The 144179-nt window shown below is 45.3% G+C and overlaps 1 protein-coding gene across 1 annotated transcript; it reads left to right on the forward strand.

Annotated features, from left to right (window-relative positions):
* Window positions 1-6425: 6425 nt before the first annotated feature.
* LOC146782741 (extracellular calcium-sensing receptor-like) lies at window positions 6426-113946 on the forward strand. Its single transcript, XM_085637220.1, has 7 exons — window positions 6426-6568; window positions 12745-13036; window positions 22344-23177; window positions 79879-80097; window positions 84001-84015; window positions 112801-112924; window positions 113024-113946. The coding sequence occupies exons 1-7, from the start codon at window positions 6426-6428 to the stop codon at window positions 113944-113946; spliced, it is 2550 nt and encodes an 849-aa protein (XP_085493346.1).
* Window positions 113947-144179: the final 30233 nt, after the last annotated feature.

The following is a 144179-nucleotide window of genomic DNA, read 5'->3' on the forward strand; positions in this document are numbered from 1 at the left end:
CAGGGCCTGCCAAGATTCTTCGGGTCCTTTACTGCTGAGGACTTATCTACCTGGCGGATTAAGTCCATGGACACAATAGGCAATCTATTCCAAGAACACTGCTTACTAACATTTGATCAGCTTTCACTGCTGCTGGAGACGTGCCGCCTCTAATGGCACACAGTAGACAAGGACCTCCCCTCCCATGCCGTCATACAAACTCCACACACCATGGGCTCCAGGCGCTACTTAAATACGTGGCTGAAATTAAGGCCATCAGAGAACATGTAGGGTCTCTCTGACACCCCTCAGACAGGCATGGGAGGATACATTGCATGCCCTTTATACCTTTACATGATTCTGAATGGAACACAGCATGGAGTCCCCACATGTTTTGTCTCCCGTAAAGCGAGATTAAAAAAAAAACATACAACATACAATACTACATAGAGCTTATTTAACACCATCCAAGCTGAATCGAATATTCCCAGTAGGAAACATCACATGCCCCAGTTGTCAGTTTAAAGCCACTGATTTACCACACATGCTCCGGTCATGTTCCACCCTAGCACACTACTAACAAATCAAACATGATACTCTTGCCACTGTTACTGCGATCACTAACCTGAATACATGGGCAATTACTGCCCTTGGGAATCCTCAAATGGGGGAAAGATCACAAAGTGTGAGTGCAATTCGCAAACCTAGTCTTACTGCTGGCCAAACTGACCCTCACACTACATTTGAGAGCCAACCAGACTGCTGAGATCACAGTATAGCACAAGGCGCTCTTCCGCTGGGTAGAAGCCGAGAGGATCATTCTGCTCCATGAGAAAGCTTGGTGCCTCCGAAAGAGACCTATAACAACATCCTGGGACACCATGCTCACACAATTTCAAGAATTCACTGTGAGGGCATTCCCCAAAGGAAAGCCTGGCAAAGGACCATCTTGTCACCCTGTGACTGATCCGATGGCCTTGACCTCCTACCTTGGGGAGACACTGCTACTGGTCATAGCCCCCTCCAAATACCACTGTTAGAAAATTGTCATACATGTAGCAGGCCCAGTGGGCTAAAGGTGCGCAACTGGTGGCACCGACACATATCGTGTCCCACTTGTAATTGGTCGCCCTGTAGCTATCATCACTGCTCTTTCTCATGTTGCTCTTTAGTTGTCCCTCTTCTCTAAAGTTTTTACAGGTTTATTTCCTTAATAATTTACCAATTTGGCTCCATGTTATTATGGGCTCAGCCCTGATTCATACAGACACCACAATACATATTGTAACCGAGACCTGCCTCATTTTCTTGTTGCTTAGACCTAACACCAGTTATGTGCTACTGTGTATACCACAAATTGAGATCCATAAAAAAAAAAACATTTCATGAAAGTTGTTTTTCATATGGATGTGTAAAAATGACTAAATGCAACAAACACCTCAATAAAAAAAGTTTTTAAAAAAAGCACTGGGAAAGCAGGGATCTTCAAAGATGTCAAATGGAATTCTCTACAAATTTCTCCTACTTCAAAGCTGGCACCAGGTATAAATATTGACCCCTCAGACCCAACTCTTCAGTACATCTCTGAGCCTGTGGAAGACTCAGAAGGACTGTTGTGCTGGTCTGCAAGAAGGACTACTACTCTGTTGCCCTGCTGCCTGAGTGAAAGGACTGGACCTGCATCTTGAACCCAGGACCACCAGAGTGACTCCAAGAGCTAGTTGGCTGACTTCCTGTTCAAAGCTCTAGGGAAAGGAAAGGCTCCAACCAACTTGAACCACGCACCTAGACTTTGTCTGCTGTACGTCTTACCCCAAGGGATGCCACCCCAGTCCTGGACCCTTGAAAGAGGGCCTGAAGGCACTCTGCCAGACCAGGTGTTGTCTTGTGATGCAGTAATGACACAATGTGACGCATCTCCTCACAGCCACAGATGAACCACTGCAGCGTGACACATCTTCAACACCGGACCTCACATCGCAGCTCGCAGTCGACTCAACGCAGGCTGATGATGATGCAGGATAACAAATTACAGCTCCACAGCTCCTTCAGAACCAGTGGAGCGTGACATATCTTCAACGCATGACTTTGCATGGCAAAACTTTTATCAACTGCATCTTTGAAGACAACACAGCATTCCAAATTGCTGTCCTGCAGCTCCTCAGAACCACTGCTGAGCAACTCATCCTCGACACAGGATCTTGCACTACTCCGCAAACCAGGATTTACAGTACTTTTGTTCAGCAAGCCTAACTTGGTACATGTAGCTGGCCTGTGCTCCATTGCGGTCGGCCTTGGACTTGCAACTTTGTCCAGGTCAGGCGCAATCAGAAAACCATATTTGGCACTTTGTTCTTCTAGGCTCTGTTTCTACTCAAAACTTTGAAATTCTATATCTCTAGTTGTACTGACTGGATTTTTGTCATTTTTTTCTCAAAGAATCTATTTTTTATCATGTTTTTTAAACTGATGTGCTATTTGTCTTGTGTTTTCACTTTATTACTGTTTGAAGTGCTACATAGATACTTTACACATTGCTACCAGGGGGTTAAGCACAGATTAATTTAGGGTTTGCTGGTGTTTCACTCTAACAGAATTTGTGGTAGCTGTTTGAGTAAGGGTTTACCCCCCCTCAACCAGTAACCCCATTTCCAGCCCCTCCTGATCTTGGAAATAGTCTCCGCCATGGATCCGTTGCCTTCAATTTAATTGGAGCATTAACCCATGACCAAGGCCCCTTGCCCATTTCTTCATTCCTGGAAGCCAGATCGATTTACTTGACCATTGAAGAATTATAACAATTGCTATTGGTATACGCATTTAGATCACTCGTGCCTCAGCATGCATAGAGATCTGTAGTCTACACCCTTACTGAAATTACAGCACGCTCCAAGGGTCATTCTCTATTCAGGTCCCCCATTCCATCTTGGGACACCCTGTAAGGTGATGTGAGGGAGTGGCAAACCACAAGCCATGTGCACAGTTGGCACTGGTCAGCTCGGTGGCATGAGCTGCAAATACACTTCATTATCAATTTCCCCACACAATTTAGTGGGCTCCTATTTCTTCCTTGGCCTACATTGCTCATCGCATTGCAGACAGTCCAAACAACCCAAACTTATCTTGGCTATCCTGATAATATTCACATACTTAAAGAGTGAACACCTTTCCAAGAATACTTGTTGCAAAACATGCTGACGTATTAGGAGAACGCCGCTGTGTATATGGTGAAGTTGGTGGGGACATTAGGGCGCGTTGCCAGATCCATCGCTCATTCTTCCGACCCACCCTTACAACCTGTCTCCTTGTGAATGAGCTTTCACATGTCCACATATTCCTACACCTACACTTTGTCCTTAGGTTAGTCAGCAAGTACCCCCCTAATGGTGCAGTGAAGGTGATATATGGATATTATCACCCTGTCTCTAGGGCGGACTCCTTCATATCTGCACTGTTCCAGTCCTTCTTCCCCTTTCCAACCTCTGGTTATGTCGCCTCCACCACTGTCTCCCAGCCTGCAGCACTGTTCTTCTCAGTTGTGCTATCCCATGTGTTAACCCTCTCCCTGTCTCTCACCTCTGTTCTGTCTGATTCACCTCCTGCACCCTGGTTCATGGAGATCATATGTTCTCCAACTCTTTGGCATGGAGAAACCTCCCATCTCCTCCTCACCTGCTGTGTCCCCTCATGCCCCCAAACATCCAACCAATCACCTTCATGCTCACATCTGTATCTAGTCCTCGAGACACCCCATCTGCCTGACCATCTTGGTCGTTTCTGCCTTGACTCCTGTGCATCCTGGGGTCTTACATCTGCAAAAACCAAAGGAAATGATGGACGGAGTGTTGAACATTGCAAGCACTCACCCCCAGTCAACTGATCTGGGTTTAATCCATCAGAACGGTGATGGATTAAATCCAGGTCAGTTGACTGGGGGTGAGTGCTTGCAATGTTCAACTCTCCGTCCATCATTTCCTTTGGTTTTTGCTTTGTTCACCATAAGTTGGCAGGGTATGCTCAGACGTGAGTCCCTTGCTCACTTTGCCACTGGATTCAAGCAAGCCTGGCTGAAGACGGCTGAAAAGCCAGAAACCGGTCCTAGGAAGCTTGTTTCCGGTCCAGGAAAGACATGGCTTGGCAGTTCGGGCTGGACTGTTCCCATGAGGCACAGGGTCAGACTGATTTGCATATGGCCATGTCTGAACTGGGGTGGCAGAGTGGGCTAAAGAACGGTGATGGATTAAACCCAGATCAGTTGACTGGGGGTGAGTGCTTGCAATGTTCAACACTCCGTCCATCATTTCCTTTGGTTTTTGCTTTGTTCGCCATAAGTTGGCAGGGTATGCTCAGACGTGAGTCCCTTGCTCACTTTGTCACTGGATTCAAGCAAGCCTGGCTGAAGAAGGCTGAAATGCCAGAAACCGGTCCTAGGAAGCTTGTTTCCGGTCCAGGAAAGACATGGCTTGGCAGTTCGGGCTGGACTGTTCCCATGAGGCACAGGGTCAGACTGATTTGCATATGGCCATGACCAAACTGGGGTGGCAGAGTGGGCTAAAGAACGGTGATGGATTAAACCCAGATCAGTTGACTGGGGGTGAGTGCTTGCAATGTTCAACACTCCGTCCATCATTTCCTTTGGTTTTTGCTTTGTTTGCCATAAGTTGGCAGGGTATGCTCAGACGTGAGTCCCTTGCTCCCTTTGCCACTGGATTCAAGCATGCGTGGCTGAAGATGGCTGAAAAGCCAGAAACCGGTCCTAGGAAGCTTGTTTCCGGTCCAGGAAAGACTTGGCTTGGCAGTTCGGGCTGGACTGTTCCCATGAGGTACAGGGTCAGACTGATTTGCATATGGCCATGTCTGAACTGGGGTGGCAGAGTGGGCTAAAGAACGGTGATGGATTAAACCCAGATCAGTTGACTGGGGGTGAGTGCTTGCAATGTTCAACACTCCGTCCATCATTTCCTTTGGTTTTTGCTTTGTTTGCCATAAGTTGGCAGGGTATGCTCAGACGTGAGTCCCTTGCTCCCTTTGCCACTGGATTCAAGCATGCGTGGCTGAAGATGGCTGAAAAGCCAGAAACCGGTCCTAGGAAGCTTGTTTCCGGTCCAGGAAAGACATGGCTTGGCAGTTCGGGCTGGACTGTTCCCATGAGGCACAGGGTTAGACTGATTTGCATATGGCCATGTCTGAACTGGGGTGGCAGAGTGGGCTGAAGAACGGTGATGGATTAAACCCAGATCAGTTGACTGGGGGTGAGTGCTTGCAATGTTCAACACTCCATCCATCATTTCCTTTGGTTTTTGTCTTACATCTGCAGTCATTGACCCCTTGATTGCTTCGACCCGCCTCACTGAGCTCTATCTAGCTTGCTGGCCTGTGTTCTGCTCCACTCCGGGGTCCTGCCGATGCTGCTCATTGCTTTCCCCTCATTTATTTCCACGGAATGGCCACCAGTGAAGCAACACATCTCCACACCCCACTTTTGCGTAAAGTTGCTGACGTAGCCTTTTTCTTTTACGACTGCCTCAACTCACTGATGACTTCCTATTCACCCCTAAGTTCTTTTCCAGTTCTGCTGTTCAGTCCCTTGGCATCTCTTTGGCCCATGCAACGTTACTGGACCCCTGATCCGCTTCCTGTTTGCTGCTGCCACTGTCTCTCCGTGCTTCTCTTGAGTCTCTTTGAAGCGACCCAGTGCCCTTGAACCTTCCTCTCCACTTGCCAATGACAGTCCATCTTCTTGAGGCAAGGTCGGCCCTCTCTACAACCGCCTGGCCAGCAGCACCATGCTGTCCCCTAGCTGCTGGCACTGTGGGCACAGCTGGACTGCCACAACTATTGCTTGTGCTTCTTGTAGCCTCCCTTAAGCGAGGGCCCGACCTGCTCTTGCCCCCATGGACTCTGCCCTGTAAGGCCTGTCTAGTCTCTCAGGCACCACCGAGCCCCCTCTCCTTCTCCTGGCCAGGGCCTCACTGCTTGTAGCTGCCCATGGCTCCTCCTCAAAAGAAGCACCAGGCGGGACCGCCAACTGCATTGCACCGAGAGAATGACCCTTGATGCATGCACAGCAAATCAGCAGCCGCCAGTGTCACGTGCCCCCCTCCAGTTCTTCTCCAATTATGTGAGTTACATGTCCCAAGTGGTGGAGCCTTTACGTTCTTGTTGTTTACACCCATCTCCAATATGTCATCTCTTTACTGCAATGTAACTCTTCTATTTCTTGATGAATTTACAGAAATCCAGATTTAATCACTGCAGACCATCGGCCAGGGAAGCGTGGGGCTCAGACTGCATTCTACAGGTGTTGGATGGGCGCAGCATGTCTTCCGCCCTGCTGCTTTCGGCCACTGAGGCTGTTTCCACAAATTCATCTCTGCCAGAGTACAGTATTCTACTCGATAATCTACCTGCTGATGCCATGGAGTGTGGCCCGACTTACAGCGCCCATGTGTAGGCTTCAAAGAGCTACTGTCAGCGGTTTCTCAAGGGATGGAGACATTCTTGTCGGTGGAGTCTTCGCCATCCATGATGCCAGGGAGTACCAGCCTCTCAACTTCAGCCAGGAGCCTGCAGTTACCACATGTCAAACGTAAGTATGTCTGCATTTGACACAAAAATAATAAAAATATATATATATATATTAGTATTGCAATTTTACCTGTATTAGAATTACAGATAATTCAGGGCAATTCAAGTTGTACACATGTCTAGGATTTGGTCCACAAAGAATTATAACCCAAACTGTTACAATGAGTGCAGACTGTAGCAGCTCGACTCCTTATTACGTCACACACAGAGAACATGTATCCTCAGGACAGTGTGCACTGCCCCAGATAACATCAACAAATCATTTCCAGTCCATGACACTGCATTGCCGAAGATTGTTTCCTCTGGAGGCAGAAATTCACTGGAATTCTCTCACCTTGCTTTCTGACAAAGAGGTGCACCCAAGGGAAGCGATAATGTGGCACTTACTCAGCAGGACTGTTTCAGGTTCAATGTCTCGCAGCCCATCTAACATGGTTCGGGAAATTGCTATTCAAACCATTCTTTGAATTGCAGCCGCGGCTGCTGGTGAAGAAGGGGAGTCGAGGTACATTAGCAGAGCCCGGTGTGGGTCGTAGTATAAGCAATAGGTAGGTCCAACCGGCCAGAATAGGCATGTAACCATAGAAACGTGGGGAGTCCAGAGCAAGAGTCTCCCAGATGTGCTACAGGCCGGATTGGTGCTGATTTAGCAGAACTGCAAAGGAGATCTTGTTGGGAAACTATGCAGGCAAGCAGACTCTGCCGGTCAGAAATCAAGAGGACTGTGTGAACCTTGGGAAGTTGGCTTTCATCAACATCAAGGATTTTTTTTAAAACAACTTCATAAATTTGGTTAATATAAAGAAAAATAACCTCCCATGTGAAAACTCTCATTCAAAGTACGTACTGTGGAGGGGATACATTCTGCAAACTCTACTTTTTTGTGAGGGGGAAAATCTTCAGCAAAAGTCAATAGTGAACTTGGGAACTTTACTACTCGGAAATTATGGCTTTATGGAGCCCTAGAACAATTCCATCAAAAAGCGCCACTTGAAAGACATATTGCACTTCGCCTGGTGTTTGGTAGCTCACAGGTTTCTTCATTCCAAGACAAGGAGTCACTGCAATGATCACCTCTCAGCAGAAGGGAAATGCCCATTTCACATAAGAATCAACATGTCTCCAGCTGACTCGAGCAGAGCTATGCAAAGTTTAAAATATTTATTGTCAGAAGATAGCCAGCAGTGGTGTTTCTGGACAGCACCGGTCAAATGTCTCAATATTATAGTTGTCTTATGCCCACTTCTTGAGTTCTGACTGCCCACAAAACTCAATCCTTGGTAAGTGTTTTCACAATATTAGGAGGGCAACCTAATTTCCTTGGTCACTTTAAACTTTCCAATTCGAATTGCATGTATCTGCAATCACTCTTTTGTTTTCAATTACTTTCCATATCTCATTCTTCTCTTAATTTCCAGACGTTGGCGTCTTTTTCCATTAAGTTGTTTTTATTAAGTATCCAATTCCATAACACTTAAAACAGACCCAGCCAATGCGTTTCATCCCTTATAGGGCTTACTTGGGGCCTTTCGAACAGCCTTCCGTGTGTCTTAGTCCTATCTGATCGATTTGGAAATGAATTGAAAAACAAGATAAAAAAAGTAATTGAAAACAAAAGAGTGATTAGAGATACATGCAATTTGAATTGAAAAGTTCAATGTGAACAAGGAAATTAGGTTGTCCTCCAAATATTGTGAAAACATTTTTTGTCAGAAGCTTCTTGTAATTTTTAAAGATACTATGATTAGAATACATAGTTCGCACAGATCCTGGCATGAATAAAATATGCACCTATTTGCTCCTGAGTTGTTGTGAAAAAATATCACCAACATTCATTCAGTATCAAAGTTTCAAGAAAATCCGGGCCTGATTCACAAAGGGTCTTGGCACTCTTGGCGTAGACCCCGCAGTCGCGGGGGGCTCTCCGCACTCAGGGCGGAAACCCGGCAATGAGAATACTCATTACAGAGATTCTGCCCAGAGTGCGGAGAATCCTCCACGTCTGTGTGGCCTCCACCATGAGTGCTGAGGCTCCTTGTGAATCAGGGCCACTGTGTTGAACTTGTGAGAAAACACCACACACATTTAAGCACGTGCAAGGAAATAATGGCTTTCCTAATCATTACCAGTTTGTGAGATAAAATTACACAAGTACATACATGGAGGAAAAGTCTGAAACACCCCAAACAGGTAAGTCTTTAATAAGGGTCATGTTTGCATACCCTTAGTTAAGATTCACCAACACTTCCAATAATTTTACTTGAGGAATATGAGTATTGTGGTGTATTATATGGGATGGTTGTGCAACCTTACTGGATAATACACTCGCACAACTGTCTTGGATCCAGTCAGTCTTGTTTGCAAAATCTGTAGCTTAACCCTGGGTGCCACAGCACTGAGCAGCAAGACTTAAACATATGAATTAGTATAAAGCATTTTAAAACACCAAACAACAAAATAAAAAAGTCAATCAACACAAAATAAATCGAAAATCAACTTATTAAAATTGATTATATTTTTATGAATTTTTAAACACTAAGATGAGCAAAATCCAGCAGAGGAGAGATATGGATTTTAAAGCCAAACATAAATCTCAGCTTGTTAGTCCAAAGCACAAATGAGCATTGGTAACCATAAAGTTTAGAAACTTGAGAAGTTTGAAAGAGTTGTGTTAGACTACTCCGGCCCAAGTGAGGTGACTAAATCCGGTAGGAAGAAGGGGCCTCTAACGAGTGTTTGTACATTTAACTGGTCGTCAAAGTAGTCTCAAGTCTACTTCCACACTTTTTATCAAAACAGCTGTAGACCTTAATTGAGTGGTCCTGATGCTTGGGATGCAGGGTGTTCTGGGTGCTGTGCAGTCCACAAAGGAGGCGGGGTGACTTTAGCAAGAGAGGTCGAAGTCCCTTGAAGTCGTCTTTAACTCAGAAGAAGGTCAGCTGCTGCTGGGCTACCGGTCTCTGTACACAGTGGGTCTACCAATATCCTTTGGTGCAGGCTTGCGTCCCTTAGGGGGTGAACAACCCAGACTCACAATACATACTGGCATACAACTTTCTGCCATTAAGGATAGGTCTCTCGGGTGCCCAGCGGCGGGTTGCCAATTTTGGGAATGTGGCTACCAACTTGCCAAATGGGGATCCTCCAGCTTTGATGGCCCTAATGCTGGTATCAGGGGGTCAGTAAACTGAACCGTGGTGTCATTTCTTTGTCCTGGGGCTCTAGAGTGGCAATTGTTCACTCAAGCCTGTTGTCACAGGCACATTCCTCACTTTGCTAGCCCAAGGTGAAACAGGTGCAGTCCAGCATACAGTGCAGCCTTTCTTGCCAGATCCAGGGGTCAGCAGGGCAGTCCTTCTTTGGTTCTTTCTCCAGTTCTGGTGTGATATGAGGTTCAGGGTGCCAGGAGTGCCATATCTATGCCCATAAAGGGCCATGGGGGATGATGTGGTCACTAGTCAATGGGCTACTAGGATCCCTCCTGCATTGTGCAGAATTCCAGCTATGTGTAGCATCTAGAAATCCCAGCATCCACTTCTAAGATGTTGGGACATTTTCTTGGATGTTAGGAGCTTGGTAGCCCACCTTAGAGGTGTAGGTACCTATGGGATAAATGCCCATGGGAAAACTAGTTTGGGCCCTGGCCTCGCCTCTCTGTTCCTGCGCCAGCCTGTCTTCGTGAACAAAGGGGCAACCCTTCAGGAGTGTGATTCCCTCTTGCTCACCAAAGGTGGCGTTGTCTTTGAAGCTCACCTTTTGGGCCAACACTGAGTGGCTACCTGCAAGGGCAAGTAACACCTCCCTCTGTAGTAAACTGCTATTGTTCCTCAGCCTGGGAGTCATTCACACTACTCCCTAGGAGGGCAGGGGGCTGGCTGGTGCCCAGCACCCGTGTCCGGCCACTGGACACCCTGGGTTACAAAGTGGCAACATACTAAAATTTGCTTTTCCATAAAAGTGACATTAAAGTCCACTTGGATATTAAGACAGATCTAATGCCACAATTAATTTGATACCTTCTAGTTCCATTTTCATAGTGCCATTCAGAAGTTAGCTGGGCTCAGTGGTCAGCCAGTAACTCAATGTTAGCCAATGGGGCAACTAACGTTTCCACAGCAAAAATGACAAGTTGGAAGTTTTGCAGTCAGGACATATAAACAGTATATGTCCTACTTATTAATACACAGCTCCCTGCCACAGGGCTCTATAGGCCTTCCTTACGAGAGACTTGGATATATTGTTAAGGGAAGTGGGGGCTTTGACATTGGTTTAAAAGGTAAAGTTGAACTAGCAGTATGAAACTGCTCTTACTGGCTGAAATGGCAGGCAGGAAGCCATTTCTTACTTCATCACATATATAGGGTGGCACAAGCAGTGCTGCATCCCTGGCGGACACTCGGTATTACATTCCCTAAGTAACCTTGGTACCAGATACTAGGGATTTATAGGTAAGTCAGTTTATGCCAATTGTGGGTAGCCAATTCAACATACATATTGTAAGGAGCTGGAACAATGACACTGAGGTCTGGTTAGCAGACCAAAGTGCACTTGCAGAGTCGACAACCCAGCAACATCAGTCAAAGACTTTGGGATGTTCATGCAAAAAGAGGCATTTCTTTACAGGGGAAGATTTTATCTAATTTCCTCCAGCATCTTCTAATCCATTTCCATCACTTTAAGTCTTGTTACTCATCCCCAATACCTGCTGTAATACGCTCAATTCATTGTCATGTCACCATTACCATTATATGCTTCTATTCCTTTGTGGACTAAAGTTTCTTAGGGGTCATAATCTGCATAACAGATCTAAAATGGCGTAACATTAGTGATATTGGCACAATGACTTCATTCTATTGATTCTGACCTTACAATAGCAGTATGTGCTCAAGTTGGACATAGGAAGGGACATAGGGAATGGAATGTATTGCTAAAAGCATTGGCAGAGTGTGAGGTGCTTTTTGACGTCATAGTTTCTTGAAGATAGTTAATTTTAGATTAAAAAAACTCACTTCCCAATATTGGCAACAGTCAGCTTGGAAAATTGCCCACACTAGTTTTTCTTGCGCTGTGGCTATTTCCTTCTCTTCTGGTGTCTCTTGGATTCAGTGTTACTGTGATTTATTATTTGAAATAATTCCAGCATCAGTGAGCTCAAATAAACTTCACATGACCTCAGCTCGAAGACAAAGAAGCAGAAGTCAGTAGAAACTCAATGGAGTTAACAAGATCTAAATCCAGTCATTGTGCGGTACTTCAGAACTGGTGCTTGGTTTGTGGACCTGTGCGCTAGACAACTATTAGAAGAGCAGACAGTTCTCAAAGTATGAAAACAAAATTGGTGGTAGTGGTATACGGATATTCTGCACTTGACCAAGGAAAGAGACATAGGTCCAACAAATTAACGTCAATAGTGCTCAATAGGCTAAAATGACACCATGCTATTATAGTGGTGTACAACATACATTATATGGACTTATCAAGATCCCTCACTGTAGTCAGCATTTTAAGCTCCACATAGCTGTACTAGCTACACTTTGAAGACAAACACAGGCAGGCTTATCAAGGTCCCTTGCTGTAGTCAACAATCATGTAACAATGCAGTTGTCCTGGCAGCTTGTTAACCTTACTTACTGGACCCTTGTGGACCTGTTTACTGCAGTTAGTTAGATATTATTCAGCCTTGAAAAAGTTGTTTAAAGACGAAACACGTGTCGGCTGTCTTCTAATGTGCAAACAAAGTTGGACCATTGAATTATTGACAATAAATTGACCTGCTTCTAATTTGCAGACCTTATAAAGACTCTGGAGTGCTCTGGGTGTTATTGTATATGTACTTCTCAAAGGTTAACTAAATGTTTATGGTTCGGGTTGGGTTGCAATACAGTAATGCCAATGAGTTTTGAAATAATGATGAAATAGTCCAGACAGTGTATAGTGGAGCACAGTTAGGTGATATACAGAATATATTACACAGCTGTATCAGCCCACAGGTGAAGTGTTGTCTTAGGTAAACATAGTGATGCAATAGCAGGGCCTCATCAGGTATTCCATTGCTCTAATAAATGGTCTTTGGCAAAGGTTTATTTCACCCTAAGAAGATCTTATTGTTAAACTTTACATATTTGTCAACAGCCAAATAAATGTGAATTTCACATTGTATCACTTTGTCTGTTCTAGGTTTGTATTTGAAACTTTCCAGTGGCTGCAAGCCATGGTATTCACCATTGAAGAGATTAACAGAAACCCTGTTCTCTTGCCCAACATCACCCTGGGCTTCCAGATCCATGACTCCTGCATGGTCATGCAACGACTGCTTGAGGGGTCCCTATGGATGCTTACAGGGCAGGATGAACCAATCCCTAACTACAAGCATTGGAAAAGCCACCCTCTTGCAGGCATCATCGGAGATGCAATATCTACTAGTTCAGTGGTCATGGCACGAATATTAGGACTGTACCGATATCCACAGGTAAGTTATTGCAACCATCTCCTCATTTTTTTGGTACCCATATTTTTGTCATATAATAAAGCTCATTTCCCTGGTTCTTCCATAATCTCCAATGCCTTAGCATGGATTTAAAAGACACACAGATGATGGACGGAATGCAGAGCAAATCAAACATTTACCCCCCAGTCAAAAGATCTGGGTTATATCAATCATTCTTTGGCTCACCATGCCACCCAAGTTTAGACCCAGCCATATGCAAATCAGTCTTGACCCTGTGACTCATTGGAACAGTCCAGCTCAAACAGCCAAGCCAGGTCCTCCCTGGACCGGAAACAAGCATCCTGTGACCGGTTTTGGGGCATCACTCCTCATCAGCCAAGCTTGCTTGAATCCAGTGGCACAGTGAGTACTGGACCCACGTCTGGGCATACCCAGCACACTTAGGGCGAGAAAGCAAAAGTCACACAGATGATCGACAGAATGCAGAGCAAATCAAACATTCACCTCCAGTCAAATGATCTGGGTTAAATGAAAATCCATCATTCTTTGGCTCACCATGCCAACTCAGTCTTGACCCTGTGCCTCATGGGAACAGTCTGGCCTGAACTGCCAAGCCAGGTCCTCCCTGGACTGGAAACAAGCATCATGGGACCGGTTTCGGGCATCACCCCTCATCAACCAGGCTAGCTTAAATCCAGCAGAGGAATTAGCATAGAATTTGTCACTAAACCACTAAAGCTGGGTTTGAAGACCTTCACAAGCTACTAGTAGCTCACCCAACAATCATGACAAAGAGTTATTAGATGAACAACAACAGGATTGGCCAAAATCTAATAGTAAGAAGAAAACGCAGAAAAATATAAAAGCAAAGAAAACTAAAGTATAGAGATTAAGAGAAAGTTAAATTCAGAAATAGACTAAAGCATGTATTTAGCACATTCTACTTCAAACATTCAGTAGGCTCCTCATTTTTAATTTCTGCATCAGCATTTCTAGACAAATTTAATCAACCATCAGAAAGTCATCAATGAAAAGATAATTTATTGTTTCCCCCATCATCATCTTATGAAGATGAGGTGTTTACACCTACTACAAAAAACATAAAACACAGCTAAAAAAAATAAAGGCTGGTGTTAAGAAATTCCAAAGAGGCATTTTTACCAATGTAAATACAGTCGTAAACATAGATGTATGACAAAATTCTCCTTAGTTATGTCTGCCAGGAACACACACGGTCCCCAAACTCATTGATCCCACTTGAGAAGAGAGAATGTACGTATTTTTGGGTACCTCAAGTTGTTTGTGAATGGCCAAAACATTTACATTTGTGGGCATTCACAAACTCCTGTCCTTGTCCTTTCCTAGAAAGGGTTGAATTATTTCACAGTGATGGCATAAATATCCTTTCCAGGGTTGAGTGGGAATGAAACACCAGCAGGTGTCGGCAAAGAGTTTACTCCTTGGGAAAAAATATACCTCTGGGGAACAAAAAATTGAAAAAAATGTGCTTTTGTGAGGAACCAATTCTCTATGTGCTGTGTAGTTTTCCAATGTAAAAAGCATGTGAGTTATTGGGAATCGTCATGGAAACCCAGTGGCACTTGCGGTGCAGATTTCTGGAAATATTTGTGAATTTCAAAAAGTGGCAAATTTGCATTCTATCGATTAGATCAAAATCTATAGGCCTTTTTTACAAAATGAATTCTGTAGTATGCAAAGTAGTACAACAGTTAATCATGCTATTTACAAACCTGTGGGTGGAGACCTCTTTCTCTCCTAACATTTCTGTGCAGAGATATTTTCACACACATTTTCATAGCAAACATGGGAGGGACCAAGGGCAATGGCTAGAAAATGGTAAATACTTACTACTAAATGGGAGCAGTTCAATGAAATTTATGGAGGGCATCAGGAAGAGACATGCTAATACAAACACACACCCACAAAAGAGTAAGATAACTGTTATTAACAAATTACACTTCTAAAGGTACTACAGCCTAAATGTGTCATAACAGATGTAAATGTACTCTAGTCCAGACTTGGAGTATGTCAATCATCACACATGCCACTCACAGGTACTTCAACATACTTCCAAAGAAAATAATGGAGGCATGGAATTAAAATTAACACCTCATGGGACTCAAATTTGAATTACTTCGACTATAGTATTGTGGCAGCTGGCTCTGCATTTAGATTTAGGTCAGAGTTTCCTTGAAGACAGCCTTTTTTTGTTTTGCAATAATGCTTGCTCCGTTTGACGAATCTTCATAATCTTTCCCAAAAAGGTTTCATTCATCTCAGCTCCTTCGTGGTAAGATTAGCATCGATCCATCAAGCAGGAGACAAGAAAAAAGGAGATCCCCAAAACATTTGTTATCCATGTTATTCGCCAAAGGAAATTTGGGGAAGTGATGCAGAAATAATGGCTGAACTGAATTGCACCAAATTTAGCAAAAAAGTTAGAACTTTACTAAGAAAGCACACTTGTTGTGATTTAATGAAAATCCATTTTTCGTTGTTAAAAGAAAAGTAAGGGGTGCATGAAGTAGTCATGAAGGGGTTAAAAAAATAGGCAAATATGGACTGTTGGTGTTCGGATATGCTCAGATTGGCCACTTTAAAGGGGACTAATGAATCCTGGTTAGCTGGTCACAACCTGATCATAATGTTGTGGCAGCTTTTACAGGACTCACAGACATGGTGCTTGGGTCCTGAAAATTAAATAAATATATATAAGGGGTATGGTGTGCATACCCTGACCGCAATGGGCATATGGGGAGGAGGTGTCCCCCATTATCTGGACACAAAATGGATGAAAATGTAGTGGCAGCCGTTACAGGACTGGGGGACATAACCCCATTTGAAATGTATTGCAAAGAAAGCCTGCCTACGAGGGTCACATAGAGGAGCACATATAAAGGGTGATAACAGATTTCAGTCACAAAATAAATATTTTGTTGGTGGTGTCATACTAATTTAAGGAATTGTGATGTGTACTAAGGTGCTCCAGAGGCTAAAATGAGACAATATTTTATGTAAGTACCCAGAATCCTCCTCAGCCATTTGAGTATAAAGTCTGACATTCTGAGTAAAACATGTACTTTCAAACAGAGACTCCAGCCTCCCAATGTGTTCTGAAGAACAACTAGAATGCTAACATTTTGCATTTATGACAGAAGTGTAAACCTGAAGCCATCTTGAAGCAAAGAAATAAAGAATTTGAGGGGATTTGTTTTGTCTCAGAAATTATGTTCATTGCACCAGAAAGCTGAAATGAGGACATATTTTCTATGCGTTCTCAAAAATCTTTCTTTTCATTGTATTTAAAAATTCTGACATGCAGACTGAAACATGTAGTTTTGCACCAGTATCAACCTGTCAGTTAAATCTATATTGATTAACTGCAGCTTCCCAGGGTTGTCTAAATAAGAATCAGACAGCTAACATCCTGTTTTTATAACACAACTGAGGCACACCTTAAGTCATTTTGAATCATTTTCTTTAGACATGAAGACAATGTGGGGTTTATTTAGTCTTAAAACTTATGGTCAATGCTCTAGAAAGCTAAAATGAGGACACATTTTCTATGGGTTTTCAACTATCTTTCTCATCCATTTCAGTAAAACATTCTGACATGAGAAGTGAAACACGTACTTCTAACACCTACAACAGTCTGTCAGTAAACTCCCTAGTAATAAACTGGTGTTTCCCACAGTGTTCTAATGAATAAATATAGTGTTAATATTCAGATTTTATGACAAAGGTCGCACACACCGAAATGCCATCTTGATGGAATCAAATCTGTAAATCTGAAAGTATTTCCTATAGATATACTGCAGTAAATAGTGCCATTTGGGTCATTGATGGGTTTAGACAACCAACAAGACACCCTACTTGAATGCTCTGACTCATTCTTTCATTTACCCTCTGATACAACCACAATAAAACACACACCCATTTAACCACATATGCATGATAAACTAGAAGAATACAAATGGAAACAATAAATATGCTTTTGTCTAAATAGACAAGTTACTTACCTTTGGTAGCACTCTTTCTGTTGGATACTCCATCAAGCCACAGATTCCTCACCTTTATATTTCTCAGGCATCAGCCTGGATACAGAAACTTTTCAACATTACCCCTGCATGCCAGAAGGTGGCACCTTGCAGCTTCACACTGACACCGTTCAGCTCTGGAAAATAACGTGTGTCACTTCCATGACATAGGTCCAAAAAAGCAACTTTATAAACAGTGTGCAGATTAATTGACTTTTGGATCTTATTAATGAATAGAGTCCAATCACAGAAAGGGCATGGTGGGAGGGCCAGAGAGGAATCTGCAGCAAATAGAGTCTTTACCAGAAAGAGCCTTACCAAAAGTAAGTAACTTTTTCTTCTGATTGAGACTTCTGGCTTCAGACTTAATAACTTTTGAATAGATAACAGAGCAATTGACTAGACTCAGTCACAGATTCACAAATCAGAAAGTTCCACATGACAGAGCGGGTGAAACCCCCCCCACCCCCCCCTCTCAGTGAACCTTACTGTCCAGGCAACAATGGTTCATGAACATATGGAGGGAAGACCACATAGCCACCTGGCAAATGTCTATGACAGTGACCCCCCGATGCCAACACAGTGGTAGAAGTTTTAGCTCTGGTAAAATAATCTTGCAGTCCTTTCAGAGGTTTTTTTGGCCAGTGCATAATCTTAATCTTAATGCAGAGTACGAATCAGCTGGAGATGGCTCTCTTATGCACCGCCTTGCATTTTTTAATTTCAGAGCCCCCCACAAAAAGCTGATTGTCCACCTGGTGGTCTTTGATGGCATCTAAGTAAAAACTTGGTGCTCTCTTGGGGTCCAAACAATGAAGTGTCTCCTCCTTGAAAGGGTGGGGTGCAGCATAGAATGCCAGCAGGGTTGATGGTTCGATCTACCTGGAATAATGTCACAACTTTCGGCAGGAAGGATGCCCATGTCAGCAGGACCAGTATGTCTGGGAAGAAGCAGATGTAAGGTGGAGTGGCACAAAAAGTCTGAAGTTCACTCAGATGCCTTACTGAGATAATGGCAATGAGGAACACAGTCCTGATTGTAAGGAACAACAAGGGACAGCTTCGAAGCAGCTAAAACAGACTGTACATCTGACTAGTAAGAGTTAGATTAAGATGCCATTGAGGTACAAGTGAAGTAGAAGAGGAAAAGGCGTGTTACAGCCCTTTCATAAATTGCTTCACAGCTGGTGACTTAAACAAGGGTATTATTTTTCAGACAAATCTCCAACATTTCAATTACCATTTTATAGCGCTCCTGAGAGTCCATTTTTCTTTGCATGCTTTTATTCCTGTCTCTTGGTCAATACAAACATGGAGTGATACAATGTCCATTATGAAGAACATGTACAAATCTCTGCAAAGAACAATCTGTAATTGTAATTGTAACAATAAAACTGTGGTATCTCTAAGATAAGAACTTATATTCTTCACAGAAGTTGCTAGGAAAATGCTAATATACTTTGCCTGTATTTTCAAACAACAATCCATTGCCTGAGACAATTGATCTCCCTGGTGATTGTTGCCTTTCTTTATTTATCTTCAGTATGCAATATATTGTTGGTGTTGTGGAGTCTTTGGTATTCAAAAGTCAAGTAAATTCTGGTCTTTCCATTCATTCAATTTAATTTAGTACTAGTCTTCCCAGTCTTTCATTTAATTTGTTGGATTTGTCTTCAATTTCTCTTTGCATGTAGTTGTCTTTCTGTTTCTTTTATATAATCACACATCATGCTTCTCAGTAACATCAATACATTCTCATTTGTTGGATTGTTTTATTTCTAAATCGAGTGTCTCTGGATGTTGTTCTAGGGCTTTTTTTTATATGCCTGTGAGAAATTTAAATAATGTCCGCTTTATTTATGTATTTAAAGGAATTTCACTCTACGTTTGTTAAGCAAAATTATGTCATTACGGCACTTTACTTAATTAAATGTCATTCTCTGTAAAGATTAACCATAAATGCCCGGGAACAACAGAACATGACCAGCAGTTAGAGGTACTTTTGTTACTCTGCTTTTTTGTGTGCAAAATGTGTCCTCACTCAAAGAACTGATTCAAGGGCACATTTTGCGCTAAAATATAGTGCAAAATGATGGATTTTGATTTTGTGTAAATACATGTAGTTTTGCATATTTATGCGAAAGCAACTTTCATGCAACCCTACTTTTTGCTCTTCATGTGTCAGGTTTTATTGATATATTAACTATTCTTTTTCATCTTTTCAATTTCTTTGCGTACTATCTCATGATATAGGTCAACTTTATTACCTGCTGGGAAGTTTGGATAACATCTTGACTTAGATTTCATTTGCATTTTAACAATGGTTTGGTTTATTTACCATTGTCTCTTTTATTTTCCCTTTTTTCTGTTTTGATGTTACCTATCCTTAACGTACTTGTGATCCATCTACTGGTTGTTTACTTCTATAATTTGATTTTATTCTCCACATGTACGTTTGCCAATTTTATTTAATGGATACATTTAAATGAGGAAATCCTTGTTTAAATTCGTAACAACCATTTGTATATCACTTAATTCATAATTGAACATGTTCACTACTGTCATTTCATTTTCTGACATTATTTGTCCATCTGACTTCTTTCTTGTGTGTCTATTGGTCTTTTCCTTTTTGTAAGAAGATCAACAAAAAGAGAGAGAGGATTAATTGGAACTCGTCCTTATCCCCTGGGAAATATATATAACAAAAAAGAACAGCTCCTAACTAAATCTACCATATCCAAAAAGTACTCATAATACGAAAATGGTTCAGTTTTATTTGAAAAATAATACGTTTTTTAGAAGAACCCTCACCCACTAACCTAGATGGTGGCATGCTTCATCATCAGGTTTCCATCTAGGATGCCAAATGCATCCCAGGTGTTCTTTAACGCCTGATTACAGCAGAGCGGGTGTTTGTAATGAAGAATAGTGAAAAGTGAATTTCCTTAAAATTGTTTCAAGGATCCCCCTCTAAGCCTGGAGAGAAGATTCCTTTAATAATGGGGACCTGGGACAAGGTTAAAAAGAGTAAGGGTGGATGTCTATGTGATTAAATTCATCTCATTCATCCGTGGGTTGATCTACATGTTTCAGCCATTATCGCTAGATTGCAAGGCTTTTCACTAATCTGCACTACAAACACCCGCTCCGCTGTAATCAGGTGTCGAAGCACACCTGGGATGCTTTTGGCGTCCTAGGTGGGAACCCGATGATGAAGCATGCCACAAACTAGGTTAGTGGGTGAGGGTTCTCAGAAAAACTATTAGTTTGTAAATAAAGCTCAACAGTTTTTGTATTATGAGCACTTTTTGGATGTAGTAGACTTTTCCTTTTTGCACCAGTTTTTTTTCCTCTTCCTCTAGATTTGCCACAAACAATGCATCTTCCTTGTGTTTTATGCTCTTTTCTAATCTTGAAGTATTAGTCTAATCTCACCTAAAATATAAACCTTCTGGTTCAAAGTGTTTGTGCTTTTTGAAGGTCTTTCTCCTACACTTCAGCCTAATTCTGATAAGCTTAGTGAGTGCAAGGTGTCTTGTTCAAGTAAGTCTCTTTTCCTCAGATTTGCTTGTTTGTAATGATAAAGAAGCCAATACTCACAACAGAACACAAAGTACTTTTTGCAACAAAAAGCAAAAAGGTGAGATCAATATCCCCTCTACTCACCTCCTTCTCTCACTCAACAATTCCAAAGGTTAGCCCAGTTACTCAAATGAGTGTCCAAGGCCATTTTCATTTCCCAGGCTCCAGCTCTTCCTCCTCTGTGCTGTATTTGGCACCATTTTTTTAAAGTAATAGAATTGGGCAATTTATGACCAGAAAAATGCTTTTCAACTGTACGAAATACAAAATGCAATTTGGCACAAAATTGCATTTTGTACTTGCGATTCAGGCATCGGTTCCAAATAACTAATCGTATGGTATGTATTACTTTTTTTCAACCGAATTCAGGTTGCAATACAGGAATACTTCACAACCAGTTTAAACCGGTGTTAACCTATTTGCAAAGGGGAAGGGATCCCTAGAATCCCTTCTCCTTTAAAAATGTTAATAAAAATATGTATTAAGAGCACCCAGTGGTCCCATATACCACTGCCTACTCTTAAAAAGTAAAACTTCAAGATCTAATTTTTCTCTTTTTTAATGCATCCCATTTTCCTCTAAGGAAAACGAGCTTAATTTAAAAAACAAAAAAAGATTGCTTTATTAAAAAGCAATTGCAAACATGGTGGTCTGCTGACCTCAGCACGCCACCATCCATGCGATGGCTGTAATTTCCAATTGGTTGTAAACTGTTACCTACCTCATTAATGTTCATGAGGTAGGTCAAAGTGCAACCCACAAGGTATCCATAAATGAAGCTCAATGAGTTTCATACTTTAGGAATGCTGTTTTTTTAATTGCAATTCAGGGAAAATTGCGATTAGGAAATTGGTAATCCTAATGTTTGTACATCTGGCCCTAAGTATGCAGGTGTCATTCATTGAGAAATGTGATCTGGATATCTAGGAGGCTGTTCCCATCCTTCTCCTGAATAAGCATCTGTCCTTGTCAACTCCCCAGATGTATTGTGAAAATTGAAGATGATGGGAGATCAACTGGAGCCCAGTCAGCTATGTGAATGGGCTGTTTGTTAAATACTGCAGCTAAATTCTAAGAATACAACAGATTTTGTTTTACTACTTTAAGTGAAAAAAATTACATTTTGTACTGTATTCCTAAGAGAAGTTAGTGATTTATGGTATTTTTCCATGTTATACTTTCAAAGGATGAGGATGCTGAAGGATCCCAGGAACTAGTTGTAGTTAGATGGACCTGCTTTGAAGTTGTTGGGACTTTCCTTACAATTTCTAAACAGTTTGATTTATGTTTAGATAAACTGTCCTGAAGGCGGAGACCTTTTGGGTTTTTCTAAATGGTTACCTCATTTTCTGGAAGAAAATGTAATTAATTGAACTTTGTGGTACAGAGTGAAATTATATTCTACCATGGATTATGGCAGCTAAAACACACTTTAAACCATATTTTTGACATATGTTTCTACAGTAAAGCTGTCCTGCAGTTTTGGCACAAGACTCACATTGGTAAATCTACTCAGATGTTATGTAAAGTTGATGAATATGTTTGTATACTTCATAATAGATAAAGAAATATATTCAGTGCTACATTTAGAAAAAGTTTGTTTCTTGTGAGAAATAACAGCTGAAGCTCACACTTCATGTACTGATTTTCCAAAATATTTGGTAAAAACTTGTTAATTATTTTTTTAGATCAGTTATTCAGCATCAAGTCCACTCCTCAGTGACCGGAACCAGTTCCCTTCGTTCTTCCGTACCATCCCAAGTGACGATTTCCAATCCCGTGGATTGGCTGAACTTGTGATACATTTTGGATGGACTTGGGTGGGTCTTCTAGCTGACGATGATGAGTATGGCCAGCAGGGAATTCATATACTTCAGGAAGAACTTTCTAAGGCAGATATTTGTGTTGCTTTTTCTGAGAACATCCTCACAACAAGAGCTGACAAGAACGCCTTTCACATCGTTCAAGTGATAAAACGTGCAACAGCAAAAGCCATTATTATCTTCTCTAATGGAATTAATTTGGTGGTGGTGCTCAATGAGATGTTGAGACAACGTGTGGCTGGGAAAACGTTAATTGCCACTGAGGGTTGGTCAACAATGGCTTTCCTGTCTGATGAAAAATATTCTGAAATTCTCACTGGCAGCATTGGATTTGACATCTACAGTGAAGAGATGCCTCGCTTTAAAGAGTATCTCAGCAACCTCTACCCATCAAGCTCCCTGGATAATATGTTCCTTCGAGAATTCTGGGAAGAAGCCTTTAGCTGTAAGTTTCAGCAGGACCCAGGAACCGCACTCAGTCCACAGGATAACAACACTAAGATATGCAGTGGGGGAGAAAAATTGGATACACTTCTAATAAACCTCAGTGAAGTCTCCAGTTTTGCCCTTCCTTACAAAATCTACAATGCGGTGTACGCCATTGCATTGTCTTTGCATGATATGACCTCTTGCCAGTCCACTGGAGGCCCCTTTGATCAAGGGGCTTGCGCAGATAATGTTGATTTCCAGCCATGGCAGGTGAGTACCAGGGTATATCTGAGCAAATGATTACTCACAACTGTTCATAAATAACAATCACAATGAGGATAACAAATAACAGGACTTGGTGCCACATCATTGTGATCAATACAAGTAGGGGTGAGACAAATTGTCCCATTTCAAATTTTACTAGTGGGTGAAATGTCCTGTAAGAAATTGACTCCATTATGGTTAGGGCTCCCGGTTTTATGGTATTTATTTTTTTGACATTTCCATCTGTATTTATGCATATTTCTTTTTTTGCTCATTTTTTCTGTATTTATCCATTTTTATTTTCTGTATAAATGAAGCTGCAATGGGTATTTTTCCACATTTATTTAACTGATAAATGTATACTCACATTTGAATGTCCAAAATATTTCAGGAGTATATAGTGCAATTAGTGTTATCTGAAAACACTTGCATTATAGAATGGCCTAAATAACTGTAGATCTGTACTTAATTAAATTGAATTAGGAAATATATTGTCTTTTTTCATCTCCCCTCTTAGTCTGTACACCTACAGACCTGGCACTCATGATCAACAGTAGAAAAAAATCATCCAAAGAAGGCCTATTTTCCATATTTTTCTGTGTTTAAAAATAAATACAGACAGGGAAATAAATCGTTTTATGTATTTATCTGTAAAAATCAGTAAAAACGGAACACTGGGAGCCCTAATTATGATTTAGTGCATTGAAATTAGTTAGGGAGGGAAGAACATAGTAAAAGGGGAGATTATAAGGGGGTAACAGAAAATAACATAATTAATTGATAACAATGTACCAGGATGAGAACAAACAATGCTTAATAGGGTATAACAGACAACCCTGAGCTTTACAATATTTAGGTCAAAAAGAGTGTATTAAGAGTCATTGAGAAAGCAGACGATATGAGGATTATTTTTACTTCATGTTTGAAGGCAGCGTGTGGGGGATTCTGCAGACTTCTGGTGGGAGGGAGTTCCAGATCTTCAGTGCCGAGCCAAAAAAAGCTCTGAGCCTCGTTCTCTTTTTGCAAAAGGTCTGAGTTTTCAATAGGAGAGAATTTGCACTTCTTGATGGTCTACCCCCTCCTGATAGTTCTAGCTTTTGAGCCAGGTGACCGGGGGTTTTGAAGTGGAGAGCTTTATTTGTCAAACAAGCAATCTTCAGCTGAATTCTTGCTTCGTAAGGTAACCAATTTAGAGATCTTAGTGCTGGGAATATGTGTTAATTTCTTTTTGTACCCGTAATCAATCTAGCAGCGGCATTTAAGGAAGCCCTGAGTGGGGCCAAGGTGTATTTGGGGACACCACAGAGCGTAGCGCTTCCATATTCTAGCCTCTGCAGGTCCAGCGCTTGAGTCACCTGCTTGAAGTCCTATTGAGGAAGGAATGGTTTTAGAATTCTAAGAATCCTTATTTGGTGGTTAGCAGCCTTACACATCTTGCTAATATGATTCTTCATGTTCAAGTGCGAGTCCAGGGTGATTCCAAGAGCTTTGGATGAGTAAATGATATGAGGAGAGCAGTTGAAGGCAGTGAGGTGTTTCATCCTGAGGTCTATCTTGGGTGTGTGATTAGGAGGAGTTTTGAGAAGGAATTATGTTTTGACGGCATTGTGCAGGAGGTGGTTTTGAGTTAGCCAGTTTTGGGTATTCGTCAGGATGGAGTTGACTGAGGTGAAGTCTTCAGAGGGGGTGATTTTCAGGTAAAGTTGTGTGTCATCTGTATACATATGAAAAAGGATGTTCAAGGAGGTTAAAGCATTTGCTAACGGTTCCAGGAAAATGTTAAAGAGTATGGGAGAAAGGGCCCACCCTTGATGGACCCCCATAGAGATTGTGGAAGGCTGGGATAGGTATTGATTCACCTTGACTCTTTGGGATCAGTTGTGAAGGAAGGACGAGAACCATTGCAATACCAGACTGGAAAGACCCATCCTGTGTTCCAGAATGGCTAAGAGGTTGTCGTTATTAACTGTGTCGAATGCTGAGGAAAGGTCAAGGAGGATTAGGAGACAAGATTCGTTATGGTCTAACATTTTTAAAATGTCATCCATAATGTGAGAGAGCGGCAATTCCATGCTGTGACCGCTCCAATACCTAGATTGATTTTGATCCAAGAGTTTGAAATTCTCAATGTGCATGCAGAGTTGTGATTGCATGCATTTTTCTAGGAGCTTGGCCAAAGAGGGGATGTTGGAAATGGGACAAAAGTTGTTGAGATCAGATCTGTCAGTGTTAGGTTTTTTAAGAATGGGTGCAACCTGAGCTGCTTTTAGACATTCGGGAATCTTGCCTTGTGATAAAGAAGCATTGACAATCATTGTCCAAAGGGGAATAAAGGCATCCTTCATTTCTTTGAAGACAGATGGTGGCAACGGGTCGCTGACGTGATTAGAAGGGTTGATACTAAGAAGGGTTTTGTAGATATCATTTTCACTGAGGGGAGTGAACGAGCCCAAAGTGACCTTGTTCTTGGTGCTAGATCCAAGAGGCTTTAGCCTCTCAGAGAGGTCAGGATGAGCCGCAATCTCATATAATGTAAGAATGGCCTTCTTAGATTCTAGATCAATACTAATGAGTTTAGTTTTCTCCATAAAGAAAGCAGCCAGATCGCCGCATGAGGGAGTGTCATCTCCTGAGTCAAGGTGGTTGGGTACTTTTGCTGATTGTAGTATGACAATTTCAAAAAGTTTCTTAGGGTGATTTTAGGCTTGAATAAATTGGGATCTGAAGTAATCGTCCTTAGAATTCTGGATTTGTTTATTATATAAGCTCCTTACCAATCTAAGGACTTATAGATGATCCACGGAAGCTTTTGATCTCCATAAACGTTCAGCTGCCTTTAAAGCTGTGGCTTTCGGAGTTTAGGTTGTGATTGAACCAAGGTTTGGAGATTTTGGATGAGGCATTTTATTGTTTTAGAGGTGCAATGGATTCCATGATACCAGAGATAGTGGAGTTATAGTAGTCAGTGAGATTATGTATATCAATCATGTCATCTAAGGAAGAAAAGGCATGTTTGCATTCGATAGCTAAGCCTTTCATGTTAATATTCCTGAGGTCCCTTTTCCACTGTTTAGTTTTCTTCGGTTAATCACTTTTCCAGATCACCTCCCTGTTAATAAAGAATATAATGCTGTAGTGGTCGGACCAATCACAAGGGGTAATGTCTCCAATGTGACGGTATTACCTTTTGAAATGCTAAGTTCCAGAATTTCACCTTTGTTGTGACTTGGCCGGTCGCAGAAGAGGGTAGGGTCCAAAACCAATAAGAATTATTTTAGACAGATCACCGCTTGGTCATTAGGATTAGAAATCGCCAAAGAAGATTTGGGACACTGAGGGTCGTCAATGGAAGAGATAATTTCTATTAGTTGTAAAATGAAGAGGAAGTTATCACCAGGGGGTGGTAGAAAGTATGAAGTTTGCAAACCGGGATGGGATTACTAGAGATTTTGAGGCAAAGGTATTTGACTGCGGGTGGGTTGGAGGTCTCAATGTGGGAAACAGATAGTGTAACCCTGTGTATACAAGCTAATCCACCGCCCTGCTTCTTAGATCTATCTACATGGATTATGTCATGACTAGACGATAATACGAGGTCTAAGACAGGGGTGGAGAAAGGATTTAGTCATGTTTCCGTGAGGAGGATGATATCTAGTTCATTGTTTTGGATGAGGTCAAAGATATCAGAGGCATGTTTGCAGGCTGATCTACAATTGAGTAGTGCGCATTTCAGACCTATAGGCGGGTGTGATGTGGGCGTCTGAGTGAAGGTCACTTGCTTGAGGTTGTGGCTGTTTTCGGCTCTATGGTTGTCGAAGGGTTCCCTGTCAGGGTTGGCTTGAATGGCCTGAATTTGGTCCATAGAGATCTTGTCAGTATCTAGAGTGATTGAGTATGAAAGGAGTCGGTCCTGTATATCACTGGTCGCAAGCTCGACCATCATTCTTCGAGGGTGGGAGGGTATAATAGCGTGGGGTAAGGTATTAAAGATAAGGTGCAAAGAGTGCTTGTCAAGGTCAGTGGGTGCGCTGGCGGGGACAGTGGCCAGCTTTCCTAAGGAAATTAGAGAACTGAAGAAGGGTAGATGATCAAGTGAGAGAGCTTTCAATTCAAGGAGTTTGTGGGAGAGAAGGTGCACCTGGAGAGATAACTTGTCCAGACGTGCAGCCAGGTCTGAATGTTGGTTCAGGGATAGAAGCTGAGGGGAGAGATCCGGGGAAGAGGGGGAGCTCAAAGGATGTCAGTAAGAGGTGAGGTGGTAATGCAAAAGCCCAGGGGAGGGGATGCATCCTTAAAATCTTGCAGAATCCCTGCTCGATGTGAAGGAGTGGCAGGGGGAGGAAGAAGGGTGAAGGACCAGTTGTGTTGTGGATGTGCTCATAGGGAGGTTGAGTGTGTTAGGATAAGAAGAGACCAATGAGGGCTATCTTTTTTGCTCCGTTGGCAGAGAAGGCAGAGATAGTGAGACCCTGGATGAGAGAGCATCCACAGAGGGAAGAGGGGGTAAGTATTGAGAGGGCATCATGAATAAGGAAGTGCCGAGAATCTGGTTGCGATCGGCAAGATGTATGACACATTAGTTCCTCCAACCAGATGTGTTGATGGTTGATTGAAGTGCAATTTTACTGTAGGGGATTGACTCTCACTAAAATCTGCTATGGCATGAATATCATTTTGAAAACTTGAATTATTCCCTGCAGTGGATGGAGGTGAGCTGGATCTCAAACAGTTTGAAATTCAATGAATTGTATCTAGATATAGTAACCAACGAGAACAAAAAATCTTGAGTGCTTTTCTCTATTTTTTATTTCTGCTTTAGTGTTACACAGGTGGTTCTCTGGCAATTGAACCTCAGGTTTTTGGTGCCACAGCATTAAATTATTCGGTCTTGGGCATGTGCAATGGGGTAGGACCATTAGTGTCAAATTTGTTAAGTAAACATAAACAAATGCAAAATATTTAACACCAGCAAAACTGAGTAATGTCACTTCAAGTTTTAGCAAAAGTAGTGTTACAATTTAGAGGGTTTTGATTTACTATTCTCACTCCAACTTGACAAAAACATGGAAAGTTTTGAACTTTATAGTGGTTACATTTACTAATCCCACTGCAATGTTTGCAATAGTAGGGGAAGTGGTGGACTTTGGAGGGGTGACATTTACTATTCAGACTCAAATGTATGCAACAGTAGAGAAAGTGTTGGACTTTGGAGGGTTAGATTGACTATTTCCACTCCAACACAAGGACAATCATGGAAATTGGCAGATTTTGTAGAGGTTAGATATACTAGTCCTACTCTAATCTACACAACATTAAAGAAAATATAGTAATTATGAAGGGTTACATATACCATTTTCCCTCCTATTTTTTTTTTTTTAAATAACTAGAAAAACACAATTACAATATTGAGAAAATAGAAATATAATATATGAATACATAAAATGTAATGTATGTAAATAATGAGAATATATTCAAAACTAACTTGAGAACTAAAAAGAGAAAATACATTTAAAACAAATACACATTCGTCCATACTACACAAGCATTACAAAAACCAAGTATAAATAACACAAAAAGGACATTTAAATAGTAAATAAATAATATGTTTAAAATACATTTCACGAATGTAATCATTACACACATATATAACTATTAGTTAAAATACAACACAAACATCATTTAAAAATAATAAATTAAACAATTAAACAATTTGCATAATTCATTTCAAACAAATACTTAACAGAAAACATATTTGTAAACAGTTCACACCCTATTCCCCTGCAAACCAACCACCCACTACTATACTAATCTAAATTGGTAATTCAATTATGCAAATATATTTTGCACATACAAAAATTACAAAATGCACTTAAATATTTGAAATGCGAATTGTTAAAATAACTATTTTATATAATTTATTGCCACATACTTATGTAATTTATATGAAAAGGAACATAATTTGTATTCAAATAACATCCACCACCCCTTAAAAACTTAAATCCCATAGTAAATTAGATATTAGTAATTAAACAATAAAGAAAAAAATTAAGTTACAAATCACAAAATGCACTTAAATAATTTAAATAACAATTAATCAATTAAATAGTTTGCATAATTAATTATCATTTAAATATTTAATTAGCATATACATTATAATTAAAAAACTATTATTTATACTTCAAATACCGTTATACCATATTTTCCTACAAATCCAACAACTTGCCACCACAATATAAATTACTAATTACATTTTGTAACATTTAGATTACTCAAATTATGTTTAAATAAAATAAAACAACTGCAATAATATTGCTTAGACCTAAAATGTATGTAAGATCTAAATATATTCATTTCATTTAAAAACTTAGGGCCAGATATTCAACGAGAATTAGTATGCGCAAACCCGTTTGTGCATGCTAATTCTGATAGGGCCATGTACAATCACTATTTTGCAAGTCAAAAATAATTTGCGACACGCAAAATAGTGTTTTGCGACTCTTTATTAGGAAGGGGCGCTCCCTTCCTAGTAGCAAATCACAAGCCATGTACCAATGTTTTGCAACCGCAATTGCGGTCGCAAATCACTCGCAAATTACCACCCTCTTCAGTAGGGTGGTAATGCAGTTGCAACCGGGAAGGGGTCCCCAGGGGACACTTTTCCCTTTGGGACTGGCTTAAAATACTTTTTCAATGGGCAGGCAGTGGTCCCAGGGACCACTACCTACCCTCAAAAAAACGCTTTACTTTTCTTTTTTTAAATGAATCCCGTTTCCTTTAAGGAAAATAGGCTGCATTTTAAAAAAAAGACTGCTTTATTGAAAAGCAGTCCCAGACATGGAGGTCTGCTGAGCCCAGCAGGCCACCATCCCTGGGAGGGCCAGCCATTCCCAATGGGGTCGCAAATTGCGAGTGGCTCATTAACCCTTTCTCTGCTAGGCCTTTCCCCCCCCGTGCTAAGCCTTTTTTGCGCTTAGGCCCCTGTAACTTTTTGACCACATAAGGTATCCATGCCAAATTTGCGTTCTTTTTTCCAACATCATGGGGATTCTAAAGGGTTTGTGGATTCCCCTGGAGGGGACTCAGAAAGTAGCCAAAATACAGATACATTTGGTTTTTTGGGGGAAAAATGCGAAAAAAGGGCTACAGATGAAAGCGTCTGTTTTTTTCCCTGCAAATGGTATCAAAAAAGGGGTTGTGGTGCTGAAATCACCATCTTCCCAGCTTTCAGGGACAAGCAGACTTTTGTCAGAAAACCAACATTTTTTACACCGTTTTGGCATTTGTCTGGGACATTGCCTATTTTTGCTTTTTTTTGTGCTTTCATCCTCCTTCCAGTTAATGGTAGAAATGGGTATGAAAGCAATAAAGGATCCAGGAAAGCTATACATTTTGGAAAAGTAGACCAAATTCTGAATTTAGCAAGGGGTCATTTGTGTGGATCCTTCAAGGTTTCTTTATAGAAAATAACAGTTAAATATAGGGAAAATTGAAAATTAGTTGAAAAAAACAGCCTTTTGTGTCAACGTTTTCACATGTAACTTCTTCTAATTATGACACCTCTTTGAAAGCAATATACTGTTACATCTGCTGGACCTCCATGGTTGTGGGGATATATAGGACTTGTAGGTTCACCAAGAACTCGACGAGCCAAAAACTGAGCAAACTTGCAATGGTTTATTATGTACTGGGTATATAGCAAATATTCTGGGGAAATGTGTATATGGAAAAATCGGTATGAAAGACACCTATGTATTTCTGAAATGGGAACAAAATATAGAGTTTAGAAACAGTAGATATTTGCACATTTCCGAAATTGGGAATACTCATACTAGCATGAGAATTATCGATCAATTTTCAAAATTACTTTTTTTACACATTGTCTGCAGAAATGCATCGAAACTCAATAGGTAATAACTGTTACTTTACACATCTGAATTACCCTAAGTATCCCGATAAAAATGGTACCTCACTTGTGTGAGTAGGCTTAGTGCCCATGACAGGAAACGGCTCACAACGCAACGTGAACACACCACATTTTCACAATGAAAAATTACCCTTTTTTTGCAAAGTACCTAGCTGTAGTTTTTTAACCCTAGCTCTGCTGGCACCTAGGGAAACCTAGTAAACCTATACATTTTTGAAAACTAGACACCCAGGACAATCCAGGATTGGGTGACTTGACTGCCTCTCACCAGGTTCTGTTACCCAGAATCCATTGCAAACCTAAACAATTGTCCAAAAAAACAAATTTTCCTCACATTTCTGTGGTGGAGAGTTCTGGAATCTGCTTGGATTCACAAATTATCACCCACTCCGCGTTCCCCAAAGTCTTCCAAGAAAAAATGTACCTCACTTGTGTGGGTAGGTCAAGTGCCCGCGACAGGAAACGGAGCAAAATGCAACGTGGACACACCACAATTTTACGGTGAAAAATGACCCTTTTTTGGCAAAGTACCTAGCTGTATTTTTTTAACCCTAGCTCTGCCGGCAACTAGGGAAACCTAGCAAACCTATACATTTTTTAACACTAGACCCCCAGGGAAAATCAGGATGGGGTGACTTGACTGCCTCTCACCAGGTTCTGTTACCCAGAATTGCTTGCAAACCTAAAAAGTTGTCAGAAAAACACATTTTCCTCACATTTCTGTGGTGGAAAGTTCTGGAATCTGCATGGATCCACAAAGTTCCACTCACCCCGCATTCCCCTAAGTCTTCCGAGAAAAATGGTACCTCACTTGTGTGGGTAGGTCTAGTGCCCGTGACAGGAAATGGCGCAAAATAAATGTTTAGGTTTGCAAATGATTGTAGGTAACAGAACCTGGTGAGAGCCAGTCAAGTCACCCCATCCTGGATTCCCTTGGGTGTCTAGTTTTCAAAAATGTAGGGGTTTGCTAGGTTTCCCTACGTGCCAGATGCGCTAGGGTCCAAAATCCACAGGTAGGCACATTGCTAAAAAAAAGTCTGAGCCTAGTGGGCTTTCTGCTGCACTGGGGGGGAATTGGGGGAGGGGGGTTCATCCCGATAGGCCTCCAAGGGGGGCAGAAAGACTGTGGATATTTTTTGTGGGGGTGGGGGCATTGATATGACCAATTTGGGCAGGCCCCACCCCCACGCATGAAAAAAGCCTGCGTAATCGCTGGCGTCTAGTGGGCTTTCCGCCCCCCCAGGGGGCAGATCAGGGGCCAAAACCCCATCTGCCCTCCCGAGGGGCAGAAAGACTGGAATTTCTCTGTGGGTGAGGTGGGGTGGGGGTATTTTCATGCCCATTTTGGGCAGCCCCTACCCCTACATGGATAAAACCAAAAAATCTAGTGGGCTTATTGTGCCCCGGGGGGGCCAGATTGGGGGCTACATCTCCCATCTGCCTCCTGGAGAAAGACTGTCATTTTTGTGGGGGGGGGATGGGGCCATTGGCATGCCTGTTTTGGGCAGCCTGCACCCTAAAATAAAATGCGCCAAAAAAAATCCCTGGTGCTTAGTGGCCTTTCTGCCCCTCCAGGTGTGGGCAGATTGGGGGGTACTGCCCCCATCTGTCCCTCGGGGGCAGAAAGGCTGTAATGGTGTGGCGGGGCATTGGCATACCCATTTTGGGCAGGCCCACCCTAAAAACAAATGCGCAAAAAAAAATCCCTGTTGTCAAGTGGGCTTTCAGTCCCTGGGGGCAGATTGGGGGCTATTGCCCTATCTGCCGCCCAGGGGGTGCAGAAAGGCTGTAATGGTGGTGTGGGTGGGGGCATTGGCATGCACGTTTCAGGCAGCCCCCACCCTAAATAAAATTGCGCTAAAAAATCCCTGGTGTCAAGTGGGCTTTCCGCCCCCCGGTAGGGGCAGATAAGGGTCCAATGCCCCATCTGCCCCCCAGGGGAGGCAGAAAGGCTGTAATGGTGGTGGGTGGGAGGGGGCATTGGCATGCCTGTTTCAGGCAGCCCCAACCCTAAAAAAATTCAAAAACAAATCCCTGGTGTTTAGTGGGCTTTCTGCCCCCCCAGGGGACAGATTGGGGCCTACTGCCCCCATCTGCCCCCCTGGGGGGCAGAAAGACTGTAATGATTGCGGGGGGGGGCATGCCCATTTTGGGCAGCCCCCACCCTTATTTTTACATGCTAAAAATGTCCCTGGTGTCTAGTGGGCTTTTTGCCCCCCCCCACAGGGGGGCAGATTGGGGCTACTGCCCCTATCTGCCCCCCAGGAGGGCAAAAAGACTAAATTGTGCCAAATTGAATTGGGGGAGCAAAGGCCCTTGCCCAAGGGGCCGCTCCCCCCTCCCTGGTGTCTAGTGGGTGGATGCCTGCTTGGGGATCGCATCTGCCTCCCGGGGTGGCAGAAAGACTGTCATTTTTGTGGGGGGGATGGGGCATTGGCGTGCCTGTTTCGGGTAGCCCGCACCCTAAAACAAATTGTGCAAATAAAATCCCTGGTGTTTAGAGGCCTTTCTGCCCGTATGGGGGAGCATATTGGGGGCCACTGCCGGGGGGGGCAGAAAGGCTGTAATGGTGGTGGGGGCTGGGGGCATTGGCATGCTCATTTTGGGCAGCCCCCACCCTAAAAACAAATGCGCAAAAAAAAACTGGCATCAAGTAGGCTTTCTGCCCCCCTGGGGGGCAGAAAGGCTGTAATGGTGGCTGGGGGGTGGGCCCATTGGCATGCCCGTTTTGGGAAGCCCCCACCCTAAAACATATTGTGCAAAATAAAATCCCTGGCATTTAGTGGGTTTTCTGCCCCCCGGGGGGGGCAGATAGGGGGCTACTGCCCCATTGGCCCCCCCAGGGGGGGCATTAAGGCTGTAATGGTGGTGGGGAAGAGAGGGCATTGGCGTGCCCATTTTGGGCAGCCCCCACCCTAAATAAAATTGTGCAAAAAAAAATCCCTGGCGTCAAGTGGGCTTTCCGCCCCCTGGAATGGGCAGATTAGGGGCCCTCCTGTGGAGATCCCCAAACAGGGATCCACTGACGAGGGGTACCATTGGAAAGGGGAGATTCTCCTCTTTCCAACAATATCCCTCCCATCTTTCTGCGTCCTCAGGGGGCTGAGATAGCCCCCTGGGCACGTAGAAAGGGAAACTGAAATGAACCTCTTGGCTCATTTCAGTTTCGGTTTCACTGAAATGACGTCAGCGCGACGTGCGCGACGATCGTCATTTCAGGGAAACCAGGGGGGGCCTCTGGAGCTGGGGAAGCTCATCACCAACGCCCAAGGCTCTTTTGGTGTAAAGGGAATCCCTCTGGTGCCCGCACCAGAGGGATTTCCGGGGCGATGTTTCATGATGGCCTGGAGCTGTCATGAGCACACGCCCACTGTTCATCATGACGGCTCCAGGCCATCATGAGCACCGAAAGGGATAATATTCATGAGCCTCGCATTTTGCAACCCCATTGGGGATCACTAACAGTGTCTCTGACACAGTTGTACATTCAAAATTGTGACTCGCAACTTGCGTCTCGCAATTGAGCACAAAATGCAAGTCGCAATTTGGAATGGTCGTACATCTGGCCCAATATTTACTACTAGTATATTAACCCCTTCCATGCGCAGGATGGCTGGAAGCCGTTGTGCGCCACAGTGCTTGTGTGCGCAGGACGGCTCCCGGTCGTTCCCACAAATGGCACTTGAAATTCCTCTGGTGTAGGCACCAGAAGGATTTCTTTTTCCCCAGAACAGTCTTGGGAGCTGGAAAGAGCTGTTTCTTTGGTTTCTATGAAATGACAATCAGTGCGCATGTCGTGCTGATGTCATTTCATAGAAACAAAAACTGAAATGAGCTGGTAGGCTCATTTCAGTTTCACTTTCTACGTACCCAGGGGGCTATCTCAGCCCCCCGAGCACGTAGAAAGATAGGAGAGGTATAATTGGACAGGGTAATCTCCCCTTTCTAATGGTACCCCTCCCTAGTGCATCCCTGCTTAGGAGGGCAATCCCCAAGCAAGGATCCACCCAGTAGACACCAGGGAGCGGGAGCGGCCCCTTGGGCAAGGGCCTTTGCTCCCCCAATTATTCTTTGGAAAATTCAATCTTTCTGCTCCCCCGGGGGGTGGGGCAGAATGCCCACTAGATCCAGGGATTTTATTCTATTGCTATAAGGGTGAGGGCTGCCCAAGATGGGCATGACAATTCCCCAATCCCGCAGTAAAATTCCAGTCTTTCTGCCCTCCCTGGGGGGCAGATGGGGCAGCATTCTCCAATCTTCCCCCGCCAGGGAGTCAGAAAGCCCACTAGAAGCCAGGGCTTCCTAAGATGGGCATGCCAATGCCACCACCACCCCCAAAAATGGCATTCTTTCTGCCTTCTCAAGAGGCCAGATGGGGGCAGTAGCCCTGGGGCAAAAAAGCCCAATAGGCACCAAGCATTATAATTTTTTGATATATAGTGGTGGGGGCTGCCCAGTATGGGCATTTCTTCAATGCCCCCATCCCAAAAACAATAACCACAGTCTTTCAACCCCCTGGGATGCATATGGGGGCAATATCCCCTTATCTGACCCCCGGGGGGACAGAAAGCCCACTAGGCATCGGGAAATATATATTTTTCAATTCTGGGGTGAAGTCAGTCCAAAATGGGCATGTCAATACTCGGTAATCACACAGGAGGCACTGTTCCGTGGTGAGTGTGGTCGAAGGACAACCTACACATACAATAGGGTCAGGGGTGGGAAAAATGGAGAAGTTAGGTCAGGGACTTGGTACTTGAGGTGGGGAGAGGCATAAGTTGTCTATTGTTGCCCTCACACACCCCGAAGGATGTCATGCTTCATCATCGGGCAGTTGCTCCTCGTCGGGCCGGCGGTGCAATGCCCTACGGGTCCCCCGAGGGGTCTCTTTAGCGGAGATTTTTTAGAGAACTGCCGATGGGTGCATGTGGGTATGTGGAAACAAGTACCAAATGAGAAGTGAAGGTAGTGCGTGCAGTGTAAGTAAAAAATACCTAAGGGTTACCAAACACAGAGGAGTTATTTAATAAAAAGGTGCCCTTGGTAAAGTAAAAAACCCGTAGGTTAACAGTTACCAGTAGAGACGTAATGTGTCTGGGTAACTAAGCTAAGGTCGACATGTTTCACGCCTTGGGTGGTCAGTAAGATCCTTGGTGTTTCATCAGGACCAGGGGTGATGGTGATGTGAGGTGAGTGCACAAACTTATTAACGTGTGAAGGGTACCATTAGCCCTCTCACCGATCAAAAGAGGGGGGTGGGGGGTGCCTCCTACACAAATAGTGTGTGGCTCTGGAGTCAGTTATGCCCCCTCTGATCGCGACCTAAAACACAAAGAAAAAGAAAACAGGAACAAAAAAAGAGGGGAGAAAGAGAGTTTAAAAACAGAAATACCGCTCCTGCTGGCACATGTGGAGCATCAGTGTGTCAGCATTCTGTACGCGCAGCCAGCAGACAGTAACTTACATACACGAGAAGAGACATGGACATGCCAGGTTCAGTTCTGGTTCAATAAAAGTATGGTGTGTTCCGTGTCAGCTCCAGGCAGGGGTATGGAAAGGGGGGGGTGCCCTAGAATCCAAAGCGGAGCGTACGAGTGGGTTGAGTAGGCATCCCAAATCACAAAACCCCTGGCCGTTGACATGACAGTGGGTCAATACCACGTATGACCAGTAGCGATCTAAAAAACACACTCTGATCGAGGAGGTCGTGCTTAATGATCCATACTTCCTCAGTCAAAGAACACCCAGGGAAGCGTAAGGTGCGGGCTTACGTAAATGCGGAGGAAAAGTTACTCCTTGAGTCTAGCGGCGTTGGATGCCCACACCTTCTTGGGCTGCCGATGTGCAGTCCAGGGTATCGTAATGGTAGGACCGGGGGAGGGGTGGGAGAAAAAGGAGAGGCATATGCGTAGCACAGCATTAGAGGCATAGGGCACAGAAATTCGTAGTCGAGACTTACTTCAGAAATGTCTGCGAGCAGCGGTCTCGATGTATACTCACGGATTACTCAGGTGTCGGCTCTGGAAACCTGCCCCATCCAGACGCAAGCTCGTAGGTAAGCTCAAGAGTGGAGTTCGCTGTACTTAAAGTGTAGAGACAGGGCGTGTGGGGAGGTCCCTATTTCCGGTGCAGCGCGTCATTCTCAGTCAGCAGGGGGAGAAGTGCCCACGCGCGCATGCGTATAGTGTCAAATTGTCGAAGTGCGCATGCGTGGTGTGACGGTTTACATATGGGAGTGGTTGGGAGATCTTCAGCTCTCATCGAATAGGTCTGGGAATTTACGCGCTAATAAAGATATGAACAGGGTGCCCGGTTATTGATGGATCGTCATGATGAGGGTTACTAGTTAATCCGCTCACGTGTAAAAAATAGACACTGTGTGGGTGAGGAAAAAGACCACATGTCTAATAAATGATAAGTAGGTAAGTGCTGTGAGAGTCAGCACGTGCCGTTAACCGAGAAATGCCTCTTTGTCTCATCAGGCATCAGGCAAAGAAACTGATCAATCTTGAACTAGGACTTGGATTTGTCCCCACCCCTAAAGAGGACAACTTTAGGCTCAATGAAGAACTTCATCAACTCTTTCGCAAAGTGAGACTGAGGGCCTTCTTCAAGGATACTGCCGCACTAGAACAGGATGACAAAGGACTGAGACCACCCTCCAGGTTTACCCCTACAACTGGTATGGTCCCTCATGATGTCCTCACCTTTGAGAAGGCATGTAGGGTGACGCTGACTCAGCTCCTCACCTGGCTTTGCACTCAACTCTGCAAGCAAGGGGGTGGGGGTGCGACTCGCCCTGTCTCCGTAAATGGAGAATGCCCCTGGTGATGGAAGGAATAAAAGAAAAGGCAGTTGCCCGGGTCTGTGTGATGCTGATGCCAGCCAAGCTTGCACTTCCACGCTGCCTATCCCAGCAGGGATCTTTCTTTCCTCAGCGCATGTCTCCCTCACCAGGCAGCGTTGTCGATCTCCACACTTCTTCCAGGGAGCTCAGCCCATGGACAGGCCTACGATTCTGCCTGACTTCCAGCAGAGGAAGTCAGTGTCCTCGCTCTCGGTGGAGACGCAGTGGGTGAGAGCCTGCGAGGCTTGGCTCACAGTCAGGCACAGCCCCAGCCTGGCTTCCGGCTTCCCCACTGCGCGCTGGTTGCCGGATTACGACTAACTAACGAGCGGCCGCTCTCAGATGGCAGCTCTTTTCAGACCAAATTTAGATGACTTCTCCTGCACTGAAGGGAAACTTGACGCTCCTGCACTGAAGGGAAACTTGACGCGCTCATCCTGCACTGCTCTCAGATTTCGAGCCTTGAAATGGGGAGGGTGCCCACCACACTAGTCAGGGGGGCGCAGATATGCACATGGCTGCTCCTCCTTCTCCAAGAAACTCAAGGCTTCCCCTGCTCTCCAGGTCACCAAGACAGAGCGCTCTGCCTGTCTCCAGCAGGGAGACCCAGAGAGGGGACTCGGAGGGCTCCTAAGCACGGAGCAGTCCCCAGGAGCAGAAATGTAGGCCCAGGGAGGGCAGCACACAGGATTCCAGCAGAGGGGTGCTCCCTCCAGCTCCCCCAATAGGCAGCAGGTCACTCCATGTGGCGGTTCCTCCTGGCCATCTGGCAGCCTACCGGCAGCAGGTCCAAAGTAAGCACAAAGCAGTCCACAACACATGGGGTCACAGCCCCAATATTTATACTCCATTTGTCTTTGTTCGGCCCTGGTACAGGGCTTGGGGATCCAGTCCCAACCGGTTCTGGGGGGTACTGAAGCACACATCACAGGGGGGCGGAGCCAACATTGATCAAGGCAGGCACAGACCTATACAGGGTCAGGGGTTATTCCTCCCACTTCTCCAAATGCAGATCTGCCTAGCCAGCCTAGCACTGACTCACCCTGCCCCTCTGGAGTCACACACCTCACCAGCCCCTGTCACTTCAGAGCCATACATGCAATACACATCAGGCAGGCACAAAGACACATAGCACACATAAATGCCAACTTCTACAAGTGGCATTGCTAAAATAGTGGTAATAAATCTGCGCACACCATTACGCAACATTTATTATTACTATTCCAAACATACCAAACTTGACCATGCTGCTCCTCTCATATCAGGAATTACCACTGAAACACTTATCAGGGCATCTCCAATGCATTCCTATGAGAGGGCAGCCTGACAGGAGTGAGAAACCAAAATGGCTGTTCGTCACTACCAAGACATGCCACCCAGTTAAGGTACATGTCCTACCTTTTACCTACAATGCACCCTGCTTATAGGGCTAGTTAGGGCCTACCTTAGGGGTGACTGACATGCAGTAAAAGGGGGTCACGGACGTGGCAACCACTTTACGTGCAACATCAGAGTGGCAGTAAACGGCGCACACAGGCCCTGGAATGGCAGAGGCCTGAGACATGTTTGAAAGGCTACTTTGGTGAGTGGTGCAAGCAGGGCCGAAAGCCCACCAGTAGCATTTAATTTACTGGCCCCGGGTATATTAGATACCACTTTATTGGGGACTGATAGGTAAATTAAATATGCCAAACATGTGTAGACCAATCTTACCATGTTTTACTGTACACACACTTTACACTGGACAGCAGTGCTAAACTGCCCAGAGTCCTAAAACCACCTAGAATCACCTTCAAGATTCTCACCCACTCACACAAAGCCTCCACAACACCGATCCAGCATACCTGAACAGCCGATTCAATATCCACGCACCTCAAAGGACCCTACAATCAGCCCAGCTCCCCTATGCCGTGGTCCCCGTGCCAGAACGAACAGATCGGGAGGCCACTCCTTCTCTTCCTCACGGCCGAAGCCTGGAACGCCCTACCGCTCCACCTCAGACAGACAACATCACTCCTCATCTTCACGAGAAACCTCAAAACTTGGCTCTTCGACAGACACCCTCCTTGATGGACTGAAACATGCACCTCCCCTCCTCCTCAGCGCCTTGAGACTCTTGCGGTGAGTAGTCGCACTTAACAAACACAATTGATTGATTGAAAACCACTAACACCAGGTCAGAAAAAAGACTAGGAGGAAGGCAAAAAGTTCAGGGTTGACCCTGCAAAAAGGGCCAAGTCCAACAGGAAACCAACCAAACTCACACATTTCTGAAAACTAGACACCAGGTGGAGTCCAGGGAGGTGTGGCTGGCATTGAACCCCCTACGTTTTACTACCCAGAATCGCGTGCAAACCTCTGTAAAAACAAAACCAATATTTTCCTCACATTTCTTTGATGGAAAGTTCTGGAATATGCGTAGAACCACAAAAATCCCCCCGCATTCCCCAAAGTCTCTCAAGAAAAATGGTACCTCACTTGTGTGGGTAGGCCTAGTGCCCGTGGCATGCAAGGGCCCTAAACGTATTGTGGAGACTTCAAAATTACCTATCATAAAACTACCTGGTTTTGCAGGGAGTATCTGGATTTTTGGCCTTGGGCTCAGCGGTCATCTAGGGAAACCTACCAAACCCACACATTTCTAAAAATTAGACACCCGTGGGGAGTCCAGTGAGGTATGGCTTGCATTGATCCCCAAGCGTTTCCCTACACAGAGTCCCCTACAAACCTTAACTTTTGCTGAAAAAATCAAATTTTCACTCACTTTTCTTTGTGGGAAAGTTGTGGGATCACTGGGCTGACACAAATTTCCTGCCACCCAGCATTCCCCCAGGTATCCCGATAAACATTATACCTTACTTGTGTGTATAGGCATAGTGGCTGCAACAGGAAGTGGCCCAAACCGTACTGTGGAGAATTCAAAATTACCTATAATAAAACGACATGGTTTTGCAGGGGGGGGACCTGAGTTTTTGGCTCCGGCTGGCGGCCATCCCTGGAAACCTACAAAACTCACACATTTCTGAAAACAGCCCTTAGGAGTACAGTGAGATATGGCTTGTGTGGACCCCCAACATTTTCTTACCCAGAATTTGCTAAAATCCTCAAATTTAGCTTAAAAAATCACTTTTCAACACAATTAAACGTGGGATCTCAAGGCTGACACAAACTTCATATTACCCAGCATTCCCCCAGATCTACAGATTCAAATGGTACCTCACTTGTGTGGGTAGGCATAGTGGCCGCAACAGGAAATGGCCCAAATCGTACTGTGGAGACTTCTAAATTACCTGTCATAAAACAACATGGTTTTGCGGGGGGGACCTGAGTTTTTGGCCCTCAGCTCGTGGCCATCCAGGGAAACCTACCAAACCCACACATTTCTGAGAACTAGACACCCTGGGGAGTCCAGTGAGGTATGGCTTGCGTGGATCCCCCAACTTTTTCAATACAATTTTGTGTGGGATCACCATTCCGGCACAAGTGAGGTATCATTTTTATTGGGAGACCTAGGGGAATGCTGGGTGGTGGGAAATATGTGTCAGCCCAGTGATTCTACAACTTTCACATTAAAAAATAGAGACATTTTTTATTTTGTCTGCAAAATATGAGGTTCGCAGGGGATTCTGAGTAGGGAAACATTGGGGGATCCATGCAAGCCATACCTTACTGGACTCCCTAGGGTCTCTGGTTTCAGAAATGTGTGGGTTTGGTAGGTTTCCCTAGATGGCCTCTGAACCCACGGCCAAAAACCCAGGTGCCCCCCTGCAAAACCAGGTTGTTTTAGGTAATTTTGAAGTCTCCACAATACGTTTAGGACCCTTGCCTGTCACAGGCACTAGGCCTACTCACACAAGTGAGGTACCATTTTTCTTCGAAGACTTTGGTGAATGCGGGGTGGGTGTAATTTTGCGGATTCACACAGATTCCAGAACTTTCCATCACAGAAATGTGAGGAAAATTTGTTTTTTTGTGACAAAGCTTGAGATTTGCAAGGGATTTTTGGTCACAGAAGCTGATGAGAGGCAGACAAGTCACCACATCGCAGATTCCCAGGGTGTCTAGTTTTTAAAAATTTAAAGGTTTGCTAGGTTTCCCTAGGTGCCGGCAGAGCTAGGGTTCAAAATCTACAGCTAGGCACTTTGGAAAAAAGAGGTCAGTTTTCACAGTAAAAATGTGGTGTGTCCACGTTGCATTTTGAGCCATTTCCTGTCGCAGTCACTAGGCCTACCCACACAAGTGAGGTACCATTTTTCTCAGAAGACTTTGAGGAATGCGGGGTGAGTTACATTTTGTGGATCCAAGAGAGCTAGGGTTCAAAATCTACAGCTTGGCACTTTGCAGATAGGTGGTCAGTATTCACTGTGAAAATGTGGTGAGTTCATGTTGCGCTCTGGGCCGTTTCGTATTGCGGGCACTAGGACTATCCACACAAGTGAGGTAACCAGACTTTGGGGAATGTGAGGTGGATAGAATTTTGTGGATACATGCAGATTCTAGGACTTTCCATCACAGAAATGTGAGGAAATTATTTTTTTTTAACAAAGGTTGAGGTTTGCAAGTGATTTTGGGTAACAGAACCTGGTGAGAGCGACTTAAGTCACCCCAACCTAGATTCCTCTGTGTGTCTAGTTTTCAAAAATGGATAGGTTTGCTATGTTTTCTGAGGTGCCGGCTGAGCTTTGGTTCAATATCCACACCTAGGCATTGTTTTCAGTTTAAAAATGTGGAGTGTCCACATTGCGTTTTGGGACTTTTCCTGTCAAGGGCAATAGGCCTACTCACACAAGTGAGGTTCCATTTTCATCGGGATACTGAGTGGGAACGCATAATTGTAGAGCAACTGTTATTACCTATTGACTTTCAATGCATTGCTGCCTTCCAAATGTAAGACAATGTGTAAAAAAGATGTCACTTTGAAAAAATTCCTATAATTCCCATGGTAGTATGGGTACCCACAATTTCGGAGATGTGCAAATAGCTACTGTTTCTAAAATCTATATTTGGATCCTATTTCAGAAATACATAGGTGTCCTTCATATCGATTTTTTACTTTTTTACTGTTTTTATTTTCCCAACTGAATTGCTATATACCCAGTACACAATACAAAAGCATTGCAAGACACTGCTCAGTTATTAGCTCTGGGTTCCTCGGGTTCTTGGTGAACCCTATATATCCCCACAAGCAGAAGGGTCCAGCGGATCTAACGTTTTATTGCTTTCAAATATCTGTCATGCTTGGTAGAAGTTACAGGTGAAAACGTTGGCACAAATCATTTTCAATGTTTCCCATTTTCAGCTGCTAGTTTCTATACAAAAGCCTTGAAGGATCAACACTAATGATCCCTCGCTGAATTCAGAATTGTATCTACTTTTCTGAAATGTATAGCTTTCTAGAATCCATTATTGTTTTCATACCCCTTTCTACCATTAACTGGAAGGAGGTTGAAAGCACAAAAAGATAGCAAAAATACGCTATGTCCCAGTAAAATGGCAAAACAGTGTAACATTTTGGGGTTTTCTGACAAAAGTTTGTCAGTCCCTGAAAGCTGAGAAGCTGGTGATTTCAGCACCACAAATCCTTTTAGTTTTCTCAGTTACATTACAAAACCACATCAGATATTCAAAGCATCTCATTTCAGTTTTCATTACAAGCAGAGCGAAGTCCGACAATATTGTCACATAAATAATCAACAATGTCAAATAGTGTCTGTCAACGGGCTCACCCATCCCCCCTCTCTCCCCCGTTTGTTCCCCCCTTCCCCCAGTCTACTGCGAATCTGTGCGTGCAAGGCCATAATAAGTTAACCATGGCTTCCATATTTTCCAGAACTTTTTCGGGCACCCCCTTGCTTTATAGGTTGTTTTTCCCCTAGCATATACATGTCCATCCCTCTACGCCATTCTTCTAGCGTTGGATTAGTCGCAACAACCCAGGCCCTTGCCAGGTCTCTTTTGGCTACTACCTGGCCCAGCTGGAGCAATGTCAGCTTCACTTTGGGGAGATCAATCTCTGTGAGTATACCCAGCAAAATAAACATAGGATCTGTGGGTATTGATTCTTGCACTATAAGCTCCAGCTCCTTCAGCAGGGTGCCCCAATATATCTGTACGTGTGTGCACCCCCAGACAGTGTGAAAGAAGGTCCCGTCCATTATCAATGATCTTACATTTCAAACAGTTGGGCGATTCCGCTCTGGCTATCTTATGCAATCGGGCTCTGTCACAGTAAATCCTGTGTAAATACTTGAATTGAATCAATCGCAGTCTGGATCTTATAGCTACTTCCCTAGGATGCATCAGAGCCATTTCCCAATATATGTCATCTATGTCCCCCAGATTCGCCTCCCAGTGTGATCTCAGTATTCGCAGGGGTCTGGTGTGTTATTCATATTTGTCCTATAGGTCCAGGACACTGCCATTTCCCCAATGTTGTCCATCAGGAGTCGTCCTTCTAATGGGGCATATTCTGAGAGTCCCTACATGTCAAGATGTTGTGCCCGCCAGGCATGGTTCAGTTGCAGATATTTGAAATGTTGTGTCTTGTTCATTCCGTACTCTATCTGGAGGCGCAAGAACATCACCAGCTCCTTACGATATGTTATGTCTTTAAGCTGAGAAATGCCCACCAAATCCCATTTCTGAAAACCTTTCAGCTTGGCAAATTCTTTAAGTCGTGTTCCCACCCAGAGCGGGGTTTCCTTGCTCTTCCATGCCATGATCGCAATTTGTGTGGCCGACAACAATTTTGCACTTCCCTTGCCTCCGTAAATATGTGAGTATGGCCTTATGAGGAACTGCGTGTGTTCAAGAGCGTATGCTGGGTGGTCCCACTCACCAAATGCCCATTCATTAACTACTATCAAATGAGCTGCCCAGTAGTGGCCCGTAAGTCCGGCAGGGAAACACAAATCCTTTGTTGATACCATTTGCAGAGAAAAAAAGAGACGCTTTATTCTGCAGCATTTTTTTCCCATTTTCCCCCAAAAATAAAATTAAGCTGTATTTTGGCTAAATTATGGGTCTCTTCCAAGGGAATCACCAAACCCTGGGTACCTTTAAAATCCCCATGATGTTGGAGGAAAAGGACGCAATTTTGATGTGGATACCTTATGTCGTCAAAAAGTTACAAAGGCCTAAGCGCGAACTACTCCAAATAGCAAAAAAAAGGCTTAGCACGGGGGGGGGGGGGGGGGGGAAGTCCTAGCAGCGAAGGGGTTAAGCTAAACAATATTATATACAACAATAGTGACATGCATGGGAGAGTCCAATGATGATAATGCAGAAGAAAATAAGTTAGACTGGTCAAGAAGGGAAGGTGTAGAGGAAAGATGGTAGGTTCTTTCTAATTAGGGTGGAGTGGGTTGGTCAAAGACAAGAGTTTGAGCTTTTCTGAATAAAAGAAACATGGTGGAGGACATTTGTTAATGTTCTGGTAGATGGGGTAGCAAAGCAATGGTCTGTATACATTTGTAGTGTAAGATCATTCTTTTTTATCTCTCACTTACTGCAAGAGCATAGTCCAGCATGTCATTCTTTTACATTTTGCTTATGGACATCTTCTCAAAACTATCCTTCTACTCTGTCTTTCTGAAAGTTTTCAGGCTGATCTTCCTCTCCATACTCATCGAAACCTGTTGTCCATCAGTTCTTTATTGTCTTCTGTTGGTAAAAAATCCATCTTTAAGTGCCTATTTTTGTGTAGTTCCTATAAAACCTATACAGGATCTGTGCGTTAGGGCAACATACACTGCAGGCTTGGTGTCCAGACTGATTCCAGTCACGCCCACTGGGTATGTTGGCCTTTATACCAGCTAGCTCACAGTTACTAGAAACTCCTCTTTCCAAGGAGAGAATAGTTCTTTGCAACTATCGAACATGACAACCCTGGACCATGGAAATAGTGTACTACTTTTCGCTCAGTCACTCGTGCTCATTTAGAGATACACAGAATAAATGGTAGGGAGGTTTTCAATAAGTATTTATTGACCGGTCGTTATTCTAGTGTAGAATAGATGTGCTGTAATGATCATTAGACAGTAGCAGATATAAATGACTAAAAGCACTAAGAAAGTAAAAGGATGGTATATTTCTACCATTCTGATATAATCATGAATACAGGCGAGTATATAAAATACATGACAATAAAATGCGTACTCCTGAATGCTACCCTAACTAGATGTACCTAGGTGTACCTAGCATGCATGTAGGTGTCAAGCCAAGAATCCCTCTAGGATAAAGTCAACCCCCATTACCTGAAGTGAGAGACTGTGGGACCCCAACCTGGTCTCGTGTTGGACACTCCGAAAGGGATGTCAGACAACTGCGAGCTGGGGTATCTGCATGCAGGGTGCTTCAGCGTCTTGCGTCAGTTTTTTGGCATGTAAGTCCTGATCTCCTCTGTTTGTCTCAGCAAGATTTGAGGTTTTTTTACCCAAAGCTCTCCCTTGGGGTTTTACCTTGCTGTGCAAGTGTTGAACTTAGGATGACGTCGGGAATTAACTTTATACATAGGTATTATGCATGAGATGAGCCCTGCTGAGTTTCCAAGAATCCACATGCATAATGTATGATGCTGCTACTGGAGAAATCCTGTGTTCTGTGTGTAGTGTTGTATCGAGGTGAAAGGTAAATTCCTCAAGAACCGTTATGCATGTAATGTAGTGGAGAACATAGGTGAAAGTTGAGATGGTACCTGAGCCTATATCGAGGTACCTATATGGAATATAACATTATGACTTGTTCAGCAGGTGAATAGTAAGAAAGGAACCCTTCTAAGTCAATGTTAATATAACGCATACCAGCACTCTAAATGTTTGAGGTCTTCTTCTGCCCACTTCCAATAATTCCACTTATCTATATAGCTTTTATGAGGCGGGGGGACTTTTCTCCTATATTGTAATTCAGAATTGCAATGCTCTACCAGAGTGGTACTAGTTTTGCCGTCTGTGAGCCCTGGAGGTTTGCAGTGCCTACTCAGGGGTCCACAACTGCTTAAAAAATCATCTAAAATTAAATAATATTAACAGATTATTAAACAATATATGAATAAAGAAGCAACATGTAATATTGACAATTTAAAAACATTCTGTAAGTGTGAATACATTTGAAATTGGAGTCTAAAAGGTAGGTTTGTATCCTCGGGTTGATTTGTAGAAGCAAATTAGATGCATCAAACAGACTATAGTTTGTACAATGGGTGGCCTCTATTGAATTCCCATCACAATCATTTGTGTTTTTGTTTGATGAATGCTTTGTTGTGTATTTTTGTGTAGTATCTTGAGGTTCAAATCACCAAAATTGCTTAGAACTGTGGCCCTGGCTTCTATTAATGACTCAGTGGGGAGTCCCCGGATTCCAGTACTTATTAAATCGGGGTACACAGAAGTAAAAATGTTAAGAACAGCTGTTCTACCACACAACATATGCCTTCAAGACAATTATATTTTTCTGAGAACATTCCTCTTTTCCAAACATCATTCGCCTTGGTTAGCTTTCTGATCCTGTCATTTTAAGTGCTCAGTTTAATTGCCAGTACGCTCTTTGAGGTATTTAAATGCTACATAAGACTCTACTCAATGAACCAGTCAACAAGAGATAATCAATCGGATGTTTTAGAGATTGTTCTTGGATGTGGACAGCAGTCTAAAAAATGCCTTGATTGACAAATTGAGGAAGGTAAACATGGGTGCACTGATGAAGGGGAATGGAAGAAATGCATATAGAAAAGGGAGGGCGGATACAATGGGGAGAGCAGGTAGATAGTGATTTTTATGTGGAGAAAAGTAGCAGCATCCCTAATGCCCCAGTATGAAAAGCAATAGACAGCTTTTTAATACTCAGGAGTAGCTTGCGCTCATTGTCCTATGACATCTAAATACAGTAAAACTCTATAACAAGGGTCAAGTAAAAATGCCCCATGTACTGGCCAATTTTTATTATTGCCTAGATGTCCAATTTTACTCTACCACTGATGTAAGTTTAGATACAGATACCGGTGTACATCTAGATTTTACAACCCTGACAAATATCCCACACCGTAATTGAGGATAATTCTTTCACAAAATCATGTTGACTGACTAGGAGATTTAGAAAGGGTCATTGTAAGCCACATTTATTTTTTCAGTCTTGCTGATAGTGAGTGTTCAATAAATGAACTTACTCCATTACACAATGATATTCATTAGCCCTTTAAAGGTACAGACTTAGGGGCACATGCATCAAAATCAAATTTAGCGATTCCTAAATAGCAATTTTTAAGGAATTGCGATTTAAAAAACGCTATCTGAAATGCATGAACCTCCTTGCAAATATGTACCGATTCGGTAAAAATAGTAATCGCGAATAGCGATTTTACAACAGAGACCCGCAAATTCCGAAATAGCCCTTTTGCAATTTCGCTTTTACCTAAACTGCTAATTACGAAATCGCAAATAGCGAAATCTCAAATAGCGCGTCGCATTGGAAGCATGCTGATGACATCACAACCAGGAAGTTATCCAGCCCATGCTTCATTCAGTGCCTCAAAGAAAGTAAGAGGAGGAAGCAGAGTGCTGGAGCTGAGCCAAATCAACATCCAAGTTTTGTTTCAGGAACTTTCAGTGCACCAGAATGGAGCAACCTACATCAGGGGAGAGTGCCACGCCCAGGAACCGCAAATTGACATTTAGCGAGAGGGAACTGGAAAACCTCATAGAGGAGGTGGCCAAGAGCCATGACACGCTCTTTGGCAAACTCTCACTGAAAGTGCCAGAGGCTGAAAAACGCAAAATATGGCTCAGGATCAAAAGCAAGGTCAACGCTGTGGGGGTGACAAACCACAGCAGTATAGATGACCTCAAGCAGCAATGGTACGACCTACGCAGCCGTGCCAAGGAGCGAATAGCAGACAGGCTGAAGGAGGCCAGGAGTACTGGAGGGGGACCATCTACAGTTCCGGAAAATTCAGCCCTGGAGTACCTGGTGGAGTCCACAATCCAGCCAGAAGCAGTGGTGGGAGTGACCCAGCTGGACACATTCGGAGCGGCCAGTACCTCACAAGGTAAGATGCATGCAACCATACACATCAAAGTACTGTTCAATTGTGCAAATCCCCTCAGTTCAACCCAAGTGTACAGATCAAACTCCACTCCACATTTTCACTCAGAAGCCAAATGCATCATGGGAGTTATAGGCATGTCATGCAAGTGGGTGTCAAACACAACAATGGCAAGTAAAACACGGCAACACTGCATGGCAGTCAGTGATTGCAGTCAGTGCTTTAATGAGAGCCAAGTATGCTTAATGTCACACCACAGTAGCCTAAACTAACCCCGGGCGTAGCACTACGCTTCGCCCACGTAGTGTACGTAGCGCTGCCTGCTTCGCACTTTCCGAAGTAGGCGAAGCAGGGCAGCGCTACGCACACGCCGAGGGCGAAGCGTAGCTGCTTGCCACCCGCCACCCACCTCCCGCCTGCCCTCCTTTTAATAATATAAGCATTGAAAAATAAATTAAAGTAAGTCGACTTACCCGTAAGCGCGGCGTCTCCGGGGCTCCCTCTTTCTGTTTCTAATTTCTTCTGGCAAATGCGCATGCGCGGACACCCGCGCATGCGCATTTCTCGCGAGAAATGCGCATGCGCGGGCGTCCGCGCATGCGCATTTGCCAGAAGAAATTAGAAACAGAAAGAGGGAGCCCCGGAGACGCCGCGCTTACGGGTAAGTCGACTTACTTTAATTTATTTTTCATTGCTTATATTATTTAAAAGAAGGGCGGGCGGGAGGTGGGTGGCACGTAGTGGGGCTACGCGAAGCGCGTAGTGTGCGTAGATTTGGGCACACTACGTGCTGCTTCACGTAGCCCCACTACGCCCACTACGCCCACCCTTAGCCTAAACACAAATGAACATTGCACTGTTTATTATCACAGAGGCAGCAGAAGGAGACACTGACAACAGTGATTGTCTACACATCTCGGAGACTCCTGCTGAAACTGACGTAGAGACACATGTTGCCCCAGCAAGCACACCCATGCACCCACAAAACACAAGGCCTAAGTTCTATCACTGCAGCCCATGGAATCTGAGCTGGCTCCTGAACTTGCTCCTGTGACTAGCCAGCCTCGTGTGAGCCCCACAAACTACACCCCAGGCACAGGTCTGACAAAGATGTAGGCGCAGCTCAAGGGCCCGCATTGCTGCTCAGGATGACCAGTCTCCAAATGTGTGGGGTGGCGTGGAGTCCCAGATGTTGAGGATGCAGCGCCTGCAATCATATGGGGTCAATCCAGCTGCAATAAACAAAATTGGCCAGAAACATCATGGTCATGACTGATTGTGTGTGGGAACTAACTACAGTGGTTGTGGAGGGAAACAGGCAGACCAACGCAAGCATGCAGGAGCTGAACAGGGTGATGCTTGAGGGCCACGACACACAGAGGAGAAGGCATTGGCAGTTCATGATGCGCATAGCTTGCTATACCTGGTCAAACCATAACCTTTGCAACACCACTGCACTGCTGTCACATTGGTCCATGGCTATGCAAATTGAAATGGGCCATTGTTGTGGGGATATGGCCAGGGCCCTTGGCCAAGTGACCACTTCTGTAGTACAGATCCAGGCTGCTACTGTTGGTGGCAGCAATGTAACGGTGTAGGAGGGGAGTGAGGAGGCATCCAGCCTCAGCAGCCTGTCAGTGCCAGTGACCACTGTCAGGAGGTGCAGTACCCGCAGCACAACACCGTCTGGTGCACACCAGGGGGATGTTGCAGATGCAGGCGAAAGGCGTTTGGGGGAGCGGGGCAGGAAGCGCTAGACTGACATGTCCGTCTTCATTTGCCCATGGTGACATAACCATGGACAAAAACATGATAGTGATTGAGTTCCAGGTCCTGGAATAGTTTAATTTACTTTTTTTTTTAATGCAATCACTGTACTGTTTAGCACCATTCTCTGTGTGGCTACACAATACTACATGGGCTCATGTTAGTAAATACTTTTCTGTTCGAATTTTAAGTGTTGTGTCTCATCATTACATACCTCAGAAATATTGTTGTGTGATGTCTGCACGTCTGCTTTGCCCTTCTGCTGAGCTTGCCCCATGCACGTAGTTGTGCCGGTGGCTGGTTGTCCCCCTCAGACTCACTGTCGGACACTTCAGTGGGTATACCTTTCCTGGTGGCAATATTGTGCTACATGGCACATGCAGCCACAATCCTGCAGCAGGTCTCTGTCCGGTACTGCAACGCTCCACCAGTTTTGTGTAGGACGCGAAAGCGACTTTTCAGTAATCCAAAAGTGTGTTCGATTACATTCTGTGTGCTGATGTGTGCTGCATTGTACCTCTCCTCATGTGGTGTGGCTGGGTTGAGATATGGCGTCAATATGTAGTTCTGCACGGCGTATGCGCCATCACCTACAGGGAAGTAAGCAAAGGGTTAGCGACAGTTATGCATTGACATTTTGTCTATTTGTGTTGAGAATAAGTATATGTGTTTACCAAGCACATGTCCTTCGCCAAATTCACCCCTGAGCAGACGGGTGTGGATGCCACTGTGTTAAAATATATAGAAGTCATATGTGCTTCCCAGGTATTGCGCCAAAATGTCTGTTATGATATGGTTTGCATTGCACACTACTTGCACATTGAATGATAGGATTTCCTGTTCCTGAAAATGCATTCATTAGCTGCTGGGGGACAAATGGGAACATGCGTACAATCTATGCAACCGATCACATGAGGGAACTGTGCTACCTGGTAGAAGTCCAGTTTTGTCTTGTTCAGTTCCTGTTGGGTTGTGGAGAAGGTGATGTGGATGTGGATCCTTGACATCATGGCATCCAGGAAGGATTTGAAGAAACGTGAAAGGGAGCTTTGTGACACCCCTCCAGCTACAGCTACTACCCCCTGGAAACTGCCTGAAGCAAGTAGGTGCAGGCAACATAGAACCTGGACATGAGCGGGGATGGCATGGGTCCTATGGATCTGGCGCTGCATTAGGGGTTCCAATTCTGCTATTAGGTGTAGGATCATTGCACCGTTCAGCCTGTACTTGTCGTAGATTTCAGCTTCTGTTTGTCCCAGCAATGTGATGTGCACTCTGAAAATCCGCTCCTGAAATCTCTTTCTGTGCTGGGCTGCTGCCCGGATCCTCATCCTCCTCGCCATCACGTAGAGCGCTACCATTGTGAAAACTTCAGGGGCATTCTGGGTGAGTTTAAATAGGTTTCTGAGTGGTTGCACCTGTGGGATTTCTTTTACTTCAGTTTACCACCTGTTTGTGATTCCCCTTATTCTGCACTTGCAAAATAGCGGTTTTCCTGTGAATCGCTATTTGCGAGTTTACATGCATTGGTTTGCGTTTCTTTATTAGTTAATCGCTATTTGCTATCGCTGTTACGGGACTCGCAGATAAGGATTCACATAATTGGTTCTCGCTATATGTGCGATTCCTTATTTTTGCAAATTTGTTTGTTTTTCGGTAATTGGGCTCCTGCATTGGGAAGGGCTGAATTGCGCTCACAAACAGCCTTTTTTATGATTCGCAATTTTTGTGAGGCCTATTTTTTGCTTGATGCATGTGCCTGTTAGTTCTTTCACATAGTAGATTTTTCAGATTCATCTAGGCTTGAAAAAGAGGTTGTACAAGTTATTCTTCTGGACTTGCATTCAAAGGGATTAGTGGCTCATTGGTGAAGTATGCCTCCTTGTGTAGGCTTCAACACTGCATCCCTTTAAACCAGATAGTTGTGGTAAGAGACCTTCCCTTTAAAATGACTGGAATAAAACAGGGAATAAGGTTGCTAACGGTGTTCCAGAAGACAAGTGGTGTACAGAGAAACAGTAGATAACAGTAGTTCCATATTTGAACATATGGTCGGTTAGTAAATGGATGACACAGTGCAAAGGCATGCAGGCCGTTGTCTTCAGTATCGATCATTATCAATGTATGCATGAAACAGCCACTTTAGTATGAACACAATTGCTCTGGATGTTGAGCAGGTGCACTGGTATGCCATTTCAATGTGCTGAAGGGCTGCAAGTGCAGTGGTGTTTGAAGATAGATGTGTTTGCGGCAGGACATGCCGCATGATTTTCAAGACTGTTTCAGCACTAGGTGAGTGCTGAGAGACTTGTAGAGGGTTGATTAATTAGTAGGTTGATAATTAGAAATCTCTGTCAGCAAGTGGCAGGCAAAATAAGTGAAGAATAATTTGAAAAGGGGAAGTACACATGCAAGTACTCGCTCAGCACTTGGTAGAATAGCTTATTTTCCTCAGGGAGAGGTCCACCCCAGATCCAATTCTACGTGCCTGCCTCACAGTATAATCTTCCTTACTAGCATATCACATGTGCAATTTGCTCTGTTTCTGTGTCCAAGGTTTAGGCTCATGTCCACCTAGGTACAAAAACTATTATCATATTAAGTTTTTGTAGATGAGAAACTCAAAATGGAACAGCCATGGGACATTTACTCAATCTATGCCTCAACAAAGGAAGGCCAAGAGTGTAAGCATCTGCATATAGATGCCTCCATTTTCGGTTGTATGTCAGGATATTAGAGTGAGAGATATTATCTGCCATAAATATTGTATCCTTTAGCATTAATAAAAATATCATGCCTTTGGGTGTAGATTTTCTAATATTAGCTCCAGTGCATTGATATTTCTGTAAATACTATTTAGGATGCAATATTTATGCCAGACGGTATTCTGACAGTGATGTTTTGGTACCCACAGCCTCTTCTCGTAAATCCTCCTTTAAATAGACATCTCCTCAAATATTTATGTTTAATATTCTCTGTCTGACTAACATCCTCTTTTCCTCAGCCGCAAACATATGCTGATTGTTCTGGTATCTTCTTCTTCTAAAAGATTTCTCTCGCAGCCTGCTTGGCTAACGCTTTCGTTGGGTCCTAAAAACCTGCAGTGGTCAGATCTGCCTAGTTTTATTTCAAAAAGGTTTCTCTTTTCTATACCCTTGCAACTTTTCTCCCCCAATGACTGAAGCAGGTTATGTTAGCCATCACAATCTTAGCTTAAATGCATACTTGCTGCATGTGTCAGTGAGATTTGACACAGGTTTTCCAGGAGATACCCCTTTTATTGAAAGTGTAAATAGGTAAAGTATTCCCAGTACATCTGCCCTGTGTATGCGCCAAAGGCTGCTATAGAACCTTGAACTGGTAACTCAATTTATAAGAAGTACTTCTCATTTGCACTAGTATCCTCCCTGTACAGGGCTTCCATACTAGAGCTGTAGAGGCCAGCCTCCTGATGTACCCCATGCTTTGGGGATTATATCATCTCCTGATGCTTTGTTAGCCTTCTCTCGAGAACCACAGTGTTTTGGAAGTTATCTCTTAGTATGTGAGAGCTGTGCAATCAAGAAGAACATTGAGCAAAATGTACATTCAACACTACCACATGGAAGCAGACAACCTGCAAGCCATGGCCCATTTCCTGACTCTACCAATGAGGGTGACATCTGCGCACAGAACTGATGCATGGTCATCAGGCGTAAGCCAGAAAAATCCTCACTAATCTGGGTGATTGTTTTACACAAAAAATCAAATATACAATTCTTATGCATAATATTAGAGGACTAGTCAACACTGCAGTGATAAGGTTTTTATAAATTAGGAACAACAGCTAAAGATAAAGACATTTCAACACTGTAGACCACCCCACCCTCATCCACACCATGAACTCTCAAATAGGATATTGTTCTAACTATCTAACCAATTTCATTCACATGGTCACCTCTAGGTCACACGAGATCCCTCCTCCCTGCATCGTGCCCCATTATCTTCAACCTTAACATCGAGCACCTTGTAATACTGCTCATCGAGGCCAGCATCGAAATTTATCAATACGCCAATGATAAATATATTTGAAAATCTCTTCTGTTTCAGACATCCAAGGCTTCAAACACTGCCTTCACATCACCTATATGCAATTTAGTGTCATGTCACTTGGGTTCACCCTGGAAACTGACCTCACTATAAAGATTCAAATCACCAAGAAAACCAAGACATCCTGGTACCAGCGTGTTCCTCCGATTTCCATCCCACGTAGAAAGAAGCTTCAGAAATGATGCTCAAATCCTAATACTCTCACATCTGAATGGTAGAAATTACACCGTTGAGGGTATCTACACACTGAGGCACTCCTCGGGTAGGGCCACCACATCACTCAACCCTGACAGAACTGACTCTCCTTACCATCCCACAGCATCTTCAAAATTAGCTGCATCAGCTACAAAGCCATCACAATTATCAACCATGCCTATCTGGCTGACAAGCTTGTCAATTCTGGTGGCTCTCAGCATGCTCACTGCCAGGGAACCATCTGCACGGACACAAAGAAGTGCAAAAAAACAAGGCTACTTGAATCTTCGACCTATGCACTGAGGATCTGAAACATCACCTATCTATCAGGACTGCCACATCCCTGATCCAATATGGGAAGCATGCTTTTTTATATAAAGAAAATGAACTAGATCAAAATGGAGAATCAGGCTACTCAGAAATCCCTCCCATCATGTATTGGCTGTATCATTGCCTTTGTCCATGAACTGCAATTTTACCTTGATTGGTTTCGAGCCATAGAAATACCAAATTCACAATTAAATACCAAGATTTTCTTTGGAAACTTTAACATGATATAATATTCATGTACTTTCCAAGTGCAGAGGGTATGCTGGCTACTCTGTGTTTCGGGTAAAAGCTGGATGCATGCAAAAAGGGAATTGCCAGCTGTCTTTTGTTCTGTGAAGCTTGGTTTCTAATTTGCCATCTAAATATGGTACCATATGTTTATTGATCTGTCTGGTGAACTGAAGATTGAGATTATTAGTATTAATGTGCTGTATACTTTCATTGGAACATTGTTAAGACCCTCTCTAGATAACAAAAAGATTGTCAATGTAGCATAGCCAGACTATCACAATTTCCTCCCATTCTGTGGTGTTATCCACTTAGAGCACCTGCTCCTCCCAGCAGCCCATGTGTAAACACTCATAGCTGGGGGAGAAGCAGGCACCCATTGTGGTCCCCCGTATTTGTTTATATAAACAACTATCAAATAGGAACAAGTTGTTACTTGATCATAGTTTATTCATCTCTATCAACATTTTAGTATGCTGATGTAGTGCCAGAGGTATTCAGATAGTGTTCCATCGCTTTTATTCCATCTTTGTGACCAATGCTTGTATATAAAGATGGCACATCAAGTGACATCATAATGAAGTCATCCACCAATTGCATATCATAGATTACTTTCAAAAAGCCACCAGTGTCTTTGACAAAAGATGGAAGATTATGGACAAAGGGCTGTAACAAATAGTCAATATATTTCAATATATTTTCGTACAGCCTCGCAATAGCTGAAATAATTGGTCATCCTGGTGACTTCATGGGGGCCTTGTGTATTTTGGGTAATATGTAAATAGCCAGCATCATTGTATGGTCATTGCGTAAAAAACTGTATTGCTCATGGGGTGTCCATAATTTCGCTACTTCAATAGCTGATCTTTTGTTCAACTTTTTACTCGGGCCCTTTCTTCCTTTGATGCCCTGGCGTAACATGTATTATCCTGCAGTTGGCGTTGGATTTCTTCTTTGTACACATTCAATGTCCATACAACCGTATTGCCTCCATCTGCATTGGGAATTACGGTATCATGCTGCTTTTTGAGTTTATTAATCAATGAAAAATATCTCCGATGTTGCTCCTTTTGATTTATGTGGTGATTGGCTTGTTCTTTCCCCATTTGCTTGATATCCTTGATTAACAAATCATAAAATACATCAATGCCATCAATGCCATCATGTGGAGTAATGGGTAAAAATGTAGATGTTGGCTTGAAAGGTGATTCTGCTTCACCCCATATCTGGAGTTCCTCTTGAGCAGCTAGTTCTTGTTCAACAATCGGTGCATCTAGCTCTAAATGCTCATTTTGCAAGGCTGATAGTTTCTTTAATAAGTTCATGTCTTATACCGATTGTGTGGTTTAGTGGGTTGGTATACTCCCTGTTGTTTTTGACAGAATATTTGTAATTTGTTTTGTGTCATGGAATTTCATAAGTTTTAACTTTCAGATGAATTTGAATACGTCTCTGAGTGTCTGTCCATATTGAAATGTACTCTCTGGACAAAAAGAAAGACCCAAGGCCAGAATTTGCAGTCCAGCTTCCTTTAATACAAGAGGTCTATATATATATATATATATATATATATATATATATATATATATATATATATACAAAAACAATCGGGTCCTTCCGGGATCCAAGCCCTCGTCAGGTGGTGCGTTGTCCGGCGAACCCACTGCCGGATAATCCAATTACCAGTCTCAAGAAACGAAAAACGCACTCTCAAAGGTCAGTCTTTTTTTTTTTTTTTTTTTTTTTTCATGATTAAAAAAGACTGACCTTTGAGAGTGCGTTTTTCGTTTCTTGAGACTGGTATATATATATATATATATTTATATATATATATATATATATATATATATATATATATATATATATATATATATATATATATATATATATATATATATATATATATCTGTTGTTTCCTCCACTGGGTCTGTTGTTTTGGATTTTGTTCCCGTGGCTTGCTGTTTTTGTTTGATTCGCCCGCTTTTGCACCTCTGGGTTATGGATTTTGTTGGTTTAGGGTCTGACGGTGGTCCTGCCATAAAAAATCCAATTCTTCGATTATAGTTGCTCTTGCGCTACATTTGTTTCTTGACCTTCTTGTTTGTTGCACCATTTTCGTGTCTAAATCTGTTGGTATTGACTAACCTCTGTCGCTCTAAATGATCAAATCTCCCAGCGAAGGTAAACATCTGACCTTGTTCGTAATCAATTCCATCTCACATACATTTTTGCACCTTACGTGCTTTTATGATCTCCTTATACTTTTGAAGACGTTGTATGGCTTTTGTTTTAAATGTGTCAATTAATTCCTGCTGCGAATCTGTCCTGAAAACCCATTACAGCTCTTCAATCTGTTTTTGTACTTCTATCAGGTCAATTTCTGCATATTTGAATAAAATGCTGATTAATCTGGTAGAGGCTTCTCAATTGCTTTCTGCCCATTCACGTAACATTTCTGGATTTGGGTTTTCAAAACTAGTAGCTAACAGAATTTGCAGTCCTCGAGGCACATGTCCAATTCCAGATATTTTGTAAGGGGCTTTTGTTCCCACCATTTAGTTTGTTTCACGCTTGTATTCTTCTCCCAAGCTTTCAGTTTACTTCTAATATCCCCTTTTCCTTGGCCTGATATTAGTCCATCTGCCAATGTACCCAATGTGACCAGATTTTGGTCACCAAACATTGTATCCACTGCCGCCTCCCACAGCGTTTTAGCAGATATAATTAATGTAACAATGGCGGCCGCTGCGAGGAAGTGCGAGCAAGACCTCTGACCTCCTGGTCAGGGACTTGCTCTCCCCCTGCAGCTCCACTGTTAAGTTGTTAAGTGACACCACCCTAGGCACTGTCACCTGTTCACTCAGGTAGGGGTTTGAGGCCCTCCTCCACACGCAGGCTCCTGCCTGCGCCTCATCCCTCGTGGTCCAGTGGGAGAGCCTTGCTCTTCCGCTGGCTGCTGTTGTATGTGTCTGTCTTTGTGCCACTTTGCTGTTTTATTTCTCTGTGCCCTTGTCTGTCATTGTGCCACTTTTTTATTATGTTGTTTCTTTCTCTATTCGGCCCCTCCCCCCTGCCGGTTCCCGCTTTCTGCCTCCCAGCTGCACTTCCCTCCCCTCACCCCTACTAAATGGTGGGCGCTATGCAAGGGGTGCACCATCGGTGCCCAAAGGCGCGCCAAAGGCAAGCCCGTCTGCACCCGTCCACGACTCGACCAAGGCCAGAACCAGGAACCCTGGATCTCTGACCCCCCACCACTACAACTCTGCCGCCCTCCTCGCACTCAACCCCAGAAGAAACAAAAACTGCCAGAGATCGATGCCGAACACCACCCATGGCCAGTTCTCCTGCCTACACTACCGACAATTCTTCACTATCAACAGCCCCCCCATGACCGCTGAACCAACAACGGATGCCCGTACCACCGAAGCCTGGACTTGCACACTCCTCAATGTGCACTCCCTCCACAGACACGCCACAAACATCAGGAACCTGCTCAAAACCCTCTCGCCAGACTTCGCCTTCTTCACCGAAACATGGACCAACGCCACCTCCGCCCCGACATAGCCATCACCATCCCCGATAGATACAAGATCCAAGAAAGGACCGCCCCACCGCCCAGGAGGAGGACTCGCCATTGCACACAAGAGCTCCCTCTGACTCTCCACCTCTAGCATGAGCGACCCCCTCTCCAACACAGAGCCCCCCCGACTTCCAGATTCAAACCAGCCATGCTGCGCGGGACCCTCATCTACAGACCCCACGGGTCTTGTGCCTCTTCCGCCACCACCATTGACGACATTGCCACACCCCATGCCTTCGCCACCACGGACTACCTTCTCATCAGAGATCTGAGCTTCCACCTCAACAACTGCAGCGACCCCGACTCCACCACCCTCCTTGACAACCTCGCCAACCTTGGACTGAAGCAGCTTGTCACCACCCCCACCCACAGAGCCAGACACACCCTCGACCCCATTCTTTGCAGGAGGGACAAACATCCACTTCATCCGCACCACGCAGCCCCTCTGGACAGACCACCACTGCATACACTTCACCTTCAACACCACCACCGCACCCAAACCTTCCCACACCCACCACAAAGGAACTGGAGCAAGATCACAGAGAAACACCTCAACACCACCCTCCTCCACGACCCCCCCTCTGCCACGACTGGCACCACCCCCGCAGCCAAAGAACTACACCGCTGGATCTCCGGCTACAGAGACAAGCTCGCACCTCTCCGTCACCATGCCAAACAACACCCCCTGGAGGCCGCCTGGTTCACCACCGACCTCCAAGAAGCCAGGCGCTCCTGCAGATGCCTTGAGAAACTCTGGCAGAACAGGAAAACCACCGAAGACCATAACAACTACAGGAACGCCATTAATGAATACCACCAGTGCATAAGAGCTATCAAGAACAAAATCCACACCAACGCAAGTAACGCAAAAGAACTAGGGGTGGGCGGAATTTGCGAAATCCACTTCTGCAAATTATCGCGAAAATGTTTAAAATTATCGCAAACAAGCGGAAATATCGCGAAGATGCGGAAGTTTTTTTCCAGCATGTTCGCGAGATTTTCTGCATGGTTGCGGGTCGCCAACTTACCCATGTGGTTGCTCACGGGCACGGCCATCTTCTTTTGAGTTGTCTCGCGGTGCATGATCGCGAGAAGAAAGACGTGATCGCGCGACGCATGACGTCACTGCGGGCGCGAACTGTCGCGAGACAGCGCAAATGGCTAAAAACAATACAACATCTCATGGAGAACGAGACCGGATCAAGAAAACTTGTGGCGAACGCAGGGATTCAGGTAAGGCGATCGCGCGCGCGCGAGAATGTATTATTTTACAGAGCGAGCAAGAAACAATTTATCGCCAAGCTGCGGAAAGCGGAAATTTTGACATTTTTCGCGCTCTCCGCGGAACACGGAAATGTCAAATTATCGCAATTTCCGCGAACGGAACGAAAAGAACTCTTTAATGTCATACAGGAGTTCACCAATCTCTCAGCGAAGCCACGGATGTCACACCATCCCAGGACATCAGCAACAAGCTCAGCTCCTACTTTCATCTGAAAATCAAGGCCCTCAATGACAACCTCAGCGAACAGACTCCAGACAACACCCCCCTCTCCACCACCGACAACCAGACGACCATCACCACATGAAAACCTGCCACCACTGAAGACACCACCAAGACCATGAAGAACACCCATTCAGGAGCCACAACAGACTCCTGCCCACCGCACATCTACCACAGAGCTGCCGCCTCCATAGCACCTGAACTAGGCCAGACCCTCAATGCCTCCCATGAATCCGGCATCTTCCCCGACAACTGAAAGCGGGCAGAGGTCAAGCCCCTCCTCAAGAAACCCTCAGCCGACCCGACGGACCTGAAAAAGTACCGGCTCATCTCTCTCCTTTCCTTCGCAGCCAAAGACGCCGAGAGTTTCAACCACGCCCAGCTGATCAGCTTCATAGAAGAGAATGCCATCCTCAACTCCTCCCAGTCTGGATTTCGCAGCAACCACAGCACCGAGACTGCCCTTCTCGCCACCACCAATGACATCCGCATGCTACTCGACCAGGGCCACACTGTGGCCCTCATCCTACTAGACATCTCTGCAGCCTTTGATACCGTCTCACACTGCACTCTCGCAGCCAGTATACGAGGAACAGCCCTCGACTGGATCCGCTCCTTTCTCTCTGGCAGAGCCCAAAGGATCTGACTCCCTCCCTTCCTCTCCGAACCTACAGAGATCAACTGTGGAGTACCCCAAGGATCCTCGCTCAGCCCCACGCTCTTCAACATCTACCATGGACCCTCTCGCCGCCATCGTCAGACAGCATGTGCTCAGCATAGTATAATAAGTTGATGGCACCCAGCTCATCCTCTCTCTCACGAAGCACCCCGAAGACACCAGACTCAGCTTCCAAGAAGGAATGAAAGACTTTGCAGCCTGGATGAGCGACAGCAGCCTAAAACTGAACTTGGAGAAGACAGGGGTCTTCATCCTTAGACCCTCCCCCACTATGTGGGACAGCTCTTGGTTGCCCCCTGCCCTCGGAAACCCACCCAGCCCAATCGACCAAACCCGGAACCTCTGCATCATTCTAGACTCCTCCCTCACCTTGACCGCCAGATCAACGCCGTCACCTCCACCTGCTTCAACACCCTCCTCATCCTCTGCAAGACCTTTAAGTGGATTCCCCCGAATGCAGAAAGACCGTCATCCTCACACTCATAACCAGCAGACTAGACTATGGTAGCGCCCTCTACGCCATAATCAACAAAACCCTGCTACACAAGCTCCAAACCATCCTGAACACTGCAACCAGACTCGTCCTCGGAACCCCATGACACAAGCACATGACCCAGCACCTACGAGACCTCCACTGGCATACCCACCGAAAAAAGAGTAACTTTCAAGCTACTCACCCATGCCGACAAATCCATAGGACCCAAATACCTCAATGAAAGAGTCTCCTTCCACGTACCCAAAAGGAACATCTGCTCCACCGACCTTGCCCAGGCAAAGACCCCACACATCCGCATACCCAGAGCAGGCGGAAGAGCCTTCTCCTACGTTGCAGCAAATACCTGAAACGAGCTCCCAGCCAACATCAGATGCTCCCCCCACTCTGCACACCTTCAGGAAAATCCACTGATTCCAGAGCTGCCCCCCAGCACCTTGAGAGCCTCACAGAAGAGTAGTGTGCTTTATAAACCCCTGATTGATTGATTGAACAATAAAAAAGTTTGCCAGTCGTATGTTCTCAAAATTCCTTCAGCGACACATATGCTCAAATGCCCCATACTGTTCCTGTACTCCTTACCCGGTGAATTTTTGGAAGGTGCGTAAGTCCTCCAAGATATAAATATATACAAACAAATGCTCTTCTTCTGGAACCGCAACCTTGAAACAAAACAGTTATGGCTAATGCTACCAGCATTTTGGCTCCGTCAAAGCATGTTTTTGGCAAGGTTTTCTAAATCATTTTTATTGAGGGAGCTGATGTTCACTCACCAATATATAAAAAACATCTGCTAACAATATTTTGTTCACAAAAAGCATTTAAAGCAAATAGGTCTGGTGTTGACTGTCAGGCTTTTGGCTTTATCACTGCTTGTCATGTCATGTTTTTTTCAAATGCTCTTTGTTAGGGAAGCTGCCCAGCCCCCGTGCGTATTAATTACACAATAGTTAAAAGAAAAATAATTTTGGTCTCAAAAAAGCACTATTTGCCACTGCAGTTCCAGGCACTGAAGGGGACTAATTTGGATGTTCCCACTGAGAAAGGACAGAATGATGTCACTCACCAACTTCTAAATGAAGCAAAAATTCAGAGAAGATGATAGATGCGACAGCTGATGTTCATTTCTAAATGCAGCCCTATAATTTTATGAGGTGTGTATCAAAGTTACCTTTAAGACAAGAAGATTGCAGTTCCTATGTAAGAGTCTAGGTCTACCAGTAGTTCAGGTCAGGGGAGTGCTCCTTTCATTCATTGGAAATTATCCTTATTTATCTTTTTTTATGGATAACTGGAGATGTAAAATTGTATATTTCAATTTGTATTTCACTGATAAACATGCACTCCTACTTAGATGCCTGTTGAATTTTTTGCAAATTAAGCTGCCACATATAGCAATCATTTACATCCTCAGGAAAATATGAGCCTTACAACATAAATAATTGTTGACTTATGCCTATATTTAAGGAAATCTCTTTGTTTACTTCTCGTGCTGTCTATCATCTCAGCTATTCTCTTTGAATTTACAAAATACAGCATGGAGAGTCACTTACTAGAAGCACAATTTTTGTTATTTTTTTTCATTAAAATATAGATACAGACAGGAAAAACATTTTTAGTGTCTGAATTCATCTGTAAAAATCTGAGAAAACAGAAAACAGGGAGCATTCATTATTAGCTTTCTAGCAGGTTTCAGTGCTGAGTGGGATAAAGTATTTGAGAAACATCTGAAACTCTGCCTTTACAATTCATATTTTCTAAGAAAGTCCAATGTCCCAATTAGTAGTTTAAAGGTAAGTTGGTGAAATGTTCTGTCTGTTAAACGATGTTATTTATAGCCTTATGATTTAGGCTCCCAGATTTCAATTTTTTCAGATTTTTACAGATAAATACAATCAGATAAGAATGTGCTTCCTCTTTGTATGTCTTATATCATATATATAATTAGTATATATTGTTTTTAAAGGCAGAAACAAACAGAAAATTGTGCATCTTTTGAGTGACTCTCTATGCTATTATTCATGACTTCTAGGCCAACAGCTGAGCAGGTTTACATCTTGGGGAGTAAAAAACACTGGTTTGGACTTTCTTAAATTAATACATATCTCATCCTATATTTGTGATATAATGATAAAATGTTTGCATAGGTGTATTGTTTTATTTAATCGAGATGTTTAGCGTGTTTAAACCCAAAGGGATAAAAGTAGGATTTCATATTTATTGGTGTCAACTTAATTTATTCACATAACTCAAAATAAATATGGCTAAATACCAATAAGTTAGCCAAAGAAAATAAATGGATAAATGCAGATGGGAATGTTGAAAAAATAAATACAGTAAAACTGGGAGCTCTACTTATGATCAGTCCAGCTCTGTGATGCTGGTGGGAAACCAATCGATCAGATTTAGCTGTACCTAACGTTGGAGATGATTTGATCTGTCAAAAGAATTGTGCACCAACTTCACCGACACTACCACAGACTTTGTCACATTACTTGCCCTCAATGCTAGCAATTTCTTGGAGACATGAACTTCCTTCTAGAAGACCAAGCCTACCCCAACTCAAAAGCACTCATCCAATACCCTCAAAGCCTGGGCCTCACCCAACGAGTAAAGGGACCTACCCATGTTGAAGGACACCTCCTAGACCTTATTTCAACTTCCCGGTCCCAGTCCAATGCACATGTACCACCGCAATACAATTACATAATATCGATGCATATAATATTGAAACGCAACATATTCAAAAATAAATATTGATAAAAAAATATTGCCTTTCTATATGTCAGGATTTGGGTATATTATATGGTTTGGCTGTGCGTACTTACCATGTAATAAACTTGCCAAAACTTTCTTGGGTTCAGTCAGGCTCTTTGAAAAACCTTAAGCTCAGCCTTGGGGGGCTATGGCTGCGAGCAGCAAGGCTTAAACAAAGGAACTATTGTAAAGCATTTATCAGTACTGAACAACAAAATAAAGTCACATAACATGAAAGAAACCTGACACCAATTTATACAAATTGATTATATTCTTATCAATTCAAGAATCAAAGATTAACAAAATCTACCAAAGTCCCAAAGATATAGATTTTAATAAAATATCAAATCTCAGTTTGAGAAGTTTGTAAGTTGTGTTCAACTACACTGGCCCAACTTGGGCAACAATATCTGACAGGGAGATAGACTGGGGGGCAAGAAAGAAGCATTTAGACAGTTACCTGGCCACCAAAGAATTTTCCAGTCCAGTTCTAAACTTTACAGCACAACTTCATTGGAGTAGTCATGATGCTGCAGAAGATGCAAGATGCTCAAGGATGCTCTGGAGGCCATGCAGTAGTTGGCAGTGCCTTTGCAGTTATTCCTCGGTCCAGTGGTCAGGTGGGGCGACTTTGGCCACAGAGGTCAAACTCTTTTGAAGTCCTCTTTGAGAAAGTAGAAGGCCAGCAGTGGCTGCTATACCTGTCGCCATGCATAGCAGTCCTATAAACATCCTTTGATGGAGGCTGATGTCCCTCTTAGGCAACCAATCTGGACTCAGATTAAACATATTTGTTCGACTGACTCAGTAGCAACTTTCAGTCATTGAGAATTTGTCTCTTCTCTTGGGGCACCCAGCTGCAGTCAGTGGTGATTCCTCTGCTGTGACTACTGACTTGTGGAGTTGGGCTTCATCAGCTTTGTTGGCTCTGGTGTTGGTTCAAGGGGGTCAGCCGTTGACCCTTGGAGTAAAATATTTGGTCTGGGGCTTGGGAATGACTTATGTTCAAGCCAGGAGCCACAGTTACAGTCTTCTCTTTGTTAGCTCAAGGTAAGGCAGAAGCAATCCAGCAAATGGTTCAGCCTCTCTTTATCAAGTCCAGGGGTCAGGGCAGGGCAGTTCTTCTCCAGTCCTTTGTCCACTTTTGGCATGATCTGAAGTCTAGATGCCATATTTATTCCCAGAAAGTGCCCAGGCTTGATAATGAGGTCACTAGTCAATGGGCTACAAGGTGCTCTCCTTCTTGATAACAACTTGCCAGATATTTGTGGCATGTATCAATCTTATAGTTTACTATTCTGCCCATCTGACAATATCAGGACCCTTCCTTTGATGTTAGAAGCTTGGTAGCCCACCCTAAATGTGTGGCTACCAGACGTCTGCACGCCCAAGGAAAACCAGTTTAGGCAATGGTCTTCTCTCTCTCTTTTCGTGCCTCCAGACTGTCTACCTGAACAAAGGGCAGCCAAGAGTGAGATCACTATTTGCCCAACAAAGATGGCTTCACTTTTGAAGCTTTCATTTTGAGCTATCACCCTAAGCGGCCTCCTGTGAAGGGGAGGTAATACATCACTCTGTAGCCGGCTGCTATTGGTACTAAGGCTGGGAGTCATTCACACTACTCCCCAGGAGGGAAGAAAGCTGTTTAGTGGCCACTAACCATGTTAGGATACTGGACAAACTGGGTCACAGGGAGGAAACTTTCTAAAAGCTGCATTTCAATAATAGTGAAATTAAATTCGACTTTGTCGGGTTTATGCTGTGGTTGATTTGATAGCTTACAATACCAATCCCAGCAGTCCCATTTATATGATAGCTGGGCTGAGTGATCAGCCGGTAACTCTGTGTTGGCCAAGGGTGCTACTAACTCTCCTGCAGAAAAACAACAATTTGGAAGTGTTACTGCCAGGACATATATATATGTCCTACTTAATAATATACAGCTCCCTGCCTTAGGGCTCAATGGACCTTCCTTAGGGGAGACTTGCATATATTGTCAAGGGAAGTGGGGGTATTGCCGTTGGTTTAGATGGCAAGGTTGAACTAGCAGTGTGACTACTGCCCTTCCATTCTGCAGTGGCAGACTTGGAGCCATTTTGTTCTTTGTCAAACACAGGGTGGCACAATCAGTGCTGCAGCCCTGGGTGGACCACCTGTCTTACATGCCCTGGGTACCCTGAGTACCATATACAAGGGACCTATAAGTAAGTCAGGGCCAGATGTAGGAAGCCAATTTGCGATCGCAAATGCTGAAATTTGCAGAATTGCGGCGTTTGCGATCGCAAATTAACAGTGTGCAATGTAGCACACAAAAACCCCCTTCAAAATAAGGAATCTCAACATTTTTGATTCCCTATTTTGCGATTGCATTTAAGGAATTGCAACTTGTGATTCCTTCAATGCAATGTAAGAAGCACAAAAGAAAGTGCGATTTGGCCTTAAGTAATCGCAAATTACCACCAACTTGAAGTTGGTGGTAATTTGCAAATTCCTTTAAAAAGCACATTTTGGCTTTTCTAAAAGTGCCATGTGGCACACATTCATGCCCTTAGGACATGTATGTGCGCCACATGTGCACACATGCATTTTTCAGGGGTGCAACAGGTTGTCCCTCTGGAAACCTTGCACCCCTGAAATTGCGCACGCAATTTGCGAGTACCTATTGGGTAATCGCAAATTGCGTGCGCAATTCCCATTCATTCCAATGGGCCTCTTGGCCCATAGGAATGAATGGGAAGGTATTCCTTGATTGCGAATCGCAATTTGCAATTCACAAATAAGGAATATTAAGGAATATCAAAAAATATTGAGATTCCTACCTACATGGCATTTTGCGAGTCCTTAATAGCGATTCCCTCAAATTCGCTATTAAGGACTCTCAAAAGTGCTTTTACCTACATTTGTCCCTCAGTCTCTGCCATTTGGGGGATAGCCAATATGAGACACACTTTGTAAGGGGTTAGAAGACTGGCATTGAGGTCTGGTTAGCAGGCCTCAATGCACTCTCAGAGTAAAAAAAACAGCAGCATCAATCCATAAATGTGGGGTGAACATACAGAAAGAGGCATTTCCTTACACTGTACTTAACTAATAAAGCCATACATTTTGTGAAACAACTATAATTGGTAAAAATTTAGAATTTTTCTAATATTGAAAACACAAATAGTGGAAACACAAATATCTTCACCTTTAAATTCATATATATTATGTCAAAAATATTGATTTACACAAAATCAACTAGGATAGTATCACCAAAATAATTACATTATCATTAATAAATATAAAAGCACCTTTTACATAAAACAATTATTTAAAAATAAAATATTGCATGCACATGTTGAAATGAAAAATAAATGTTACATCACCAAAATATTTATAATTCACCCCAATAAAATATATACCTATATTCAAGACAATACAACCCCACACAAAAAAATGCCTTAACTACAAACACTTATACAGCATTCTAAATATTAATAAATATAGAGATATAAATACAATTATATTCAAAACTATCAATATCAGACAATATAAATAAAATCTAAATTAGCATTTTCTGTAGAAGGACATAACTCATACAAAATGAATCAATAAAATCAAACTGTAACATGTATTTATTTATTTAAAGGTTCTTTTTATTGAGTTTAAGAAAGAAGATAAATACAGAGAAACATGCTCATTGATAGCATATCAGTCAAAATCTGCTATGTGACATACATAGTGAAAACAGAATACATTTAAGAGTCATGAAGACATGGATCGAAGGAATAAAACCATTCAGAGTGTCCATCTCCTTCGGGTCTACATCTCAAAACAGCAATCCTCCAATAGGCAAAACCGGTTTCCAACCTTGAACCATGAAGACATATCGGGGACACAAAAAATAGAAAGAGCAAAGAAAAAAAACAATAGTGGGAAAGAAGGTAAGAAGTGAGGACATCCCCACCGTGTTCTGACAAGGGTGTTTTAGTCCAGTCATGCTCAGATGCTGAATGGGTCATGACCAAATCATGCAGCAAGTGCGCGGTGTCTAAGCGACCGCCTCCTCTTCATCTGCGGTGTGGTGGGAGCTAGATTTGAGGTAGCAAAGCAGAGGCGCCCAGATATCCCTAGGCTGGTAATGGGCAGGCATTAACTCCCAGTAGTTAGTTAGTTGATTGTTGCAGAATGCTGCATCCTTAGGCCAATCCTCTATCTTTGGACTGCCCTTTCGGTCCCTACAAAAAGCCACCCATCTCTTAGCTAAAAGCAACAACATTTCCACAAGTTTTCTATGTCCTGCAGCTACGTTGCGCACGTATCCTAGCAGGGCCACTAAAGTGGAGCACTCAAGCGGGGCTTTGATCATCAGGGTCAGGGTCTCAAACATGCGTTCCCAGTAACTTGCCACCACAGGGCACTCCCAGGCCATATTAATAAAGGATGCCCCTGGAGCTCGGCAGCGCTTACATCTGCCATCTAAGATAAGAACTGCCCTGTGGAGCCACACCGGGGTTCTGTACAATCTATGAAGAAATTTAAAGTGGATTAATCACAGTCTACAGTTAAGCGATAATTCCTTAAGCTGTGTGCAGCAGTATGCCCACGTGTCATCTTCAAGCGGACAACCCAGCACCCTCTACCACTCTCACAGCGCTTGGGGAATACAGATCGAGGAGGCGCATTGCATCCGTGCATATAGCTGGGTTACAAGTTTTCATGGTGAGGGGTTCTTCAGAAAGTCCTCTAGCGCTTGGAATGTTGGTGGCACAACAGGGAATGACTTGTATAAAGCACGTAGCACTGCTCATAGTTGATAGTAGGTGAACCTGTCCAGCAGCCCCATGTGCTGATCGCCTAATGCATCGTCTACAGTGACAAACACCCCATCAGGGAACGCTTGCCCCATTGTGGTGATCTGAAGCCCTCGTACTCTTTGACTCATCCCAGCCTCAGTAGTTACAGGCAGTCCCGGGTGACTGATAAGAGGGATCGAGGGGGCAAGAGTGACTTCCAAGTTCGCTCTGTGGCGAAGCTCCCTCCATGTCCAAACCGTGCAACCAACAATGTCAATTTTAGCTCTGGGTCTCCCTTGAGGTCAAAATAAAGCCTTGTGTAAGGGCACTGGTGCCACCCTATCACTCTCCCTGGCAGTGTGGGCCATGATAAGAGTTGGGAAAACCCAGTGACAGACAAACTGAGCTTGGGCGCAGTTATAATATAATTCCATGTCCGGGGAGGAAATTCCACCTTGGGCAAGCAGCAGCGTCAGAGTCTCCCATGTCACTTGAGGCTGCCTCCCCGCCCAGGCCAGTGCAATCAGATTTGAGCGCAGGCAGCACCTGAACGCCGCAGTGAGGGGAAGTGGCAGATTGGTAAAAACATAGAGGAACTTGGGGAGGACCACCATCTTGGCAATGGCCAGACAGCCCGCAAGGGAAAGGGAAGCGATTTCCACCTACTCAAACAACTTTCCAGCCACTCCATAAGCCTGCCATAGTTGTGACTCCATAGTTCATCCAGGTGCCAACTGAGCCAGATCCCCAAATATTTCACCAGTCGGTGGGTCACTGAAGCGGGAATTCTGATTGAAATTGGGCAAGGGCCGCAGTAAGAGGAAATATGATATATTCTTCCCAATTAATGGAGACCCCCGACACTCCACCAAACCGGACCACCTCCCTAATGAGCGGGTCCAGGTTTTCAGCTGGGTGTTGCACATATAGAGTGACATCATCAGCATACATGGAAGCCAGGATCACCCAAGGGGTGAAGTCCAGAACACGTCTAGCATGATGTTGCGGGAGTCTTGCAGCGAGAAATTCCGTTGCGACAGCGAACAGGAGGTGGGAAAGAGGGCAGCCCTGGAGAGTGCCTCGGGCCACTGAGAGTGCAGGGGACACCTGGCCATTAACTCTGAGTCTAGCGGTTGGGGCTGAGTACAGTAAGGCGACTAATTCCAAAGTGGGAGAGAAGAGCAGGTAAGGCCATTCTAGAGTATCAAATGCCTTAGTTGCATCTAAGAACACGGCCACAGTAGGAAGGGAGTCATCGCCCATCTGCATGGTCGCAAAGAAAGTATGCAAATTGTGAGCGGTGCTTCGCCTGGGCACAAACCCACAATGATCGGGCCGAAGCACTGACGGCAGCAGTGGGAGCAGACCCAACGCCAGTAGCTTGGCTAGTATCTTATTATCAAGATTTATCATGGAAAGAGGTCTATAAGAGTCACAGAGCAGCGGATACTTATCTGGCTTAAGGATGGTCATGATTAGTGCCTCCTGCAATGAGGGTGGGAGGGAACCATGCTCTAAGGAGTCCTCATACATGTTAAGAAGATGGGGGACCAGAATCTGCGCATATTCTTTATCAAAGGAGGCAGTGAGTCCGTCCAACCCCGGAGCCTTATCCTCCAGCATGACCCGGATCACTGCAATAACCTCCTCCTCCTGAAAAGGCTCATCAAGATATTTCTGTTGTCCGTCACTCAGCCAGGCCAGCTCAATGGAATCAAAGAGGGAAAACAGATCTGGGTGTGCCGCTGTCTGATGCGCCGAATACAGCGAGGTGTAAAAGTCAAGCATCTCCATTTGTACCACTTCCTCTCCTGCTGCCACTATTTCCCCATTGTCCATGCGTAGCTTGCCAATGTACTCATTAACCCAGGGCTTCCTCAACAGCCCGCCAGCATTTTCCCCGCGTGGTCCTCATCGCTATACTGTCACGCTCGGGCCTCTTTACTCAGGTAGTGCATCTCTCTCTGCGCCACCTCCTCGAATTCTGCGATCTTTCCCTTAATGCTGTCCAGGACTTACGGATTATTGCTGTCTAAATACTCAAGCTCCAGTGCCAGGATTTCTCCTTCCAGGCATCGGAGATCCCCCTGAGTGAGCGCAGTACCCTCGCCTGTTTGACAATACATTTTCCCCGGATTACCGCCTTAAAGGCCTCCTACAGCACTGAGGAGGAATCCACAGTACCGCTGTTTAGCTCAAAGTATTCAATAATATTAGCGCGGATCGATTCCCTCAATACCCGATCCCGTAACGCCCTAACAGGGAGCCTCCAAATAAAGGGCACACCCGGCAACGCAAATTGAAGTATCACAGGCTGTAATCAGAGAGGGACCTGGCGAGATGCGCAAGCCCAAGTACCCATGCATCCATGTCTCGCGTTGCAAGCCAATAATCGATATGGGACCAGGCAGGGCCCGCAGAAGTGACACACATGCCCTCACGTCCGGTGAGGTGGCGACGTCTCCAGACTTCCACCAGTCCGTGATCCCCCATAATGGTACTGAGCTGGTGTAAGTCGCTTGATTTATCCATATCCACATCCAACACCACATTAAAATCCCCCCGTAGAACAGGCCCAGGCTCAAGGGGATCCATCCGCCTCCAAACTTCGCTGAAGAATTGTGGATCGTCCACATTTGGCCCATAGACCGACACCAGCCTGGCCGATTGTTGCCTCATAACCCCTGCAACAATCACATACCTCCCCTGCGGATCATAAAGTGCTATGTGCATTTTCCAAGGAAGTCCCTTTCTGAGGACAATGGCCGAGCCCCGTGCATAATTAGAGTAGCCAGCAACAAATTTCTCTCCCATCCACCTAGCCCTGAGCCGCATGCAGTTCTGGTTAGTGAGGTGTAATTCCTGTAAAAAGCATATATCCGCCCCATGATGCTTAAGATATGCAGCTACCAGTCTCACCTTCCGACAGTCATTCAGGTCTCGCACATTCCATGTAACTACCTTAATCACATCTAAATCTGCGGTGGTCTCACCCATCTCCAAACACTACAGTGTCGCTCTGCGATGTGCAGTTCTGCGCACCCATGGGCCCGTGAGGGGGAGTCAAAAGGAGGAAAAAGAAGAGGAGAGAGGAGAAAGAGTGAAGGAAGTCAAATTGCGTGACAAGTGTGCACCCCACCCAACAAACCCACCCTCCACCCATTACAGCCCCCAAACATGGCTGAGAGGTAAACCTTTAAACAGAAAAGGCCTATAGTTGTCATCAGTAGTCACTTGCATGGGATTCATCCCTGCGGGAGGCACAAGCTGCGCGGGGAACTCCAGCATGCAATTGCTGGGTGGCTGGACCAGGTATAGTCAAAGGCAGGGAAGGGAATTCACCCCCGCCCCATTCAGAGTCGGACCAGGCAGGCCTTCACCCCCTAGTCCAAGTGAGCTTGTACATCTCGGCCCAAGGATAGGAGTAGTTTATCTGCAAAATCTGTCTCTTGCAGCCAGGAGTGCCGCTGCCTTACCAGCTTACATCCGGTTATTCAACAGTTCAATCGTTCTTGTTATGGGGGTCTTCCTCTGCGTGTCCGCCGTTTGCCCTCACAGCCGGCTCAGGCTGCCTTAGGGCGCGAGCGAACTTGGTGGCCGCCTTAGGATCAGTTAAGAAAACAGTCTTGCCCTGATGGACGATGTGAAGTTTCGCTGGATAAAGAAGCAGGCACTTGATGTCTTGTTGCTGTAACATATGTTTTACACGCACAAACTCCCTCTGTGCCACCTGCACCATCAGGGTAAAATCGGGAAAAAAAGAGATTGTATTGCCATGGTACTTAGTGTACTGGAGATCTCGGGCTTTACGCAGCACAGTGTCCCAGTCCCTATAATTCAGTAGGCCTTGCCGGGGCGCCAGGTGGTAGTCTCATCCCCAGGGACCTGTGTGCCCGCTCCACGATGCATACCTTGGTGAGGGTGTCCCCGAACATCGCCCGGAGCATTTCTTCAATGCAGTCCTTGACTCGCGTCATAGCCGTGGTCTCCGGGACTCCCGTGATGTGCAGATTGTTGCAGTGCGATCTCGCCTCAAGGTCTTCATCCTTGCTATGGATGACCTCCAACACCTTCTCCATCTGGGTTAGCTTCTCCCGGGTGGTGTTACCCTCGTCTTCCAGCGCAGACATGCGCTGCTCAACTTCTGTAAGGCACTCCTCGTAGTTAGAGACCTTGTCTCTGAGCCGATCTAGGCGGTTAGACATGGAGTCAATTTTGTAGTCTATGGTGGAGAGTGACTGTTTCAGGTCTAGAAACATTTCCCGTATATTGGGATCTGTCGTGGGTGTAGCGAACTAGGTCGCTTCCAAAGGGCCATCCTCTGGCAGGACGGCCACTCGGGGGCCCTTCGTCTGCTCAAAAGAGAGCTTGGTTTGCTTGCTGCCGGCCTTGCATTGTCTCCGTGGATCGTTCCGATGCTGGGCGCCGTGGGAGGTCCTCATCAATACTGACCCCGCTCGTGTTACACCTGCCGATCTAGCGCTCTCCCCGTTGAGAGGTTGATCTGTTGGGATGTCTTAGTGCGATGCCCCCGCTTGCAGTGCCCAATCAGTGTCAACACACCATGCTGGTGTGTTGGGTCCCCTGCACTCTCCATATCGTGGTGGCTGCAATCTGCGGATGGAACTCCAGCTGTCCTTTCTGCCTTCCCCCAGCACATTCAGGTCCCCAAGGCCGTCCCCAATGTCGAGAGAGCAGGGCACGCTGATTCCTTCAACGAGCAGTCAGGCCAGACTGCAAGAGGTGGGCGCCGTAAAACACCTCGTAGTCTCAAAATGGGGAGTGATTCAATTCCGGACTGAAGAGGCTGGAATCTATTAACATGTAGCAACATAAAAGGGATGCCTCTTCCACCATAGATCAATGTGAACTTTTTAACACCTACTCAACTAATGTGTTATGTTACTTATTACAGTATTCCATTTTTTGAATTAGACCAAACAGCCTAAGTAGATTGCATACATTTTTCTTCTATGCCATAATCATTTGGCTGTATCAAACAATTCATTTCTTAAACAAGGAGATAAACTTGGAGCAACATACATATATATATACATTTTACACAAGACACATTATTACAGTGTTCAAAACTAAAACTATGACATTTGCAATCAACAACTACCACTACAATTGACAGTTTAGACTTTACAAACAAATCACATGAAAACTAACAAGTCCTACTATAAACTTCTAAATGGCAGGGCCAAAATACTCTTATCTCCACAACCCTTTTTTTAATTGTATGGTCCTGGTATGAGGTTAGAGTGTTCATATACAGCTCAAGGTCTATGTCTGTTTAATATGGACCAGACTGTTCATTATTTCATATATTTTTGCAAGCTTGTTCCTCTTGGCCTCAAATGGGGGATGCCAACGTGTTTCAACCTTCGACGTGGGACCTTAAAATCTTTGTTAGAAGGCCTTCATCAGGGAGAAAAAGATTTTGTTTTATGACACTGCAAATATTTTGGACAAAAAAGAGAATGGGGGACACCTCAGGTGCACTCCAACAGACCACCGAGGTCGGAGGCCACAAGGATCAGTGCGGGGTCCAGCCTCCTCCTCCCTGTCTCTGTGGGGGTTGCTCCTGCACGTTCGTGGTCCCACCTCTGCTTAGCCGCAGTCCGCCCACCCGCCAAGCCGCAGGCGCCCTCGGCACTGCCAGCAGGTGCCCCGGGGGGGCCAGGAGACACAGGCATTGTCTACAGTGCGGGCCGCCGCTCTGGCAGCCCACCACTCGAGGGGCCCACCGGGTATTGGAGGCCAGCCACCCTCTACAGGCCTCTGCGCGCTGGGGTGTCATGCAGGGTGTCAGGTTCACACAGGCAGTACTTGTTTCTTGCCTCCCAGCTGGTGTCACAGCAGGCCGTCTGCCACTGCTTGTGGGAATTCTGCTAGCGCTCCCGGGCCAGTCAGAGCTTCCGGCTCGTTGTCCACCAGGCATGCTCAGACGGCGGGCTCCTACGTGCCGAATGCATGTCTCCGCTGCAGTCCGCCGGACCTCGGGGCAAGATCCTCCTGCATGGGCCCAGTCTCTTGCAGCACACAGCCAGCATACCGGGGGATCACTGCTCACGCCTCCCTACCGCAGGCAACAGGTATCTCGTCCAATGCAGTGGGTGTGTAGGAGACGAGCGGGGTGCCCTGATGCCATTTTCATGCTGCAGACAAGCGGCACTCCTTATGCCACTGCGCGCGGGGCCGCCATTTTGCATCGCGATCCCGTGGCTGCTATAGTCTCTCATTCCACCCGCTTACAGATGTCTGCAGCATTCCTCCTCCGAACCAGTCAGGCACAAGCGGTTCCGATTATCGTTTCTGCTGTTTGGGAGTTACAGCACCCACCCGATCCGCTCAATAAATTACAGATCAGCAGTTCAGCCAGCAGAGCCTCACAGAGTGGCAGCCATTTTGCAGACGGCACTCTAGCACCCCCAACTATAAAGAACATTAACCAATAAAGTAATGCAAACATTTAAATCAACAATATCAAAAGGCTCACTAATGTTATCAACTAAATACTATAAAACCAACAAAAGCTGCAATATGAGGAACTTTGCCTCTGACCAGACCCTTAAAGAATAAATACATATACCCATAACTATATACAGTAATTCTGTCTGGCACTGTACACCTTGGATGTCCATGACCTCATTCCTGGTGCTACGCAAGGATCCTCCCTGAGCTTGACATTCTTCAACATGTACATGATCCCTCTAGCCAGCATTATCCACTCCCATGGCATCAACATTCTTTTCTTTGCCAGTGACATACAACTCATTTTCTCCCTCATGGACAAGATCAGGTTCTTCAAGAATTGCTCTTAACTATGGAACTCTACCTGGTGGCCATCATAGCTAGGACCAAGACTCACCCCACCAAGACTCACCCCACCACCCACATGAAGAAACTCAGAAACATCATCTACAAAAAACTTGACATGACTGCTCAAGTCAACTGCATCACCGCCTCATGCTTCCATACGCTGAAGATTCTGAGGAAGTCTTTCAAATGGCTACCAATCAGCACCCAGAATACCATCACACACACCCTGGTCACAAGTAAGCTGGCCTGAGGGGGCACCCTCTCTAGGGGATCAACAAAAAACAGAAGGCCGCAGACCATTCTGAACTCTGCAGCCAAAATCACTTTCAACGCCCCACGCTAGACTCACATCACACCACTCCTGAAGGAGATCCACTGACTCCAAATAAACAACCACGCACAATTCAAATTCCTCATCCAACACTTTTAAGGCACTACATAACACTGGTGAATATAGTTGCAAGAACAATCTCCTACCCAACCTCTATTTCTTTAACAATGGCTTACTAGAGCTCTAAATATGGGGCATGCTAAAGTGCTACTCTCCACACACCAAGTTTTTATTTCATATTTTATTATATTTAGTCTTTTTTTTTTTTTTAAATGTTTTGAAAACTCATTTGTCAAGATTTGAAAATTAACTTCAGCAACATTTCATTTTGTGCAACAACCACAATACAATTTTACATTCATGTTCAGAATATGTAAACTTACTATACAGAATGAATAAAGAAGAAAAAAGGAAAATCAACAACAATCCCCTGCACTCATACCTCATTCAAATGACCCACAACCATGTCACTAGCATACTCACACTACCATACTACTCCCCAGACGAACACTGCATGCACAGATGGATAAAGAGCGGGGTGGCATCATCCACCCTCAATTGCTGTGCTGATGCCTGGGGTGTCACACTCTCTGGCCGACGTACGTTTCAATGGACAATATCAGTGGTCTCCATCTTCGTCAGGACCTTTAGATTTACATATAATTGTTTGTAACGTTCTATCTTTTCCTTTTGTCATTATTTTCACAAATGTGAAGAGAGTTTTCTTCCGTTACCCCTCTAACGGACGCCCTGTTGCCATCCAATTCCGATACTCCTCCGAATAGAGGTCCTGTGGGAGATTGTTCTTGCAACTATATTCATTTGTTTTCCCCCTCCTCCCAGACCTATTGAATAGGGGGTTGCCTTTCCTACATTTTACTACATAACACTGGCATAGCAGGTCTCCACATCTTCTGGATACCTACTTGCACACATCCCACACATATTGAAAATCAGATCCAGCAGTACAGCCTCCTCCTACATCACAGCTTAAGCATGGAATGAACTGGCAGTACAAATAAAAATCCTCCTATTCACTTTTTGAACTCCGCAAAAAGCTGAAGACCTGGCTTTTTGAGCAGTCCCACTAGGCTCTAGGTTTGGCTAGACTCTCACCTGCTCAGCGCTAGGATGCCCTTTGGGTGATAGTGCGCTCTACAAATGTGCGTAATATAGCATAACTTAATAACTGTTTTGGCAAAAATAAAAGCTCTGTATACATTTAGACATGGGCAAAGTGGTCAGTTGCCCATGACTGTATCTTCCAGGAAGGCCCCTGGTAATGTGATCAAAATGTGCACGAAAACCAGGTTCTTTTTTAAATTGACAGCTGGGAGAATCACCATGCCACCGCTCTCTTGATCTCTAGGTGGCAATTATTTATACAATGATATTTCGATCTCTCTGTCCTTACTTCACCATAGCTATTTTACCCCACTCCTCTCTCTTCACTTCCCTCTCTCTGCCTACTTCTACATCTCTACTTACCTTCTCCTCTCGATTTATTTTCTCTCTACCTCATTTCTATCTCAATGCACCTCTAACACACCTCTCTCTCACAACCTCACCTTGCAATTCCCCACTCTCTGAGCCTTCTTGTATAGCTCTCCCTTAACTCTCCTTTAACCACATACTTATCTGTCTACCTCTATTTTACCTCTTTATACACCTCCTATCTCTACTCTACTTCTTGCATCTCTCCCAATCCTCTATCTAACCAATCTCTTTCAGTACCTCATCTCTCCCTATACTTTATGCTCCCTCTCTCTCACACGCTAGTTGAATTATCCGTTTGTCTCAACATTCATTCCTTTCCTCACCTCCCCACCTCTCCTCTCCTTTTCTATCTTTTTACCTGTGTCTCACTACCTAACCTCACATTACTTTATTCCTTTGTTGCTACATCCTCCTATATCTTCTATCTCTGTTCTCTCTCGCTCTGTGCATCTCTTTCTCTATTTCGACCATCCCCACTAAACCACTACTCTCTTTCTACTTCACTCTCTCTACTTCAGTATCAAACTCACTTCTTGTTGTTTATGTCACCTATATCTTTCCATTTCACCTCATCTCTGTTTCTACTCTTAAGCCAATTCTCTCTCCCTTATCTCTTTTTTACTACTCTCTTTATAGCACCTATATTTGTATAACTCTTCTCATTTTGCCCCTCTTTCCAGCCCACCACTCACCATATCTTGCATCTCTTTTTGTTCCTTTCAATTATGTACATCTCTGCCTACATACACCTCTCTCCATCTAACCGATAACCCTTTCTACCTTACCTCTCTCTTGCTTCCTCACTCCTTTCACCTGCTACAGTTCTATCTCCCCAGCTTTCACTTTCTCTGTATCATTATTAAGCATTACCTATCTCTTTACCTCTCTTCCTCTATTGATCTCTTTCTCCCTGGGTATCTCACAAATATTCACTTTACCTCCAGCATCCTCACTGGGGAAACTCTTCATATTATGGAATTTTTATCTCTACCTCCCTTCTCCTACTAATACACTGCTAAACAATGCAATTCTTTTGATCGTTCTGTCTTTCTGTTCTGTTGTCTTCTGGCCCCTCCCATTTCTCTTTGTCAGTCAGTCATAATCATTTCATTCGGTTAATAAAAACCATAAAAGTACACTACAAAAAATCTTATAAAAACAACATTTAAACATTTCTCTTAGTCGAAGCAGTCAGAGGTTACTGCCAGAGAAGAGAGAGCAGAGGTGAAACAAGACAGGGAAATAGAATTAAGGAGAAGAATTTTGGAAGCAGTGCTTTGTTTTTGCCTGGTGCAGTGAGAGTGCCATTTGTGAACAGGTATATTATTTGTGATTATGATTCCCACCCAGTTAAAGCTACAGTTTCAATGGTTGTGTGCATTTGTCTATTGAATCAGTATATTCTAGTCAGCTAAACAGCCTTTCAAACCAAATCATCCTTACTGTGTCTTTCCTTCAATGGGCACACATGCTAATAGACACTAAATTCCGTGTAATGTATTGTTGTTAAAGCATTAATATTGTTGCATGACAAAATAAATCAATCCCAATGAGGAAAAAAGTGGTTCTATAGATGCTTGTTCAAGCTTTATTTTGAGATGTGTTTGTCTGCCTCATTGCTGAAGGTTTAGGTAAAATTAATTATTTGGCCTCATGAGAACTTCCTTTAGCTGAAAATGGATGGTAAATTAAAGTGGTTCCAGATAGGGGACCCCAAAATATGTTTTGCCAGTGTCCCAACAATTTTTAGGATGGCACTGCACTGATTAACATTTTGTATCCTAACATCGTATTATCATGCCACAAAATGGATTGCCAAATAATTTCTCCCTGTTTTCCCATCTCCAGCTTCTTCATTACATAAAAAATGTGCGTTTGCGAGGAGGTGGCAAAGGGACATTCTTTGATGAGAATGGAAACCCTCCAGCACTGTATGATATTGTAAGCTGGCAAAAGAATCATCAAGGAAGCCTCAGGCAGGTAAAGGTGGGCAGATATGACTCCAGTGCCCTGCCTGGAGAAACCCTTCTTATTAATGGCAGTGCCATCCGGTGGATTGCAGGAGAAATACAGGTAAAAGATACAAACATGGTTGAAAGGCATTTTTATAGTTTATAAGATGTGGCAAAATATAACTGACAGTATTAATACTTAGTCACATAATATTCCTTGCAAACATCTGGAGTATGCAAAGTGAGTTTGCTATTAAACATAAAGGTGAGGGGTGCAGCCACAATACAAAGAATAACTACCTTGTAAAACTAAAATGGTTTGGGCAGATTTCTAATAGGCCTTCACTCATAGATTGAAGCTTCTGTTCAGATTCACTTAAACAATGAGAACATCCGCTTTGTAAGCCTTCTCCTTTGTGTTGTGCACCATGTGGTTAAATTACTTTTCTTTGATGTCCATGATGGCTGCTAGGGTGGCCTCCACATCTTGAGACCCCTGGGCCCAGATTTGCTAAGGCTTTGTGATATCACAAAGTGATTAGTTGATATTTACCTGCCAGTTTCGTGCTGGAAAAGAGCCTTTTTCATTGCAAATATATATTTGTGTGATTTGCACTGTTTTGTGTTAAGGGGGTGTAACAGAGGCGGATCACTGCAAAAACCCATAGGTTTTGAGGCAAAACTGATCTAAATGAGACAGCCAGACTGAACTTTGTATGAGAAACTTAAGCCTCTTTGAAAGAGATGATGACAAGGGGAAAATATTTATTTTCTCCTAAAAATCCTAACACTGAATGTTCGCTGAAGTGCATGGGACACACACAACCGCCATGATCCTTCTGTTTATCTAGACATATGACTTTGTGCTGGAGGTGAATGCTTTCAGTACAAACCTTATTCTGGACAGGTAGATGCAGGGCTTTGTAACACACATGTCAGCCTTTAAAAGTTCGAGCTTAGGTTAGACGTTAGCAGCAGGCCAATCTTCATAGATATAACTCTGCCCTATGTGTTCATCTTTGCAAAGAGCAACACAGCAAATTTGGTGAAATGTGCGGTATTGCCTGAAAAATTATTAAATCTCGGCCTTCACCTCCAAATCATGATAGTTCTTTCACTAAAATCTACAGATAGAAATCACACACTCCCCTGTTTAAAACTTTCATAGCTCTTCCCATAGTGTACACATTGTTCTAAAAGATATATGTTTATTAGGATGGCAGGCCTTTTTCCTTCTTATTAGTTCCTAGTGGTAACATTTTTATGGTATCTAGCTTAGAACTCAAAGGGATAGGAATCTACCCTGAAGAGGCAAATTCATGCTTGACATGAATTGTACATTTACTGCACTTTCCAGCCACATCCATGTACTTTTCTCATCCCTTTCAAATATGTTTCTCATTTTCGTATGATAGCATTTCATATGCAATAGATGAGGGAAGCAAAATGTGATATGTCGCCGTTGAAGCACAGGATTGAAGGCGATGATTCAGCGGTGAGCCGTGTAAAGTAAGAAATGCATTGGAAAGTGAAGACTTCACATTCAGCAACATGATATTCACAGTCCTCGCAGCAGTGGCGATGCGTAGGCATTGAGGCAGATTCTCCAGTTAAAATCAGCACAATGGCATTGATGCATTGGTTCTGGTTGTAGCAGCACTTTATACCCACTTGCAAAGTCCCAAGACTGGATTGGCACCACATGGCAGGGAAAGACTTGCAGCAAGCAAAGTCCAGAGGCTGATGCAGGTTGATTTTAAGTCTTTGATATCCCTGAGATGTAGAACAGAGGGCAAGTCAGCAATCCCTTGGAGTCAATCTGAATCCAATTGAGAGCAGAGGGTAGCAGGCAGCAGGGCAGCACAGTAGAAATGCAGTTCTTCCCAAGCAGCAGTCCAGCAGAGTGACAGTTCTTTTAGCAGGACAGCCGTTCTACCTCCTGGCAAAGTTCTACTCAGGTACAGCAGTGTATTGAAGCGGTAGGGTAAGAAGTACAGTTATTGCACCCAGTGGTGCATTTGAAGTGCTGGAGACTTCAAAGAGAAGCTTTGAAGTGCACCACTTTACCCCTCCCTCACCAGCTCTGGCTCCAATCTCACTCCAGCGAGTTTTGTAGCCCTATACATGGAGATAGGACACATCGTATTCAGGTTTAAGCGTCAGCTCCTCCCTCCTATCTTGACCAGGATGACCCATGAAAATGTAAATGGTCGCACAGTCACACCTAAGTTCCCTTTGTGTGTGGCTGTCTATAGGATATGCACCCCTGACATGTATTGCAAGCACATAGGGCTAAGAGCAGAAAAAATGCTATCTTTCTAAAATTACTATTCCAGTGATATGAAACATGACAGATTTGCTCCTTCTCAATCAGGAGGTAGAGCTTATAAAGTTTAATATGGAATTACTAATGTTAACCTATTTGAAGGGTAGATCTCATAGAAGTGAAAAATTAATTTGGGTGTTTTTCACTACTCGGACATGCAAAACTTAAAAGTACAAGTTTGATTACACAGCACCCTGCCCTATGGGATATCTAGGGCCTTCCTTAGGGGTGACTTATGTGCAATGAAAGGGGAGTTTAGGGGCTTGGCAAGGTGTTTTAAATGTCAAGTGGACATGGCAATATAAACTGCACACACAGGCTCTGCAGTGGCAGGCCTGAGACATGCTTAAAATGCAACTAGTGTGGTTACATAATGAGTGCTGTAGGCACACTATTTTCATTTAATTCACAGGCCCTGGGCACATGTGGTGCACTCTGCTAGGGAAGTATAGGTAAATTTGTTATGCCAATTGTGGATAAGCCGAGCAACCCTTGCTTAGGGGAGAGAGCACATGCACTTTAGCACTGGTTGACAATGGTAAAGTGCTCACAGTCTTAAGGCCAAAAAAAATAATTCAGCAAATCGGAGGCAAGCAGGCAAACATTTTATTGGAAGACAACCCTAACGATGAAAGTTCTAAGATCCATCAAATAATATATATCCATCTTAGACATTAAATACATAATCTATAATTGTGGTGCAAAAACGCTACATCCCAGATCACAGTAATCCCACACCACTTGTATGTATCATAAATAAGGCTCCCTGATTTCTACAAATAAATACAGACAGAAAAACTTTTATGTTTCCTGATAAAATAGAGATTAGTATGTTCTTTGCATGTTTTTAAATGCTGTCTGTAATGACTAACAGGACTGTAGCTATGCAGACTGACAGATAAATAGTTTCAAAAAGATTGATATTTTAGTAATGAAGCTTAAACAGTGGTAGATATGAAGAAGGTTGATACTACAATTTGCAGGTTTTCATATAAGTGTATTGATTTATCATCTGTGGATGTTCATATCATTTAAACCTGTGAGGCATTCCAGAAAGAGTGTACATTTAACTGTTAAACAAATGTGGAAATACACTAGTGGCAGCTGCATTTTTTCAGAATAACTATGAATAAATACAGGTAAAATAAGAAAAATAATAATACGGCTAAATACAGATGAAAATGTCAAAAAAACAAGTACCATACCACCAGAAGCCCTCATCATAAATCAGCAAAAACTTTGAAAAACACCTCAAGCAAGTGAGAGGGTACCGACACATCGCATTAGATCTTATATCTATTGGCCCCATCGACTAAACATTGTCTATGATCAGATCCACTCCAGTGGCAGATGTAAATGCACCATTACCATTGCACATTCCTGCTGAGTCTATACCCCACACTTCATCATCCTTTTGCTCCATCTGCTGCCAATAATTAACGTTATGTGTACTCATTGACTATTCTGTAGTCCTCAAGGAGGAAGCTATTGGGTAGACCCTTGATAATGAATGCTCAATCTTTCACTCTCACCATACTTATTTATTCATTTATTTACTGTTGTTATTTAGCACTAATTCATCCTTTGGCATTAGAACAGAATTGATACATTTCAAAGGCAGAAAGCTACAATCAGAAACAACAATTTAAAGAAATAAAACTGTAGTCAGGGAGGAAGCTAAATACCTAGGACACAGGAGGTACAAGAGTGGAGTGGGTGGGGGAAGATTGATAAGAGCAGGATGATTCTGATAGAGAGAGAAACATACTGCCAGATGTGGACAGGAGATTGACATGGTATCCTGGTTTGCCTGAGTGTAGTGCTTTGAATGAGGAGCAGCAGATTTGAAACTTATTGCGAGCCTCTATGGGAAGCGAATGGAGTTTCCTCAAAATAGGGTGATATGATCAGATGTATTCGTGTCTGTGCTTAGCTGAGCCATTGAGTTGATAGCAGCCTTTAGGGGTCAACAGGGTATTAGTTGGAAAACCGTAGAGGATAGCATTACCTACATCAGTTCTAAAGATGATCAGTCAGCTGGAGGAATTATATTCTCTTCAGATGATGGAGGTAGCAGTTGGCCAATTAAGCAAATTTGTTTTCATAAGAGAGTGGAATTTATTCAAAACCTAAGCAACATGATATGATCCCTGGGGTAGGTGTAACGGTGAAAAATAAAGGTTCAGCAGTCATATTGTGGTTGATTTTTGTGCTTGGATTTATGAGAAATGTCAAGAAACTCAATGTTCTGCAGGGGAAAATTCAAGTACATGACTGTCATCCACTCTAGTAATTTGTGTATGACCTTTTGGATGTGTAGGTCCTGGATTGTACAATTGCATGCCATCAGCATATTGGTGGAGCTGAATGATGGAGCTTTCCAGCAACAGACTAAGTGGTTCAACATACAGATTGAACAGAACAGGGGAGAGAGTGGAACTGCTTGGGACTCTGCAAGTTATCAGTTCAGTTCTCGAAGTGCAGTTCCCCAATTTGACTAGTTGGGAGGGACTGACCCCTGCGGAAGGAACTGAACCAGTTTTGCACTTTGTCCATGAGCATGATCTGATTTCCAGAATTTTGAGTAATATATCATAGTCTACCATGTCAAAGTCAGTAACAGATCTAGAAGATCATGAAAGCAAACCTCTCCATCATCGAGTACACAATGAATGTCAGAAAGCACTTAAATAGTGGCAGTTTTTCTGCTGTGACACACTCTGAGTCCAGATTGGTAAGAGTATAGTAGAGCACTGTCATTGAGGTTTTTGTTCAATTTGAGAGAGGTGCATTTCTTGATGACTACTATGCCAGTTTAGGTTGGAAACAGGTTGTCCATGATGTCAGCATCCCCTTTAGATTGTTACAGTGTTGGTTAGATTTGGGCCAACTTCAGATCACTGGTGCAGAATCCTTGGTTTAGAAAGGCATTGATGATGTCCAACCAGACACAAGCAAATAAGTGGAAGTCTGCTTATGCTATGGAAGTAAAGTACTTGCTGAAGAAGTAGGCTCATCGCATCATTGTCAAAATCTTAGAGAGATTATTAAAATGGGCGTATATAAGGAAGGATGGGGAAAATGGTTTGAGAGGTGTGATTTTATATTGCTGTTTTTTTTACAATTAGATTGGGAGGGGAGAAGAGTATCTGGCTTGGGCTCTTTGTATTCAGGTTTGTGTAGTTGGAAATATCTTTCGAGGTGTTATGCAGGTTTAGAAAATGTTCTTGAATGAAAGATGATTTAGCTCATACAATTTCAGTATTTTAGGGTTTTCTGACCTTTTTAGGTTAGGTTTACATCTGGGAGACGTATTCTTTCCCTATATTCGTTTCAAGTCACTGATCTCCTTTTTGGATTTATGGGATGACATGTTATGCCAGGATATATTTGGGGTTGCCTTAGGGTTTAACAATTTTTCAGGAGCTGGGATATTGATGATGTTCAAATATATTGGGCACATAGATCATGCAATAAATCAATGTTTGATTCCAGTTTCAGTTTTCTAACTTTAGATAATCAGAGGGTTTAGATGGAGTCTTCCAGTATTAGTTTGGTGCTGCTAACCAACATTTTTGGTGTACACATATAAGCTTTTACTTGTTGGTGATTCAAAGTGATCTGGAACAGAATCAGTAATAGGTCATACTTGTTGACTTCCACAGGAAAGATACAGGTGATATATTTGGGGGATGTAAAAATCAGATCCACATTTTTGTTTATACTGAGTTGGGGAGGAGGAGAGTTGAACTAACCTGTGTATATTCAATAGTATTGTCTAAGTACCCAGACAGTTTGGATTTAGTATTTCCCCAGTCAGTTTTGAAATTGCCGAGATAGATGTTGGTGGGGTAGAACATTTGGTTGGTGGAAAGCTATGCAGAGCAATGTTTGAGGAAATTGTGAATGGAGTTTGGGGGTTCTGCAGGTAATAAGAATATATAGCTCGTGTGAAGGATCAGTCAAGATGGCCAATTTTAGGTTTTGAAGGAGGGGAAGTTGGTGGCTTCAAAAGGTATGCAGTTGAACGTGACTTTTATAATCATTGCATTACCACCTCCTGTTGTGGACTGGGGTACAATAGAGTCCAGGATGAACTGAGAAAAGTAAGTTAGCCAACATTCTGTATTGCATAAAAGATTAGCATTGAGTTCATCAATCAGGGAGGCAATTTGTGGATGATCTGTGTTGTGTAGTATGCCCTGGGAGGATACCTGCCAGGGGTGGCTTTGGGGAACTGGCCTCTGAGTATGATGGGGATAGTCTTAGGTTTGCTTTGAAGGTACATTGTGTGGGAGAGAAAGGAGAGCAGAGACTCAGAACAGATGTGACTTTAAGGATGAGTGGAAAAAAGAGGAGAGAGCTACGAGCTTTGATCTTTTTTTGGGGGAGGGGATGAAATATCAACCACCAGTGTTGATGAAAAGGAAGATTACTGCAGAAGAGGAAGGGCAGACACATGTTAGTCTGTGTGGTTAGCTGAATTGTGAGAGGTGGATGGGAGGAAGTACATACTTGTGGTAGGTTGTAAGAGGGAGGCTTGCAAGCAGATTTTAAAGGAAATGAGGCACTAGTATGTGGCAGTTGAATGGTGGAGTACATAGTGATATTTTCACTTACTTATGGATTACCATAATGGTGTTGATTGTTTTGCAGAGAGGTAGTTGTTTAGCAGAACCTATGCTCTGATCTAATAATGGAAAATCAGACCAGTATTCGATGATGTAAAGAATGTAAATTTCTTGACCGTACCAGTCTTCTTACCTGTTAGTGGACATCTGCAAAACGTATTTGTTATTTACAGAGGCGACCAACATAATAGAAGCCAGATAGTGATAAGAAGCTTACAGTACTGTTGTTAAGATTAGTTAATTTGATACAGTGTCACTAATAAATACCTCCAGAGCACAGTTTGCAGAGTAGTAATGATTCACCAGTCCTGGCAATCTAACCTATTAATGGAAATCGGCACTTGTAATCAGTTGTTTGTAACTTGTTAGAGGTTAGGCAACCAGGTAGAATAGATAGGGGAAGACACTTTACAGTACTGATGTGCAGATCTATCCATACACTATCGTGGCAGGAATAATAGTTGCTGAGTAGAACAGGGAGGTTGCAGATCTCAATGTAGTCCAGGACCTTGGCTGGCAGGAAAAGCCCCTGATGCCACTTGGCATCACTATTGAAACAGCAGCTGAGGAGAATGAGTGAAGTTCTTGAGACACTTTGGATCAGGTTGGAGTAAGGTTTTTGTGAATCTGTAGAAATGAGCTTTGAATGTATATAAGCTTCACAGCACATGCATCACTGAGATGCTAAAGAAGATATGGCAAGCTATAGTGTCCAAAGCTTATTCTTGTGAAAGTGTTAGGACTGGACACCATGATAAGTTAAGCTTAGTAGTGAGTTGTGTTTGTTGGTGTGGTTGCTGGATTAGATCAGCAAACCAAAATCATTGTATTTGCTTGTAGGAAGGTCCCTGAGACTAAAAACTGCCTTGGGATCTGGAATACCTAAAGTTAGGTAGATGATATATGTGCTTGTTAGGAGGCCAGAAGAACAGTTGCGAAAGCCAGACTCCCTGAACAAATCTTACCAGTCTGAGGGGTGTATCATGATGGACTTTTCTGGTGCAGTGCAGAGCAAGTCAAGTTGTATGTGACTGTAGAATGTAAAGTGAACCCATTAAACCCAGTGTTTCTCTGAGTTATGATCATGAAAGGAGAAAGGAGAAATCTTGCTGACCATTTCTGAGTTGTACTATCTGGTTAAATGATTTAATTTCACACCCTTTACATTAGGCCTGGGCGGTAAATTCCGTTCTGCTCGCGGAATTTGCAGAATTTCGTGTTCCGCGGAGAACGCGGTATTGCCCAAAATTCTGCGTTCCGCGGTTTTGCGGAATTTTTGTGCTTGTTCGCGTTCTCAAAATGTGTGTTTGCGAAATATTTTCACCCGAGCATGCAAACAGCGATCGCAAACAGGAAAAAAGCATCGTGAACAAGCAATTCCGCGTGTTCGCGGAATTTCTGCGTGTTCGCGCAGATTTTTTACTGTTTCGCGGACCTTAGCCTAGCGCGACTACACAAATTCCGCCCACCCCTACTTTACATGTATAAAACTGATGCTTGGTTCTGCGCTGCACCAGAAAAGCCCATCATGATACAATAAAAGGGGGAGGGGGCATGGCCAACCACCCAAGATGGGGGATATGATCTAGGTGAGCTCCCATCCACAGCTCAGTACTCTTTTGCCATCTGACTCTGGGAACCTTTGTTCTCTTGCAGAATTCCCAGGAGAATGGTCCAATTGAGGAACAATCAACTTGGGAGTATGACAAAGTCCCCCATATTCCTCTGGTGGGGCTCCATGCCTGGATGCTGAGCCTTGTGGTCTGACCTCATACTTTTTGAGGACAGCGCCAGACCCATTTCCCCCGCGCATAAAAGTTTAACTTCCAAAATAGCAATAAAAAATCCAACTTCACCATTTCATTGGATTTTAAATTACTATTAAACTTAGTCCTTCAAGCACTTTTCCAGCTACTCACAAGCTGAATTTAGCACTTATTACATGTAACTGTGTAAACAATTGTTAACCCATGGCTGAGTAGTCTTGCCACACTGAAAAATGCATTGGGAGGTTTTTCACAGTCAGGACATGTAAACATTAAGGGGCGTGTGAGAATCTGGCCTGGTATATGATGTACACTTATGTAGTTGGACACCTTGCACCAGTCCAGTCAACTCTTATGGTGATTTAAGAGGTCTTAGACAACCTTAGAAAGCTCTCTTAGTGGTAACTGTGGAGAGCAGCCTTCAGGCTTAATCCAGAAGCAGTGTAAAGCAGCTTGTTTTACCAGAAAGCAATCTTATTGTATATACTAAGTGGCAAATAACCACACAAGGTATTTATAAAGATATGTATTTATTATATGTTACTCTCTAACACATACAAATATCTCCTACCTGGAGATATAGCACAATGCACACAAAACTTTGCAAGAAATCACACTAAATGGCAGGAAATACACAGTGGGTCCCACGGGAGGACCAAACCATATACTAAGAAAGTGGTATAAGAACCACAACTCGGATCAAGACAGTGTCCAGAAGATGTAGAACTACTGGGGACCCAAGGAACCACCCAGTGAGTAAGTAGAAGCTCCACGGAGAGCGTGTGTAGTGTGGGAACACTACTGCGTGCTCCGTACAAATCTAAATGTATGTCGCAGTTGCATTTTTAAAGATCAGGGACCCTTCCCAGTGAACCCTGAAGAAACCCCATGGAAGACAAAAGGTTGGGTAGCCACCCCACTCGTGGATACCCTAATACCCATGTTACCTACACCAGGGAAGCCGGGTGCATATGTGTGAAGTGGTGTCAGAAACCACCGTCATTTCCAATGGAGTACTTCAGGAAAGTGCAGCTGCTGGAAGAGGAGAAAGTGTCTGGTGGAATCCGAAGGTGGACTCTAGATGAGACGTATGTGCAAGCAGAGGGGACAGAGTCTATGTCACTCAGGAGTAACCAGGAGACATGGAAGACGAATGCCCTCCGATGTCGGGTGTTGCAGGAGAGTTGACGTGGACCTTGACTCCGCAGCTGTGAGGACCAGGCAACACTAAGGAAGAACAGGAGCCATGCACGAGCTGTCCCACAAAGGATGTCAAGAGCTGAGGGGTCTGCGTCTGGCGGGAGCAGCAACAAGCCTTGGTCAATGTAACCAATGCCGGAGCTGAAGAAGGAGCACTGTTGGGACCAGAAAGGACCAGGGCACTCACCAAAAGCAGGAGAGTCAGGGCAGGCTCCGTGCAATCAGGGGAGCCCAAGAGAAACAAAGGTAACCCTCAAAGGGACCCACATGCCGGAGGCACTGGAGTCGCAAGAGGACCTCAAGCAGCTCACCAAAACATGCAGGTGACGATGCACATGATGCAGTGTGGCTGTGGATTCTGGTCACAGGAGATGCTTGAGGTTGGGGATACTTGGAGCCCGAGATCTTCTGGGAAAGAAGTCAACAAACCTTTACAACTGCATGTTGATGCTGTGCACAGGGTCCAGTTATTGATACCCCCACTAGAGGGATACTGGTCTCAAACTTGGTGAGAGGGCAGGGCGGCCTCAGTAGCTGTGGAAAACCACCACATGTGTCGTGGGGCCATTCAGAGCCTGGAGGAGCTCAGGATCAGCAGACCAGTCGACTTAGTTGCGGTGCCTGCGAATGCAGGGTAGGGACTCCTTCAGGTGTCTCTGATGCCCACAGGCCTTGGAAGGTTCCTGTATGTTGTGTCGTAAATAAAGTATTACGCACTCATAATTTCTATAGGTATCAAAAGGATCATGCATAAAGCAAGAGGCTGAGTCCGCGGTATCAGGTTCAAAAGGGCTTTATTGCAATAACTCGAGTTATAGGGAGAATGGTTCCATCACCACAAGGGATCAGGAAGGGTCTTCTGCAACTTTATTCACAGAGTACAGTATATATACATTCATTATTATACGTAAGCAGGAGCGCTTCAGGCAGAGCAAAAGAGAATGAGATAAGAGCATGTGGGCGTGTAAGTAGGCATGAAGGTGGGCGTCCATGTGGGCGTCCACTTGATGAGTCATAGGTGAGTGTCATAGGTGGGTGGGTACCTGGAGGGGGTTGCGTGATCAGCTGGAACTTTACTGGAACTTTGCCTTACTTGTGCTCAACTTGAGCATGACGTGTAACTGACGTGTAACTGGGGGAAGGCTGCTGTGCAGTCGGGGAGTCTGGAAGAGAAGCCTTCAGTGTCAGGACGACCAGCACATCTTGTATTATCTGATATCTAAAGTCCGGAGCAGGAACTGATCTGTGACATAGGTTGCCCATCACCAAGAGCCGATGTGGCTTCTATTTCTTTATTCACTGCGTGGGCCTTACATGGGGGCTATGGGCTTTTCACTGACGTGAGCTTTGCAATCACACAAAAGGAGACAGAAAGGCTAGGCTCTATCCTTTGCAGGCGGGTTTTGTTTATTCCTCCTTTTCCAGGCAGGAATGTGATTCAGTAGGAGTAAGCAGATAACCGTGCTCAATACTATCTCGGCACTCCGGACTGGGCCCCTTTGGCTGAGGCCCAAGTGTTGGAGGCCAAGGATACGCAGCTGCAGCTCTCAGAGCGTCTGAGGCCTGAAACCTCTTTTCGGGCTCCGGCTGAGCCACAAGATGGGCTTTCATGAAAATGGCACGAGTGCAGGAAAACATGATGCAAAACGTGTAGGCCTCAGTGCAGATTTGTCGTTTCTCTCATGGGAGACTTGATGGCAGGCCACGTTATAGCATAGGCATCATGGTTGACAGGCCATGGAGGGAAAATGCATGGCGTACATGCATGTGCACAAAAACGTTGGGGAACACATAGGGGACACATAGGCTTTGTCATAATCTCTATTTTTCTCATTCCCTCCTTGTCCCCTAGTGGACCCTTCATGTCACATCTATTCTCATGAGACAGTCGATCTGTTCTTGCAGCATTATTTTTCCATTTTCAATGCTTTGTATATGGGGACGTGGAACACATGCAGTAGCACACAGGCCGCAAATGGCCGGGCCACACTGCAGACATAGACAACAACTGAATACCATTAGTAGTATTAACCCACAGACGGTCAACACTTTCCATCCCCATGCCGATATTACTCCCCAGAGCCAACTGGACCAAGTCCACGTGCCTGGGTCTTGATGTATGCTTTGGGCAATCTTGTGGAGCCTTGTTATTGCTTTGTATACAGATGGTGCTTTATTAGGAATAAAAGAAATGATATGTAGCACGTCCCACCCCAGTCTAAGGGCAGCTGTACATAGGCTGTCTGGCCACAAATAAAGTAGGTGTGTCGTGATGCTCTGAAATAGGACTTTCCTTTGTCTTTAAACTCTATTATAGTATTACACTCGCTGTGCCCCAAATGTACTGAGCCTTCTTTTCTGACACACAAGTCCCCTTTTACTGGCAGGACTGTAATTGAGGATGGACCTACATTGTGTATGGGCTTGATATTCAACATTATAAAGTTGAGGGTCGCATTTCCTTGCTGATACTCTTCATTTTCTAGATCTGTACCTTTTCTTTGGGGAAGACCTTCTTTGTCTGGGAAACATGCTTCATTCATGACTTTATTCAAGTTACCCCATACCCAGTCACCCCTACACTCCTTGTCTTGACATTCTTTGGCATCACCATTGATGGATGTCATTAAGGCAAACCATGCTCCGCAAGAACCATTATGGGAGAACGGAAAAGGGAAAAGAGGCAACACCCCCTTCACCTTCTGATACGGGGGAAGTCGGCCACAGACCCAGCAGTCTGTAGCATTGCTAGTCTGATGTGAATGGTGCAGCATCTGAATAAAGGTATTGTTGCGCAGGGCAAGTCGATAGGATAGCTCATAGGATGGCAGATCACTAAATGTATGCTTTATGGTATCATTAGTGGAGCAGTGTAAGAGTGAGGCAATAGGAGGAAAAATAGCATGTAGTATTAAGCTGATACATATTATCGTGATGCACAGAAGAGATAGAAAAATCAAAGTCACTATACATCTATGTTAGACCTGGCACCTTGGCGTGAGTTTCCCTTCCACTTTTTGATGGTGTGCCTCGACTGTTTTGCTGGTGTTGTCCGCTCAGGGCACTGCGCCACGGCTAATCCGTGCCGCAGTGCAAGTGCTCCCTACGTAAAGTGTACCTGTAATTGGTGTCCATGATTGGTTCATTGGATTCACTGTCAGTCCCCAGTAAAGTGCACCAGGGGTGCCAGGGCTTGTGGATGCCAATGCTGCTGGTGGGCTTGCAGCGCTGGTTGCGCCACCCACAGAAGCGGCCTTGTAAAATGTGTCTAGGGTCTGCCACCGCAGACCCTGTGCGCGGTCCGGGACCGTCGCGCTGACTGCGCAAGTGCCCCCACTTGCCAGTCCCTAAACCTTCCCTTACCTACATATTAGCCACCCCTCTGGTAGGCCCAAGGGCAGGGTGCATTGTAGGCATAAGGTAAGACATGCCCTGGTGTGTGTGGCATGTCTTAGTAGTGAATTACAGCCCTTGTCGTTTTTCACTATTGAAGGCTACCTGCTCTCCATAGGCCAGAATGGGCTGCTGGGATCACGCCAACGCTGTGACCCCAGTGGACTCAGAGAGCATGGTAGAAGTGTCAAGTTTAGTATGCCTGAACTCAGGATGATAAAATACTTCTTGTAGTCAAGTTTATTTTAGTATCCTGGGTTTGTAAATGCTACTTTTAGAAAGTTAGTATTTACTGACCTGACCATCTCAGTCCGCCTCTGCTGTGTGTGTGTGTGTTCTGCCCAGCAACAGTAAGGAGCAGGGTGGGGGGATCCCCAGAGACAGGTTGGCTGCCAGGTGGTGGGTAGAGAGATTACACCTGGATGGGTGGGAGGAGTACACCTTGACTCTTGAATAGACCTGTGCTCTGCCACCACAAAGCCGGCGCCACCCCCTGTGGGGCGGCTGATGTCTCTGCCCTGCTGCTGAAAGGAAAGAGCAGAGTCACCATAGCAAAGTGCTCCAGAACTGGACTGAGCCAGGCCTAGGCCCCCTGGCGCTAAAGAACAAAAGAATCATGGTATAAAAGTAGGAGCCTGGCTCCTAAGAAATCAGAATCCTGTTTACCACAAAGAACCTCTGCCCGACTAGAAGGAGAAGGAGACGCTGGAGGAGCTGGCCTGCTGCCTGCCTTGCTGAGAAAGGAGAGGAAGAGACTTACTGAAAAGACTTTGCTACTTTGTGCTTGAACATTCTCCAAGGGCTTGATCTGAGCTTGCCCCCTGAACTGAACCCCAGGAACAGTGGGTTCTCTGTGCTTCTTGCTCGTCCTCCAATTCGAGCCGTGTGTGCATCCCGCTGGAAAAGAGACTGCGCCCCTCATCGCCCCTCCTAGGGCCGTGACACTCAGAAGCTCGCCTGCCTCCAACCCATGAGAGCCCCGCTCCGTCCCGAGCCGCTCTCTGTTCCCGGGCCAGGCCGCCTGCATCCCTGTCACCGCCTGCCATTGGAGTGCGCTGAACGCGCTATCACCCCTCCTGCCGGAAGCCGTCCGACGACTGTGATCTACGCCGGGTCACCCAGCTGCACTAACCGTGCCCTGCGACCCCGCTTCGCTATCCCCGGACATCTCAGGCCGCGCCGCCCCCGCTGTGGAGACCCTCCTGCACCGCCGTGCTAAAGGGTCGCGGGCCGCGCCTGCCTACTTGCCCACACCTGCTGATTGAGGACCCAAGAACACTTCCCAAGCTGAGAGTCGCACCGACCTGTGCCGAACTCTCCACATCAGGAAAGAAGTTCCAGCATCGGGCTCGGGGCCCGCAACGCCTTATTTCCCCGTTCGCAGGAACCGATCTCTGTAAGTACTGGAACTACAAGTAAAGAGACTACGAACTATCCATTTGAAACTACGAACCCAGAACATTTGCCTGCTGTATCACCTGGTGGCCTAGCGAAAACGTTATTGGTCTTGTAATAAGTCTGTGGAGATATATATACCTTATTTTTACATAAAGAAGCGTATTTTTATATATATCCAAGTCTGGTGTCCGTTCCTGGGGGGATTGATGTATTTACTGTGTGTACGATTGTAAGTGCTTAACCAACAACGCCTGAGGAATCGCCTTGGCTGCTCACGCCACGCACCTAGAGGGTGAGCAAGGGTCATTCGCGAGGGGTTATCCTGCGCCCTGACGTGGAGGAGAGGGTTCCTGCTTGACACAAGGGCAACCTTGCGCCAACCAGAGATCCCCGACTCTAACATTGGTGGCAGCGGTTGGGATTTCGGATTGGCACTTGTAATTTGCATACAGTGAATTATTAATCACCAGATAGTGAGAGCAGACCAAGTAACGCAGCCACAGGTTTTCATTTTCTGAACTTTGTTGAGACATCTGCCATTACTGCGACCATGCCTGGCTCACACTCCGCTGGGAGAGCACTCTCTGTGATTTCTGGAATCGATGAGGTGGATTGGGAGAGACTGGAAGGCTACACGATGGAGCAATTGAAAGGCTACAGTGTACAATTCAGAGTCCCCCATGCTGGATGCAAGAGGAAGACCCAGTACACCAAGGCGTTGAGAGCCTGGAAGGAGTCACGAGACCTACGGAATGCGGGGGACATCGTTCCACCCGACAACCTTGAGGAGCCCAGCAGAGTCCGGTCGCCAGAGGAGCTGGCAGACAGGGCAGCAGACAGGGCGCATGCAATGGAGATGGCAAAGTTGGCAGGACAAATGGAAATGGAAAAGCAGAAGTTGGCCCTGGAGGCACAACAACGCCAAATGGATCATGATATCAGATTGAAGGAGTTGGAGCTGAAGGCGAAAAGTTTGGACACCGCTCCTTCTGGTGGCAGCACTCCACCAGCGCAGGTAGAGTCCAAGGTGTACATCCCCAAAGATGTAGTAAAGGAGTATTTTAGAAAGGATGACATAGGGCAGTGGTTTAGAGCCTACGAGGTGGCCATGTCCTCACACCGGGTCCCTGAGAAAGACTGGGGAGCGGGGTTGTGGGGAAGGTTCCTTGCGGAAGGGCGGGACACACTGTTAGATTTGCCCTTAGAAGTCCAGACCTCATACCCCCATATGAAGGAAGCTTTAATGACCAGGTATGGGTTAACTCCTGAGCTATATAGACAGAGGTTCAGGGAGACCAAGAAGATCCCTGAGAGTACGTATGTGGAATATGTGACCTTTTTCTGCAGAGCGCTGGATGGTTGGGTGAAGGGTAGCAAAGTGAATGATTATCAAGGGCTGCTTGATTTAATTGCATGGGAGCACTTGTCCAGTCAATGTTTTCCTGAGCTACGCCAACACCTGATAGATAGCAAGCTGTCCAACCCGAGGAAGCTTGCTGAGGAGGCGGACCGCTGGCTCAGCACCAGGGTCCACAAGGGTCAAGTGGGAGACTCCGCCAAAGGTGGGCAGGGTCCCCAGCAGAAGAGTGGGGGGGACAAGGGTAAACAGAAGGGGTTCCAAAAAGGCCCCCAAAGTAATTCCCAAGGGAACCAGCAGAAGGGTTCTCAGCCTCCCCCAACCCCGCAGCAGAACGGGGCCCCGACAGGTAGACCTGTTCCAAAGGGGCCCTTCAATTGTTATAAGTGTGGCGATCCGGGTCACATTGCCTCTGATCCTAAGTGTCGCCTGTTTGGTAAGACCGCACCCACTGGTGCTCCACCCCGGCAAGTAGCTAGTGTTAACTTTGGGGAGGAAGTAGCAGTCCAGGAGGGTGGGGGTCCCGGGCAGATGACCCTAGTCTCGCTAGGAGACAGTGAGATGGTCCCTGTAACCTACCTGCCCTCTAACACTAAGAAATATGGGCAGGTGGTGACCATCAATGGAAAGAAGGTGGAGGCTCTTAGAGATACAGGAGCCAGCGTGACCTCGGTGAGGCAACACCTGGTGTCTCAAGAGCAGATTGTACCCAATGCCTACTGTAGGGTTGTCAATGCTGACAACGTAGAGAGTCGTTGTCCAATGGCTCAAGTTCCCTTTGAGTGGGGGGAGGTCTCTGGTACTCTACAAGTCGCTGTGAGAACTGACATGCCTGTAGATTGTCTGCTAGGGAACGACCTGGAGAGTTCCCCTTGGGAAAAGGTGGAGAAGACCACGCATCTGAGGATGGTGGGTCTACCCGACTGGGCGTGCGTGACCACCCGGTCCATGGCAGCCAGTAGGGGTGTTGAGAGGGTCCTGGAGCCTGAGGGAGAGGTCCAGGAACCGGCCTTAGGGAGAAGGCGCAGGAGGCGCGGGAAACCGGCCCCCGAAGTTCCCACGGCCCAGGAGGAAGTAGACCCTGAGGGGGATGCTCTGGAGCCTACCGGGGAACAGATTGCCGAACTGGGAGATCTGCCTGAGCTGACCCATTGGCAGCAAGAAGGAGGTCCCTCCAGGGAGGAATTCTGCGGGGAGCAGAAAGAATGCCCTTCTCTCGTGGGTATGCGGCAACAGGCTGCAGACCAGGCCAATGGTGTTCAGGCCAAAACACACTACGTGTACTGGGAGAGTGACCTCCTGTATTCCGAGCCTAAGGCTGCTGAACCTGGGTCAGCCCGTGTGCTGGTGGTACCCCAGAAGTTCAGAACCTTCCTACTGGGGCTGGCTCATGATGTGCCGTTAGCAGGACATTTGGGGATGGACAAGACCTATGACAGGCTTGTCACCCACTTTTACTGGCCCCAAATGCATAAGAATTCCGATTCCTACTGCAGAACCTGTCAGACTTGCCAGGCAAGTGGTAAGAGCGGAGGGAAGCACAAGGCTCCTCTGCAACCTTTCCCTGTGGTCGGTACGCCATTCCAACGAGTGGGTATTGACATTGTGGGGCCTCTGGACCCCAAGACAGCCCTGGGCAACAGGTTCATCCTGGTCTTGGTGGACCATGCCACCCGGTACCCTGAAGCCATCCCTCTGAGGACAGTGACGGCCCCCGTGGTGGGACGGGCACTGATGGGAATTTTCTCCCGAGTGGGATTCCCTCTAGAGGTGGTGAGCGACAGGGGGACCAATTTCATATCCACATATATGAAATCCCTGTGGAAGGAGTGTGGGGTAACGTACAAGTTCACCACTCCTTACCATCCCCAAGGAAATGGGTTGGTTGAGAGATTCAACCGAACCCTCAAAGGCATGATCATGGGCCTGGACGGTCCAATGAGGCGTAAGTGGGACGTCCTCTTGCCATGCCTGCTCTTCGCTTACCGAGAGGTGCCACAGAAGTCTCTAGGATTCAGCCCCTTTGAGCTTCTGTATGGTCACCCGGTAAGAGGACCTCTGAGTTTGGTAAAGGAAGGCTGGGAGCAATCTCCCAGGAAACCTCCCCAGAATGTATATAGTTACATGCTGGCCTTCCGAAACCAGACTCGGCGTTTCAGGCAACTTGCTGAGGCAAATCTGGAAGCCAGCCAGGAGGAGATGAAGCGGTGGTACGACCGGAATGCCACTCTGGTAGAGCTTCAACCTGGACAAAAGGTGTGGGTCTTGGCCCCAGTGGAGCCGTGTGCACTTCAGGATAAGTGGACAGGTCCATTTGAGGTTGTGGAGCGCAAAAGTCCTATCACCTACTTGGTGGACATGCAGACTCCCAGGAACCCTTTGAGGGTCCTACATGTTAACCGCCTTAAGCCCCACTTAGAGAGGACCGAAGTGGGCATGCTGCTGGCCACTGATGACGGAATGGAAGAGGAGACCGAGCCTCTTCCTGACCTCTTAGTGGCCTCTGAGAAAGATGGGTCAGTGGATGGAGTTAACCTCTCACCCACCCTGACGCCTGAACAACAGGAAGACTGCCGCCACCTGCTGGGACAATTTTCCGACCGATTCTCCCTGGTTCCTGGTGTCACAGATTGGTGCGTCCATGATGTGGACACAGGAGACAGCTTACCTGTGAAGCACAAGGCTTACAGGGTAACTGACAGGGTCAGAGCTTGCATTAAGGAGGAGGTCTCCAAGATGCTTGCGCTAGGGGTGGTTGAGTCCTCCAGCAGTCCTTGGTCCAGCCCCGTGGTCTTGGTCCCCAAAGCTGCTGCGCCGGGAGCCACACCTGAACTCCGGTTCTGTGTGGACTACAGAGGACTCAATTCAGTCACGAAGACTGACGCGCACCCCATCCCCAGAGCTGATGAGCTCATTGATCGGCTGGGGGCTGCCCGGTTCCTCAGTACGTTTGATTTAACGTCTGGGTACTGGCAGATCGCCTTGACCGATGGGGCCAAAGAGAGGTCAGCATTCTCTACACCAGATGGGCACTTCCAGTTCCGAGTCATGCCATTTGGAATGAAGAATGCCCCTGCCACCTTTCAGAGGTTGGTCAACCAGGTACTGGTTGGGCTGGATACGTTCAGTGCCGCCTACCTGGATGACATCGCAGTGTTCAGTGCCACCTGGCCTGAACACCTGCGCCACCTCTGGGAAGTGTTGATGGCGCTGCGCCGAGCAGGCCTCACGATCAAGGCAAGCAAGTGCCAGATCGGGCAGGGTTCCGTGGTGTACTTGGGACACCAAGTGGGGAGTGGCAAGGTGGCACCCTTGCAACCCAAAATCGAGACCATCCTGGCTTGGGAACCCCCCAAGATGCAGACCGCAGTGAGGGCCTTCCTGGGGCTCACTGGGTACTACAGGAGGTTTGTCAAGGGCTATGGAACGATCGTTGCCCCCTTGACCGAGCTGACTTCGAAGAAGCAGCCCAGGAACGTGATTTGGACTGACACCTGTCAGAAAGCTTTCGACACCCTGAAGACTGCCATGTGCACGGCGCCCGTGCTCTTGGCCCCTGACTTCTCCAAGGAATTCCTAGTCCAGACAGACGCTTCAGAGCATGGTGTAGGGGCTGTTCTCTCACAGATGACTGAGGAGGGCTGGGACCAACCCGTAGCCTTCATCAGTAGGAGGTTACTTCCACGGGAAAGTAGGTGGAGTGCAATTGAGCGAGAAGCATTTGCTGTGGTCTGGGCGCTGAAGAAGCTAAGACCCTACTTGTTTGGGTCTCACTTCCGGGTTCAGACGGACCACAGGCCCCTCAGATGGTTGATGCAAATGAGGGGTGAGAACCCGAAGCTGTTGAGGTGGTCCATCTCCCTACAGGGTATGGACTTTACGGTGGAACACCGTCCTGGTACAGATCACGCCAACGCTGACGGTCTGTCCAGGTATTTCCGCCTTAGTGACGAGGAACCCCCTGGGCAAGGGTAGTTCTCCCCACATTTCAGCTGGAGGGGACACGTGTTAGACCTGGCACATTGGCGTGAGTTTCCCTTCCACTTTTTGATGGTGTGCCTCGACTGTTTTGCTGGTGTTGTCCGCTCAGGGCACTGCGCCACGGCTAATCCGTGCCGCAGTGCAAGTGCTCCCTATGTAAAGTGTACCTGTAATTGGTGTCCATGATTGGTTCATTGGATTCACTGTCAGTCCCCAGTAAAGTGCACCAGGGTGCCAGGGCTTGTGGATGCCAATGCTGCTGGTGGGCTTGCAGCGCTGGTTGCGCCACCCACAGAAGCGGCCTTGTAAAATGTGTCTAGGGTCTGCCACCGCAGACCCTGTGCGCGGTCCGGGACCGTCGCGCTGACTGCGCAAGTGCCCCCACTTGCCAGTCCCTAAACCTTCCCTTACCTACATATTAGCCACCCCTCTGGTAGGCCCAAGGGCAGGGTGCATTGTAGGCATAAGGTAAGACATGCCCTGGTGTGTGTGGCATGTCTTAGTAGTGAATTACAGCCCTTGTCGTTTTTCACTATTGAAGGCTACCTGCTCTCCATAGGCCAGAATGGGCTGCTGGGATCACGCCAACGCTGTGACCCCAGTGGACTCAGAGAGCATGGTAGAAGTGTCAAGTTTAGTATGCCTGAACTCAGGATGATAAAATACTTCTTGTAGTCAAGTTTATTTTAGTATCCTGGGTTTGTAAATGCTACTTTTAGAAAGTTAGTATTTACTGACCTGACCATCTCAGTCCGCCTCTGCTGTGTGTGTGTGTGTTCTGCCCAGCAACAGTAAGGAGCAGGGTGGGGGGATCCCCAGAGACAGGTTGGCTGCCAGGTGGTGGGTAGAGAGATTACACCTGGATGGGTGGGAGGAGTACACCTTGACTCTTGAATAGACCTGTGCTCTGCCACCACAAAGCCGGCGCCACCCCCTGTGGGGCGGCTGATGTCTCTGCCCTGCTGCTGAAAGGAAAGAGCAGAGTCACCATAGCAAAGTGCTCCAGAACTGGACTGAGCCAGGCCTAGGCCCCCTGGCGCTAAAGAACAAAAGAATCATGGTATAAAAGTAGGAGCCTGGCTCCTAAGAAATCAGAATCCTGTTTACCACAAAGAACCTCTGCCCGACTAGAAGGAGAAGGAGACGCTGGAGGAGCTGGCCTGCTGCCTGCCTTGCTGAGAAAGGAGAGGAAGAGACTTACTGAAAAGACTTTGCTACTTTGTGCTTGAACATTCTCCAAGGGCTTGATCTGAGCTTGCCCCCTGAACTGAACCCCAGGAACAGTGGGTTCTCTGTGCTTCTTGCTCGTCCTCCAATTCGAGCCGTGTGTGCATCCCGCTGGAAAAGAGACTGCGCCCCTCATCGCCCCTCCTAGGGCCGTGACACTCAGAAGCTCGCCTGCCTCCAACCCGTGAGAGCCCCGCTCCGTCCCGAGCCGCTCTCTGTTCCCGGGCCAGGCCGCCTGCATCCCTGTCACCGCCTGCCATTGGAGTGCGCTGAACGCGCTATCACCCCTCCTGCCGGAAGCCGTCCGACGACTGTGATCTACGCCGGGTCACCCAGCTGCACTAACCGTGCCCTGCGACCCCGCTTCGCTATCCCCGGACATCTCAGGCCGCGCCGCCCCCGCTGTGGAGACCCTCCTGCACCGCCGTGCTAAAGGGCCGCGGGCCGCGCCTGCCTACTTGCCCACACCTGCTGATTGAGGACCCAAGAACACTTCCCAAGCTGAGAGTCGCACCGACCTGTGCCGAACTCTCCACATCAGGAAAGAAGTTCCAGCATCGGGCTCGGGGCCCGCAACGCCTTATTTCCCCGTTCGCAGGAACCGATCTCTGTAAGTACTGGAACTACAAGTAAAGAGACTACGAACTATCCATTTGAAACTACGAACCCAGAACATTTGCCTGCTGTATCACCTGGTGGCCTAGCGAAAACGTTATTGGTCTTGTAATAAGTCTGTGGAGATATATATACCTTATTTTTACATAAAGAAGCGTATTTTTATATATATCCAAGTCTGGTGTCCGTTCCTGGGGGCATTGATGTATTTACTGTGTGTACGATTGTAAGTGCTTAACCAACAACGCCTGAGGAATCGCCTTGGCTGCTCACGCCACGCACCTAGAGGGTGAGCAAGGGTCATTCGCGAGGGGTTATCCTGCGCCCTGACGTGGAGGAGAGGGTTCCTGCTTGACACAAGGGCAACCTTGCGCCAACCAGAGATCCCCGACTCTAACAATCTACCACGTAATATTTTACAGTATTTGCTTTTCATCTTGCTCTTTTTATGATTATCATTGTCCGAGATCTAATGCAAGTCAGAATACATGTTCAACCGATTCACCATCTAGTGGACTTAATTGATCAAACGGGGTCTGGCTTTCTAGATCTCAGTTTAGCTTTGTACTCCTGCTGAGGAGTCTCCTCTAGTAAAGGGGGCTCAAAGTCTGAAAAGTTAGTTTCCTTTTTAAAAGAGTCGTTATTCCCGAAGTAGCGCTTGCAGTGATGTATATGCAGCCATCCTTTCCGTCCTTCGACTTTAACGGGTTTCCTTGTGGTCAATAGCACTAACTTCGGCGCCTTCCACCTCGGCTCAAGAGGACTCGTCCTGTCAAAGTTCCTTATTAAAATATAATCCCCAGGAGCGATGGAGTGTTCCTTGACCTGGGTGTTGTCAGGGAAGGCGGCGGCAACCTGCGAACGACAAGAGAGTAGTGCAGGCATCAAGGAAGCCAGGTAATCTGTCAGCATGTTACTATCAACATCAGTAATCTTTTTAGGCATCGGAGTGCCCCACATATTCGGTGGTCTACCAAAGACCACTTCGTAAGGAGATAAGCCAGTTCTAGAATGGGCTACCATTCTCATGTAAAAGAGGGCAACCGGCAGGGCTACCATCCAATCTACACCTTTTTCTGCACAAATCTTTGCTAGTTTTGTCTTTAAGGTCTGATTGTGCCTTTCTACAAGGCCTGCTGCTTCAGGATGTCGCACACAATGAGACTTCCAGGTATACCCTAACAGAAGGGACACCTGCTTCATGAGTACCAGGACATATTTGTAACCTCTACATCTGTTCATTTGGATATAATCCATTTGGAGGACTTCAAAAGGATGGTCAGGTGGAGAGAATCCACCTTGTTCCACCGGAATGCCTTTACCTGGATTGAATTGGCAACAGATCATACATGTCCTGACTTTTTGTTTCGCTGCTGCACGCAGGTGCTTGTTAAACCAGATATTCTGTAAGCTGTCTAGCATTGCTTTCTCTCCTAAGTGTGCAGGACTATGTGCGGTATTTATGATCACTTGTACCATCGAATCAGGAAGAAACCATGTTGCTTTGCCCTTAGTCATCCAACCTGATCAGTCAGTACCCCTCCTTGTTCCGACCATTTCTTTAATTCGTCTAGAGTAGCATGTGTCTGTATGTCTTGTACATCCCTGGAAGGATCCCTGACTGTCATGGCTTTGGTCATTGATGGTATCTGTGAGTTCGTCATGTCTAGTGGGGTCTGAGCTGTCTGTTTAGCAGTTCGGTCTGCCAGATCATTGCCTTGAGAAATGGTATCTGTGGCTTTAGTATGTGCTTTGCATTTCAGGATAGCTATGGCTGTCGGTAAATGTATCGCTTCCAGGAGGGCTTGTATATGGCTAAGGCCGTTGCTGCAACAGATTTTAGGCACGCAGGCAAAGCCTGGGCTACTGGGTCCAATGTACTAGAAAAATAAGCGCAGGGCTTGTGTTTTCCTGCATGATCTTGTGTGAGGACAGATAGTGCTGTTCCATCCCGCTCTGTCACAAAAAGCATAAAAGATTTGTTGTAATCAGGGGTCCCTAAAACTGGTGCTTGACATAAAGCTCTTTTTAATTCTTCAAATGCCACAGTGTGTTCTTGTGTCCAAGGGAGGACATTAGTAGAAGCTGCCTCCTGTGTCGTTAACTGTATTAGGGGCCTGGCTATGTAAGCATACTGGGGAATCCACTGCCTGCAATATGAAGTGAGGCCAATGAATGCACGTACCTCCTTTTGTGTCTTGGGCTGTGAAAGGCCAGAAATCAATTGAATACGTTCCGGTGCCCACAACTAATTCCCCTGAAAGATCACAATAAAACATGAGAAAAAGGGAAGAGCAACATACCTATTTCCTCGGCTTAATTTCTAAGGGGGCTAATTTCTAAGGGGCTAGCGGGAAGCGAACCTCCTCAGGGGCCAGCAGGAAGCCAATATTCTCCTCCTTCCCCCCTTTTTGACAGGAGGAAATCTGAAACAGATTTCACTGCTGTCAAACACTATCAAACCCTGTGTGTAGCAACTGGGCGTAAGCAAAATTATAGGAGATGCACAGCGCATTTGAAATGGCGAGAAATCCTTCTAGCAGATGTACAAACCTCATTGTGTGAGCTCAAAGGCTGGCCAAATGACATCTCATATGCAAATGTCCCTATTATGTGAACCTACACCAACCTGAAGTCAATATTAATGCTAGGAGGCCCTAATAGGAATGCTAAGCTTCCTAAATATTTGGAAAACCAAGTTTAAGAACATTTATTAATGTTGATAATTTCATAATTAATAATTTATCTGCTAAAGAAACCAGTCATTTTGCAATAATTTCCACCTATACAATAAGCTGCATCCCTCGCCTTTCATATTCAAACGTCTCCCTTCAGAAGCCCAAACCCAATAGCCTAATTTAAAAACATGTCAACTTTTGGCGCCACCATTTACAAGAATGAGCTTACTAAAGCAAACTTGAAAAAGGAAATCCTGTCAGATATTTTCTCATTACCCTAAATACCGAGCCTCATTTGTGAAAGCCCATTTACAACATTCTAAAAGGCAGAGTTGTCACTCTGGGGTGGCAGTCCTTATTTAAAACAGGCATTTCAAGAGTTAAGATGCGAGTGTACAGATCATAATGGTTCCTTAATGTCCAATCTGGAAACATATGACCGAGGCTGCCTGTCTATAAGAGAAGGGCAGTCATGTGACACATATTTTAGTCTTGCATAACTTTTTTGTTGTTGTTGTTTTATTCATCTCCAATACCAATTAGACATACACTGATAACGTGTTGTCTGCTATTTTAACAACATGATAATGGTGATATCATGTCTGTGAAATTTAGTAATTGTGAACAAGTTCCAGCCAAGCGCTGCGCAAAGATTGACGTCGTCACGACCATCTCTGTACTGCACAGGAGAACTTGTATTAATGCTAAACAGACTGGTCAATACGACACAAAAACAAAACATATATAAAATACATGTGCCAAGCCATCAGTATACCAAGCACAGAAAGCATAGACAAATTACAATAACATATATAAATGAGCAATGATGCGCAATTACCGTACCTACAGCTCAGAGGCGAACATTCTGGCCTGCTTAATTTGTCAGGCTTATAATCAATAACTGATTTTCCTTTCCTGCCTTACTCACCCCCCATCTGACAGAAGGTCATCTTAATGATGAGCAGCTGTCAGCTGGACTGACTGTGTTATTTCTGACACACAGGACCAGCAACAATAATCAAAAATGAAAAACACACGAACATTTCTTTTTGGAAAGGTGTTATGCATCTATTTCAACACAATGTACCCTGATTTCCTATTTGAAGGCGCATATCTCATTTTTCTTCTCATACTTGTAACCTTTGGATCATTTTGCCAATCCAACTGGTGGCAGCTTTGGGCCACAATTTCCACTGTGAAAATTGTCTGAATTTGAAAATCGTTTTTATATAGGCATATAGCCCTTAAAATTTCAAGCAAGAGCATTATTTTACTTTTTGTTCTAGAATCAATTCAACAGTAGTTAAGAAAGAAAAACAACAGTTTTCCATAGACATTTCCTCGGGGCACTAGAACAAAAGGAAGGCTTCTCGAGTTTCATTTCTCAGCTGCCCTGTCTGTATCAGAGAAGCTAAAAATAGCCCCTCAGCCCGGCTTGAGCCTGGGCTGCCAGCCATCTGTTTTCTATCTACTCCTGGCCCTCAAGGCTCTCCGGCTGCAGGCATTACACAGATGCTATGTCAGAGAAGCTTTCTAAGCAGTGATTTCACCTCCCGTTTTCCGCTCCTTTTCCTAGCCCCCACCTTACAGGCTTCAAGGTCAGAATCTGCCTTCGATTTCTGCATCACATTCTGCGCTCTTTAGCCCCCACCTTCTCCTCACTCTGAAGCTGTCAAAGACAAAAAGTCTTCCCAATTCCATATAAACTGCAATAATTCGCCCTATTGAAAAATTGTTTTTGATATACAATTTGTTTTCAGGGGATCGTAATCTTATTTTTCCAATCTCAGATTAGTAAAACGCTCACGGTGAATAATGTACAGCACATAACTTACTAGCACAGAGCAGAGATTGGGTATTACTTCGAACAATGGTACTTATTTTATCAACCTCTAATAGGTGCAAGTCTCTGCATGTTCAGCGTGAATCAGGACCCACAACCGTCTGGACCCAGCACATTGGCTCACTGAACCACCAAGAACACAAACCTGTATTCTTGAACAATTTGCAAATTCGAAATACCCACAATTTTTTCTCAAGCTAAACTTTTAACCGATCACTAATTATTTTTCGTTAACACTTTGTACATTAGGGGTGTCATCAAATCACAGGTGTTGCTCTTTCTCTAGCTACACCCCTCTCAATTTCCTTTTGACAACGTAATCAAATGTAGGACCATGTAAACACCAGCTATGCGCTGTTCGTTTGGTGGGAGGCTCAAGAACGTTTGGGCTACTATATCATTATTATATGTATCATATTGGGACACCCACAGGGTGGCTGACCGTGCTAATTCTTGTTCGGTCGGGGTGAGGGGCTGGTCGTTACCTATCCATCTATTCAGGGCCTTTTCGGTAATTTGGAATAAACTTTCAAGGGAATATCTTTCTTTTATAGCCGTTCCCTGTTTACGGTAATTGAGGCCCTTGGGCCTCTCAAACCGTCGGGCATGGTCCACGTATAGTACTTTGTCTTTGTCCCCGGCTTCGTCATCCGAGGATGACTCAGCCTTTCCGTCCGGTCCTGCTTTGTGTGAAGCTATTATTGCCTTTCGGATTTTGGTCAACATGCTGTCTGTCTGTCCTGATTTATCATGCTGACCGGCATCTATATGATCACTCCAACCTATATAACAAGGGTGTACGTCCCCGTCACCTTCGTCTTTTTCCCTGATCAGACAGTTAATTAGGAAACGAAGGATATAGTTCTTAATAATTACTTTTCTGTTTTGTGTGGCCTCTGCTATGCACTCAGGACCCTCCCCTGTTCTTATGAATTTGTACATTTTCTTTAGGTCTTTATCCATATCTGGTAATTTTTCCAAATATGCGACTGCTCGTCTAAGTCTTAGTGAAATCACGAGCATATTGCCCTTTCCCGGATCTGGATCGTATATACATTCGGAGATGTCAACTTTTACAGTTGGCCCCCCTCCTGATGCTGTCCCGGATCCCTCCCCGCCGTCCTCGAGCTCCTGGAGCTGGGCCTGTGTTGGGGGTGCAGGGAAAGATCCGTCTAGGTATGCTGGTGGGGATTCCTCTAGGTAGGTGTTAATAAACGCTTCGGATGCTGTTGGTCTTATTTTTCGGGGTACTTGCGGTGGCACTCTAACGGGTCTTTCTACTGGGGCCACTCTTGCTAGTTCCTCTGAAAGGACGGGATAAATATCAGTATTTCTTTCTCTTTCAGTCTGTTCTCTTTCTACCCGCTCCCCTTCCTCCTGTAACTTCTTTTCTTTGGCTTTTTCAGACTCCTGTCTACTTCTCTCTGCTTTGTGGAACTCTTTCTCTGTTCTTCTATGTGACTCCTTGCGCCAAAACTCAATGGCATCCTTCTGAGCAGGTCTACATTTTCTCTTCCATATCTCTTCCTCTACCTTCATAATGCATTCCGCATCCCATCTATACTGTGTCTCTAAATCCTTCGTGTAATCCACCCATAGCTCTAAAAACAACACGGCATCTAAACCATGTTTACAGTACATGAAATGTCCAGGTGTGTCTCTACGCGGAATGTTAACTGATTCCTCTAGTACACCTTTCCTGGTACATATTTTACGCAGTTTCGAAAACAACGGCATGTTGAAATGTAACCAAAAACAAAAAATCACAATGAAACAATCTTACATACAAACCTGACACATTCAAACCTAACTGAACCTGACTAAGACAACAACATTCATACAGTTGAATCGGTGCACCTGAATACTTGAATACTTGAATACTTGAATACTTTATGCATGCACTTGAATACTTGAATACTTGAAAACTTTATGCACTGGAATACAGCACAACCATACCGGTCTCACAAGTGAGACACGTCTTTACCGTGTTCATTAAATGAACCCGTCTTTATGCAACCCCCATGAAACTCACCGGGAAGCAGAACTTGAAGGCCTCGGACACTCGACGCTGCGCGGGAATGGCGTATCTTTGGTGGATCTCTAGAAACCTCGGACACAGCTCTCTCGCAGGGTGGGCTCTGGGTCGGGACGATCCGCAATCCTCACCGCCTCGTATGGATGCCTGGTCGCAGTCCGTCTCCTTCGTTGGCCTGAGGGAGTTGGCGGGAAAACCCGCGACGTGTACACTTGAAGTCCGTCACGGCTGTAGAAGGGGGCAAAACTGGACCCTCATCTCCGGCGCGTGGGGAAGGGGATTCGTCCCTGTTCGGGCGCCATATAATGTCGTAAATAAAGTATTACGCACTCATAATTTCTATAGGTATCAATAGGATCATGCATAAAGCAAGAGGCTGAGTCCGTGGTATCAGGTTCAAAAGGGCTTTATTCCAATAACTCGAGTTATAGGGAGAATAGTTCCATCACCACAAGGGATCAGGAAGGGTCTTCTGCAACTTTAGTCACAGAGTACAGTATATATACATTCATTATTATACGTAAGCAGGAGCGCTTCAGGCAGAGCAAAAGAGAATGAGATAAGAGCATGTGGGCGTGTAAGTAGGCGTGAAGGTGGGCGTCCATGTGGGCGTCCACCTGATGAGTCATAGGTGAGTGTCATAGGTGGGTGGGTACCTGGAGGGGGTTGCGTGATCAGCTGGAACTTTACTGGAACTTTGCCTTACTTGTGCTCAACTCGAGCATGACGTGTAACTGACGTGTAACTGGGGGAAGGCTGCTGTGCAGTCGGGGAGTCTGGAAGAGAGGCCTTCAGTGTCAGGACGACCAGCACATCTTGTATTATCTGATATCTAAAGTCCGGAGCAGGAACTGATCTGTGACATAGGTTGCCCATCACCAAGAGCCGATGTGGCTTCTATTTCTTTATTCACTGCGTGGGCCTTACATGGGGGCTATGGGCTTTTCACTGACGTGAGCTTTGCAATCACACAAAAGGAGACAGAAAGGCTAGGCTCTATCCTTTGCAGGCGGGTTTTGTTTATTCCTCCTTTTCCAGGCAGGAATGTGATTCAGTAGGAGTAAGCAGATAACCGTGCTCAATACTATCTCGGCACTCCGGACTGGGCCCCTTTGGCTGAGGCCCAAGTGTTGGAGGCCAAGGATGCGCAGCTGCAGCTCTCAGAGCGTCTGAGGCCTGAAACCTCTTTTCGGGCTCCGGCTGAGCCACAAGATGGGCTTTCATGAAAATGGCACGAGTGCAGGAAAACATGATGCAAAACGTGTAGGCCTCAGTGCAGATTTGTCGTTTCTCTCATGGGAGACTTGATGGCAGGCCACGTTATAGCATAGGCATCATGGTTGACAGGCCATGGAGGGAAAATGCATGGCGTACATGCATGTGCACAAAAACGTTGGGGAACACATAGGGGACACATAGGCTTTGTCATAATCTCTATTTTTCTCAGTTGCACAGGCACAGACGATGCAGCAGGCTGGAAGGGGGACAAAGTCGAACCCGAACGAAGTTACACTGAAGTCCAGAGTGCCCAGACGGTGGAAGAAGAAGGTATCCAACCTGGGATGTACCTAAGTACTGAACATAACAATTTAGGGGCAAAGCAGATAGACTGGGGTTCTTGTTATCAGGATCCCAGTCAGACTAGTCAGTAACAGCTTAGCACCAGCCAAAAGTGAGGGTAACCACAGAAGCAGATCCTACTTTCCTACAAGCCGTATTTACAAGAATTGTCTGTAGGGCAGCATCACAGGCCTTCTTGCTGCGCTGCCCTATTGGGAAAAGTAAAGGGCAGAAGTGCACCGCATATATATCCGATATGGCAAATTCCTGTCCTTTTTCCCTGCATTGGTGCTCTTTGGGCTGCAATGCGCCAATGCAGGCACCTTTGCGCCATGTTTCAAGAATGCCTGTGTGGCAGGGTGATTGTTTTTGTTCAGAAAGGTCAATCTTTTTGCACAAAAATGAATCCCAAAAGGATTTTCCTCTTTCTATGTATGCTAAAACATGCAGCACACATAGAAAAAAAATGAGGAGAAATAAATGTTTTTCTCCTCGATGCGCCTCCCTTACATTTCCCCTGGGGAGGTTACATTGTTGGTGCTACCTCAGAGTTACAATTCTCTGTGATTCTTAAGAGGGCTTAATGCTGCCTGTTAAATATGGAAAAAAGGAACAAATAATGGACGGAATGCTGAAAAATGCAAACATTCATCACCAGTCACAAAGATCTGAGTTTAATCCATTGTTCTTTTGCTCACCACGCCACCCCAGTTTGGACTCAGCCATACGCAAATTAGGCTTCACCCTGTTCCTCATGGGAACAGTTCAGCCTGAACTGCCAAGCCAGGTCCTCCCTAGACTGGGAAGAAGCATCCAAGGACTGGTTTCGGGGCATCACTCCTCATCGGCCAGGCTAGCTTGAATCCAGTTACGCGTGAGAATGATCTCAAGTCTGGGCATACCCTTCCCACTTAGGGTGATAAAAGCAAAAGGAACAAATGAATGCACGAATGCTGAAGAAGGCAAATATTCACACCAATCAAAAAGTTATGGGTTTAATCCATCGTTCTTTTGCTCACCACGCCACCACATTCTGGACCCAGCCATATGCAAATCAGTCTTGAACCTCTCTTTTCAGACAGAAGACCAATATCAGTAATGAGGGTAAATTGGTGTGTTCCTCAATGACTGGATCAGGACCTCTCAAGGCCACGCCGAGTCCTCTGCACATATGCTTAGATTATTGTGGCACTAGGACCAAAATAAAAGTCAGGATACCAACTATATTCACAGCTGGACAATTAGAGCTGGGAATGTTTCTATACTATACAGGGGACATTTCTGTCCTAACAATTATCAACTCCAACAAAAATGCTAGTGTGCTCACCAGGCTCCACCTCATCACACCTAGCTAACACAAACATAATTATTCATTCACATTTCATCCATTCAAGGACAGCCCATCATACCAAATCTGTTGATAAACTTTGATTACTCTCATCCAAAAGAATCATCTTCCTGTCTCAGCAAAACTAATACCATATCAAAAGTCACCACTTATCTTTCTTCAGCTACAGTTTGTTCTACTTTTTTGGATGACATGTTGTCAAGAGCAACTCACCAACCCTCTTTAACAGATTTCTGTCATTACATCAAAACTGTCCACCCTGCAGTCCAAAGCACACTTGTGCAATCTGCTTGCAAACAGTATGGGGATAAGAAGCTTGCAGTGAACCCCTAAGGCCTTCTAAAGTACCACAAAATATAGTACCACATTTTTTAACCATTGATATAATATAAATATATATATAATGGTGACCTATCACCAATAGACCTGTGCTGTGCACACTAGCATTTGGACTTCCATATCACATCAGAACAATGTAAACAATTTCGGTTGTGCCTCATACTGGTGAAAACTCTGAGAAAGTGAGCATTCATAACAAATTCACATCCTATCTTATGCAGCTCACACAAAAACAAATATTTATTTGATGGAATATTCATACAACTAGAATAATAGTTTATTATTCATATCCTTTATCTCAAATGATCTTTAGCCGAAAATGGAGAATGAAGTCCTTTTGCCATTAGGAATGCTTAGCCACCGTCTTTTTCTAAAGCATATGTACACTGTAGTATTTCAGTAACTCCTGTCTCTTATTGTTACAGTGAAGGTATCTTTTACTTGTTATTGGTCTTTGTACAGTGATGTTTTCCCAAGTATGGAGTTCTTGTAATGCTAAACAAAAACAAGTTAATAAAAAAGCTTTGATTTATCTCTTTGCCAATAGAATACTATGGTTACCACATGCCATTACCTGTTCTCTTACGCTGTCGTTATTCATTTCAAAAACAGACTCTAGTTTTGGGAGTTTGCTTTTGAAAATCAAAAATGTTTTCTTATTGGCCACCTGAAACAAGGCAGCTTTGCAAACATTTAAAGTCTTCATAGAAGCCACATAGGCAGCAGCTTCTTGTAAGGCACAGAAACATTTGAAGGGCCAGCCAAGATCTCTAAATATGGTGGGTGGCAGTACAGATAGAAAGGAAGAGTAAGTCCCTTTGCCACTCAGTTGAATGGAGTGTGGGCAGCCCACCATAGTATAAACAAAGCTGTAGTTAGTATTCCAAATTACACCCTAAAAAGATGAGCGACCCACCTATTTCTTTGAATAGACCTCTCCAAATCCCTCTGAATTTGACTCCAAATCTCATCCTATCACAAATTTGTACAAGCACCTTTCAAATCTATATGGGTTGGGCTCTATACAGCTAATCAAGTAAACCATTGCTAAGTATAATCAGGAATGTCACAGTGATTCAGTCAATCCATTGTATATTACGTATATCAACTGTTCTCTCCAGGTCCCTATCTCCATTTGCAGCCCTAGATGCTTGCCTGGATCTAGGAAAGTTTCGAAAAAAGGGGAGCCAACCTGCTGTTTCCTGTGTGTCCCTTGCCCCCAAGGGGAGATCTCTAACCAAACTGGTGAGTGTACAGGCAATCTTAAAATCCTGTCCCACCTTCTTTTAAACAGAATTAAGACACACTTTTATAACACACCTATATCCTGGTTTTCTATTTTAGATTCCATCGAGTGCCTCAAGTGCCCCTGGGACCAGTGGCCCAACAAGAATCAAAACTGCTGCATTCCAAAGACCATAGAGTTTCTTCACTATGATGAGCCCACAGGAGCCACACTACAGGCAACTAGCATTTTCTTTTCCATGATCCCTGTTGCCATCTTGGGACTCTTCATTCGCTACAGGAAAACCCCCATTGTTAAAGCCAACAACTGTAATCTTAGCTACTTGCTACTCATGTCCCTCACCCTATGCTTCCTTTGCTCATTGGCTTTCATTGGTTCCCCCACACCAGTGAAATGTCTCTTCCGTCAGGCTGCTTTTGGCATCACTTTTGCTTTTTGTGTCTCTTGCATCCTGGCCAAAACTATCATGGTGGTCATTGCCTTTAATGCCACCAGACCCAACAGTGACTTAAAACGATGGATTGGACCTCATCTTTCATATACTCTCATCAGTATTTGTACACTCATTCAGGTTATTTTATGTACCTTTTGGCTAACTTTGTTTCCCCCATTTCCACAGTATAACATGCTCTTGAAGCCTGGATTGTTAATATATGAATGCAATGAAGGTTCTGCTACTGCCTTCTGGTGCATGCTGGGATACCTTGGATTTCTGGCCCTCAATAGTTTCACAGTGGCCTTCCTAGCCAGAAAGCTGCCCAACAGCTTCAATGAAGCCAAATTCATCACCTTCAGCATGATCGCCTTCCTCAGCGTCTGGCTCTCATTTATTCCAGCCTATCTCAGCACTACGGGCAAGTACATGGTGGCCATGGAGATTTTTGCCATCCTATCTTCTAGTTCTTCTTTGGTTTCCTGTATATTTTTCCCCAATTGTTACATCATCCTATTTAGATCTGATATGAACACTAAGGAATATTTAATGGGGAGGATGATAGAACAGAAATCCAAAAGGATGTGAAGTCACAATCTGTATATATTAAGTTCCCAAGAATTCGGATCTGACTGAGCAATAGCAAATAACTTGACGTTTAATTTCTGGCTTCTAGGGTGTAAGGGGAGGGAGGCTGTGAGAAATGAAAAACAGGCATATGGCAATAATTTGTCTTTGCTGACTGATTTCTGTTGTGTCATCTAGAGGTGCTTTGCAGAGATTGTTTTGTTTAACACTTTTAATGAATTTTACAAAGTTGGCTAAGAGGAAGTTCACCTACTTATAACTTTGTATGAAACAATTAACCAATCAACAACCACGCTGATAGCATTGGTCTTCTATAAGCCTGGTGCTTGTCTGTCATAAGATAGTCAGGGAATGATACTATAAGGCTTAGAGCCAATCCCTTTGCTTAGGTATAATCATCAATAGCCTGATTCTCATTACTCTGAAACGTATAACGAAATTATGATTCATTAGTAAATCAAACTCTCACAGATTTTTCTGCTTCTGTTGCTTAACTCCTGGTAGGTAATTCTTTATACCACACTACCAGGGGCCCTATGACAGATTGGGTGCACTTTTCCTGTGTGCGCCACAGAGCAACTTTAAGCAGGTGCGACGGGTGCAAACAGGAAAATGCGCCCTATCATAAGAGATTGCGCTCCCCCAGGGCAGCACATTCAAGACAAATACAGAGCAACTGTTCAAAAGCTGCTCCGTGTTTCTCTGTGCAGGCGGAAACCTGTCTGCACTTTAAAGAAGGATTTGAGATCCCCTTGCAGGTGGGTGCAGTGAGTGGATGCACCCACCTGCTGGGAGATATCTGGGGCATCCATGGAACACCCTTTCATCCCTCCAGAGGGCTGCCTTTACGAGGTGCAGTAAAAGTGTGCCACCTTTTTGTGGCGCATTTTTAGTGCATCTCCTAAAGAGAGGTTTGCATATGTGCCCACCTACATAATTTGGCACAGGGACAGAAGCTAAGGGATTCCCTCACTTGCATGGGGCCACTCCCAGTGCAAATGTGGGAATGCCCTCTTGAGATAGCTCTGGTGCTACATGTGTACCAGCGCTATCTGTGTTACAAAAGGGGCCGCACAAGTCTTGATAGCCTCTTCTGAAATACTAATGTGCCCTAGGGATGCACAAAGTGGGCACAAATGCCCGTTGCGCCCCCGAGGAACTTCCGTAATATTGCCCCAGTTCCGGCTTTAGTGCTGGTGAAACCTGGTGTGATACTCTTTGTTAGCACCCCATAATGACTTCCTTCTCCACTGATTCGCTCACTACCACACTCCAAATGTGCCTCTAATCTCCCCATAGCCTGTGTCTCACAGGCATTTTATTTGTTTTATAATGATACTCATACATATACAGAGAAAATGAATCATAAATATATAAATAAGTGTGGTACATAAGACAATAAGGGCTACAAGGTGATGACACATAAGACAATAAGGGTTAAACAAGTTGTAGGAGTCACATGTCATCCATAATGGGATGCATTATATTTTCGGAGAAAATAATTCGAAGAAGCACAGGCTCAGAATTTAAAACATAACACAGTGGTTAGGGTTGACTTTACTAACAATAATGTATTTCTACACAAATTAACCATTTTTTAGCAACATTATGCTAATGAATGACTGGGGAAAATGATAACATTCTAACCTATACATTGACCCTTGATGCATGCAGCTCTTTGATGACCATTCATAGCTCACTGTGCTATATTATTATTTTAACTTATGAACTGTAAACAACAAAATAATCTCACTGACAAAAACAGTAACCCATGAGCTATCTACATAAAATACATTTATGTGATTTGCCAGGTACAGGTGCTGTGCAACACGCATGTTAGCCTTCCTTACAACTTTATAGTGAGTCAAAACTGTCCCTAGACAAACCCTGATCTCTCCTCAGCAGGTACATTAATCATCAGAGTTTTCTTGACAGTTGTAGTTTTGCATGATAATTGCTGGACACACAAGGAACTCTGCAGCAGGTGCTTTTAAACCCATAAGATATTTTAATATTCACCAGCCAGAGCACCCTAAAACCAGGCCTGCACACCACACAGTGCTTGTTAACCAATATAGCTAACATAGCTTAGCAACTACTACCAGTAAAAAACTCACAGGCTGCATTACATTTTTTTGAATTAAAGCCTCTGAAGAAATGAAAACACAACAAATGGACAGTGGACCACACAAAAACACTTGTGGCACCAATCACAAAATATCCCCCATGAAGTCAGAATGTTGAGCTATCTTGTCTGCAGACCTCCAAACATGCCCCCTGTCCAAGGGCACTCCCCACACTTAGTTTGTACCTCTGAAGAAATGTTCTAAATAACTGTTGCTTTAGTGAGCATTGTCCAATAGCATTAAACAACTATTGTCCTCCTCACCCACCTTTTGCACCTTTGTCACTATGTCATGGTATATAAACTGGGTGGTGGGCAATTATCTTGTACTGACTTCAAGAATATGCTTTTTGCCTAAAAGGTATTATGAATATAGTGAATAAATTGAAAACATGCTGTCAGGCAAGGATACATGTGTTGACATAATGGCCCTTGCCTCTCTTGTAACCAAATAAAGTATACAATCTGTGCATTCAAAAAGAAAATACAAGCACAGCACTGCTAGAAAATCATCACAATACATAATATCGTTTGAAACCAGGTAGATATAAGAGTAATGGATATAATTCTTTATGTTTTATACACAAAGATACTTTCATCTGTAAACTATTGGCTACAAGAAAGCACCTCCATGTTCACTTGCCTGGAGTCAACACAATATATTCTAAACAGATGTAAATGAAATGTGGTAAAATCCACAGTAGTAACTCCCATGCAAAAGTTAGGAACTGGGTGTTACAAGATGTGGTTATTCTTGTAAGTTTGGGAATGCCCACAAGCACATTTAAGGTCTTTCACAAACTCTACTTTAACCACTTATTTTGCTGGAAATGGTCAGAAATGTACTCCAGCTAAGGGCCAGAGTATCTTCCCCTCAGAATGAGAGAAGGAACAATCACCCTCAGATTTTGTGGGGGTGTAGGGGAAGGGCTTTCACCACAGGAGAAATTATTTCGATGAGGAGAAGAAAAAGACAAAAATGTGCATTTTCACAGTGGGCTTCATTCATCCACCCATAAACCTTTAATATGTAGATTCCCACACGGAGGCAACAAAAGGCTCATGGAATATGTTGCATAACATTCTCATTAGTACACCTAGAAACCTACACATTGAGAAGCTCTTCATCCATACTACTGGGAAGGTTTATGCATTGATAAACAGAAGCAAAGGTACATGCAGGCAGAGATGTAAATCTCTGCATGTACATTTATATTTTTTTGTGAATTGAGCCAAAAACATTTGGGGCCAATGTTACAGTTGAATTAATCAATGAGTGAGTGTGTGAGTGTGTGAGTGAGTGAGTGAGTGAGTGAGTGAGTGAGTGAGAGAGTGAATGGTGAATGCTGAGCTACTCAACCAAGTGTCTCGCTACAGAAACCTGATGGTGCATCACAAGAACAAAATACATTAGTATATTGACTATTAAATAGAGGAAAAGATGCAAGTTTTCAGTTTCCTGTGAACAACTACCTTTGAAGATAGGGTCTGATGTTCTAAGGCAAGCTGGTTCCATGCCTTAGCAGCCAGAAAAGTAAAAGACGTTCTCCACTTCCCAAGGCACTACTACCAAAGCTGCAGATGCTGACTGCAGAGATCTGGGAGGGAAGTAATGTGAAATTCTGTCTGAGAGATAACCAGGGCTGGCTCACAAAAGTGTACGATGATTCAAGGATAAGACATGAATAAAGAGTTCAATTGGTGTTTTTTTTAAGCCTATTTATTGTTTCACTTCGGATCCAATTGCAACAGACATTGGATTTGGCATCAGACCGGAACGAATCAGGACATGGACGGCGCAGCTGGTGCTGTAAAGGTGGAGCAAGTTTCCAGCTCTGGGGCCCACCGGAGGGCTGTTATCAGTCAAGAAAATGTTTAAAAAGGCACACAACCACTGGAGGTAATATTGTGCACTAAATGAAAACTACAAGTTCCGGCGTGCAATGTGAACTGAATTAATTAAGAATGGCACACCGGAGGCTAATACAAATCAATTGAGCACGCAGGGAACTGTGGGTACGTGCAAAAGAGATGTGCTTTTTTAATCTGCCTCTGATGAAAGAGCATGAATGCTCTGAAACGCGTTAGGTAAATGGACATAAAAGCGGAGCTGGAATCCTGTTCCTGAGCAATAAAAGGTTTTGAACTTACTGGCTGGAGGAGTGCGTCTTCAATGCAGGGGCATTTTTTGGTGACTATATCTATATATATATATATATATACCTATATCTATATCTATATATAGATATATATTTTACAGGTAACTTTTTTCCTTTAAGATTCAATGTTCATGGAATCGGAAAATGGAACGGACTCCTCTTTCTGTTGTGCAATATTGTTTATTTCATTTTTCTCCTTGCGCTGTGCCGTCATGATGTGTTTTGAACCCTGCGGGCCTTGATCACATGACGTGCTTACAACAGTTCCCCATTTTTAAAGTGCTCATGCCTTTAATCGATGACGACAACAGACTAACAATTTGAACATCGATTTTATGATGTTTAGCAGCAAAAAAGTTGTCTATTGTAAAACAGTTTTTAATGTTGCAGGTAATAATGTGCAAAAAACACATGTTTATAACTGTATAAATTCAATTGGTTAAAAGGGACCTCCATACATTTGTAATCATAGTATGTGATGGCTTAATACTGTTCCCCTAACATTTCATGGTCCATATGTGTACATTGTCACAATCAAATATTTTGTATAAATACAAAAATATTTACATGTAAAAAGCAATAAATACATTAAAAGGTACAATATCCTCTACTGTATCACTGCGATCTAATATTGAATTGGCCACTGTCTCTTGATCGTTTTTGCAACCTTTATTAAAAATATATTTTTATCTGCTTTAAAATAAACTTAGATTGCTATTCGTTAGTTGTTGTGCCAGTTGTTTCCTGTGCAAGACTATCACTGAGGTGCTCCCTGTGTACCGGCAGATCTTCAAAATATACAACAACTGATGTTTTGAAAGTGACAGTGCTTATTGTGCAAATCAATAAAAGGTCAATAACCATAGTTAAAAAAAAATGTTTTTGTTTTTTTTAAAAGAGGAAAGTGATGAGGCAGATATTAGCAGAAGTCACAGTTTTATATTGGCTGTGTTAGAAGGTGACCTCAGAGGGGCCCGGAGGGGGCCCTGGCTGTCCTGAGACCAACCCTCGAGGTATCGTAGCCGGGCACTGGCGGGAGACTCCTCAGGGGAGGAATCTCGTATCTAGGATCGTACACTCGGCACCACACGACAAAGAGACACCACACCGAGAGTTCTTAAGAGCAAATCTTTATCAGATCGGAGTGGTAAGATCTTTATGATCAGCAAGGTAATATATATACAAGTAGAGCGCGGGCTCACAAGGTCTTGGAGAGGGGGTTAGGAGGTAGCGGGACAGTCTTTGGGGGAATGGATCAAATGCAGGAGCGTATCCGGCGCACAGCTCACAATCCTCGAGCTGGGGGTTACGCTTGTCGTCGTGGGGTCCGGCGGGACCAAGGGAGTCTGGGGGCGCTGCGAGATACTCAGCAGGCTCGAGTACAAGTTCGGAGGTCTTACGATCTTCAGGGAGCCGCGAGTCACTCAGCAGGGCTCAAGCACAAGTTTGGAGGTCTTACGATCTTCAGGGAGCCGCGAGTCACTCAGCAGGGCTCAAGCACAAGTTCGGAGGTCTTATGATCTTCAGGGAGCCGCGAGTCACTCAGCAGGGCTCAAGCACAAGTTCGGAGGTCTTACGATCTTCAGGGAGCCGCGAGTCACTCAGCAGGGCTCAGGTGTTTCCAAGGCGAATCTGCCGGACAGTCCCAGGGCACCCCTTGTTATAGGGCGGCTCCTCTTTGATGTCCGGTGTCTGTGCAGGCAGGGGTCTTGTCACCTGGGGGTCGCTTGTTGGGGGTTTCCTGCCATTGTCCTTTGATCCTTTCAGGGCCGGGTCGGGAGGAGCCCCAGACACCCAGCAGGCGTGGAGCCAGCCCTCGGGGAGGCCGGCGGGTCGATCGAAACCCACCTTCCCAGGGAAGCGCAGAGGTGTGATGAAAACTGCTCCTCCCTCTCTCATCCCAAGGGGAGCGCGATGTCCTCCAGCCGGAGTGGCGCCTGTAGGCTAGGGTCGCGCTGGGGCCGGGCGGCCATCTTGGTGCATGAAGTGGGCACGCGGGCCCGGGGTGGCCGAAGGAGGAAGGCCTACGGACGGGGGAAGTCCAGGTTGGGTGTGTGTGTTCTGGTGGGAAGGATCGGCCAGGCCAGGGGCTCGGGGCTGGTGTGAGGTGCAGGGGTCAGGTCTGACTATGTTACGAGGGCCGGGTCTAACACGCGTCCCCCCCAGCTGAAAGCCGGAGAGAACTACCCATCTTCTTGGGGGTTCTCTTCGCTGAGGCGGAAGAATCGGGAGAGGCCATCGGCGTTGGCGTGGTCTGTACCAGGGCGATGTTCCACGTTGAAATCCATCCCCTGGAGGGAGATTGACCACCGCAGAAGCTTGGGGTTTTCTCCTCGCATCTGCATGAGCCATCGCAAGGGGCGATGGTCGGTCTGGACCCTGAAATGGGTGCCGAACAGGTAAGGGCGTAGTTTCTTGAGGGCCCAGACTACTGCGAACGCCTCGCGCTCGATGGTACTCCATCTCTGTTCCCGGGGCAACAGCCTTCGGCTGAGGAAGGCCACGGGCTGGTCCCGACCCTGGTCATTTACTTGGGAGAGGACGGCCCCGATGCCATGCTTGGAGGCATCAGTTTGTACCACAAACTCTTTGGACTAGTCGGGGGCCTGGAGGACGGGGGCCGTACACATGGCCGTTTTCAGGGCATTGAACGCCTCTTGGCAGGCAGGGGACCATTGTACCTTCTTGGGCTGCTTCTTGGACGTGAGCCCCGTGAGGGGACCGACCAGGCTGCCGTAGTTCCGGATGAATCTCCGATAGTAGCCTGTGAGGCCCAGAAAGGCTCGGACCTCTGTTTGGGTAGTGGGAGGTTCCCAGGCGAGGATGGCGTCGATTTTGGGCTGTAGAGGGGCGACCTGCCCGCTTCCGACCTGGTGCCCCAGGTAGGTTACCGAACCTTGCCCAATCTGGCATTTGCTGGCTTTCACGGTGAGGCCCGCCTGGCGTAGGGCGGTTAGCACCCTCCGGAGGTGTTGGAGGTGCTCGCTCCATTCGGAACTAAAAACTGCAATATCGTCGAGATATGCAGCGCTGAATTTTTCCAGCCCGGCCAGGACTCTATTTACCAGTCACTGGAAGGTGGCCGGGGCATTTTTCATCCCGAAGGGCATTACGCGAAAGCGATAGTGCCCATCCGGGGTGGAGAAGGCGGACCGCTCCTTGGCTCCCTCTGTGAGCGCAATTTGCCAGTAGCCGCATGTGAGATCGAAGGTGCTGAGGAACCGTGCAGCTCCGAGCCGGTCAATGAGCTCGTCGGCCCGTGGAATGGGGTGGGCATCGGCTCGGGTGACCTCATTGAGTCCCCGGTAGTCCACGCAAATGCGGAGTTCCGGGGCGACACCGGGGGCGGCTGCTTTTGGGACCAGGACCACGGGGCTGGCCCAGGGGCTGTCTGAGGGTTCGATCACGCCTAGGGTCAACATTTTCGAGACTTCGGCTTGGATACAGGACCGGACCCGATCGGGGACTCGGTAGGCTCGGTGTCTCACTGGTGGGCTGTCCCCGGTATCCACATCATGGACACACCAGTCGGTGACCTTGGGGACCAGGGAGAAAAGGTCCGGAAACTGCCCTAGGAGCTGGCGGCAATCCTCACGTTGCTGGGGAGTGAGAGACGGGGAGAGGTTCACTCCTTCCACGGAGCCGTCCTTCTCCTTGGTGCATAGAAGATCGGGGAGAGGATCCGACTCTTCTTCGGACCCGTCGTCAGTGGCCAGTAGGAGGCTCAGCTCTGTCCGCACAAAGTGGGGCTTGAGGCGGTTCACGTGGAGGACCCGGAGGGGGTCTCGGGGTGACTGGACGTCTACCAAGTACGTGACCGGGCTCTTTCGCTCAACTACTTTGAAGGGCCCGGTCCATTTATCCTGGAGAGCGCAGGGTTTCACGGGGGCCATGACCCACACCAGCTGGCCCGGCTGAAACTCGACTAGCGCCGCATTCTGGTCGTACCAGCGCTTCATCTCCTCCTGACTCGCCTCCAGATTGGCCTCTGCCATTTCCCGGAACCTCCTAGTCTGATTGCGGAGGGTCAGGACGTAACGGAACACGTCTCGAGGGGTGCCTCGGGGCGCCGCCTCCCACTCTTCTTTGACCAGGCTGAGGGGCCCCCTGACGGGGTGCCCGTAGAGTAGCTCGAAGGGGCTGAAACCCAAGGATTTCTGGGGAACTTCTCGGTATGCGAATAGGAGGCAGGGGAGCAGGAGGTCCCACTTACGCCGGAGGGGCTCTTCCAGGCCCGCGATCATCCCCTTCAGAGTCCGGTTAAACCGCTCTACCAGGCCGTTTCCTTGGGGGTGGTACGGGGTGGTGAACTTGTAGGACACCCCGCACTGTTGCCATAAGGACCTCATGTATCGGGAGATAAAGTTGGTACCGCGATCGCTCACGACCTCGCGGGGAAAACCCATGCGGGAGAAGATCCCCATCAGCGCCCGGCCCACCACGGGGGCCGTGACGGTGCGCAGGAGGATGGCCTCAGGGTAACGAGTGGCATGGTCCACCAGGACGAGGATGAACCGGTGCCCCTGGGAAGTTGGGGGGTCCAGAGGTCCTACAATGTCGATCCCGACCCGCTCAAAAGGGGTACTGACGACAGGGAAGGGCTGGAGGGGAGCCTTGCGCTTCCCTCCACTCTTCCCACTGGCCTGGCACGTGGGACAGGACTTGCAGTGGGCTTCTACATCCGCTTTCATTCTGGGCCAGTAGAAGTGAGTCACGAGGCGACTGTATGTTTTGTCCTGACCCAAGTGGCCTGCGAGGGGGACGTCGTGGGCCAAGCCCAGGAGGAGGTCTCGGAAGCGTAGGGGTACCACCAGCACTCGGCCGGACCCTAGCTCCACCGACTTCTGTTCGCTGTACAGAAGGTCATTCTCCCAATAGACCCGGTGCGTCCCCGTCTGGTCGCCTGCGGCCTGGGCCTCTGCCTGTTGCCGGGGGCCCGACCAGGGAGGGACAGGTAGCCTGCTCTCGGCAGAACTCCTCTCGGGAGGGGCCCCCTTCGTGGCGCCACTGTGCTAATTCGGGCAGATCGCCGAACTCGGTGTCTGGGGTGGAGTCGGAAGGCGGTGGTTCGTCACTGGCGAGCGACTCTTCTGGTGGGGGGATGTGGGCCATCCCATCTTCAGGGGTCGGGGCGTCGTCGACGTCCCTCAGGGGGGTCAGTCGAGCCGCCATGGATCGAGTGGTGGCGCACACCCACTCAGGGAGGCCCATCATCCCTAGGTGGGTCTTGCGCTCAACTTGCCCCCAGGGGGAACTTTCTAGGTCGTTCCCCAGGAGACAGTCGACCGGCTGGGATGTTCTCACTGCGACTTTCAGTTTACCGACCACCCCTCCCCACTCGAAAGGCACCAGGGCTACCTTACATAGGCTTTCTGTGTTGTCGGCTGAAATGACAGGGCAAAATACGTTGGGGAGGACCTGGTCCTCGTGGACTAAATGGCTGAGGACACCGGTGATACTGGCCCCGGTGTCACGGAGGGCTTCTACTTGGTGGCCATTGATCGTGACGAGCTGCCCATATTTCTTTGTGTTAGAGGGCAGGAGGCTCCCAGGGACCATCTCTCTATCTCCTAAGGACACTAGGGCCATAGCGGCGGGTTCCCACTCCTCGGCTTCCTCCACCTCCTCCCCCAGGGCTACATTGGCTATCTGTCTAGCGGGGGGTGCTGCCTGGTTGGTGCGTGGGGCCATGGGGCATTCAGGGTCGTTGGCGTAATGCCCGGGCTTCTGGCAACGGAAACAAGAGATGGTTACCCGGTGCCCCCGTCTCAGGGGGGGGCCTGATACAGCTGGTGGGGGTGCCGGGAAAGGCGGAGGTTGGGACTTCGGGGGGCTAGTCTGGGTCTCTCTCTGCCCTCCCTGGTTTCCCCCCCCTCTCTGGCGGGGTGGTCCCTGACTGGCTCGGGGGTACTCTCCTACAGGGCCCCGGGAGACCCGGGTGTTGGTCCAGCGATCCGCCTCGACAGCCAGCTTTCTTGGGTCCGTGAGCTTGCTGTCGAGCAGATGCTGGCGTAGTTCCACAAAGCAGTTGGCAGCCAGGTGTTCCCATAACATAAGGTCAGTTAGTTCTTCCAGGGTGGTTACCTTGCTGCCCTTGATCCACCCATCGAAGGCACGGCTGAAGAAATTCACATATTCCACCCAGGTGGTACCCGGGATCTTCCGGCAGTCCCGGAACCGCTGGCGGTACATCTCCGGGGTGAGGCCGTACCTTGTGAGGAGGGCCGCTTTCATGTGTTCATATGAGGTCTGCATGGAGGTGGGTAGGTCGAGCAGGGTGTCTCTTCCTTCGCTCAGGAACCGTCCCCATAACCCAGCCCCTCAATCCTTTTGCGGGACCCGGTGGGAGGTCATGGCGACCTCGTAGGCCCGAAACCACTGCTGAATGTCATCATTCTTGTAATATTCCTTGACTACATCCTTGGGGATGTGGACCTTCTGTTCCGTCGGGGCGGCCGCCTCCCGGTTCCCCGGGGGCCGCGCTTCTTCGCTTCTTGCTTTCAGTTCTATTTCCTTCAAACTGCGTTCATGTTCTAGTTGAAGTCTCCTTCCCTCGTGTTCTCGTTGGAGTTTCTTCTCTTCCAGTTCTCCTTGCACTCGCAACTGTTCTACTGCTAGCTTTTTCTCGGCTAATTTCAACTCGCCCTCAATTTTGAGTTTGGCTAATTCGAGCTCGTGATGGCGACTTTTTTCTCTGTCTGCGAGTTCCTCCGGGGATAGGCCCCCGTCTGGTACGAAGCCTCGCACCTGGTTGCTGCTGCGTTCTCCTTGGGAGGGTCCTGCTTCGTCGTGGGGCTCCACCGCTCCTTCTGGGCGGGGGGCTCCCGAATGCACCCAAGCTTTCAGTGCCTTTTGCATATCTTCTTTGGTGTTGAGACCAGTGGTAGCGATTCTGAGTTCCTTACAGAATTACTTTAGTTCCCTGTGAGTGTACTCTTCCAGCTGTTCCACCTGGAACACGGTACTGGCGTCGTCTTCTACGAGAACCACGGTGTTTCCTTCTGCCATCTTTGTCGGTAGTGCATCAGCCGTTCACGGTACGATCTCTAGATTATAGGCCCGAATCCCACCGCTGCCACCAATGTTAGAAGGCGACCTCAGAGGGGCCCGGAGGGGGCCCTGGCTGTCCTGAGACCAACCCTCGAGGTATCGTAGCCGGGCACTGGCGGGAGACTCCTCAGGGGAGGAATCTCGTATCTAGGATCGTACACTCGGCACCACACGACAAAGAGACACCACACCGAGAGTTCTTAAGAGCAAATCTTTATCAGATCGGAGTGGTAAGATCTTTATGATCAGCAAGGTAATATATATACAAGTAGAGCGCGGGCTCACAAGGTCTTGGAGAGGGGGTTAGGAGGTAGCGGGACAGTCTTTGGGGGAATGGATCAAATGCAGGAGCGTATCCGGCGCACAGCTCACAATCCTCGAGCTGGGGGTTACGCTTGTCGTCGTGGGGTCCGGCGGGACCAAGGGAGTCTGGGGGCGCTGCGAGATACTCAGCAGGCTCGAGTACAAGTTCGGAGGTCTTACGATCTTCAGGGAGCCGCGAGTCACTCAGCAGGGCTCAAGCACAAGTTCGGAGGTCTTACGATCTTCAGGGAGCCGCGAGTCACTCAGCAGGGCTCAAGCACAAGTTCGGAGGTCTTACGATCTTCAGGGAGCCGCGAGTCACTCAGCAGGGCTCAAGCACAAGTTCGGAGGTCTTACGATCTTCAGGGATCCGCGAGTCACTCAGCAGGGCTCAGGTGTTTCCAAGGCGAATCTGCCGGACAGTCCCAGGGCACCCCTTGTTATAGGGCGACTCCTCTTTGATGTCTGGTGTCTGTGCAGGCAGGGGTCTTGTCACCTGGGGGTCGCTTGTTGAGAGTTTCCTGCCATTGTCCTTTGATCCTTTCAGGGCCGGGTCGGGAGGAGCCCCAGACACCCAGCAGGCGTGGAGCCAGCCCTCGGGGAGGCCGGCGGGTCGATCGAAACCCACCTTCCCAGGGAAGCGCAGAGGTGTGATGAAAACTGCTCCTCCCTCTCTCATCCCAAGGGGAGCGCGATGTCCTCCAGCCGGAGTGGCGCCTGTAGGCTAGGGTCGCGCTGGGGCCGGGCGGCCATCTTGGTGCATGAAGTGGGCACGCGGGCCCGGGGTGGCCGAAGGAGGAAGGCCTACGGACGGGGGAAGTCCGGGTCGGGTGTGTGTGTTCTGGTGGGAAGGATCAGCCAGGCCAGGGGCTCGGGGCTGGTGTGAGGTGCAGGGGTCAGGTCTGACTATGTTACGAGGGCCGGGTCTAACAGGCTGATACTATTTTAGATATATGTGGTTCACAAGATGGTTATTACTGCATAATGCATGGTTCGAGTACCAGCCGGTATCTCTAACTTTGTGTTTATAACCATATATATAAATCCTCCATGGTATTTAACCCATGAGGACTTTTACTGTCCAGCTCTAAGATGTATTTAGTTTCTCATTTTCTTGGGAGCGCCTCTCCATCTCCGCCGCGTCGTAGCGGAGGAATAGTGTCAATCGCAATATATTTTAGATGTTGTATATTATTGCCATGTGATTCTCTAAAATGACGGTCCACCGGATAGGTTGTATCTACATTGGTGATGTCCCGCAAGTGCTGGAGAATTCTCCTGTGGACCTGCAGTTTTGTTCTTCCCACATACTGCAGTCCACAAGAGCACTCCAGCACGAAGATGGCAAACTCCGTCTTGCATGTTATCAAAGTGTTGATTTTGATAGGTTTACCCCCAAAAGGTGTCTGAACCGTTGTTTTAATAATGCCATATTTACAGGCCTTACATGAAGAACATCTTACAAAGCCCTTTCTACCTGACAACCGACTGGATCCGGTATTGACTTTAGGACTGCTACCAACTAGGAAGTCACTGGTTGAGAGTGCCTTTCTAAATGTAATCGTAGGTCTTGTGGGCACTGCATCTCGCATTTGTGGATCATTTAAAATCAAATGCCAGTTTTCCCTTATGATCTTGCTCAAACAATCTTTCTGTTTATTGTATGTTGGTATGAGTCTCAGATCATTGTTTTCCCCCAAATTGGATTCTTTTTTCCTCCATGTTTTTCCACTAGTGTTAGATGGTTTAAATAAAAGGTCCTCTTGTGATAGTGCCCTATTCTTTAGTATAGCTGTATTCACTGTTTGTTCTGCATATCCTCTCTCTAAGAAGCATATTTTGCTATTCTGTTGCGCCTCAACTAGATCTTTTTCATTGCTGCAGATGCGACGGATCCTAAGCATCTCTCCATATGGGATACTACAAATGGTATGCTTTGGATGGAAGCTAGATGATTGAAGTGTTGTGTTTCCTGCAGTTTCTTTTCGGTGTAATTTTGTGTGTAATTGCTTCTGCGCAACATAAACCTCCACATCTAAATAACAGATTGATTCCTTACTGGCATTGCTGGTAAATTGCAAGTTTAAATCATTTTCATTGATCTGAAAGACAAATTCCTCAACACTAGTCATTGTGCCTTGCCAAATAATGAATAAATCATTTATGTACCGGATCCATTTTACCATATGTTTTTTCACAATATCAGCATATTTGTTATACAAGATGACTTCTTCCAACCACCCTATCTGGAGGCAGGCGTAGCTTGAGGAAAAGCTTGCCCCCATGGCTACCCCCGTCACTTGTTGGTAGACCTGTTGGTTAAATAAAAAGTAGGTGTTATCTAGACAGAATTGTATCGGACTGCTAAGCAACGTGTTATGTTGGTATTATTGTATCAGTCTTGAACCTAGAAAGTACTCCACATCTCTTAAGCCATCCTTGTGATTAACTGAGGCATACAAATTAGCCATGTCCAATGTTAACAGTCCATAATCTTCTTGCCACAAAAAGTTGTGTATCTGTTTTAAAAAATCTGTAGTGTCTTGGACATAAGATGGCAAGTTTTTCACGAGGCTTTGTAGGAAATGGTCAATATATATATGGATACATTTTCCAATAAACTTTGTTTGGCTGATATTATAGGTCTTCCTGGTGGACTTTTGATATTTTTGTGGACCTTCGGTATAAAATAAATATTTGAAGTTGTGGGATGGTCATTTTTCATGAATTTATATTCATCTTGTTTTATGAGGCCAGCACTCTACCAAGCTAAAAGTTTTGTGTACAGTTCATTCTGCGCTGTCTTGATTGTTTGTTTGTTTCCCAGTCTCTTACAACTCCGGTCATTGAGTTGGGACATAACCTCTTTTAGATATTGTTTCATGGGCAAAATTACAAAGTTTCCACCCTTGTCCGAATTATGTATAACTATTGTATTGTTGTTAAGCAATTTGCTAATGAGTTGGTAGTATCTTTGTTGGTGGATGTTGTATTTTCTTTTGCTGGCCGCAGTTTTGTAGTTTAGCTTCTTTATTTCAGCAGTAATTGTCTCATTGAATGTATCTATCAAGTTTCTCGGTAGAATTGGCACAAACTTCGATTTAGGTTTAAATTCTGTATGAGGCATTGCATTTGTTACTGCCCCATGTTCTTCCATCAGTATTTGGGTGCTGGCAGGAGGTGTCTCGTTGGTTTCACTTTGTTGTAAGACTTGTAAATCCCCCATAAGATTAACATCCGCCGCTGTCAATGCATTAGTGTTGATTGTTTTATTTTCATATGTCAACTGTGTATTAGTCTTACTTTGTTTTAGTAAATAGAATTTCCTTCATTTCAGTTTTCTTATAAATTGATAAATGTCTGCCCTTGTTTGTGGATAATCGAAATTCAATTCTGGGCAGTACTACAAACCCAATGCTAAGGGTTGTTCTTCTCCTCTGTCGAGGTTGACATCTCACAGGTTCACCATTGTGTTTTTGCTGTGTGAGCTTCCATTTACTTTTGGCACCAGTTCCTTTTGGCCGAAATTCTGTTGGATTGTTTTTTCTTGCTCACGTCTTCTTTTCCTTCGCTCTCGTCTCTTTGTGTTTCGCCTCTGTTTTGTTTCATTTTTTAATTTCACGGGCACAATGTTAAACGCCATTCTTCTCTTAAAAAATGCAATTCCTCCGCTAAAGTGTGTTTCGATTTGCGTGGATTGGGGCCTCCCGTTGCACCTTAGTTTTGTTCTACATCAGAGCCACTGTCAATTGCCGAACTTAAATCTGATAGGGAAGATGCTTCTTGTAATTGGCGACTAGTGCCTGGTGTCGCTTCAATTCGCACTGTTGAGCTTGTTCCTTTGTGTGACGCTCTCACTGCATCATACTTTCTAGTGAAAATAAAGATTTGGCCGCTGTCATAGTCCTGTTTATCCCTCTGAAATTTGAAGGTTTTTCTCATTTTTATGATGTCTTCCTCTTTTTTTAATCGTGCAATCATTTCTTCTCTCAGTTTTGATATGGTTTCACCGCCTTCTATTGTCTCTATTTGCTGGTTTAGTTGGTCAATTTCCTTTTGCAAGGCAATTCTATCGATGTGGGCATATTTGATTAGAATTTGTGTTAGGTTGCGAGATGCTGCCAGATTACTTTCGGCCCATTCGCGCAGCATTTCCGGGATTGGATTTTTGTAACTCAGAGCCAAAAATATACGGAGATCGCGAGGAATTCTCCCTACTTCTAGGTATTTGGTGAGAGACCTATGCTCCCACCATTTTACTTGTTCTGCTTTCATGGCTTTCTCCAGTTTTTTAAAAAGTTCTTTGACGCTCGTTGAGCACCTGCTGGGTTCACTATTGCTAACACGCTCAGCTGGTTGTATACACGGTGTTTCCGTGAACATTTCTTCAGCCGCTTCCTCTGCCTCTCAGCACGTCGGCGGCCATGTTTAGCGCTATTAATTAATTTGCAAGACTGCTGCAGATAATTCTGTTTGGCTCGCGTAGTACACTTACCACTGGAACAAATGTTATATATACACCTATATCTATATCTATATATATGTATCTATATCTATATATATATATATCTATAATCAACTTATAATGCTCGCCATACACGCAGCAGACAAAATCATTGCTATATAATACTAATGAAAAAATTACAAAACAACCTTATAGTGAGACAATCGGATAAGGGAGGAAATGTTGTATTGTGTCCTCGCAAGTTTTACATGGAGGAGGCACTACATCAATTGAATGACATTGAATGTTATAAAAAAAGCAACATACACATGGTAAAATCAGCATGGAATGATTATTATCTGAAGCTACTTGCATGGAAGAGTGGGGGGCTGTTAAGTGAGGATGAATATCGTTTAAAAAAAAAAGAAAATCCAGTCATCCCTGCTCTATACTTCATCCCTAAGATTCACAAAAATGCAAGTAAACCTCCTGGCAGGCCCATCATTTCTGCCATTAAGAGTCTTATGGAAAACACGTCAAGATACGTGGACTATTTCCTACAGGACTGGGTCAAGAGCTTGCCATCATATCTCCAGGATACCTCAGATTTCCTAAGAAAAATCAATGATATTACATGGAGTTCAGACCTCCTATTAATCAGATTGGATGTAACTTCGCTATACAAGTCTATTCACCATCACAATGGCATCAAGGCTATTGAACATCATTTAAATCAATTACCAATGTGCCTTTATATGCACAACAAAATGTTAGTTAATATGGTCTCTACATGCCTGGAACAGAATTTCTTCCTCTTAGACAATCAAATATACCAGCAGACTAGGGGAGTTGCAATGGGGGCCTGCTTTTCTCCCAGCTATGCCTTGTTGCACATGGAGCTGTGGGAGGAGCAGGTCCTCATGGTGCAACTCAAGGACACAATAGACCAGCATGTGCCCTTATGGTTGCGTTACATTGTTGATCTATTACTAATCTGGAGGGGCTCTGAGACATGTGCTCTCCAGTTTATCGAACAGATTAATGACAACCATCTATACCTCCACTTTACTGCTAGTATTAGCAAGTCTTCTGTTTATTTTCTTGATGTGGAGATTTTTGTGACGTATGGCAATATTGCAACCAGATTATATTGTAAACCCACTGCTGGCAACACAGTGATACATGCTAAAAGTCATCACCCACGCCATTTGATGCAAAGCATCCCGTATGGGGAGATGCTACATGTCAAACGCATATGTAGCAATGAGGAAGACTGTCACTTAGCACAGCAATCTAGCAGACAGAGATTTCTGGAAAGAGGGTATGCTCCTGACATCATAGACAGGGCCATCCATAAAACCAAGTCACTTTCCAGAACACAGGCCCTGGCAGTTAAAACTAGTCAGCAGGATGTAGGCAAAAGACCATCCAGAGCAGCCATCTAGAGTGATTCTGACCTACAAAAGGCAGCACCAGGCCCTAAGGAAAATACTAAACAACAATTAGAGCCTGGTGCGTAGTGATCCGATTATAGGTAACTATTTGCCTAAAAAACCTGATCTGACGTTTAGTAAAGCGAGGTCCATGAGCAATAGCCTTGTTAAGAACAGTCCAGAACTCAGACCCTGTACCAACTGGCTCACCTCACACAAAGGATTTATCAAATCCCCAACTTGCAAAGCATGTAAATTTGCACGCAAAAAGACATGCTATACCAGCCCATTCAAGTCAGACCCTATACCTATCAGTAAAAATACTGACTTGTAAAACAGATTATGCAGTATATGTGCTGGAGTGTCCCTGTGGCTCACGCTACATAGACAGCACTGAACTGCCAGTGCACAAGAGGATACTCCAGCACATAAGGTCAATCACCAATAAGGATCAAGCCTATCCAGTGGCTAGGCACTTTGAGGAGAGCCACGAGGGCAACCCAGTACACTTACAATATTTTGCTATTGACACCCTTTCTCCCCTGAGAAGGAGAGGAAATCGCGAAGCCCAACTTCGTCTTTTAGAAACGAGGTACATATTGGAGCTCGATACTAAGACACCTTTAGGGCTCAATGCGAGTGAAGATTTTTATACTTGCTCATAATGGGCGAGTTCGGTTAACAAAGTATACAGTCTTTGGGTTGTGTTAGCGCCAGTTTTCTATATAGGAGATTTATTCACTGAAAAAACCATAAGTTTCAGGGGCGTTATAGTTAGCTGGACATTTCCCTCATACAAAACCATTGAAATTCAGCTAACTATAACTCGTGTCCCCAGAATGCACAGCTGATGATGTCACATATTACATCACTCATGACATGGTCAGTGACATTACTGATGACATCACTGATGACATCTCAAGTGACATCACTGATGACATCACTGATAACATCATCCATGTGATAATTTGATGCATCTTCTCACAACCTAATATAACCTTTGATACACCCACTCTATATTTCATACTGCCATTCTCAAAACCATAGACACTCCAACACCAATAAGTACATACCCCATCACAGAGTCTTAGGTCTACACACCCATCCACTCACTCACCCGTACAGTCACTCATACTTATGGTCACTCAGTACAGGACTATCATATGCACTCATACACCTATATAGACACTCACACACCGCTACTCATACATAGAGGTACTCACACACGTACTCAGTCATGCAAATAATTAATCACACTGCCATTTACTCACCTATACAGTTTTACACACACTAGCTCAATTACTCATACAAATACTAGCACATTCTTATGCTCTTATAGAATCAATGATACAAGCACACACTCATCCATACAGCCAATCACACGATCACACACTCTCACTTATAGTCATTTCTGTACTCCAACACACATATATACTGCCGTTCACATATGTACTAAATCACAAATGTACTAATGAAATATATATTCACTCACTAACACAACCATACACACACTCACCCACCCATACAGTCCATCACAGACCTAGTCTTGAAACCATGCACCCAGTGAATCACCCACTCACATATCTATGCACAGAGTCACACACACCCCACCCACACAAACACTCAGGCACCCATACCGATACTCAGATAACCAATCTATAACCCATATAGACAATCATGTAGCAATTTGAAACCCATACAGCCGCTTACACACCAGCAGACAGACGGATACAGACATTCACACAGTTTACACACTAACCCATGCATTCAGTAAGATACGTTTAATCACTCACTTATAGAGTCAGTCACGCACCAACAAAATCATCCATTCACACACTTATACACCCACTCATTCTTCAATATGCCTTTCCCTATATATTATAAACATATTTAAACTTTACAGAAACACACAGACACTGGATGATGTCATCAGTGATGTCATTTGAGATGTCATCAGTGATGTCATCAGTGATGTCACTGACCATGTCATGAGTGATGTAATATGTGACGTCATCAGCACTGCATTGCGGGGGCGCAAGTTATAGTTAGCTGAACTAACTATAACAGGGGAATTTCAATGGTTTTGTACGAGGGAAATGCCCAGCTAACTATAACGCTGGACAGGCTGCATTGGAAACAAATAGCATAGAAAATGAAAGCATTTGCACATAAAAACTGGCAGAGTGCCTTTAAGGCAGCCATGACCCCTAGCTTCCCATCATGCCTCAGGGGTAACAGTTAGGTCAGTTGTTCTTTGCGGAGATCCGAAGTTCAGGGTACAAAGATATAGCTTAACAATACAACAGTCTCATTTGCCTGGTAGGCGGGTGGGTTGCTTATGACATTGATGAGGATACCCCTGAAGAGAACTAGGATTACAGGTAAGTAACATCCTTCTCCTCCAGGGGATCCTCTTCAATAGTCATAAGCACTGAATAGAATAGCAAGCTCATCCTCCGCCTGCGGAAAATGAGAAGGAATGACCCAACAAACAACCAGCATTAATTAGTGTTGGAACAGATTCCTCAGAGAGGCCTGGCCTACTTGGGTGTCTGCTTTGGAATCCGAATCAAGACAATAGTGTCTTGTAAATGTATGTATAGAACTCCAAGTGGCTGCTTTACATATCTCGGAAATTGGTACATTGTAAATCCTCTAGTAGAATGAGCCTTGGGTCTAGACCAAAGTGGCTTTTGTGCTAACTGATAAGCCATTTTGATGAATTAGACTATCCACCTGGAGATAGAACGTTTGGAAGCTGGAAAACCTGTTCTGATCGAACCGTAATTAATGAATAATTGATCAGATTTTCTAATCGATTTTGACCTGTCCAAGTAGAACTTTAAAACTCTTTTAAGGTCTAAGGAGTGGAGTGCCCTCTTAGCTGGAGTAAAGGGATTAGGAAAAAAAGGTCGGAAGTGAAATGGTTTGGTTTACATGGAAGTCTGACACCACCTTCGGAAGGAAAGAGGGGTGGGTTCTCAAGACAACTCTATTGAAATGGAACAATGTGTGTGGTTCTTTTGAGCAGAGAGCTTGTATCTCACTCACCCTGCGAGCCGAAGTAATTGCCACTAGGAAAACTACCTTCCACGTAAGGTGTTGTAAGGTTGCTTTGTGGATAGGTTCAAATGGGGGACCCATCAATTTCGAAAGCAGTAAGTTCAGCTCCCAGGGAGGTGAAGGAGGTCAAACAGGAGGATAGACCTTCTTTCAGCCTTGCAAGAAGTCTGTTACTACCTACAGTTGAGAAAAGGAAGGCTGAGAAGGAGAACACCTATATGCCGTAATGGCAGCAAGGTGTACCTTAATGGAAGAGAATTTTAAGCATGCCTTAGCCAAATGAAGCAGGTAGGGCAACACCACCTTCTCCTGTCCCTTGGTAGGATCACAATTGTTTGCACACACCATAAATAAAAACGTTTCCATTCACAAGCGTATGAGTGTCTTGTACAGGGTCTTCTAGCTTCTTTTAAGATGGTCATACAGTCCTGTGGAAGACCTAAGTGACCATACTGGAAGACCTCAGGAGCCATGCTGCCAAGTTCAGTGATGGAAGGTTGGGGTGATGAATACTCCCGTTCATCTTAGACAGCAGGTCCGGTCTGCACGGCAGCCTCCTGTGTGGACATTCTGACAGGTGTAGAAGGTCCGGGTACCACCACTGCCTTGGCCAGTCCGGAGCAATCAGAATCATCCTCGTTTCTGAGTGGGAGAGCTTGGTCACGACCTTTGGTATGAGTGGAAGGGGAGGAAAGGTGTATACAAATGCCCCTGACCAGCTGATCAAAAAGGCATTCCCTTTCGACCCTGGTCGGTAGTATCTTGAGGCGGAGTCTCGGCATTTTTTGTTTGTGTCATCTGCGAACAGGTCGATGCTTGGCCAACCCCATTCTTGGAAAATGCTTTATACGACTTCGTCATTTAGAACCCAGTCCTGCTGGTCCTTGAAGTGACGACTGAGAGCGTCTGCTTGTGAATTTTGCTCTCCTGGTAGGTGTATTGCTGTTATTGATTTATATTCATCGCAAGGAGCCAATGCAAGAGAGCTTGGTCCTCCAGTGATAGGGTCCTCGATCGAGTTCCCCCCTGTTTGTTCAGGTAGTACATGGTGGTTGTATTGTCCATCTGTACTAGAATGGAGTTGGTCCGAATCGAAGGGAGGAAAGCCTTGAAGTTAGATGAACTGCTCTCAGCTCCAGCATGTTGATGTGGTACAACTGTTCTTATGTTGACCATCGACCTTGAGTCTAGAGAGACCCCATGTGAGCTCCACAACCCTGAAGGGAGGCATCCGTGATCAATGATTGAGAGGGTGTAGTCTGATGGAATGGAACTCCTACCAGCAGATTTTCCTGTCACATCCACCATGGAATGGATGCTCTGGCTGCTTCTGACAGTTGTATCCTGTTGTCCCAACAATCTGTTCCTTGATCCCACTTGTCCTCCAGATCCTGCTGCAAAGGATGCATTCTCAGCCTGGCATTGGGGACAAGAAAGATGCAGGATGCCATCGACCATAGGAGAGAGGCAACCTGACGGACCTAAGGCAGGCTGTTGTGTAGAAACTGCTTGCCCTTCAATGTGATAGATGACTGTCTCTCCTGTGAAGGAAACACTTTTCCTATTGTGGAGTCTATTGTTGCACCCAGATAATGAATTCTTTGAGTGGGTTGCTGAGTCGATTTTTTTAAATTGACGTGGAGACCCAGTTGGTGGCAAAGGTCAAGACATTGTTGGAAATGGTTCTTCACGCTCTGGGGGAAGGACCCTTCAGAAGCCAGTCATCGAGATAGGGGTACACCAAGATGCCTCTGTGCTGTAGAGCGGCTGCCACTACTGCCATGCACTTTGTAAACACTCGAGGAGTTAACTTCAACCCGAAGGGCAGAACCTTGAACTGATAATGGGTTGATCCCATCAGAAAACGCAGGAACTTTCTGTGGTGTGGACTGATCGGGACGTGAAAGTATGCATCTTGCAGGTCCAGCGAACACAGCCAATCTCCCTGCTGCAGGACATATTTGATGGAGAGCCAACATACAAAACGTTTCTCTTTTGATGGATTTGTTGAGGGTCTGAAGATCTAGAATCGGTCTGAATTCTGATTTCTGACCTTTCTTCCTCACTAGGAAGTATCTTGAATATTCCCCTTGACCTCGTTGCGATACAGGAACCTCCTCGATGGCTGATTTTCACAATAGGGTGGATACTTCCTGCTTCAGCATTTTCATTTGGTGGCACGCTGCTTTTACTGGAGGGATCGTGGGAGGCCGATGTCAAAAACTTAGAGAGTAACCATTCTGCAGCGTAGTTAACACTCACTGGTCTTTTGTGATGGCACACCACTCTTTTAGATGGTTGTCAATACTTCCCCCCGCTGGAGTGGGTAACTGCGATGGGGGAAGCAGACACACATTGCGTAGATGGTGTCTTCGCTGAGGCGGTAAATTGACGAGGGGTTCCTCTTCCTCTAGGGGTACGGCGGCCCTGGTACTGCGACTTCGATTGGCTGTGAAGTTGCTGCCTCTGCCAGTGAGGGGTTTGAACCCTCTGATGGAAGGACCACCGATCGTATGGTCTGTAATGGCGCCTTAATTCTTTTATTTTTTCAAGCCAGACCGCCTTCAGGGTATCATGCTCCGTCTTCATCCTTGACAGTTCCTCATCTGTGTGAGTGCCGAACAAGTATGAGCCTGAGAAAGGAAGGTTAAGAATTCAGGATTGCGCTTCTGGTTTTAACGCAGTCAGTCGGAGCCAGGATGACCTTCTGCCACAAATTCCGTGTGCGTAGGAGTGTGCAGACAGCGTCGCTCCATCAGCTGTGGCGCTGATAACTTGGTTCGCCACCAAGCTGCCTTCCTGTAAAATCTCCTCAAAATCCCTGCGGTCTTCTCTACGCAACTTTTCTGTATATCTTTGAAGTGAGTCCCACAAAGATCTATCGTAGCGCCCTAAGAGTGCCAAAGGCGCTGGAGACCTTAAGCATTGAAGTTGACATGCCACAGACCTTTCTCCCCCACGCATCCTGCACCCTGCTCTCCTTATCAGGTGGGACTATTGATGAGGAGGCCACTGCATGGGTCTTTTTGGCAGCAGCGATAATCACTGAGTCCAGAGGTGGGTCAGATCTGAGAAATAATGGATCCTCTTCCTGGGGTCTGTATTTCTTTAAGATCCTGGCAGGCACAGTCTTAAGAGTCGCCGGTGTAAGGAAAGTGTCCACAGTCAGTTGAAGTAGCCAAAGGCGACAAAGGTCTGGCTGCTGACCTCTGATGCAAAGTTTCAAAGATCACTGAGGATGAACTTTGATGAGTGGGCATAATGATGTTCAGTTTATTCGCCCCTCTGGCAAGAACATCCTGAAAAGTGCTGACATCATCCACCGGAGAGATCCTTCATGGTGGGCTGTCTGTAAGAGTAGGGGAGTAGTCCCTCTTTGAAGACTGTGTGGAAGAGGGTATCGGAGATCTGTGTCTTCTCCTCTTACCTCGAGACCTGGATCTCCTTCTTGAGGAGGGTGCAGGAGTATGTGTACGATCTCAACCCCTAGATGGAGTAGTAGGAGAAAGATCTACCGCTTGCACCAGTTGGGTTAGAGGAGATCTGTGCAGAGGACTGGAGAAGTCCTGATTATCTCGTGCTTGTGCAATGTCTGATTTTTTCCAGTGATGTAGAGCCAACATCCATCTAGGAGAGAGGAGCATAGATGGCGATTTCTGCCTCTCTTCCCTTGCAGGAGCTTTAGGTGAACGGGGACGTTCAGGTGAAGAAGTCGGACTGTTCGATGCCAAAATAACCACCTCAGGTGATCTTGAGGATGACGACGAAGAACTTCTTGAAACAGTGCGATGGGTCAACGCCGACAGATGAGAGTGTCTCGACGTTGATCGTGGAGTCACTGAATGAACTAGCGCTGGAGATCCTGCCCTCGACGTCGGTGATGGGGACAGAGAAATGCTCAGGGGATGTGAGCCAGATCTAGACCGATACCTTAACGTCAGCCCTTCTCTGAGGGGACATCTGTGCCTCGACGTCGATCGTCGCCTAGTCGACGATGATGGAGGAGTTCGTCTCGACATCGAGCATCCCTGTGATGATGCTGACAGAGCCCTTTGTCTCGACGTCGATTACCTCTGTGGAGGGGTCTTGTGCCTTGACGTCGACCTCATCTGAGATGATACTGACGGAGTCTTTTTCTTCGACGTCGGTGATAGTGATTTTTGTGATGTTGATGTAGGCGAAGTCACCAACGGAGTCTTCTGCCTCGGCACTGATCGTTGCCGAAACGACGTTGACGGAGACTTATGCCTCGAAGTCGATCGTCTACTGGATGACGTGCATAGAGATTTGTGCCTCGACACCGACCGCCTGCAAGGGGGCGCCGACAGAGTGTTGTGCCTCAATGACGAGCGTTCACCCAACGCTCCTCGACGTTGATCGTTACCGGGTTGACGTCAACGGAGGGTCTGTTACCTGGTGACTCGACATTGGAACAGCTGTCTTTGATCTTGAACTCGAATGGTGCGCCTGCACCACCGAAGATTTCGACGATGACGTCTTCTTCGCCGCTGGTAAGTTCGACGCCGATCCCGACACCGAGGAAGAACAGATCGGAATCTTGCTTCTCGATGTTGATCTTGCTCTCTATTTCTTCTGTCTCACTGGAGATCTACCTCTTTCAGAGAGACCATATACCTGAATACTTTCTCAGTCCTGAAGGGTTCTCCTGGACAACTTCTTGCAATGCTGACAGATCTCTGGTGAATGAGAGTCAGGGAGACAGACGATACACACAGGATGTGTATCAGACCTGGCCTTTTTCTTGCCACAGGAGGGGCAAGGGTCAAAAAGAGATAGCAATATGACAGAAAATAAATCACCTTCTTTTAAAAAAATTGCTGTACCACATTCAAGAGCCTAAAAGACGTCAAGTGAAAGGTAGAAAACCACAATCAAAGAAGAATTTTCAGACAAAAAAGTCAAAAGAGACAGAGCTGTGAATTCCAGGGTCCTGACTGAAGGAGCCGGAAAGAACAACTGACCTAACTGTTACCCCTGAGGCATGATAGGAAGCTAGGGGTCATGGCTGCCTTAAAGGCACGGTGCCAGTTTTTATGTACACTTGCTTTCATTTTCTATGCTATTGGTTACCAATGCAGCCTGAAGGTTAACAATGCTTGCTCTTTTGCAGCTGTCTTTCATGACTCTGCTCATTAAAAGGAGTTCAAGTTATACTTGCTTTCCTGTGGTATATATATATATATATTCACTGAAAAAAACATAGGTTTCAGGCACGTTATAGCTAGGAATTAGCATTTAAAAAACCTTAGAAATTCACTGAAAAAACCATAGGTTTCAGGGGCGTTATAGTTACCTGGACTTTTCACTCGTACAAAACCATAGAAATTCCCCCGTTATAGTTAGTTCAGCTAACTATAACTCGCCCGCCCGCGATGCACTGCTGATGAGATCACATATTACATCACTCATGACATGGTCAGTGACATCACTCATGGCATCACTGATGACATCTCAAATGACATCACTGATGACATCACTGATGACATCATCCAGTGAATGTGTGTTTTTCTGAAAATTACATATGTTTTATATATGTATATCTCAAGGTCGATGGAAGAATAAATGGGTATATAAGTGTCTAAATGGATGATTTGTTTTTGAAAAATTGATTGTATAACTGACTGATTAAGTGTATCTTAGTGAATACATGGCTTAGTGAGTAATGTTTAAATATGTAAATATCTGTATCAGTCTCTCACTTTGTGTATAAGTGGCTGCATGGGTTGGTGAGTAGCTACATGAGTGTCTTTATAGGTTATTAGTTGCTTTTTTGAGTATCAGTATAAGTGTCTGATGTCTGTATGGTTCGGTGGGGGTATTACGTAGTGCATAGGTGCATGAATGAGTGACTCACTGTTTGTATGTGTTGAAGACAGCATGTGTGCAGGACTGTATGGGTGGATGAGTGTGTGCATGGGTGTGTTAGTGAGTGAATGACTGTCTCAATAGTGTCTCTATGAGTAACTACATATGTTTTAAACTAGTATATGTGAGTATTGGTGAATATAAGTGAGTATATGTGAGAGTGAGAGATTGAAAGAGTTCCTGTATGAATAAGTATGTGTTTCTATAAGATCGTTAAAAAGACTAAGTATGTGTAAGGTTCTGTAGAACTAAGTGTGGTGGTGTGTGTATAACTGTATATTCAGGTAAACGGATGTTTGATTCTTTATTAGCATGAGTGACAATGTGTGTGAGTAACTTTATGGATGAGTGGCGTTGTGTAACAGGATGTATAGGTGTATGAGTACATATGATGAGTGAGTATATGTATGAGTGACTGTATAGGACTGTTGGTGAATGAGTGGATGTGGATGTGGATCTTACAATTACTGAATAGGTTGTTGTAACTGGTATTGGTATGTCCATTGTTTTGAAAATTTTAATTTCTATTTTTGAATGTGTGTATCAAAGGTTATATTAGGGGGAGAGGAGGTCTGCCACTCTATCACAATTATGATGTCATCAGTGATGTCATCAGTGATGTCATGAGTGATATCACTGACCATGTCATGAGTGATGTAATATGTGACGTCATCAGCAGTGCATTGCGGGCGCGCGAGTTATAGTTAGCTGAACTAACTATAACGGGGGAATTTCTATGGTTTTGTACGAGTGAAAAGTCCAGCTAACTATAACGCCCCTGAAACCTATGGTTTTTTCAGTGAATTTCTAAGGTTTTTTAAATGCTAATTCCTAGCTATAACGTGCCTGAAACCTATGTTTTTTTCAGTGAATTTCAAAGGTTTTTTAAATGCTAATTTCTAGCTATGCCTACAGAGATAGGACATGTGAAGAAAGAAGGAAAAACGCACAGAAAGAAAAAAAAGAAATGCAGAAAGAAGCAACAGAAGTCCTCAAAGACGAAGAAAAGTGCAGGAAGAAGTATAACGTGCAGAAAGAACAAACAGAAGAGCAGAAACAAGCCTTGATGCAAAATCATCCTGTACCCTCAACTTTTTCAGACGGATACTGGAGGTAACTGAGTCTGACTAACCAGTCCTAGAGCCAGTGCTATTTTAAAAGACACTCAGAATACAGTGAAAACACCTACATACACTAGGGCACACTATGTGTTGGGGTCCCCCTGTGATTAGCATGACCTCCTCTGTAAGCCCCTAGTATATAATAGGGCAGGGGATTAAAACTACCTCTTAAAACGCACCACAGGGCGTGTTTGAACACGTCACCTCATGCCCCGTCCCCTCCCTTCCCCACTGTGTAAACACGCCCTGTAGCCGTTTTAAGTTGGGAGATTAAGTCCCCTTAAATCCTGAGGGTCCCTAGGGTCCAACTAGACCACTAGGTACCTCCAGTAAGCGCCACAGAGCTGCGTTGCAGAGAGGTGTAAAAAGTGGCACGGCCTGCACCACCTCTCTGCAACGCAGAGCAGTGGTGCTTACTGGAAGCACCTGGTGGGCTAGTTGGACCCCAGGGTCCCTCAGGATTGAAAGGGAATTATTTCCCCAACTTAAAAACACGCCACAGGGCCTGTGGGCGTTCTGAGTTGAGAGATTAAGTCCCCTTGAATCCTAAGGGTCCCTAGGGTCAAACTAGCCCACTAGGCACCTCCAGTAAGCGCCACAGAGCTGCGTTGCATGGAGGTGTAAAAAGGGGCGTGGCCTCAGAACACCTGTCTGCAACGCAGCTCCCTGGCGCATACTGGAGATACCTGTTGGGCTAGTTGGCCCTCAGGGACCCTCAGTTTTGAAGGGGAATTAATTCCTCAACTTACAACTGGCCAGGGGGCGCGTTTGCAGAGTGCTGCAAGGAGGGGGCGTGGCCTCCGGCGCGATGCCGGTCTTTTATTTATTTATTTTTAAGAAGGAGGGCTGTGTGGCCCCCTTTCTTTTTCTAATTTATTAGCCCTGGGGACCCCATCCCCCAGGGCCTGCACCCTAATTTTTTTTGTTGAAAAAAATTAATTTGGCCCTCCCAATGCCTTAATCGGCCCCGGGGACCCCAACCCCCAGGTCATGGCCTTTTTTTTATTTTTTTATTCTTTAGGAGGGGGGCTGTGTTGCCCCCCTCCTCAGGCTACTTATGGCCCCGGGGACCCCATCCCCCGGGGCCGGCCTTTGTTTTTTATTTTTTTTTTTAAATATATATTTGTAGAAACACCTAGGACATGCTGGACAAACTGTATGTACCTATCACCATGACGATTTGCGTGATATTCATTAAAAGGCGACTATGCATACAATGAATCCACGTAGAATGTATTCACACCGCTAGTGAAGCTCTGACATGTCTGACACCCTACCGTGCCTAATCCCGGCGCCCCCGCTGGTGGGTACTCTCCAAGTAGACACACTTGTCGTTTATTTATACAAACATGGGTAGCTATTGATGGGCACTTTTAATACACATGCACACCAAGCCATTCAAAGGGGATTCGACAAAAATTCGACCAAACTATGCAAGAAACCCCCTCACGGTTAATAAAACACACATCCACCGCCGGATGTGTAATACTTTTTATTTTACTCTCTGGAAAGGAGACAAACCTCACTTGAGAGTCACAGCGTGCTCCTGGCTGAGCCCAATGCTGTGTTACACCCACCAGTGCCCGCCAAGTGCCACACACCTCTGTGTTGTATTCCACCAGCTAGTGCGTATGCTATGACACTCTCTAGCCCATGTGCACTGTAACACCACCGTGTGAATATGTCATGCCACACTTGCCTTCGCACGGGTTATATTGCCCCATCTAACGTGCCTTCCTCGATGCCTATGTTATAAAGCACAGCGCTATGCCATACATATTACAATCTGGGATCCATATCTTTGTCACAGTGCATATGCAATGTTACACTACCCAGCACATATTTTATATTACAACTTTAGAGACTACTTAGGTTACACAACACTGTCCTGTGCATATTACACTCCAAGGCGCATATCACATAGCAAGCGCTGGTGCCTGTGCTATCTCGCGGTCTCCAATGAATCTGTCATTGTGGACAATGTATTGCATATTATATTTCACACCCCGGTTCATCTTATATCACACTTTTTGGTGCATAGTTTATACCATATACTATATCTAGTTTTCATTTTCAATCGTGCTCTCAGGACTATGTTCTATATAACACTGCGTCCACCTACCCTTTTCACGGGCATTACATTTTGCGATGGGGGGTGGAAGGACAGGGGATGTTTCTGCCAAGTGAGCCTGGAGTCACAGTCCCAAACGTCCTCTTCTTCCTGAATAAAAGTGAGATTATGCTGCATACTTGTTCATATTTTAAGTAGTTCGCACAGACACACATTTTAAAAACAATAAAGTTCCTAATACCCACCTTCTATGAACAGTTAGCTTGCTGCCCCATCCACCTCCTCCCTATCCTCTGTTGTCTGAATCCATGGACTAGCCTCCTCCCTCCTGCCATGCATGGTCTGATGTGCTGCCACTGCCCTGCATTTAGCATGATTTACCAGTCCACTCATGCTGCCCTCCATTGCCCAATTCTATGGCCCATCATTGACCTCCTGCTTAGCCTCTGTGCTTTGCTTGCTGCCCCTATGCTCCTTCCCCCTGCCCTCCGATGTCTTTGTGCATGCCCCTGCTCCATCCTTTTTGACCACCATGTTCCATGGACCTGCCACTCCTATCTACTCTGAGTGTTCTGTTG

Source organism: Triturus cristatus, chromosome 12 (genome assembly GCF_964204655.1).
Source record: "Triturus cristatus chromosome 12, aTriCri1.1, whole genome shotgun sequence".
Lineage (NCBI taxonomy): Eukaryota > Metazoa > Chordata > Amphibia > Caudata > Salamandridae > Triturus > Triturus cristatus.

What these genes read in the sequence shown, in the direction of transcription:
- LOC146782741 (XM_085637220.1), top strand. Translation starts at nt 6,426, where the DNA reads ATGTGTAGGCTTCAAAGAGCTACTGTCAGCGGTTTCTCAAGGGATGGA. An exon ending in GCAGTTACCACATGTCAAAC is followed by an intron (nt 6,569 to 12,744) that starts GTAAGTATGTCT and finishes TGTCTGTTCTAG; the next exon opens with GTTTGTATTTGAAACTTTCC. An exon ending in GACTGTACCGATATCCACAG is followed by an intron (nt 13,037 to 22,343) that starts GTAAGTTATTGC and finishes TTATTTTTTTAG; the next exon opens with ATCAGTTATTCAGCATCAAG.